This window comes from Haliotis asinina, unplaced genomic scaffold, assembly GCF_037392515.1.
Source record: "Haliotis asinina isolate JCU_RB_2024 unplaced genomic scaffold, JCU_Hal_asi_v2 scaffold_18, whole genome shotgun sequence".
Lineage (NCBI taxonomy): Eukaryota > Metazoa > Mollusca > Gastropoda > Lepetellida > Haliotidae > Haliotis > Haliotis asinina.
The window spans coordinates 146,129-290,307 of NW_027133890.1; the positions used below are offsets into that span (position 1 = coordinate 146,129).

Genomic DNA, 144,179 nt, shown 5'->3' on the forward strand with positions numbered 1-144,179 from the left:
GGAATATACGTTACTGATCTTCAACTTATTGGCACAACCCATATATTGTACTTACACTTTACATCCATCTTACTATTCCTAGAAAAAATATATAGAGCTATGTGTCTATATACATCGAAATGTCGAAATGTTATCTTTTTAAACAAGCTACTAGACTACAAGGATCTTACAAAATATTATCCGTTTAGTCACATGTATGCATCTTTTAGTTATTGATGGCACAGGCAAAGCGGGTTTAGGGTTTTGTGTTTATATGTAGCTGTTACAATTGACAGGTGCTCGTTGTAGGGGCAACCAGCAGTGTTCCGACTGTGATGACAAGACCACCAGGTGTCTGACACAGTGTTATGCAGGATACTTCGGTGACCAGTGTAGATCTGTGTGTAGCAGTCACTGTAGGAACAGCACGTGTCAGTTGATTCCCCGCCGAGGTATTGGAAGATGCACTGAAGGCTGTGAGCCAGGGTACCAGGGTTCTAATTGTATCCGACCTTGCGACACTCACACCGTACCCTGTACACCTTGTCCGGGAGGGTGTGACGGGGAATATTGTCACAATGGCAGAAAATGCCATGATGGATGTAAGCACTCTTTCTACGGGCTGGAGTGTAAGAACTGTTCTGACAAATGCAGAGTTTGCAACAGGAAGACTGGAAAATGCGAGGAATGTCATCCATCGTACTTTGGTGATGAGTGTGAACACTCGTGTGAGAATTGCGTAGGTTCATGTAAGGATGGGTGCACCAATGGCTGTGTAGCAGGTTTCTATGGACCTTTCTGTACCCAGATTTGTAGTAAGCGTTGTCGACCACCTAATACCTCCCACACAGCTGAAGATTGTCGGGGAGATGCTGTGGTCATGGGCAACTGTACACCAGAGTGCCACAACCAGAGTGGAGACTGTACACATGGTTGTGTAGATGGGTGGTATGGCTCCCAGTGTTCGTCTCCGTGTAACCCTGACTGTAGACAACGACGTTGTAGCAACAGTGGCGACTGTATAGAAGGATGTGTGGGTGGTCGGTGGGGATCAGACTGTAGGTCATGCCCTGAGAATTGCCTCCATCATGCGTGCCATCAAACTACAGGCGTGTGTCTACACGGGTGTCGCAGCGGCCATCTTGGGGAACACTGTAATCTTTCCTGTACGTCTTGTTCAGATGACGGATGTCAGCTAACTGTCAACTGTACCAGTAACGCTACTGTACCAGAAGAACTGGCACGATCCTTCAACGCAAGTAAGTGTAAAACGTGATACACCTGATAGTGATACACCTCCTTGATGTATGACAGGATCTGGAACCACACTCACCAAGCAGAGGCTTAAAGTAGTTATAGCGCTAAGATTGCTTTGTGCAAGTTATCCCTAATCTGTACGTGGTTAGATGGCAAGTCGTTCCTATCAATATCCATTGATAGGTCTCAGCTGTACGTAAAACCACCTAAATCTCGTATAATGACATAAACTAATATATCAAACATAATGGATTATATATCGGTGTAAGTGCTTTGTGTCTGGAGCTTGAGGTTCGAGATGAAGGGAGATGACAATGCTTGGTCATTATATTTGTGATCAACAGTGTGTACAATCACATATGTATCGATCCGCGCAATAATATAAGTAGCGGATACAAGCTGTCCGATTGAAATCAGGAACAGGAAGTCAGGATATGATACCATGAAAACAGCAGAGTGTAGTTTACATCAAAAAAGAGGAAGATAGTGTTATAACATATGCCATATCAAACCGAATGTTTGGGTTTTTTTTTTTAAAAGGGCGTCGATAGGTAATGACGGGTAATGATAGGTAATGACAGGTAATGACAGGTAAACTTCGAGCGATTGCCATACCAGACTGACCATCGTGCAATGTTGGAATGTACAGGTGATGGTTGCAATAGGTAGAAATGTAATAATCAAACACCATGAACTGTTTGCAGCAACCAGCTCGTAGATTTTTACGACCAAGGAGTCAAACTGACAACTGTTTATCATGACGTACTATTATGTAGTTTTAATATAATTTGCCAGGCACCTCAAGTACTGCAGCTGGTGGACCCCCTACAGTCGCTGTGACGCTGACTGTGCTGGTTGTTGTTGTCATCCTGGTGGCAAGTTCATGTTTCGGTCTGCGGTACTACAGACGCAGGTTCCATACACGGTCAGTAGGATCGCTTGCCAGGACGTACCTGTTACATGTCTTGTAGTGTGGCCTGGTGCGGCAGGCTAACGTCCCTACATGCGCACAATGTGTGATGACCATTTCTGGTATCCCCCGCCGTGATATTGCTGAAATATAGCTACATACCGCCTAGCCATACTCACTCATGCAGTGTTCTCACCTATCTTAGTTCTCCTGGATAAGGTTCATTGTAAATAATGTAAAATATCTCGTGCAGTCGGGTAATACAATTTGTGGAAAATGGCAATGGCGACAATAATTCTCTCAAAGTTTACGACGATGTTTTCGACACTTTACTATGTGTTCACCTCACTTACCAAGAGATGAAACCAATATGACTTCGTGTAACCGATTTCAATAGCTAAATATTGCCACTGAATTTCTTCCTTTCTGTGTCACAACAGACAACACCTGCGCGAAGGGACACCGGGTGATACTCCCAGGCGACGGGCCACTCCTTCTGCGGGTTACCAGGAATTAGAGCTGTACTGGGAGATCAGAGATGAGGACATAGACCTCCAGTGTTCTCCCTACAACAAAGATGTCCCCGATGCAGATGGCGACACTGAAATGCTTGTGTTAGCAGACTGCTACCCAGGTGGAGATGATGATGAGGTCGTGGATGGCGATGACACAACGGGAACTTCTAAGAGGACGTCCAAGGATTACACACACCTGCAGAGAGGTGTTGTCCTTGATGCGAAGATGGTTATCAGCTATATTTCACCAGTTGACGATCAAAACGACTGCTCGGTGATATAGTTAGCCGACTGTCCCTTGAGTAATATCTATCTATCTATCTATCTATCTATCTATCTATCTATCTGTCTGTCTGTCTGTCTGTCTGTCTGTCTGTCTGTCTGTCTGTCTGTCTGTCTGTCTATCTATCTATCTCTGTCTATATATCTATTTCTGTCTTTCTATTTGTCTGTCTTTTGATCTAAATCTACATATCTGCTGTCAATCTGGCTGTCTCTCTGTCTATTTATGTGTAACTGAATCAACATGAAACTGCATTGTGGTTTTGAAACCTTCAGGATCCATGGTGAAACTAGTGTCACTTTGTTATCTTCCTGTGTGATTCTCAGTGACGAGCGTCCTCTGTAAATCGGGTTTGTAGCACTGCGTATTTGCCATCAGATCCTTACGTGATTTAATTTCCTAATGTTACCAACACTCTTCAGTATAACGACGAATTATACAGATACAAGGAATACAATGACAAAATGTCTGTGTCTACTATATGACGACGAATTATACAGACAAGGAATACAATGACAAAATGTCTGTGTCTACTATATGACGACGAATTATACAGACAAGGAATACATTGACAAAATGTCTGTGTCTACTATATGACGACGAATTATACAGACAAGGAATACACAACCAATACAATCACAAGGTTGTATCTACTATAAAACGACTAATTGTACACATCCAAACAATACAATCACAAGGTTGTATCTACTACAAAACGACTCATTGTACACATCCAAACAATGCAATCACATGATTGTATCATAAATATATAACGACAAATTGTACATGTACAAGGAATACAACCACAGGACTGTTTGTATCTACTGTATAAGGACGAATTGTACAGATACAAGGAACACAAATACAAACCTGTTTCTATCTACCATATAACACCGAATTGTTCAGATACCAGTAACACGAGCACAGGACGGCTTGAATCTACCGTACAACGCCGAATTGTACAGATACAAGAAATACAAGTACGTATCTGTTTGAATCTACTGTATAACGCCGAATTGTACAGATGCAAGAAATACAAGCCCATGACTATTTTTACTAACCGAAAAGCATTCAACATCGTAACATTTTTCGAATTTATTGAGTATGTCATAATGTCTGGTCTGGTCTAAAAGCTCATTCCACAAGAAGATGAAATTAAACAGGGTTGAGCCCGAATAGTCCTTTGATGGGTGGCCGTGTTCGGCAGTTTGTCGCTTGTGAGTCTCTATGACTTCAGTCCTGCCCCTCCACGAAGCAGATTTGGTGCTCATTGTCTCACTTTAGGCAAGAGAGTTTTTTGAAAATTGCATCTGCCCACCCAGCAGTAAACTGGGTACCTGGTACCATACGATGGTAGGATGATTTGAAATTTGAGCGCCTGACAGACGATCGGTCGTATTCTTCACAGGGGGTGTTCTGTATTCGTTTAAAACGGGTACAATCTCAACGCTTTGAGCATTTAATGTGCATGGATAAATGCACAATGTAAATGGACCATTATCACATTATTGTGTCATTAAATGAAAGTGCGTTGCAAGGTAGCATGTACATTTTTGCAATTCGTACATACTTTCAATTCATGTACAGCTGTCTGTCAGATTACCCGGTGCCTTCTGTTTTCGCGTGACGTTGTACTGTGGGATGCCTGTTGACACTCCGTGTGTGTGTGTGTGCGTGCGTGCGTGCGCGCGCGCGCTCGCACTGGGGTTTGAGTGGACAGTGGTGGGCTATATGTTTAGATATGTTTTTGTCATATCTAGACAGTTCTATAGGTTCCCGTGATGTCTTAAGATGATTTACATTTTGCAGCTATATTGACATTCGGAATCAGCAGATGATAACTCACGTGATTTACCGAAGTAACACATAGACATACAATAACCATGACGTACAGTGTCGCTGTGTGGACAGGTTTCCGTGTTTTCTCTTCCACAGGTATGAAACTGTGCTACTTACAGTGGTGAAAAAACGCGTTTTCATTCATTGCCCCTGCTTGGTTTTGCATATTTCCCAATGCACGTGGGTGTTAACACCGTGTTTAGGTCAAATGTCATATTTAGGATCTCATCATGTCATCGTGTAGTCATAGCGTTCGGCCGTGGGAGCCGAGCCAAGTCACACTTATCAGAGGGGTACACAAAGTACGCACTCTAGACTACTAGTTGTCCGACTTTCATTTTTGTGGAAGTCGCGGTGGCTGAGCGGGTTAGGCGGCTGAATTTGTGTGCTGGTGCCTGACTCTGAGGGTGCGGGTTCGAATCCCGGATGAGACTCAACCATAAAAGTACTAGAATTTGTACTTTACTGAGGAAATGAGATCCCAAATATGACATATGTTGCATTTGACCACTTCCTAAATGACATCGTGTAATCAAACAGCCAAGCGTCTAGATTCCCTCCTCATTCTGAAAATCACTGACATGCAGACGCTCTCATCTTACCAAGTCAGCCATTGAGGAGATGTTTATTGTCATTTATTCAAGGTTTTCTTATATCTTTGACGGTATGTACTGTAAATATCAAAAATGATATAAATACATAAACCCACGAAGTTGTTTTGTATAAATATATTTTTCAATATCACCAACGCGTGTGTAATTGCTACTCTGACACCGACACAAACTGTCTGACATAGTTCAGCCCGCTATAACAGTCCACGCCCCACTCACACTTTGAACAGCCAATCACAGAACCGTTGTGTTCTAGTGGGCGTGGCCTGCATGTTTCTCTTGGGACATACAAGAAGCTTATAACCAGTGACATTACCCGTTTCCCATGGTAACCGCTTAACGCTCCGCCTACGTGGCGTACATCAAACCGTTTTACCCTCGAGAAAAGTATATAGCTTACAATGTATTTATGGTGGTTCACCGACGCTCCGGTTACATATGTGTGCCGATTTAGACTGGCATGACTCACTCATGTTACCAGAATGTACGGACGAGCCCTGCCTCAACGTTAAATATAGATTAGGTGCGGTAGACGATGATGGATGTCACGGGTGAGTGCCTCCTGTGTGTTGTGATGAACACAGATCGAGTCACTGACATGTGATAATATTAATGTTCGGAGTATTGGCTTATTATAGCACTGGTTTTCCCAGGCGGCTATACAAAGCTCCAGATCACTGTAGATAAAACCAGATGGTGTCACTATTTAACAAGCTGGATAATCAAACCTTTCGGATCCACCACCCTTGGCGGCACGGACAGGATCACAGCTTGTTAAGAGGCGAGATATATTACTAATCTGGCGTTAATCTCGTTCATTTACATGTAAATGTACGTATTTTGGAGCAGGCACGTCTGTCAACGCGCTATATTTTTCACCATCGGGTCACGTTCTTGAATAGAAAGGAACCGAAGAGAGAATTGGGATTCTGAACCTGAGGAATTCTAAACTTGCGTCTTTTAGAGCTTTATTATTTTGTGGCAGAACTGGGCGGAAGGGAAGACAGGTTCAGGGACCGTGAGAAAGAACGAGGTGACAAAATAGACCCTCAGCCTTAGTTGCAGGCTATATAATGATACATTATTTTGAGCCGATGTAGTGAATAATTTGATCTGGGTATATGAATTAGTAATCATTGTTTACATGTATGTCAACAGTAAACCTCACAGGAAAACATGAACGAGAATGTTATGTTGATATATCAGGGGTTTACATTTGTCAACAAACTGGGTCACAAGTGGATTGTGTAAAGTCCTCTTGATGTCTGTTAACTAGCTGTGAAGGCAGAGAAACCAGGGATAACGAGTACGTCTCGTTGATGCATTGTTTATTGATCTAAAGGTCAGCATACCGTACAGCAACGACCCCTGGCGGGCAGATAACTCTCAGCTTATAACACCATTGCTTGCCACTAAATAAACCAAGACACTACAGATTGTATCTGGATCTCCAGATTGTTAAGTTTAAAATCACCGGGTTGTCTTGTTCAGTATCTCTTGATCGTTTAGCTCGGTATCAATGAAAGGATTGTTTAGTGTAGTATCTATGGATTATCTTGTTCAGTATCTTAATTGCCAAGTTCAATAGCTCTTGACTGTCTAGTTTAGTATCTCTGAATTGTGTAGTTTAAGTATCTCTAGACTGTCAAATTCGGTGTTTCTGGATTGTCTAGATTATTATCTCCTGAATTGGTTAGTTTAGTATCTGCATTGCCAAGTTCGGTATAACTGAGTTGTCTTGTTTAATTGTCTCTGGATTGTCTAGTTTTGTATCTCTGAATTGTCCAGTTTCTGTATCTCTGGATAGTCAACTTCTGTATCACTACATTTTGTAGGCCAGCTTCAGCTGTTTGCAGGACACTGATTTGTTATACAGCTGGGGAACACGCACGTTTCACGTCATCTGCTCTGTGGCAGGTGCTACAGGTAGACCCATACAGACTTACCCTATCGCAGAGCGAAGGGTGTCTTAAAAGCTTATTTCAGAGATCTGTTCATATTCACTGGCATAACTATTTCGACTTTATTGGAGATAATCGCTTTAATCATTTTGCATTAGAATGCCGAAAGGTGGAAATGTCGCATCTTTATCATCATTTGTGCATATATTAATTTTTGACACTTTGAAAATTGTCAGTCTCTATAAATAATATCGGCTGCTATGGAGGCTTTGTCATGGGGATATTGAACAAATGCTATATAAATATATGTGGATGCAAGACACAAACATCTTTACTCGCACCAAAGTGTATGCTGTTATACGCTCACTTTCACTTTGTTCGGCTTGGTGAGGTTCTCAAAACCATACAACAGAAAGAAAGACTTGCTAAGTAAATTATTCCAAACAGCAAGACAGCATAAAAAATCAAAGTAAATTGCTTCAAGATTAACAATTACAAACTGTATGAATTAAATGTACAATTAACAAAACCTTCAAATAAATTCATTTTCACCTTATAATGCATTGAAACACATCATAGTAGCAAACAATGCAACTGTACTGTACATGTCAACTGTCACAGCTGATGTCTCCAACATGGAGGCAATGACAAGCCATGTGCTCTGATAAGCAGTAACACTAACAAGAAGAGGAAATAATCTGCTATGACAATCAGGATAATACTTTTCGGAAAAGTGATAACAATTATAGCCTGCCTAGACTTTCTGAAACTCATCTGAACTAAATTTTATACTTAAAAGTACCACAATATTATAATACTTGTACTCTGACACATAACAATATAACCTCTTGACAACAATTATATTAATGCATGAAATTATAAATTAATTGAAATAAACACTTTTTCTGCATCAACAGAATAGATCAACAGCTTGTCTCCATGTCGTTTCAGGAGGGATGAATCCAGAGCTGACGACTGTGACTCTCTACTTGACCTCAGGTGAGGTGTTAAATACGATAGGCGTGCCTGATTACCTGATCTTCAACAAACCATGCTTGCAGTACAAATCGGTACCCGCTGCCTCACCTGAAACACGTCAGCTTATCGTTTTGTTTTAATCAATGCTCGTAATGCTCGTGACAGACTCGTATTTTTCGGGGACAAGCCGAATAGCGTTACGGAAAGGGGCGAGTAGTGGCGAATGCCGATGTTCATGGTCTCAATCACTGGATTGTCTGCCATGATTATTCAAATATAGCTGTCTTACAGCTGCGGTATTACTATGTGCAGCTTCAGAAGCTAAGGGGTGGAGGCGAAGGAGCTAAGCCCCAAAGCAGCCACACCCAACCCAACCCTTGTTCCTACGCTCCTGCCACGTGGAGAAATTTTGTATCGAATATCTACAGATCGGTTTATTGTGGAAAGGTGACCATGTTAATGTATAACACTATTGTCTGTTTCCTCTACTACAGTTGTGTTCTGTGTATCTGGCACATGTAACCTGGGGACGTATGGTCAGAACTGCGAGAGAAACTGTAGTCAATACTGTGCCTCTGAGGTTGACGAGAATGTCCACTGTGAGCGGTCATCTGGCCGTTGTTCTGAAGGGTGTGTCCCGGGCTGGTACGGTCATCAATGTATCCAACCCTGCAGCAGCAACTGTAACAACAGAACCTGCAACCAGCAGACTGGACACTGCACGCTGGGCTGCATAGACAATTACAGTGGCTATCACTGTGAAAAAGGTATTTATAGTCTCAAATGATTTCTAAAATAATGTATATGTGTAAACAGGTTATGTGTCAGTAACATGTATACACTCTTGATGCATCAGCGATATACTCCAAAAATAAAAAAAAACCGCAATGGTAAATTTGGAAATATCAATTTGACAAAGGTTTGCTAATATTCATATATAATGGTCATGTCTGCATGCGTGGAATGCTTTGCTCGGGTAGATTCCATCAGTGCATGGCGAACATTAGTCCGTTCTTACATAAATATATGTTTGTGTATAATAACATTCCAGTTTTACTTTAATATCTTCATACTGTCCATTGTTGACAGGTTTTCATCTTCAAAAATATATTCATCTTTAGTTTATAAATGTCCTCATCACGATATGGATGAAATGTTACCGGTGTGACGGTGACTACTGACTCACTCGCTCAAAAATCGTGAGGGTAGACTATTGTACAGCCCCACAGGGTGGGAAAACGCAAGCACGTGACGGCCAATTGCTCCACTATGAAATGAGTGTGCTACTTGAACTGCTGTACTACTGCAACGACGGGGATTCAATTGTCCATGATTTCAGTGTACAGAAAGTTGTACACATATCAGGACTGACAGAAGATCAACGCAACAACGATCATCCGCAGACCTCAGCCAAGTTTTGCCACGTATCCCGTCACACAAGCATAACGTTAACCTGTAATATACCGCCCACATATGATCGACCACGCAGCGCAACAGCAGCACAGGACCGGCACATAGGGACTGCGTGATAGAATTACCACGGCCACCTCTACAGCAACAATACCAGGAGTTCAGTTCAGAGGCTGATCGAAGAAACGCCATGCTTCTCGGGTATTAGTGCAGGACGACCATATCGAGGCGTCCTTCTGCATGACTGCGCAGCGCCATCGGTAGTAATGTCAGGGGTGTCAAGGAGACACGGAGTATGACCACAATAGCGACGAAGAAGTTTTTCTTTCAGTGGCAAGTCACGTTTTTAGCTCCTCAATAATAACAAAGAAAGACGTGTTTATAGATGTCTGAGGGAACGTTTCGCACGGGAAGTGAACCGGTTTGGTGGTGGAAGAGGAATGATTATTCAGTTGTTTTGCGTGAACCATTGTGAACCGCTGTCACTGACAATGATATACACCTCTAGAACTTTTTTTGTCTTTCTTTTGTTGTTGTTGGAGACTATAGTTAGTGAGTGAGTGAGTTACTATTTAGTGTTACATCAGCAATATTTCAGCCATATCGTGATGAAAACAAACACGATTATAAAGAATATGTTTACAATATAAAACCCGTCGCCAAAAGACGGTAAGGACTAATCGTATTAACAGGTATGTATAATGAATGAATTATGTATGCATGACACGTTCTGTTGTCACGTATATTAACCCATTCAGAAAACCGGGACGTCCAGAAGAGGTTAACACGACAAACACCATCCAGTGGAACAAACTCCAATGTCGCCGCCATCGTCACTCCAGTTTCCATCGTCATCATCATCATCATCATCATCATCATCACTGGTGCAGTTGTGTGGCTCAGAAAGCACGGGTACATTAGGTACAGTAAAGGCTTATCTTTGTGAGAAGAGTATTCCTGGGGAATAATCTTTTGTTAGCACTGTGACAGGAAATAATCTGTGTTTATTTAAAGTTGTAAAAATGCTACCTGTAAATGACACACGGACTAAACTACACGCCCATTCCTTGGAGTCGAGATGCAATACTATCAAAGTAGAATCTACGGGACTACTGTTACCCTTGGATGTCATACAGTATTGATGGATCTCATGATACATGGCTGATATTCCAGGGTTCCTGAACAATCTACACCTCATTATGCTGAACGTGAAAAGTAAAATGCTTCATGTTCACAATCATACACTCGTACAGCTGAGTTTTATGTGATTCTTGTATGTCTTTCAGACGTGCACATGGAACTGATGAAGAACGAATAGGTAAGCTGTAACATGTGATTCAGAGTGATTTCAACCACTGCATTTTAGTATTTCTATGTGGTGATTAAATCTGTACTTGCTGATATTCACAGAGGTTGAAAAGCCTCCGAGTCATAAGGGCACATGTGCTCCTTATAATAATTCTCAGTACACTGTACAGTAATACTGAACAATTTATGTAATGGTTGGAGTCTTCAGAGGGAAGGTTACATGTTGAGAAAGGTGTGGTCTTATGTTGTCGTCCACATTGATAAGACACCCACCGGTGTATATTTTACAATATCAGTATTTCCGTCCCAACGCTGAATACAAAGCCAACAAAGTAGGGGGCTGCTTGATCTAAAACATGCTAGTTGAGTCGATTTCTGAATATCTGTAACGACGATTGTCCATGGGTCGACCAGATTGTCAAACAGGTGCCCGAAGCCGTCGTTTATAGCGGCACCAAGCAAGACAACAGACAGGCTGGTGGACAACGACTCGCTATGGTTATAACGGAATAGTCTACTGCTGGCCACGGATATCACCGAATGCTCTAGATAATCTGCTGGTTATGTTAATAACAGAATGGTCTACTGCTGGCTGTGGTTATAACAGAATGGTCTGCTGCTGGCTGTGATTATAACAGAATGGTCTACTGCTGGCTGTGGTTATAACAGAATGGTCTACTCCTACCTGTAGTTATGATCGTTAGGGGTCAGCGGTTAGAAGCAAGTATTGCTTCCTTCAAGTACAACTCAAGCCACAACTTCTGGTAAACATTCACCATAGCTATGTACAACCACTGGTATCTACAACGATTTTGCCAACTGTTTTTTCAGTCATTTTCTGTAAGTGTTATGGTTCTGAATATGATATATCCACAGTCCATGTTCATATTAACACCTCACTTCAGGTTTGGACGACTTGGAATGGGCCAGTGTAAGCACACGACTTGGAGATCCTGATCAGCAAGGTGAGAAAGATAGAAAGTCTATGTGTATACAATATTCACTTTTCCACCTTCCCTAGTATATGTCTATTTATTACTGAAAAATAATTTGTAGGAAAGTATTAAGTTCTATTAGCTCACACGCTTTGAAGACAAATCTCCAAATAAGAAATCACTTTATTCAGAAAACTGAAAATATGTGTACCTGTGAAATATTTGATTTGAGTAGATGAGACACAGCCACAGCTCGAGGTCTCTATTGTCATTAAAAAAACAACAACAACAAAACAAAAAAAAAAAAAACCAAAACAAAACAAACAAAACAAAACAAAAAAACAAACACACAACTATATAGATGACAACTTCTTATGTATTGTATGGAGCGACATTTCGATGTCAGTCCTTACATCCATATCAAGCTAAGAGTGTACACAACCAGATGGTGAGATGTATATTTAGAGAGTATGTTTTGACAAACAGCAGATTGATCTTTATGTCACCCATAAAGCTGCATGTTTCATTTTTTACGTAACCAACTTCTAGAATGAGGATCAAATAATGTTTTGTTTTTGCTATTAAAATATCCGTTTATAGAAACAGTTTGACACAATTTGTATTTGCTCTACACTGTAAGAATAAGTTGTCAGAAAATGTAAGTATTTCCATATACGAAGTTTTGCACTCGTGATTAAGAGTGTCTATTTAGGCCTCAGTGATATCACCTTACTTAAAGATTACTTCAGCGTGTACATATGTCTCATGAGACTGTAGGTAAGATACCACCTGGCCACCATGTTTACATACTCTATGGTTGTGTTACAGCTGTAGGGAATCATGGTGGAGAGACACGCCTTGTGGACACAGACCTCCATGCTGCTTGCAACAGAGGAAACCTTGCCCAGGTGAAGGACATCCTGTCTCAAGGTCACGTGGATATCGACAGCAAGGGGAGTGACGGAATGACAGCGGTGATGTTAGCAGCTAACTGGGGGCATCGTGATATTTTCAACACTATCATGGATAGAAATCCAGATGCGTCAGTATTAGATCTACAAGGTAATAATATTCTTCATCTTGCCTGCTATGGTGGAGATGTGACAATAGTGAAGTGTGTCCTGTCACACAAGATGGCGGACATAAACAGCAGAAACCATCTTGGGCAGACGCCAGTGATGCGGGCAGCATTGTGTGGACATCTAGAATTGTTTTCCCTTTTACTTCTTCATCAACCCGATATGACGCTTAACGACACTGTTGGCAACAACATCCTTCACTGGGCATGTCGTGGCGGAAATATAGCCATAGTAACTAAATCTCTCTCAAAAAACATTGACATCAACAGCAGAGGCCATGATGAGAAGACGCCGGCGATGATGGCCGCTGAGATGGGGCGAGTACGTGTGTTTGAATTACTTAAAAGAAAAGGGGCTGATTTGTCCTTGAAAGATAGGTTCAGTAACGACGCTTATCAGCTGGCCAGACTCCATGGGCACATGATAGAAGATGAACCACCACCCAGACCTACAACCTGGCCAGGTCCCTGTCGTGTAATGTGACGTGATGGGATGTTCTTGTACTGATCAATGGAGGAAACACCAATGATGCGGCATGAAGAGCGAGTTTCCTGCCACCAGGCAAGTGCTGTCCAGCGAACTTGAGGTGTCGGGATCGAACAGACTGTCCTTGGAGTTAACTTTGTGTGCAGAATCTCTCGTGGATTGTCACAACCCACGAATCCGCTAGTAATTGACCAGATGGTAGCCTCATGCAGACACCTAATTGCAGGTACAGCAAAGTTCAGTAAACTTGGAAATACTGTGACTATATGTCCCAGTCCACCCAGCTGTGAAGGGCAAACTCGTAAGGATGGGAAAGCAGCAATAACTTGAGGCACCTAGTGACTGCAACAGTTGTATGATCCATAGGGAGTTGAGACTGACATCCAATGATCGAGGGAAAAACTTGAGCGCCTTGCATCATCACCTTGAGCACGTACTAGGTGCGGGCATATGGGTATTATATATTATATAATCGTGTGGAATTCGTCCTTTCTGGGTGTGTTGAATACATCATGCTGACGCCCGTCAAGGCAGGTTAGAAGTTGTGTTCAATAACCTATGCTTGTTGTTGTATATAATCTTCAGTGTCTGTAGAGGCTACTTTGTCTCCCCTAACGTCCAGAAAACACTTAATACTAACTCCGTGTACACTATAATAATGTTTTAACATAAGCTGCATTTCGGATTTAGCTGGAGAATTATGTTTTTATTTCCTTGCAACGTTTATTTATATTGTGTACTTGGTTTGAATACCCCCTGTCAGGGAATCTGAAAGAAACAGACGGATGTTTCATTTCCGTTTGAAACTGAAAATATTAACAAAAGACAGCAGGACGAAGATTCACATCAGCTTTTACAAGTCTGCTCCTTTGCTATATATTAACTCAGACACAGGAAGACGAAACAAACTGCCGACGGCGATAAATTCATGCAGACAAGCCATAAAACTGTTCATTTAGAGCTCGTTTAATACAGGTTTTCACTTGTCATAAATAGTAATATTTGGATTAAGTTTTGTAGATCACTCCTATATAATGTTAAAGACCAGTCGGATATATCTGATATATCGTATGATAGAGTGTGTTTGCAAATCTGACTGAATGGGGATTTGTACTTACTGAACTTCACGAAGAATGCGAAAAGTCATATAGAGTGTTCCAATATTGGTCTCATGTTGCAATAGTTACGTACAGAAGTATAGGAAAACCTAGTTTTGGATCACTTCTTGACGAAAACACATAGTTGTTTATCCCCTCTTGACAAAAACACTTAGTTGTGTATCCCCTCTTGAAAAAACCCATCTCCCCTTACTGCTTCAATTGGTGAAATGTCCAATGTCCAGGCTATGACTGATCTCATGACTAGATTGCCTCGTCTTCCGGGAACTGAAGATGTCATGTGAGGTGTGAGGCACCAACAGCACACCACTACCCTCAGTGAATACCCACACGTACAGCAAAATCAATAAATAAATAAAATAAAACAAAAATAAAATAAAATAAACGTTTTATAGTGAAATACCCTTTGTTCTCACTGTGCCCATATCATCGACATGAAATAGTTGTATCATCAGCTCCAAATAAATGAACTGTTGTATTGTAATATTAATATCTGTCTTCCTTAACATGGGACTGCACGAGTGGTCAGCGTGGATGTGTGGGACAGTATGTTGTGTTTGAAGAAGTAGTCTCCCTTGCATTGGTGCACGATCTGAAAGTGAGCCAAGTCTCTCTCGCTGTCGATGTGGCTTGTGCAGCCCGCACCCGGTTATGTGCTGTGATCGGCGTGTGCAGCGTGCATGAAACTGATGGAGTTCTTCCTCGTGCTGTTAGTCCTTTCAATTGCACATTGCGCTGTGTCATGTGTCACTATGCAGCTGCGACTAACGACTATGACACCCGCACCCGCCTTTTATATTGACAGATGATTAGTGGAGATGTAATGTCTTTGAACCCAGAGAGGACACACAAGGATAGTTTCGATACGTTACGGTAGTGTAAAGTTACAGAATGCTGACTTATCTTGACTGGAGAACTGGAGCAGTGGGTGTAGGTCACAGGTCACAAATGAAGCAGGAAACCATACGGTAGTCTGTATACCGTATACATGACAGTATGAGACCCATGTAGTGTCATCACACAACATCACACAAGCAATACAAACGTGGGGTGAGAAGGTGGTCTGTATACCGTATCGATGACAGTATGAGATCCGTGTAATATTACAAGAGATACAAACATGTGGCGTCGCGGTATAGTCAGTTTGGCAGTCTAGCTCGGAAACTAATAAACATAAAATACACAGTGAAACGCTGGTCATAATCAGAACATCATCCCAAATTTATGAGGTTTTTACAGATCAGTGATGGAAGTTGTACTTCGTGAAGCTTGTATTTATTATGTTAACACCACATGATTTGTTTGGACACATTGCTATTAACACTACAGGTAGAATATTTCGATCTCTTGCGAAAACAGGAACATATCTTTCCCTCAGTGTTGTTCTCACTCTTCAAAGTAGATTGCAATAAATTTAGCAATACTTTCATAACTATCAGATTTTCCGGTAACTGTTATGAAAATATTATTCATTTAATTATCAGTGTCCATAATCACTTACCTATATGGTAAGTTGACGTTAAATCGGTACATTTGGGGACATTTATTACGTCTAATCAATTCGTTTCTATGGTAACTTGGACTACTGTTTTGTAACATATATATAGTACAAAATATCTTTGCTGAATTCTGGCAGAATGGGGAGGACTCGTGAAGAAATCCAGCAGGTTTACTGGCAAGGAAACAAGGAGAAAAAAGGAAGAAGTGTTATTCATGTGAACAAGTGTTGTTGGTACACATCTGCAATCTGTGATCTACGTTATAAAGACATTCATAGGCAACCTGGTAACAATGGTACCTTTATTAATGCTGTTGTATTGTCAGTGAAGTTCATAATACTGCCTTGCAGATGTCGTTTCTTTTCGTTGCCCTCTTTTGCGTAAAGAACTGTGTATAACAGTAATACATGAAGTTACGCTTTCAAAGGATTTGACTTGATCGAGATTACAGTTATTAATGCTAAGAAACCCAAATGAATGAAGAGAACGTTACAGTTAATATTGTTTAATTGAAGATACACACCTCTGGGATGAACGACTGAACATTGTCTGTGTTATTTCCATTCGGTGTGTTATGCAGCCATCACGGAGACCATGAATGCAACGATCGTGCAGTTTAGGGTTGCATGGGATGTAACGGAGTTTTCACAAGTTCCCCTAAAGTGCGACAATTTCTGATTATTGCCCATGACACTTTCTTCAATGCAACAGCAACAAGTGACAGAAATATGAACTTTATCTTGTTAGTTTACTTGTGTGACGATGTTTCTTTCACATGGGGTATTCTCTATTAGAATTGGTGCAGTGTGGCACATGAGTATCTATGTGAGGCCGCTAGAGTCTCGGGTAAGTGTAACAGACGTTATATCTTGTATAGAACTAGCGGGCGAATCATTCGTATTGAAGTTGGAGGTTACAGTGACTGTATGAGAAGACTGTTAGAGTCTCGTGTAAGTGTAGCGGGCATTATGCATGGGGAATCATTCGTGCTGAAGTTGAAAGTTACAGTGACACACCGCCTTGTAATACCTGCGTTGGGTGACATTTTTTTGATACTCCATGTGGAATACTGAGTTTATAGAGATCGACTGCAATTGTTCAATAACTGAATCCAGCGGAAGTTGTTGTAAAATCCTTTTAAAAAGTCACATAGTTCGTTCTGCAAACAGATAAACATTGTTAGTTGCATAATGATATTGATCAGTATTGATATCTTGACAACTGCATTAGCGGTCCATTTACACAACATTTAGAATTCTGGGGAATGTGGTGGGACTTGGAAATCGTCATCGAAATGCATGACCATTGTCACTCAGTGGATTGATGGGCATTTAGAAGTTGGAAGGAAGAAGAAGAATCCCAAACAATTACGCAACCACAAACGTACGCACGCACGCACGCACGCATTCACGCACACAAGCACACGAACCTACGCAAAAACGTACTCATTTCTATTTCTTACTCGAAAAGAACTCATAGACAGCATAGATGTTTACCATATCATTAAAATATATTGTTGATTAAACAATTCAACAAATGTATTTCGGAGCCTAAACATAGTATGGATTAGTCCAGCAAGGGGTTTTAAGAACTGGTTACATAGATTTGAATGGAGGACGGACACTGGATATTTCTTTCTAAAGCTAAAAGCTGAGATCTGAAAACTATGGAATACTGTAAGGGACATTCTCTCGATCGCGACCTTTGGAAGACAAAGGTGCGAGAAATCTCGCGTTCTCGTGTTTTTGGTACAGAGCACTTTCTTGCCATAAGTCGACAACGCGAAAATGCTGGCAAATCCCGCAATCTCGCAATCTCGACTTGTCAAATAGGGCTACAAATAAAAAAAACAAACGAAATGGCGAGAACAAGAGAATGCGACATTTCATTTTCTCGCAATCTCGCGTTTTAGACGCTACCGTTTCGCATGTGCATCATCCCAAGGTCAAGACGCATACGCATGCTAGTAGTGCTGTGGTCATGCTTCTTTCATGCTTTTCATTGCCCAAGTAGCATTTAACACATTTATGACATAACTTGAAAATACTATGTAATTTACATAACGAAGTGTAGGGTAGTGTGGTAGTCTATAAGTCGGTTCCCGGTGTTACAATTTCCTACGTGCTTAAAAATCCTCAGCATGTCCTACATGAGTTAACAAACGAAATTGTGCACATGAGTGTCCAATATAAATGGAAACATGTAAGTGTCTGGAAGCTGAGGAAAATATTGATGTCAGTCAGTGATAAAATAATGCTTAAAGCCGCATCAATTCGCAGCCATTCGAAGCAGCGCCGACAGTTACAGAGATAATGACAGACCAATGAGTATATAAGGGTGGCATTAGTCTGTCTCACAGTCCCTGAAGACATTATTTTTTCTCTACTGCCCAGCCCTCAATGCAATGCTTTATAGCCCTAAGTGAAGCAAGTCTTGATTTCCTCAGGATCAGGTCCAGTCTGTCTTGGGCTCCTTTTCGTTCTATATGGGTATATTTTATGCAATCAAAATTATATATTCACAGACAAAACGTTAGACTAGGCTAGCATATCCGTTCAAGCGAAACTCTAACAGACCAATTTGTAGCAACCGGCTAAAATGAGCGTGTCTAATGTTTTACTCGACACCATTTCCATCATTATGGGCCATGAAATATTAATGAATATATATTCTTCCGCTCCAGCCTGACTACAAAACATGCTGCCTTACATTATCCTTTCGTCGCCAGATTCAGATTCAAAGAAACAGAAATGCATTTGTATCGCTAATATTTGTGTTCCTGTGGCAGCCAGGATATAGTGAGTTCCAATGTGTTATTAACCACAGACTATTGCTTATGAGTGAGATACCTGTTTATTTCCATATATTTCGGGAAGAACACACCCTGTCATAGCATTAAATCACATCTGATGAACATGCCATCGTAATGAACAGAGGGCATAAGTGTGTTTATCAACAACCATATGCATGTCTTACGTCATGCAATATATCACAGGTCACTTACGTAATTACATGTTTACAGTGATCAACAAAATAAAAGTTGCATAAAGAGCTTTACAGCTAAAATGGATAGAATTATCATTAAAACGACCGCACGTTATCAGAAATGAGCGGATCATTGTAGCTTGATAATGCCCGCAAAATGCTTGACGACGGGCCATTATCAAGCCTGTTGTTAGATGACGTCATAAGTAGCTCAAACTGTTGAAATTCAATCACCTACGCCTCGTTTGAACTTGAGCTCATTATTATACCTGGCTCATATTCGTTACATGCTCCTGTGCCATCATACACTTTCTTACTTGTGCCAACCATACCAATTGTACCATAAATGACAACATACAGCAATGGAAATATCGACTGGAAGGCCACCGTTGTTGAGCTTTCAGAGCAGTGACGTCATCTGTGTTGTTCTATGACGTGTCTATATTTGTAAAATATGTGTCATTAACATTTATCGTTTGTTGTTAGCAGTAAATGCTTCTAAACCGATGCCTTTATTTTTATTCTTTTTTTATTTTTATTAAAAATTACATTTATTTTAGCTATGATAACGGTGACGATATTTTTCAGGGCATTATCATTTTCAGGAGCCTTCGATCCTTTCAACTGCGCTCCTTCGTCGGGGATAATGAGCATGCGCAACGACAACGTCTAAAACGCGAGATCGCGAAAACGCGAGAACGCAGGAACGCGAGAACGCGAGAACGCGAGAACGCGAGAAAATGAAATTGACAGCATGTACAAATGTCGCATTCTCGTGTTGTCGACTTTTGGCAGAAACGTGCTCTGTACCAAAAACACGAGAATGCGAGATCTCGAGAACGCGAGATTTGGGCGAAATCTCTCATTATCGCACTTTTGGCTCTTTAGGCTTGTTTCCAAAGGTCGAGATCGCGAGAATGTGTCTTACAGTATACCATAGAAAACCAATCACTGCTAACCACAGTAATTTGCCCTCAACAGCTTTGCTAATACATCCAGTACAAACCCTTTCATGAGAGGGAGATTTCGGACGAGAATATCTACCCGGTTTTACCTCAAATGGCAAAGAACCCAAACGCAATTTACCGAAGATACTACGATAGGATCTAGTAGATCTGTTTCAACATTATGGTCCACGTGAAAAGACAATAACTACGTAAACTACGTCCACGAAAGTAACATAACGAAGCATGGTATGGCACATTATGACGTCAACATAACGAAGCATGGTATGGCACATTATGACGTCAACATAACGAAGCATGGTATGGCACATTATGACGTCAACATAACGAAGCATGGTTTGGCAACGTCAACACCCCAAATCAGCTTACAACACATCTAAATATGCATATCCCACTTGTACTTGTCCAGATTCAAATTTACATCCTGAATATTTACCTCAACGAGAACATTTTACGTGAACGAAATCGGTATGAAAGCTTGGGGTCCATGTCAGTGTGACCCAGGATGTATCACAGTTAGAATACCCAGAAAGAAGTCGTGCGTGATCACAGACCGTATAGCCTCACTACTGCCCTCCATTACATCCCCACGTTAGACTTAACAGCTCATCCCTTGTGATGGTTGAATTTGGTGTTACCGTCGCTCAAAGGTATTCAATGAAACGATGCCATTCACGGGCATGAAAACCGTTCATTGACAAAATTTCCCCTTTGTCACTTATCTATAAAACTTTGTTCACGAAACAAACGATCGATGTCTAACACATCTTTCTTTACTTGATTTCTGAGGACTCAACTTTTTAAAAGGTATTTAAAATTTATCCAATTAAGGGAATTCTCTTATCGACTTTGAGCTACCCCAAATCTCTGATCTGTATGATTAAGGGGAGTTAACTCTTATAGCTCTAGATACTATCTGATCATACAAGGAAGAGGGGCTACACCGGGGCGAGCGCGCCCAACGAGGAGCGTAAAAACTAGGAAGGCGGGCGCGAAAAGGCGTCGGACCAAGCAGTCACAGCCAACAGCGACTGAAGGTCAAGCGACGAGTATCGATACAACGGCGGATGCACAATAAGGGCGTGAAGGTAAAGTGAAATCTAATGCTAAAAATGCAGACAATATCGATAAATGAGATGAAAACGAATCGAGAGGGAAGTCAAATGCTCTCAAACGGCCACGGCGGTACCCCACGTGGCAACTTCACCTTCCCCGTCTGAAGTTCTAGCAAGCAATATGCAGGCAGCACCCACGTCGGTTCCCCACAGGGTAAATAGGTCAAATCCTGTCTCAGCAGATGGCAGTGCGAGTCCAGATGAGATGAACGCAGATTTGTTTCACAATGACATAGATTTAATAGTTGAGCTTAATCAAATTGTCGATGTTTGTGCCACTCGCATCATTCCAAGGGTAGCCAGATTCACTCGGTTCACGGATCCCTCAAGGGGTTAGGGATAAAATTCACAATGGGGAGTTTGTGGAGTTGGGGATAATGCTGAGAAAAATATTCCAGATTGGGATGATACACAGGTGGGGTTTGCTTTAAGTGCTAGTGGGGCAATTGAACTGGTTAAGAAAAGGCCTATTAACAAGATTGAAACAACTGAGCAATGGACTAACGCATTCCTGATCTTTGCAAGTATCTATCTGGAGCGTTTTCCAGAAAAAAAACACCAGGAGCTCCTGAAATATATGAGCAGTGTCAGGTTAGCGTCACATAGGGCCAGAGGATTAGGGTGGCAAACCTATGATGTACAGTTTCGGGCAAAAATAGCTCGTTTTCCCATCACATCTTGGGGTGTCATCGATCATGATCCATGGCTAGTCAATATTATTATGGAGCCCTCAAACAATCAACCGTTCAGGGTAATTAGTCAGATACCCCCACAGAGGTTCATAACAAAGGAACAGATGAGGGCTCCATGTTGGGATTTCAATCTTAGGCCATGTGCATACTCATCTTGCAAATATGCACACACATGCCTAACCTGCTCAGGCCCACACTCTTCTAAGACTTGTCCCCATAGCAAAGAGTTGCAAGCGGTTGAGCTGCCTTCAAAAGGTAAGTCTCCAATTCACATGTAAAGTTATGTGAGTATATCCAAAATTACCCTGATGTTGAGAGCAAACTACAACTAGTGCAGCGCTTTACCTTTGGCTGCAGTTTGGAGTATACTGGTCCACGGGTGGCCTCAAGCTCTAAACATCTTAAATTTTGTAAAGAGCATGATGAGGTAGTCAGGGCAAACTTGATAAAGGAGATAAGTAGCAGTAGAATGCTTTGTCTGCAGCACCGCTGCCTAATTTGAAAATATCTCTAAATAATTTAAGCTGATACACTATCTTTCTTACCCATGGCCAGAAGGGACTTCAGTAAATGATTTCATAAATGACGAGTCAGCATCAGTTATTTACACCAGGTTTGTTGATGCAGTGTTAATGTTACAGGAGTTCCAGGTCGAGGTGGGGGATTGCCAAGGCTCACATCAAAAATGCATTTAGATTAATTCCTATTCAACAACACGATTTGAGTTACTGGGGATTTCCTTTGAAGGCAGTTTCTATGTAGACATGTGTCTACCAATGGGCTGTAGGATAAGCTGTGCTATTTTTGAAATATTTGCAAGATTTCTTGAATGGGTAACAACTACAAGACTGGATAGAGGGCAGCTATGGCATTATCTAGATGCCTTTCTGTTTGGTGGCAAGGCTGGCACCAGTGACTGTAACAAAGCTTTGAACAAGTTTCTCTGTCTGTGGTGAGCTAGGGGTCTCTATAGCAAGTGGGAAAAATAGTCAGACCATGCACACAGTTAACATTCTTGAGAATAGAACTAAAGACAGTACAACAAGTGTCACGGTTACCTAAAGATAAGATTAGAGCTGGTGTTAAGCTTCTTTGTGAGTCAGCAACAACGGAAAGTACAGCTCAAAGACATGCAGTCTCTGAATGGAGTGTTGAACTTCATTTGTCGTGTGATACCAATGGGTAGACCATTCTCACGGAGGCTGATCGATGCTACCAAAGGTATATCCAAGCCTACACACAGGATTCGGATTACAAGAGCCATAAAGGAGGACCTGACAACTTGGTTGTCATTTCTTAGACACCATAATGGGATAACATAATTTGCTCTGCTCATAGTAAGTGAGATAATAAAGTCTGATGCTGGTCCTCACACAGGTATGAGAATTAATGATGTTGTCATTGAAGAAAATGCTCTCTCTCAATTATAATCTGCTTCTCCAAAACTGACCAAGTAGGGAAATCACAAGTATTGAAGGTAATGGGCAAACCACATTTACAAGTTTGCCCAGTGAAGGTCTTTTCAGCTTATTGGGAGTATGGAAGTCATTCGAGCAAATCAGACATTCTTTTTATACATATGAATGAAACACCTGTCACGGGTAATCAGTTCAGATCTCTTTTAAAGAAAACATTGAACTATATTGGTATCAAAAATGTCAATTATAAGACGCACAGTCTGCGAATCGATGGGACATCCCATGCTGTTCTCAATGGTGTCCCCTTGGAACAGGTGAAACAGTAGGGTCGATGGAAATATGATGTGTTTAAATGTTATATCAGAATAGACATGCAGTAAGAGCTAACACCTTTAAGTATTTCAATTACATCTACTGGGCGAGGCATCAAACAGCGTACATTAAGTATGGTCCTAACCTTGGTCTGGAGGACAAGGGATTAAAGATAGTATGGTTGGACTAGAAGGTAATGATTAATTTGCGCGAGGATGATTCATCAAATTGCTGGCAGGCATGTGGAAATGTCGTGCATGTGAACTGCTGCGTTTTGGTGTAAAGTTTTGATAACAATTTGCCATTTTTCACCGAGTTTAATCATTTGTTGAACGCATGACAATAATCTTGTCAACAATACGTAAACAATTCATGTAAACTAATGCTCAAAAGAAAGTATACACCTCTTTGATTAGACATTAAATCAAAACGGTAACAAATATCACTGAAATTATTTTTAATTCAAGAAGAGTGTTCAATTGCACATCAAACGTCCATCCATACACTTCATGAAATGGTGAAGGTTTGGTTTGATGGTCAGTTTATTTACACATTACCAAAAGACAAATAAAACATGTGTCTCTCTGGAAATGTCATTGAAATCAATAGCGTAGCTCAATAGTGTGTATGGCCTCCATCAGCGTTGATGTAGGCCACGACACGTCGCTGCATGGATGACTGGGGGTTGTCAGATGTGCTGCCTGCCTGCCTGAGTCGCTGCATCAGTCTGACGACGGTTGCACTTGTTCATCCAAAGGTTCTGGCGATGGCAGTGTTGGTTGCTCCGACGGCTCTCTCTCTCGTCGAGCATGCCTCTTGTGTTTTTCTGATCACTGTGTCCCTAACGTGTACCATCGCCCATCGACTAATTTATACCACCAAAATGCCGTTTTTCGATTTTATGCTGCTTTTATGCAAATCGTAACGATTTGGTTCAGTTTGTTCTCTGAAAGGATGGGTCTTTACATCAGTAACATGGCTCGGTAATTTCTTAAGTTTTAACTTTGCGAAGATTTTATGTACTTGTTTAGGTGTATACTTTCTTTTGAGCATTAGTTTATAAACAGTACGTTTAAACAGAATGCAATATTTCTGTTTTCTCATGTTCTGACCGCCGTCATGTCACAGACGGATCTGGGATACATCACACAGTATGCATTATCCTCATAAATCACGTCACTCAGACAAATAACACACAATTATGAAATAATCATGAGATACAGCCACTTTGTGTTAATATGTTACCGTGGTTGTGTTACCGTCAAACCTTATGAAGCTTGCCTACAGTGGCGGAAACATGTTCATTCACTGCCTCAGGTTTGTTTTGCATGTTCTCCATCCGCCTGTACACGTGGGGATCTGACACTGTGTTTAATTAGGACACATCCAATGGCTGTTTCCAGAGTAAGTTCCTACTTCACCCGGCTGTGTTAAACATGAACTATCTAGCCTAGTAAACTACAGACAAACGCTGTATCAAACTTCCAAATTGCATCCCCATGTTGAAACTCACTGACATACTATGATACAGCTGTTCTCATCTAGCCCAGTCAGCCACGAGGAGATGAGGAAAATAGAATGGAATTTGAAAATTTGTAGACCCAGCAACCACTCATTGTCACTATTAAATTCAGTTTGCAACTGTTTCTTGTACTGCGCTTCAGTAACAAGATACACCGTCTGCAGTATCGCTATAAACATTCAGCCATGTTCTTGACTGACCACTGGGTCAAGCAATTAACCGGTTCTTATCTGATTCTGTTATTTATCATACAGAAGACAAAATACCCAGATCAACTACATCTGTTCGCTTGCAGAATATCTGTCCATCGATCAAATTTGTAACAGGTGTCCATCAGGCATGTAAATTGTCATTTATTCAAGGATTGACGGTATGCATTATACATATATACATACAATGTAAACCCACGGAGTAGAAAGCTATTATTAACTCATTACTCCATCTCATCCATGTCCGGGCCATGTATTTATGAAAGGAGTATATGCAAGTCAGAAATCTGTCAGCTGCATGTTATCAACCAAGGGAGAATGCTGAGATATTTTACTGACGTTCCATTTGTTGATTGATGATCTCAACCCAACTGTCCTAGTACATTAACATTGTATTTATATTTGGTCATAAGAAATTGAAAATCCACAGTAATATCGATTCTATTTGTACATACACTTGATATACTTGACTTGATATGCACATGTACTCTGAGCTGAATGCTAAATCTTGAAAAAAAACTACTAAGTTGTTTTGGTATGATTATAGTTTTCAGTTTCACCATATTTTGAGAAATCGTAGCTGAAGACACCGACACAATATATCTGATATGTTTCAGCCCACTATAACAGTGCATTACCCACGTACATTCTGTGCAGCCAATCATGGAAACGTGTTTCTAGTGGGCGTGGCCTTCATATTAATTTGTGCTTGGGTTGACCAGTGATATCTCATACAATCATCAGCTCTACTCGCTCTTTGAACAAGAATATAACTAATTATTATTATTTGCACATATTTGAATACAAGATCGGAGATACTTTTATCTGACTTTGTTTGAAATGATGCTCTTAATTGTCACTTACGTCGGTCAAAGACGCTGTAACATATTTTCGTGTCACCTTCCCACGGATGTTGACAAGTGGAAAATATATCACTCTTTGCCACGGTAGCCTCCAAACTCCCTGACTACTGGTAAACACATATAAGATGATCCATGACCTCACAAATGACCCCAATTTGCATACTTGGGAACGCCCCACAGAACGATCCACTTGAAACAAGAGGGAGACAGGTTGTCTGATAAATATCGAGAAGTCCATTTTCCCCGTGCGTTTCACGCATGAATTGTTATAGCACACTCGATTTGGGAACAGGTACAATCCCAACGAACTGAATCAACACAATATAGTGAGCAAATATGTTTAGGACCACCGATCAATTTCACGCAGCAAATGACATTTTCCTGTTTTTTTTTAACAAAATTGTTGAATATCTAAAATGCTTGTCAATGCCACAATCATCTATTTGTCTTGATCCTGGAATATCAGTATCTTATGCCTGAAATTGCAATCGTATCATTCGAATGAATATGCGGTTGAGTTCATGTCACGGTTAGCATATATTGCACGTGCATAATCGTCAAGCTACCTGTAGCAGCCAAGTGTACTCGTCCAATTCGTTGTACCGCCTCTCTTGTCACAAATGCGTTTAGTGCGCAGGATCATCTAATATGTGTCTAGCATTACGTTACGCTAAGTCATTCCTGCGCCGGAGTGTGGAGAGAGTTGAATTTATGCCATGACGCCAGAATGACGGGAGCTACCCTGACGCGACACTCAGTATAGATTAGTTGTAAGTAGGCCATTCTGGTTGTCAGGGGTGAGTACTGCCAGTGTGTTTTGTGATCATGTGTTACTTCTCGCAGGTTCGCGGTTCAGGGTATTTATAGAACGGATTTTCCCATTTGGTTATATAAAGTTCCAGATCAGTTTACACAACACCAGCCGGCACACTGGACAGTACTTTTGTTATCACCTTTGGATGCACATGGTGTACAGCTGGTTAAGAGGTGAGATATATTATTGACATGGCGTCAATTTCATTGACTTACGTGTTAGCATACGCTATTTTCGCGTGGGCACGAGTGTAAACCTGCCATTTACACTACAGGGTCACGTGGTTGAATTGAAAGGAAGCCACGTGAGAACTGAGATTCTGAACCTGAGAAATGAAGTTCAGAGAAGTTCAGAATCACTGGATTGTCTGGTTTAGTATCTGGATTGCCAACTTTATTATTTCTGGATTGTTTAGTTTAGTACCCGTAATTTGTCTAGTTTAGTATGTTAGTATTGTTTAGTTTAGTATCTCCAAAATTGTCAAGCTCAGAATCACGGGATTGCCTAGTTTAGTATCTGCATAGCCAAGTGTTGCATCACCGGTTTGTCTAGTTTAGTATCTCTGGATTGCCAAATTCAGTGTCACTGGATATTCTAGTTTAGCATCCCTGGATTATCAAATTCAGTTGTTTGCATATGACAATGATGTGTTATACAGCTCACACGCACGTTTTACGTCATCTGCACTGTAGCAGCTAGGCTACAAGTAGACCCATACATACATACAGGGCTACCCTGTTGCAGAACTAAGAGTGGATTATTTCAGAGATATATTCAAATTCATATTCGTGTTCATTATCATAACTATCTCGACTTTATTGCAGATAATCGATTTAATCATTGTGTATTAGAAAGCCGAAAGAAGGAAATGCGTCATCTTTATCAACTTTTGTGGATCTTTTGTTTTATTTTGGACACTTTGAAATTGTCAGTCTGTGTCAAAACGATGTGTGATTACGCCACTCATAAAGTCTTTGTCATGTTGATTTTGAACAAATGTTTTATAAATAGAATAGATCAAGCAGCATGTCCCAATGTCGTTTCAGGAGGAATGAATCTCAAACTGACGATTGTGAATCTGTGCCTGACTTCGAGTGAGTTGTTCAATACGAGAGGCTTGCCTGGTTGCCTGACATACAGCAACCTATGCTTGCTGTAAAATCGCCTAATGGTACCCGCAGTCTCAGCTGAAGCACGTCAGCGCATCACTTTGTTTTGATCAATGATCATGATCCAAGTAACTAGATTGTCTTGTACATACATGATTGTTTGAATATCGCTGCCTTACAGGTGCATTATTATTTACTGCAGCGTCAAAAACCCAAACACACAAAGAAATAAAATCATCTTTCTACGTGTCGTAGTTAATGCATCCGCAACGGTTCACAGGGTATTTGGATGTGAAGTGTATTGCTAAGAAGTGTAAATTTAAGAATGTATAATTCTTAGAAATGAAGATAGGTCTGTGATATTAATCTATGTCAGGGAAAATGAGAAAGACACATGTTCAGATGAGAGGTTATGTGACCAATTCAGTATTTGTGTCATTTGATAAATATTTGACTTGAGATCTATTGCACAAACCTCTTGTGTTGTTATCATGTGCATCTTTTTGTATCGAATGCCTCGAATTGATAAGTTTTTTTGTAGCAAAGGTGGCCATGTTATTGTATAACTCTATTGTCTGTTTCCTCCACTAAAGTGTTGTGTGGTGTGTTGGGGATCTGTCCACTGGGGACGTATGGTCAAAACTGCGAGAGAAACTGCAGTCAGTACTGCGCTTCTGAAGTTGACGAGAATGTCCACTGTGAGCTGTCATCTGGCCGTTGTTCTGAAGGATGTGTTCCTGGCTGGCACGGTCATCAGTGTATCCTGCCCTGCAGCAACAACTGTAACAACAGAACCTGCAACCAGCAGACTGGACACTGCACGCTGGGCTGCATTGACAATTACAGTGGCGATTACTGTGAAAAAGGTATTTATAGTTTCAATTCAGCATATTGAATCACATCTAGACCAATGTGTATGAGTGAACTGGTCATGTGTCAGTAATATGTATATACTCTTAATGTATCAGTGATATACTCAGTGCTGTAGAATAGGCAAAGGTAAAGGGCAAGGTATGATAGAGGCCCTTATTGGCCCACAACATGTCATGATTATCAGAATTTTACAACATGATAATTTTAGCATAAAAAGGGCTAACTTAATTGTTGAAGTTACCTCCAATTGGATTTTAAGTTTTTAGTGTTGTTAGTTTTCCTCTTTGAAGACCTCAAAGTTAACATATTTTTCAATATCTTCTAGAAACCCACATTTTCTGATTTTCAGAGTGATAGAAAAGTATGAGCAAAAGCGTGACCCATCCCAATTTTTTCACCACATATGAAGAGAGTAGATTAGAATGCACACCTAAAAAATGTGGTGGGTCACGCTTTTGCTCACATCAAAATCTTTTAAAAAAGTACATTTTTTCGGCTTATGAAATTGCCCCATACAACATCTTAAAAAAATAAACATTATCATAAAATAACATCTTTAAAAACAATCCATCACATTTACACATCTGTGCCATGATACATTATATTTTGAATGGTTTTGTGCTCTAAAATACACATATCAAACATCTTTATTAAAATGTTCAATATCATAAGGCACTCGCAATGCTGATTTATGAGAGGTAAACATTGGTTTTTGGTTGTTGGTCTCTGCTAGAATAGTAAGAAGATACCCTAAGATTTTCAAAATATGATCAAGCAGCATTGTAAAGGTGAGAAGCTTTGTTATTATGTGAGAATTTGATCATAGTCTTTCTGTCATCTATATCGAACACCTTTGAGTCACCTGTCACTGTCAATACAACACTGTCATTCAACAGGATTGCCATGAATAAACGTATGCATTTTCCAAGACCTTATGCACCTTGATGTTTCCAATGACCTATTAGATTTCATTTAACGAAAATTACTATACTTAACTGTATGAAAAGGATTTTTTGAGCTAGAATAAGAACATTGTATCAAGGTCTAGCAATTGATGAACACAAACAGACATCCAGTCATACATAGTTGTAAAGTGTAATTATATAAGCTTAAACTCACATTGTGAGGCAAAGGTATATGTGGACTAATGGTTGCAGTAGTGGACTGTAGATTGTTTTTTTTTGTTATCAGATATGCAGGTTCAAATCCATGTAACTTTTCTTTCTTTTTTTTCAAAGTTTGTTTATCCAGTCTACAATGTTTAACTAAACTGTTTCACATCAAATCCAAATATTGTAATTTTTTTCTGCAGTTTGGTAATCTATGTACACTGTTGAAACAAGCTTTAACTAACATCATGTAAATCTTGTCTTAAGACACTGACCATTCACCTTTTCAAGTCAGTCTAGTTGCCTTTGTTCCCAATATTTTGAAATTCATATTTTATATATTTTGATCTACTTTAGGTTTATACACTCTTGAATACTGCAGTTCTTGACAGTGAATCAGAAACTGAGATTGATGACTGTGTGAATGAAGAGTAATAGTAGATGTTTTATATCTTTAAAATGGATAAGTTGTGAATAATTACTCTGTGAAGTCTTTTGAACATTGACTTTAACACTTGCATGGTGTTAATATGAACCTGTGCTGACAATGAAATTGCACCCGAAATGGACCCCTTTGTGGTCGAGACCTGTGATGTTTAGTGCAACATGATTAGTTATAGCAATAACATATGATGATTGAGATGTTAACTGTGTAATTGCTAAAACTGGTTGTAAATGCTGACTTGTAACACTTACTAGTTAGAATGAAGCTTTGCCCAAGATGTAGCTTTACCCAAAACAGGCCCCTGTGATTCTTAGTACAACATGATTGGTTATCATGCTTGCATGTTGTACAATGGACCCATGGATTACATTTGTAAAGAATGCTGTGAATAATGACTGATTTTTAGGGACACAAGTGGCAAGTAATTGACTTGACAATGTTTTGCAACCCTAATTGGGCCCCTTGAGGTTAAAACATTATGACTGACATTGACATGTTTTTCAGCAAGACTACCTGTCGTAAAACTGCTGTTATTTGTATGTAAATAAAATAACAGTTGTAAATAAGTCATTATGGCACAGTGATATTTCAGACTTCTTGTTACTTTTTGGGCCCCTCTGCAGTGAAATTACACCTCAGATCATGTAAAATGTAGCATTTTTATGCAAAGCTAACTTGTCTCTAAACAAATAACATGTTTTCAGCCAATTCTGTTAGTGGGCCAAAAACCACCCTTATCATACCTTGTCCTTTGGAAATATATTTCTGTTTGCATGGATGGAATGATTTGTGCGTCACAAACCGGCACAACACAACAAGGATTACAAGAAACCAAGGTCTATTTGCACCCCACTATGTATATGATTTGTCAAATCACACCGCACACGCACATATACTTAATAACTAATTGCTTCCCGTGTTCCTAAATACCTAAATACCTATTACCTGTACTATAATTAAGTTCATTCACAGGTTAGATGTTCAATCTGTTCATCTAACTGACCGCCACTGTCATGTCATAGTCCATCGGGGTGTTCAACTTCGTGGTATCAGTACATTCCACTAACCACCGTCAGTCCATCCGACTGCTATCTCACCTGTACCGTCAGTCCATCCGACTGCTATCTCACCTGTACCGTCAGCCCATCCTACTGCTATCTCACCTGTACCGTCAGTCCATCCTACTGCTATCTCACCTGTACCGTCAGTCCATCCGACTGTTATCCCTCCTGTATGGTGAGTCTATCAGACTGTCATCCCATCTGTATGATCAGTCTATCCAACTATTATCCCTCACGTATAGTCAGTCTATCCGACTGGTATCAATCATGTATGGTCAGTCTATCAGACAGTTATCCCTCCTGTATAGTCAGTCTATCCGACTGGTATCAATCACGTATGGTCAGTCTATCAGACAGTTATCCCTCCTGTATGGTCAGTCTATCCGAATGTTATCCTTTCTGTCTGGTCAGTCTATCCGAGTGTTATCCCTCCTGTATGGTGAGTCTATCAGACTGTCATCCCATCTGTATGATCAGTCTATCCAACTATTATCCCTCACGTATAGTCAGTCTATCCGACTGGTATCAATCATGTATGGTCAGTCTATCAGACAGTTATCCCTCCTGTATAGTCAGTCTATCCGACTGGTATCAATCACGTATGGTCAGTCTATCAGACAGTTATCCCTCCTGTATGGTCAGTCTATCCGAATGTTATCCTTTCTGTCTGGTCAGTCTATCCGACTGTTATCAATCATGTACAGTCAGTCTATCCGACTGTTATCCCTCTTGTACCGTCAGTTATCCTATCTGTATTGTCAGTCTATCCAACTGTTATCCCTCCTGTATGGTCAGTTTATCCGTGTGTTATCCCTCCTGTATGGTCAGTCACAGTGTAGCGCAGATGGGATTACGCAGTGTAGAGAATATGACCAGTCTCCTTTGTGCGTGCGAAACGTGGAAAAGTTGGCAAAGCACTTCCCTCGCATCGTGACGGCCAATGGCTCCACTATGAAATCAACGTGTCACTTGAACTGCTGTGCTACTGAAACGACGGAGTTTCAGTTGTCTGTTATCACGAGTGTACACCAAGTGGAACGTGCATACATATCACGACTGCCGGAAACTGAACGCAACAACTACATCGACCATCTGTAGACCATCATCCATGTTTTGCCACGTATCCCGTCGCACAAGAATAAAATTAGCATGTCAACATACCGCCCACATCCGGTCGATTACGCGTCACAACTCCAGCACAGGACGGATTCAAATGGACTACCTGATGGGCTTACCACGGCCACGCCTACAAGAACAACAATACCAGATTTTCAGCCAGACACTGAAGAAACGTGACAATCCACAGGCACTCGCTAGGGACGACTAGCTCGAGGCGCCATTCTGCTCTCTGTTGTCGGTGGCAACGTTATTACGTATAACCACAAAAGCGAAAAAGACGTTTTTGGTTGAGTAACAGGTCACGTTTGTAGCTTCTCAATAATAACTGAAAAAGTCGTGTTTTTAGATTTGCAGGGGGTCGTTTTGCCCACAACTGCATATGGGAAGTGAACAGGTTTGGTGGCGGAAGTGTAGTGATTATACAGCAGTTTTGTGTGATCCATTGAGAACTGCTGTCACTGACAATGATGTACACCTCTAAATATAATTTTGTAGTTCTTTTGTTGTTGTTGTTGAAGTCTCTATGTATGAGTTAATGAGTTACTATGTAAAGTCACATCGGCAATATTCCAGCCAGCGAACAAATATGATACCAAAGAATATGGATAAAATATAAACCCTGTTGTCAAAGGACTGTAAAAAGTATATGTATGAACAGATATTGATATTGAAAATGGTCTGTGTGTATGAAACTTTCTATAGTCAACTATGCTGTGTGAAAAAGGAAACTTCGCAACTGTAATTTTTAAAAATAAGGATTTTTTTCTGATGATACATCTCTTTCGACTCTAGAAAAACGTTAGCAAAACCCATTCAAACCCATCCATTTGTCGTGCAACTGACGTCAGTGTCAAATCAGGGTCTGCACGTGCAGTCGATCACATGATCTTCTTCATGTGCACGTGTCTGCATTGGCCTCAAGAATTGAAAAAAGAAACCGTTTAGTTCTAACGATACTTTAAATGCCTGAGGGATAACACGTGAACGTGCCGTGGGCATGTTGCAAGCGGGAAGGTCAGTTATTGACGTCCCAAGAGCAATGGGATGCAGCCGTCGTACTGTGTATGACTTGCGAGGTCGTCTACAACAAACTGGCACCACTTCTGATCGCCCAAGGTCGGGTTGTCCACGTATGACGTCACGAGCAGATGACCGTCAAATCGTCCTACATCAACTACTTGACAGATTTCTTCCGGCTACAAGAACCAGGGCTGAGATATTTAGAGATCAACTGACCTCACAGACCATTCGAAATCGGTTGTGGGTCTGCCAATCTCCATTCTCGACGTCTGCATCGTGGGTCCAATATTGACGCCGTTTCATCAATGTCAACGTCTAATGTGTATCCAAAGTCACCTCCGATGGAACCAGAAAGACTTGAATCGAGTCGTCTTGAGCGATGAAACCAGGTATACCCTCTGATTCGCGGACGGCAGTCTGAGACGACGTCGTGAACGGTGTGCCCAATGTTGTGTACAGATTTGGGGGCGGAAGTTGCAAGGTGTGGAGTGCTTTCTGTGGGAACTACCGTTGCCGACTTGTGGTCATCCGTGGCGGCTCATGGCCAAGGTTCCAGCATGATAATGCTCGGTCGCATATCGCGATATTGACACGAAATTTCCTTCAGAACGCTGGAATGAACGTCATGGAGTGGCCATCGAGGTCCCCTGACCTTAATCCAATAGATGCACTCGGGAGAAGGCTTTGTGGTCTTAGGAACCCACTCAGAATATGAAGGAACTTTGCGCTGCCTTCCAAGAGCAATGGCACAGAATCCCCAACCACTTGTTCAGAAGCATCGTTGAGGGAGACGGTGTTTGACAGTGGTGAATGCGCCGGGCGGCCATACACAATATTGGACTGAGAAATTTTAAATGTTTATTCTTGTGACTTGACATTCTGTATACCCATGTTATGGAACGGCGGTGTAGCCTAATGGAACTGATTGTGGCACTATTACTGTATCGAGTACATCACACAGATCTCAGCAATGAAATAATAACAATTGGCACCATCTTACCATCTCTTGTTCTTTTATATTGCCCCGAAAGAAAGAGTGTTAAGTTTCATTTTTGACTTATTATATATCAACTCATTCAGAAATCAGAGACGTCCAGAAGGGGAACAGACGACAAACATCATCCGGTGGAACAAACCACATCGCCGCCATCATCACTCCAGTTGCCATCGTCATCATCATCATTATCATCGTCATTGGTGCAGTTGTCTGGCAGAGGAAGCACAGGTACGTTAAGGGTTTATCTTCAATAAGGAGGAATAAGGAATACTCTTCTGTAAGCAGTCTGACAGGAAACAGCCCCTGTTTATTCCACGTTGTAGTGATGTTACCTGTACACGACACACTGGCCAAATAGGTACAAGCCCATTCCTTGGAGTCGAGATAAAGTACTGTCAAAGTAGAATCTACGAATCTCCTTTTTAGCGTTCTAGGACGACAGTTACTGTTGGATGTCCTACAGGGTAAAACAATGTCGTTGGATCTCATGATAAATGACTCTGTGGTTGATGAACAATCTAAAGCCAGTTATGTTGATTTTGCAAATGCAGAGGATAAATATGAATAGTAGAAAGCTTCATTTTAAACTTTGTACACACACATTGCGTGAGCTGATGTTTATGCGATTTTTTTTTATATTTTCAGACGTGTAAAGGAAACTAGTCAAGAACGAATTGGTAAGTTCTACCATTTGATTCAGAGTGGTTTGAAATAAAGCATTTCAAAAATTGCATGTAATGATAAAATCTATACTTGCTGATATTCACAGAGGTTGACAAACCTCGTCATAAGGACACATATGCTCCTCATAATTTCCAGTACACCGTACAGTAATACTGAACATTTCATGTAATGTTTGGAGTCTGTTGACAAATATTACTTGTCGAGAAAGGCGTGGTCTCACGCTGACGCCCACACGTTCTAGGAGCTAGTTTATGGAAATAGGACACTGAACAGCCAGTTCCATATCATAACTAAACCTCCATCAACACCCACCAGCCTATACTACTTGTTATCATAAACCAACCAACCAATCGGCTGGGGCAATCGATGTACCCCGCATACAAGCAAGTAACATTTTCTACGTTGCTCCCTGGAAATGCCGAACTGTGGGAAATCATCTGGTAGTAGTATCAAGTCAGTAGTATTTGGCTTGTTGCCTAACCCTGGTGCTCTTTATTGTTTTCCAATACTCGTGCTTCAAACATTTCCAATTTAGCAATGAGGTGTTCGGTAAGATAAATAAGCTGTTCACTGGTCATACAGGGGACATGGCATGATGTACCCTCAATATTTGTTTATGTTCCCTTAGCCCGAATATCCGTATCTTCTCCCCAATGCTAAGCATAATGCCAACGCTGCTTGACCTAAAACACCCTACGCTGACTCGATCCTGAATATCTATAATGACGATTGTCCCTGGTTCATCCAGATGTTCAATCAGTTGAAGCAGTCGTTTCTGTGGGCCAGAGTCAATCAGTTTACTTCGCATACTGAGGTCACGCAAGGTCATAGACAGTGGAAGGTCATTGGACTACAGGTGGCTATTTACATAAGTTATAACTGAAGGGTCTTCTGCTGGTTACAGCCGAATTGTGGCTGCCATTGTTTTATGCAACATTCAACTGCCATTATTCGCCACCCTTCAACTTAATATGCTCTTGTGAAAATAATTACTGTGAACGTTCAGAATCAATCGCCACGGTATTGCTTGCTCTCAGTACTTTACGCGCCACACCGGCGGGTAAACATCCACACCCTAGTTGTGTACAACCACTTTTGCCAAGTATATTCCCACTCATTTTTATAAGTGTTATGGTTTTGAATATGATATATCACAGTTCATATTCATATCAAAACTCACTTCAGGTTTGAAGGACTGGGCCAGTGAAAGCACACTCTTTCCATCACGACATGGAGAATTTGATTTGCAAGGTGGGGCAGATGGAAAAACTCGCTGTTCATACAATATTCACTTTTCCAATTTACCTCCTAGTAATTTGCTTAACATTTCTGAAAGAAAATAACTTGAATACACAGGAAAGTACTTGGTTCTATTAGATCACACAGTTTTCAGACAAATCTCCAGACAGGAAAACACTATATTCAGAAAACTGAAAATATGTGTACATGTGCATTATTTTTGTCTGAGTCGATGACGCAAAGCTTGAAGTCTGTATTCTTACTGGTTTTGAAAATATCTACATGTAGAAATTGTCTGACCCAATACGGTTTTGCTGTACATTTGAAGAATAAAGTTGTCAGAAAATGTAAGTATTTCCACATATGCACTTGGAATTATTGAGCGTCTGTTTTAGGTCACTGTGATATCTTCTTTCTGAAACGTTTTTATCAGACTGTAGGTAAGATACCACCTGGCCGCTGTGTTTAGAGACTCTAGGGTTGTGTTACAGATGCAGGGTATCCTGAAGGAGAGGCACGCCTTATGGACACCGACCTCCATGCTGCTTGCAACAGAGGAAATTTAGCCCAGGTGAAGGACATCCTGTCTCAAGGTCAAGTGGACATTAATAGCAAGGGGAGGTACGGAATGACAGCGGTGATGTTAGCAGCTTCCTGGGGACATCGTGATATTTTCAACACTATCATAAATAGCAACCCGGATGTATCAGTATTAGATCTACAAGGTAATAATATTCTTCATGTTGCCTGTAATGGTGGACATGAGACAATAGTGAAGTATATCCTGTCACACAAGATGGTGGACATAAACAGCAGAAACCATCTTGGGCAGACGCCAGTGATGCGAGCAGCATTGTGTGGACATCTCGAATTGTTTTCCCTTTTACTTCTTCATCAACCTGATATGACGCTTAACGACACTATTGGCAACAACATCCTTCACTGGGCATGTCGTGGAGGAAATGTTACGATAGTGAATAAAACGCTCTCAGAAAACATTGACATCAACAGCAGAGGCCATGATGAGAAGACGCCGGCGATGATGGCCGCTGAGATGGGGCGAGTACGTGTGTTTGAATTACTTACAAGAAAAGGGGCTGATCTGTCCTTGAAAGATAGGTTCAGTAACGACGCTTACCAGCTGGCCAGACTCAATGGGAACATGATAGAAGATGAACCACCACCCAGACCTACAACTTGGCCAGGTCCCTGTCGTGTAATGTGACGTGATGGGATGTTCTAGTACTGATCAATGGAGGAAACGCCAATGATGCGGCATGAAGGGCGAGTTTCCTGCCACCAGGCAAGTGCTGTCCAGCGAGCCTGAGGTGTCGGGATCGAACAGACTGACGGGGTGTAAGAACCTCAATGAACATGGGGACATGATTGAAGATGAACCACCAGAGAGATATGCAGTCTGGCCGTGTACCTGTGACGTGATGTAATCGGGCGCGATGGGATGGGGCGTGGCGTGATGTGATGGGGCGTGATGGGTTGTTCTGGTCTTGGACGACACAACGGAGGAAACACCAATGAAGTGGTATGGTGGCCGAGTCTCCTGCCTCCAGGTTAGGAGTTCACTTTGTGCGCAGAATCTTTTCGTGTTGTCACAACCATGTGCACTTAAAAGAACTCACGAATCCGTGTGTAAATGACCAGATGGTGGCGACATGAAAACATGCAAACACCTAATTGCAGCTACAGCAAACAACGGTAAACTTGGACAAAGTTCTTTGACTATGTGCCCTAGTCCACCCAGCTGTGAATGGGTAACTTGTAAGGACAGTAAAGCCGCAATAGCCCGGGCACCTATTGGCGGCAAGGGTTGTATGACCCCCAAAGAGCTGGGACTAATAAAACAGTGTGCCGTTGATATTGACAACCGAGGGGAAAACTACCAGGGCCATGACCACGAACTCGTTGCGTGCATATGGGTGCTATATAAATGTCCTATAATGATATAGAATTCGTCTTTTCATGTTGAAATGCGTGACAATCCGGGTGAAAATTGGTGTCCAATAACCTATGCTTGTTGTAATAGTCGACAATGGGACATCGGGTGGTCTGTCTCATTGACTGGGTTGACACATGCCATCGTATCCCAGTTGCATAGATAGATCATCGTATTACCATTTGTAAAGTAAAATGAGATGTCAACAAAATAGATCAAATGCTGACAATATCAGATTGTCAATCGAAAGACCTTCACCTATAGTATACATACACATGGTGTGGTTGTATGCGTTGATGCTTTTAGTCAGTCCCAAGCCGGTCGGAGTGCACTGTCTATTTTCTGTAGAGGCTACTTTGTCTTCCATTCAGAAAACAATAAACATCTTTAATCGACGTCGTGCACCCTATAATATTGTGAGACCATAAGTCGGATTTTTTGGAGAATTTTAGTTTTTCTTCCATAAAACTTTGCGTGTTTTTAATACCCAATGTCCATGAAAGAAACCGGAAATAAAACAGTTTTATTTTCCACTAAAACTGAAAATAATAGCGAAAGACAGCAGGACGGAGATTCACATCAACTTCCACAAGCCTTCTCCACTGATGTACATTTCCTTAGTCACAGGAAGATGAAACCAAGCCGTGACCCCAATGGCGATACTAGTGTCATCCAGCCAAATCATTGAACTGTTCATTTTCAGCTCCTTTGATTCAGGTGGAGTTTATACTTCTTACAAATAGTGATATATGCTTTTATTGTAAAACAATCACATTTATACATTTAGAACCAATCGGATATATCTCATGATATATTATGGTATACAATATGGCTGAACGGGGTTTGCAACTGCTGAATTTCACGATGGTTGAAAAAGTCATGTTAAGCGTTGCAACGGTGATCCTACTTTGCAATGGTTACACACACACGTATAAGAAGACCAGTTGTGTTTGGTCTCTTGAGAAGAACACCTAGTTGCATGTCACCACTTGAGAAGAACACGTAGTTGTGTTTGGTCTCTTGAGAAGAACACCTAGTTGCATGTCACCACTTGAGAAGAACACGTAGTTGTGTGTCAACTCTTGACAAGAACACCTTGTTGTGTATGACTTCAAGATGTACATTTTTCATTGAAAACTAATGAAAAATGGTTTTGGAAATCATGATCTTCATGTTTACTGATATCAAATCTATCAACATTCGTCTCGGATATTTGTTACTTTGTTGATATACTTGATATCAGTAGACACGTGGGTGAGATTCTCTCGGTATCTAGAGATGTAATATGATGTGCGAGGTCAGAGTTGGTTCAATGAGAAAATAAAAAAACATATACTGAACATCACTGAAAACGCACCACCTGTAAATTTTGAAATAAGGCAATAGAATCTTTTGGAAATGGAAAATTAATGGTGGGAATTTTGATGATAACACACTAGATCGTAAATAACGCTCTACAGTAAGAAACGGATCGTTCGAACACATCATCGAACACATCACATGAAAACAACAAAATTCATGCACATCACACACGAAGGGCACAAATTGCATGCAGAAAGCATGCTGTTCAGGGGTATAAATGACCTTCGGCACAAACCCGTTCTCATTTTCGTAAGTAAAGTTTTTTCGCCATGCCAAGATTGTCACCAGAGGAACGAGAACAGGCCTTGGGTATGTTGCAGGTCGGCGCTTCAAGCAGAAACATTGCACGACGATTTGGGTGTCATCATTCGACCATTCTGAGGCTTGCTAACAGATACCAACAAACAGGAACCAGCAGGGACCGGCAACGCCCAGGTCAGGCACGTGTTACCACCCCTCGTCAAGATCGAGACATTGTACGGCGCCATATTCGGGATCGAACCTTGCCCGCTGCCAGAACCGCCAACGGTGTCCAGGGTCGACGTGGTTTGATCAGCGCTTCCACCGTCCGACGCCGTCTCCGTGCGGCAGGGTTACGTTGTCGACGCCCTTACGTTGGACCCATCCTGACTGACAGGCATCGCCGTGAACGCCGACAATGGGCTGAACAGCATCGTGTGTGGTTGTTACGACGTTGGCATGGTGTGGTGTTCTCCGACGAGTCGCGTTTTCACTTGCGAAATGCTGACGGGCGTCTACGGGTATGGCGTCGACGGGGTGAACGTTATCATCAGGATTGTGTTGTGCAAACCGATCGGTGGGGTGGAGACAGCATTATGGTGTGGGGAGAGATAAGTTATCACCACAGAACCGCTCTGATTGTTTGTCGTGGCAGAGTGAATGCCGTTTACTACCGTGACAACATTCTTCAGAACAACGTCGTTCCCTTCTTTCACCAGCATCAAGATCTGCACACATTTCAACATGACAATGCACGAGCCCACACTGCACGTGTTTCGATACAGTATCTGGCTAACAACAACATTCCTCTACTTCATTGGCCTGCATTGTCACCAGATTTGTCACCCATCGAACACTTGTGGGATTACATCGGCCAACGCCTCGCACGTCGTCCGCAGATCAACAACCTTGGGGAACTCGACAATGCCTTGCAGCAAGAGTGGAATGCAGTGCCTCAGGACTTTATTCAGAGACTTATCCGTTCAATGAGGAGACGTTGCACAGCTTGTGTTGCTGCTAACGGGGGTCATACACGCTACTGACTTTCCATTTTGACCCCATCTTTATTTCATTGTCAGCTGCATTAAATCTTCACTGTTTTGCTTGATTGTTTTTTGCTTCTTTTCTTTATCAAACATTGGTCTACACAAATATGTAAAATTTACATAGATTGCTCACTTCTGCTCTTAGAAATCCACAATTTTAGGGGTGGTGCGTTTTCAATGATGTTCAGTATATTAAGAATGAGTCAGTATATAGAGCACAGTTGCAGTACATTCCCTAAATCCATCTAAATGATGCACCCCACTGCTCCCATCGGAATAGCCACACCTAAAATGTAAATTAAACTTATAAAAAATGTTACACAGTGAAAATTCAGATAGTAACAAGTAATCATTTCTCCTGATTGTCCATATTTAATCACCACCAAATACTTATACCATGAACTCCAACTTGATGAACTAGTGCATTGGAATATGTGGCGTCTTTCAGTAGAGACTATCTCAGAGTTCCGTGTGGATGCATGGGATTGTGTGTTGTGGTTGAAGGAGTTCTCGCCCTTGTATTGCAACATTAAGCCAAGCTTCTCTCACTGGAGATGTTGCTATGGTTGACCAAACCATGGCTTGTTCAGCTCACACCCGGCAATGTGCTGTGATCGATGTGTATAGCGTGCATGAAACTGACGGAGTTATCTCCCTTGTGTCGTTCTCACTTGTGGACTTTCCACTGAAACTACTATGTTTTTATGACTAACGACTGCGACACTAGCACGCGGATTTTACATTGTCAGTTTATTATTGGAAATGTCCTTTAACCCGACGAGCATTCTTACTTGTACAAGGAGAGTTTCGATACGTTACGGAAGGGGGAGCTACAGTCTGGTGACCTCAATGTAGGACTGAAACAATCATTATGGATGCAGCTCACGGCGTCACAACTGTCACTTGGGGCCATACCGTAGTCTCTATACCGTATATATGACAGTATATTACCCGTGTAATATCATCACACAACATCGCACAAGAGATACAAGTCCGAACACCGTCTACGTGACATTATGAGTGAATCAAAATATTTTCGTCACTTCAACTATATTTCAGCCATGGCGACGAGGACAAAAATGCATAATGAAATAAATACAACTTGTTAAACATCCAGTCATAGAAACACTGCCAAAGTTATAAGAATATCTCAGATGGTATTGATAACTAGCAGTCTTCAATCACATATTCTCCGATTAAAGATGGCAAGTACTTCAAACGAAACTTGAAAGGAGCTGAATCATTGTACACTACCTCAACCACTTTCAAAGTACAGCCACTAGCAATCATTTCTCAGTTCGATGAAATCTAAAATAAACTTTATAATCACATTGCTTCATCAAAATGTATCAATTAAATCAGTTTCCTTGAACCAATTAAATCAGTTTCCTTGAACCAGTTAAATCAGTTTCCTTCAACCAATTAAATCAGTTTCCTTGAACCAATTAAATCAGTTCCCTTGAACCAGTTAAATCCAATTATTGAATGATCATTTACATTATGAAAAGATCCTTAATTGTTTTGACTGTGAAAAATATTGATTCCTTGCGATGGAAACATCAGTGCAGTCAAGCAGTGCACTTATTCTTGAAATGCCCTACGAATTCTTAACATTTACCGTAGCCAATGTGTTAAGAATGGACATAAGACGTTCTAAGGGCTACAACTGTTTCGAGAATAACTAGCCAAGACATGCTTGACCATGCTTCTTTATAGAATGGAGACTCATTACATGGGTATGTCTAACATGACCAATGCGACATCGTTGCATAATGACCTCTTCGAATCTGGACTGACAACCCTAATAGGCGTAAGCAACAGTTATTTTCATTTGATGTAATTTATTGATACCTACTTGAGTGTCCCACTTCTTTTGCAGTAAATCACGGCTGTATGTTGTCATGGTAACGTTATAACCAGAGTATGGAATGAGACGTGTGTCACGGATGTGTTGAGTGCTGCTTTAGGAGGGGGATCGGTCAATGTGTTACCAGACATTCCAACATAGCTGGGTGACCAACAAAGGGCTTTGTAGTAGTGGCCAGTAAGAAAATCATTAACTAATTCAGTTTATGTCTAAAACCATCACTTGTTACTCATTTATCATATATGTAAGCAATGTTAAACATCTGTAAGCAATATTAAACACAGTGATCAACTGTTGGTGAAAAAGGCAAGTCACTCTCATATTTATATCTCACAATTTCTGAACTCAGATTTAACCCACAGTCCCATAATTGGGATACTGGTCATTAGGTAATGAAATATATAAATCAATGTTTGACAAAAACTCCTCCGGAATGTTATCCTTTGTGATGGTGTTATTGCTACCCTAAAGCGCGATATGGCCATTACTACAGAAGACAAGGTAAAACATTATTAAGTGTTACTGGTAGAGCGACAGATTGAGAGGGGGTTTAGAGGAACAGGACTGAGAATGTCACCCTGCCTCACCATAACAGAAGATCTTCCAGGAGTGTTATCACCCGAAGGAGAAAAGTAATGGCATGAATCATAATATCTCAAGTCCAAAGTAGCTGTGACTATAACGACAGTATAATGTTCATAACAGGCAGATGGTCTTCGATTTTGTATGAATAGTTGAAGAACATTGATATCTTTTGCAAAGTCCATTGAATTAATTTAGTGAGAACTGATGAGAATTGATTCTCCATTAATGTTTTTTTTTGTTGTTGTTGTTGTTGTTGCTGTTACTGTTGTTGTTACTTCACATTATTCCAAACCAATTGCTCTGTTTTAGGATTTCTTCTGTAGGTGCTTTTTGAATGAACATTTTTCAGACATTTCCAACTGGGTCTCATTTCAAAGACTGATAGAAGTTGTATTTCGGGGAGCTCGCCTTTATTCTATTACCACCATATGAATTTTTATGACACACTGATATAATACTACACGTAGGATATTTCGGTGTCTTGAAAAAAACAGCAACATATCTTCCCCTCAGTTTTGTACTCACTGATCAAAGTAGTTTGCAAAGAATAAGTAATACCTTCCTAACTGTCACATGCTATGGTAAGTGTTGTGAACATATTATTTATTTGATTATCAAGTGGCAATAATGGCTTTCCTATATCGTAAGTTGGTGTAAATTCGGTATATATATTTAAGAACGATTGTTACGTCCAATGAATTAGTTGGTAAGGTAACTTGGATGACAGTTTTGTAACATAAAGTACAAAATATCATTGGTGAATTCTGAAAGAATGGGCAGGACTCCTGCAGAGATCTAGCGGGTTTACTGACAAGGAAATAATGAGAAAGGCGGAATAAAAGATGAAAAACAAATGTTGTTGGTACAAGTCTGCTATCTGTAGTCTACGTTACAAAAACATCATAGGCCAACAATGTTACCTTTTATAAATGCTGTTGTATTGTCAGTGAAGTTCATAATACTGCCTTGCAGATGTCGTTTCTTTTCCTAGCTCATTTGTGCGTAAAGAACTGCGTATAGCAATAATACATGAAGTTACACTTTCAAAGGATTTGACTTGATCGAGATTATAGTTATTAATGCTAAGAAACCCAAATAAATGAAGAGAACGTTACAGGTAATGTTGTTTTATTAAAGATACACACCTCTGGGATGAACGACTGAACATTGTCTGTGTTATTTCCATTCGGTGTGTTATGCAGCCATCACGGAGACCATGAATGCAACGATCGTGCAGTTTAGGGTTGCATGGGATGTAATGGAATTTTCACAAGTTCCCCTAAAGTGCGACAATTTCTGACGAATTTCTGCCCATGACACTTCCTTCAATGCAACAGCAACAAGCGACAGAAATATGAACTTTATCTTTTTAGTTTACTTGTGTGACGATGTTTCTTTCACATGGGGTGTTCTCTATTAGAATTGGTGCAGTGTGGCACATGAGTGTGTATGTGAGGCCGCTAGAGTCTCGTGTAAGTCTAGCGGGCATTAGGCATGGTGTTAAAAATGGCGGGGAAATCATTCGTGCTGAAGGTGAAAGTTACAGTGAAACATCGCCTTGTAATGGCTGCGTTGGGTGACATTTTGTTTCATACTCCATGTTTTTCGAGATCCATTGCAATCGTACGTTAAATGAATCCAACATAAGGCGTTTACATAAGTCACATACTTCGTTCTGCAAACAGATAAACATTGTTAGATGCGTGGTGATATTGATCAGTATAGATGTCTTGACAGCTGCCTTATTGATTCCTTTACACAACATTTAAAATGTATGTGGAATGTGGTGGACTTTAACATTGCCATCGAAATGCATGACCATTGCCACTCAGTGGATTGATGGGCATTTAGAAGATGGAAGGAAGAAGAAGAATCCCAAACACTTACGCAGCTACAAACGTATGCACGCACGCACGCACGCATTCACGCACACAAGCACACGAGCCTACGCAAAAACGTACTCATTTATATTTCTTACTCTAAAAGAATAAATCACATATACAACATAGATGTTTACCATATTACTAAAATATATTGTTGATTTAACAATTCAACAAATGTATTTCGGAGCCTAAATATAGTATGGATTAGTGCAGAAAGGGGTATTAAGAACTGTTTATTTGTAAACAAAAGTACAATTTTATCTACTGCTGACATTGATTGGAATGTAAGATAGAAACTGGTTATTTCTTTCCAAAGCTTAGATCTGAGATCTGAAAACAAATCACAGTTAACCACAGTGATTTGCCTTCAACAGCTTTGCTAATACATCGAGTACAAAACCTTTCATGAGGGGGAGATTTCGGACGAGAATATCTACCCAGTTTTACCTCAATTGGCAAAGAACCCAAACGCAATTTACCGAAGATACTACGATATGATCTAGTAGATCTGTTTCAACATTATGGTCAACGTGAAAAGACAATAACTACGTACACTACGTCCACGAAAGTAACATAACGAAGCATGGTATGGCACATTATGACGTCAACATAACGAAGCATGGTATGGCACATTATGACGTCAACATAACGAAGCATGGTATGGCACATTATGACGTCAACATAACGAAGCATGGTATGGCACATTATGACGTCAACATAACGAAGCATGGTATGGCACAATATGACGTCAACATAACGAAGCATGGTATAGCACATTATGACGTCAACATAACGAAGCATGGTATGGCACATTATGACGTCAACATAACGAAGCATGGTATGGCACATTATGACGTCAACATAACGAAGCATGGTATGGCACAATATGACGTCAACATAACGAAGCATGGTATGGCACATTACGACGTCAACATAACGAAGCATGGTATGGCACAATATGACGTCAACATAACGAAGCATGGTATGGCACATTATGACGTCAACACCCCAAATCAGCTTACAACACATCTAAATATGCATATCCTACTTTTACGTGACAAGATTCAAATTTTCATCCTGAATTTTTACATGGTGATTTGTCGACTGAAACACGAAAGACTTTGTTCACTGAGAACATTTTACGTGAAAGAAATTGGTATGAAACACTGGGGTCCATGTCAGTGTGACCCAGGATGTATCACAGTTAGAATGCCCAGAAAGAAGTCTTGCGTGATCACAGACCGTATAACCTCACTACTGCCCTCCATTACATCCCCACGTTTGACTTGACAGCTCACCTCATGTCACTCAGTCGATCACAATGTAAATAAATAATACCCCCATTTACTGTGAAGTCGCCTTGTTCCGAAGCTATACTGAATGTTGAGTCCTTGGATGTGAAGTGATTATCAGCAAGTAAGCGGACAGTTAGGATCACGGTCTCCTGTTCACTATTCTCTTTATGATTTGTCATTTAAACTGTTTATATTTACCTTAGACGTTTGTTAAAGTCGAACTCTTTAGCTGCAAGGACAGACATCACTACGTATTTTGTAAAAAGAGCAAGAATAGATATACTCAAACCACAGCTACATGCGGTTTTGTGATATGGACACAAGAGTCAAACAAAGATCTGTAAAGTTTTACTTCAAAGCCAGTCTTCACACGGTGGTTGCCACAATAATTCTAACTGTAAGTGACAACATGTGACGTTGAAATGTTGATCCGCTTTTGTATGTATGCATGCATGTATGTATGTATGTATGTATGTATGTATGTATGTATGTATGTATGTATGTATGTATGTATGTATGTATGTATGTATGTATGTATGTATGTATGTATGTATGTATGGATGGATGGATGGATGGATGGATGGATGTATGTATGTATGTATGTGGTTGAGGATATACCATTTCTGCTGTATGCACGTCTATCACTCACTGACATTAAGGGGAAGATGTAGATGGATGCAGTTCCCGAATGCAATGTTAATAAGGAAAACAGTAAGCGCCTCACCATAGTGGTTTGGCAGCCCAAGTTCTGCCGAGACTCGGGTTACGATATGAACACTGTAGTTTGTGAGATTAGAGCAGTTGTGTGCTTTTAGAAAAGAATAAGGTCAGTTATGACGTTACCTTCGATGTAAATGAATATATATGTATAAATATATATAAATAAACATATACCTTTTGTCCATTTAGCATATGTGACGACGTTTATATTAAACATATCACAAGCAAAGATCAAATGTGTTACAGCTTTGTTTACAGCAGCTGGCCATATCTTATAAAATTTACAAATCATGTTCAAGTGTAGGGTCAGCAGGAAACGGGCCATTAACCCTGCTATCAAATGAGAGTGTTATTTCGTTATACAGTGCATACTCAAAAATTGTGTCGCTTTTTCAAGAAAACGAAAACGAATTTGAAACTATAATAACGGGATAATGACTAAAATAAAAGTACCCTTGTACCCTTGGGCCCTTGGGCCCTTGGACCCTTGGGTCCATCCATCTGATGGTTGCTCACAGTCACCGAAGGTATGTTTTACTAAAGCCGATTAAGAAGAGTGATGCAGTTTGAAGGACACTGAATACTCTCTGCACCTGAGAGTATTCAATGTCCTCGATCACAACAATGTCGACATGGAGACGGAGGTGAGAGATCAGAGGAAGGAAGTCGACGCTCGAACTGTAAACTTGCACATGACCAGTCAACCATTCTTTTAAAAAAATTACAACAGTAGTTATGTTACATGTTGATTTCCAATGCAATCCGTGCGCTGTGTGTAACAGCTGTCGGTGTGAAACTTACAAACTACAATGAAATGTTGTACGATCAACAATAATTATTGTATTCTGGAATAAACTTCCTCCACAATCAATACACATTACTACAAATTAATACTAGTGGCGGTACAAGTAATATACCAACATACATAAATAATCAGATTAAGGATAAAATTCACCTATGCTGTGAGATGTATTGTGACATGACAGAGCTTGCCACTGCATATGTTCATAAACTATCAGTTTCATGCCGGGCTACACCCGAATGTTGTAATTAAAACATCCCGGCTTGTCTAGTCTTCCAGACCTACCTTCAGTCGAAGTCTGAATAACAATAAGCACCTCCCTCCAGTGAATCTCAGCGAAAAAAAACCCCGAAAGGCAAATACAACATTGCCTTATAACATATAGTATCTAATGTATAACAATACAACGTTATAATTGATATGGAGCTTATAGCGAGTTGTTTAACTTTGTAACTTGTAACATTACACCTGCATGCCGGCTACATTCCAGATATATGGCGGTGGTCTGTAAATATCTGCAGCATTAAATTCACATATAGGTGTAAACTGATACTCAGGTATTCCTGTCACTGGATTTTCTGATCCAGATTCCATTGTCTAGAGGGGTCCTTCATATTGTTGGACTATTAGTGGATACGGCGTTAGGTAGCAGACGAAATCTCGAGGGAAAATCGATTGATGTGGTTTTCGCAAACAGTAAACTCTGCCAACAATCCATATCCTACCCTATTTGAACTGGATCTAGTTAGTCTGAGTATGTTCGAATGAGATATTTAAATTGTACCATTTGTGCTTAAAACATGCACAGTTCTAAAATGATTTGCTGTTTTACTCATGACATAATCAGAACTTTAAATCGAGTCAGCTTACAGCAGTGATTTCGAACTGATCTTGGAAGGGGTTTGCATGTACTATTCACCAGTAGCAGAGCCACTGTACACAGTAGATGTTGGGCCGAGATCATCAGAGCCTCTGCACACAGCAGATGTTGGGACGAGATCATCAGAGCCTCTGCACACAGCAGATGTTGGGACGAGATCATCAGAGCCTCTGTACACAGTAGATGTTGGGCCGAGATCATCAGAGCCTTTGCATACAGCAGATGTTGGGACGAGATCATCAGAGCCTCTGCACACAGCAGATGTTGGGACGAGATCATCAGAGCCTCTGTACACAGCAGATGTTGGGCCGAGATCATCAGAGCCTCTGAACACAGCAGATGTTTGGCCGAGATCATCAAAACATGGTGAAATTCTCCGAGTGTCGGGTGCTGGTGTTAGAGCAACATGATGTCTTTCTCATTCCTCAAATATATGTTGTCATCACGGACACGTAGTGATCTATTCATATCAGTTGGCGCCAAATGGAATCTGTCTTAGCGGTCATTTTTAGGCTGACCCATGAGGTATTTATATGAGTGTACAGCCCATATACCCTCTGAAAAGAATAGTGAGAACAACATGTTTTACAGTTTATCAACCTGATATCGCGCAAGACATATTTCCTCCAAAGTATTATGTTATATCATGTCGTCTTGTTACGTCATCCTGTCCAAAGACCATTCGCAATGCTGCGCACAATGCTGGATGAGTGCACGATTCTTGACCTTTCCAGACAAGACTTAGCTCTAAAAGCTCCAAAACATAGTAACCTCCACTCCACTACTTACAGTTGATATTATTATCCTGACAACTATTCGTTTCTGAAACACAACGTCAGGAACATTTACTTAATCGTAACAGAAATATATGTAATAGATTTTCTGGATTGATTCACCGTAGGTACACTGTGGTCCTTTGGGACAGAGTTACAGATATGTGGACATATCCAATGACAAGAACGGCGTGACATACCATCTGTAAACATTAAGCCTCCAACACGACGCTAGATTAATAAATAGAAACTTTAACCCCTCATGACATTTGACAGTGAGTGCCTCGTTGCGTACTAGACTAGGTATATTAAATAAACTGTTTTACAACGTTCATTGTTGTTGCTTTAAATGATAACATGTTGCTCTCTCTCTCTCTCTCACACACACACACACACACACACACATATATATATATATAGTTTTTTAACATTCATTGTTGTTGCTTTAAATGATAACATGTTGCACACAACCCTCACACACACACACACACACATATATATATACGTTGCACACACACACACACACACACACACACACACACACACACACACACACACACACACACACACACACACACACACACACACACACACACACACATATATATATATATATATATATATATATATATATAGTTTTGCAACATGTTATCCTTTAAAGCAACATCAATGAATGTTGTAAAACTTTCCAATATTTAGGTTTGAGTCGGTGTTTGATGGGAAAATACCTCGCATTAGTAATCCAGGATTCTTGTGGTCTCATGCGATGTCAAATAGCTCCTGGTGTTATAGGTGTGAAACAACCGAAATACTTCCCTCATCATCACGTGTACATTTCGTTAGAGGGAAAATAAAACTGATACACAGTTGAAAGCACAAGCACATTCGATGCAGCACTGACTGGTAAGTAGAGTTTGTAGCGCCCAGTGACAATTTCCCTCTGTATGTATACTATGTATACTATTGTACGGGAAGCCGTTGATATAATAGTCCAGAGTGAATATGGTATCGATTTACAACATCTGTAATATTTACAACATCTGTAATATTTACAACATCTGTACTATTTACAACATGGCGTTCCTATGGTATTTCGTGCTCCTTCAACACGTGAATGACAGAATAATATGTAATACTTTATCACTGGCATGGCTTCCTGTGCATATTATATATTTTATTCGCAGTCATGTGCTGTCATTCACTTGTTAAAGGACCAAGGAGTGGCTCAGAGACGTCGCGTTCTAAGTATTAAAGAAGTTGTAAAGCCATACCTTGCGTTGTTATGTTTACTTCCAACTTCTAGGTGCCGGTCAAACAACAAACATGGGTTACTAGTAATCACCGTTTCATTACTTAACGAGTGCCAATACACATCTGCTGTGTATCTTGAAGAAATGTTTCCAACTGTGACGTTGTTTCTATATGGGTGGTAATGTACATATTGACATATGACTGATTTCTTTCAGCTCATGACATGACAGTTTTGATTGCCGCTGGGTTGATCTGCATGACCCTCACGTCAACAGGTAGCAACATCCAGAGCAAACAACTCCTTAGACAGATTGTATAAGGTTGATCAGGTTTAAATAGACAAGACGTCAAATCAAACCAGTTGATATACATGTACCTATAATATATTAGTTTCATGATTTTCGAATACTTTTGAACAAGTACACAGGTGGGAAAAACACTGGAACACTGTAAATGAAACAAGACGATGTCCACATTATATCAAGTTCATTATTGCAATGATATGTCCACAAAAATGACTCAATCACTCTTTGTAACATTACAAGCATTGATGATGTATTTGCTTTTCAGTTTCAGCTGCTTCGTGTAGGAATGGTCAACATTGTTCTGACTGTGACGGTCAAACAGGTCGTTGTCTGACCAGGTGTCAAACTGGGTACTTTGACAAGACATGTAGCTCACCGTGCAGCTTGGGTTGTCGTAATCGCACCTGTGAACTCTCAGAAGACACAGGTACTGATGTATGTACTGATGGCTGTATAGCAGGTTATCAAGGCAAAAGGTGTAAAGTAGAATGTGACACACCTGTAGAAAGATGTGCTATATGTCCAGGTGGATGTAGAGACAGATACTGCCAGCAGGGAACCTCCTGTGTGGCTGGATGTGTGGACTCTTACTATGGCATTGACTGTAAGAACTGCTCCGTGAGATGCCTGTCATGCGACAGATCCACGGGGACGTGCCGGGTTTGTCAAGCACCCCATTATGGTCTACAGTGCGAGCACAGATGTGAGCATTGTGTGGGGACATGTCACACAGGATGCTTGGGGGGTTGTGAAACCGGATTTTACGGTCATCGGTGTGAAAAGGCCTGTAGCAAACATTGCAGATTTAATGCATCTGACAGCTGTTTTTACAAGGAAGGAAACCCGTGTTTGCCTGAATGTGAGAAATTGAGTGGTGACTGTACACATGGATGTGTCAGTGGTTGGCATGGTAACAACTGCTCTTCACCATGTAACCCGAACTGTAAAGGTATGCGCTGCAGCAGGAATGGTGTTTGTGCAGATGGTTGTGTGTCAGGACACTTTGGTAAAGAGTGTAGACCATGCTCACATAACTGCAAACATGGCATGTGTGACCCACATAATGGATATTGTCTTAAAGGATGTGACTCTGGGTTTTATGGAGACTTTTGTAACGGTGGTTGTGAGATATGTCTCAGCGGAGCATGTGATCAGGACTCGGGAATGTGTCTCCGTGGATGCAATAACAGCGCCTGTGAGTCAACGTGCAAATACAACTGCTCAAGAGATACCTGTCTTCAGGAAACATGTGCGAATGGTGAGTCTGTGTGCATGTATCATAGGATTATGTCCATAAGTAACGCTTTTCTACTGTTTTATTCATTAAGAAAAGATATTAATCAGATGACATTACTGTTCACAGGTCCGCCACTGACACACGGTATCTTGGGTATCCAGATAGGAATACCAACAGCTTTTGTCCTGATTCTTGTGGGTATAATGGTCACCAACTGCATCTGTTGCAGAACAGGGACGCGCACCAAGAGGTTTGTATGTTACACTCCACATCAGCTATCTACATGATGTAGTTCAACCATGGAGTTATTTAAACGTGGAGATAATGGTCTTGTATTCATTTGCTTGTTTCACATGACTCTTGTCCCAAGTAAGCTTAATTAAAGTAGCAATATCAATTCGGTTTCCTAGTTTAATTACATGTTACCTATTTTACTTACATTTACACATACCTATCATCTTGTGGAATCGCCCTGATGCAGCGGTGTGATCTGAAGTGTGCACTAAATAAATACAAGTATGTATGATGACATCAAGCAGAAGCATGAGTTATAATGCCGTACAGTTATGGAGATATTGTAGATTGACAAGTAATTGAGAAGGTCTATTACTTTATAAAGAGTATCATTCTTGCTTATATGAACTAGGGTAATTAGCCAACTGGGGATTGAGTTAGAAGAGAACCTCTCTATCGGTTGACTTTAGTTAAGAGAAAAAGTAGCAAGGTAAAGATAAGGTACAGCGATGCCACTTTGTTGAGAAGTGTTTCACATACTAGCAAAATAAACTGGGGGAAATAAGTGGGTAGCCAGTCAGTGTCAAGCAATCATCATTAGACTGATCCGTGAGACTCTCCGAACAGGATACTGTTCACTGTGATCAGTACTGGTCAAATCATGATTAAACATGAAATGCTGACGACATAGCATTCTCAGGCTGTGTATTGTTCTGTGCACAGGGAGACTGAAGGGGACAGAGTGAATCCTGAACCTCTCCCGCAGCAACCGTCTGTTCCCTCCACAGAGTACATGGAACTACACAGGTACTGGGAAATACAAGAGGATGGCGGGGACATGGAATATCAGACGATCAATGCACCCTGAAGATAGATATTCCTGCAAATTCTTTCATGGCACTGGATGCCACTTATCAAACTATTTAACAGACGTTTATGTTCAAAACCCAGGGTTCCATACCTACCAAATGCCTGAAATGCCAATGTATCATTAAAACATGTCCATATGTGATATTACATGTAAAGGTCTGCCAACAGTACTTCAGCAGCATTTGTTTGATAATGATGTAATCATCTGCATCTAAACTTCGCATGTGTTACAATAACAGTTGTAAAACCATTACCTGTATTTAAACCACGACTACATCCTTGGATGATTTGCTTGACATACACGAGATAATGTCGTTGTTTACCTGACGTCAGCATAGCAGCTAAGACAACGGTAGATGCTGCAGCTAAGCATGTCTTGAAAAGCCCATACCTCCACTGATGAACCCGCTTAGTGATTTACAGACCTGTTCTCAAAATTGTTACTCGAGACCTTAAGCAGAAAAGGTGGGACACCCAAGTTGGAAGAAATGACCTTGACCTGAAGCCTCACATGTCTATACCAGACGTGGTGAGGTCGTTTTACAACGATGCCGTTCTGGCCACAGTCGGTTTACATATAACTAACAGCAGAAAACGGATGTCGATGGACCACCTATGTGTGTCTCTTGCGATGACGTGTTCACTATCGAGAATGTACTGTTTGACTGCGTGGAAGTTTCGACAAGGGACTCGCGTTACGAAGCGACAAATCTGAAAGACCTGTTTTCCAGCGTGAGCTGTCATCTCATTGTTAAGTAGAAGAGGGAAGTTGACCTGTGCCACAAATCCTATTTATATAATCTGAATAACATGAAACTGTCTGCTTTTGAATTTGGTGTTATGACATTTGGTTTTAAATAATGTAATGAATATATATATTGTTTCAACATAAAACGCATCTGCACTTTGTACTTAAAATGAGTATGAATTTGCTCGTGAAGGTCCCGGGGTAGAATAGGCCTTCAGCAACCCATGCTTACCATAAAAGGCGACTATGCTTGTCGTAAGAGGCGACTAACGGGATCGGGTGGTCAGGCTCGCTAACTTTGTTTGACACAGGTCATCGGTTCCCAATTGCACAGATCGATGCTCATGCTGTTGCTGGAATATTGCTGAGTGCGACTTAAAAGTAAACTCACTCACTCACATGATGTCGTAATTTAGTGGCTGGAATAATGTGATAATTTACGATGTGACGTAAAACCAACTCAACTCAACAACACCTGATGTATTGGCTATCTAAAACTGAATCCGACTTAACCGAACATATCGTTTCTGTATTAACGTAGAGGTTTTATATCTCACACTGAAATGTTTGAAAAGGCTCCATGTTTTGGTCCCATGAGTCTGCATCTACTTACTACTACTAGTAAATGCCTCTCTTCGTCAGAGCAGTGTGAACACCGGCGACGATCCTAACTCCCGATATGCATGCAGGAGTCAAGCGCATCATAACAACACTGAGTGTACATGCAGTTGTACACTTTCTCCTGTGCAGTTTACATTTAGCGGTGAACTGCGTCTTACTTACTGTTTGTCCATGACCTGCTATATGCCTCTGTAAACACATATGTGTATTATACTGGCTCAGCAACACCTTGGATATACATTGGCTGCGTTTAATCACGTGGTCCATGTTTGACTTGGAAGCTGACCCACTTCAGCGGGGATATACCTGAGTAGCAGTAGGATTGCCCTGTATGTTGAGGTACGTAAATCATATTAGTACACACACGTAAAGTGTGTGGCTGCTTTGTGATTGATATCATTAGCAGCAATATCTCGTAAATATAACGTGGTGAAATTATCCTTATTGACAGGAGGCGCAAACTACCGAGCAATGAAAACACAACAACGCCTGTTTCAGAATTACACAGTACATGTATGCACACGTATAGCTTTGACTGTCGCTCGAGTTATCCATGATTGTAGTATCACGCTGATGTTCCAGATTGTTGACAATGTCAAAGCTGCATTTGAAGATCTATGAAGGGTTGACTGTACTTGCTGAGACAGGCTTTAGAAAATGACTGTTGACGGGTGACAGTTATTGTAATATTTTCAATTTTCATGGTATCGTTTAAAGTATTAGATAAACTGTTAAAAGCCGGTAGGCTGCAATAGCTTATCTAACCACATGATCAAGACAGATGCGTATAGATGCACGAGTTACAAAGAGAGATTAAACAGTTTTACTGGAGAGATACTGATCTAGAACAATTTCCTAGGACTGGTTGTTGTTTTTATTATTGATTACCCACGCTACTACCCGGATGCTTTTCCAGAGTTATTGACTGGATCGTGAACTCTGCAGCGCCAGTCAGAAGCGCAGTTGGTCGCATAAGTGTAACGAGTAAGAGAGTCCTTACTTTGATCAACAAAAATATAATAAGTTTCAGTTTGGAATAATTTATCTTGCTTAGTCATTAATGTTTTTTTGTGATAACATAGGAAAACATTTTGAGGTTTCGGTGTTTCGTCACTGGTTCAGTATCTACACTGACAGTGTAGTGCAGTAAGGACACTGACTTTCTATACAACTTGGTTTTCCTCATTGTAGTATATTTGTCCCTTCATACATTAATTTATCATGTTCAGTTTTGCCTCTCGAATCGAGAAACGGTAAATGAGCACCTTTAGATTTATCAGGTAATGCTCATTAATCCCATTTCATTTGGTAAATAAATGTGACGTAAATCACACATTTTGTAAATTACGCATTGACATTAAATGTCCACAAGTTAGTTTATTCACTCTAAACTGTTGGGCAGAGACACGTGTCTAGTAATACAAGTACAAACTGTTTTAATGGCTGAATGGCAAAAAACGTTTCTGTTTCTTCGTTGCTTGGTGTATGCACGAAGCAAGTCTGTAGAATGCTAGATAATAATACTCTTTAATTCGTTACATTTTCAAGTGTTGAGCAGTCCTCACACAGAAAACACGTTTTAAACAGATAATACGAATCGTAACATTTCCCAGTTTGAATATTCCAAGCCATTTATGCTGAACGCAATCCTTATATTTTTGTTCAGCAAAGGATAAACAAACTGTTCCGTTATTAACTCCCAGCCCCTAGAATGGTGATCTACCTTCAGTTGTCTGGTTTCCAAATGCTGCATGAGAAAAAGAGCAGCGTCTGTCTATTAAAGGAGGAACAGCTCAAGATTAGTGTGTCCGGGAACAACAGGACGCCATTTGCACAAGTGGACGTCATTTCCCTGACCAATTTATGAATAACAAGCGAGAAGAAAAACGGAACAAGCACATAGCTTTGCTGAGTCTATATGACATATTCAGAAATTTATGTGTTTAATGTTTAATTCCATGTAATGTATTATGTTTTTAAGCGTAAACTATATAGTTTTTATAAGATATTTACCACTTACTTTTTAACATTTCATGGAATTTAGAAAGCAGACTGTCAGTCATAATATCGCTTTGTTCGCTCACCATACAACGACTTTTGTACGTATCAATTTCATAGAAAAGTGTAACTGTGTAATACAGTGTGTAACCTAAATATTTTAAATCCTCTTTTTTGTCTTGGAAATGCATTTATCAGTGTCACGTGATACATTAAAGTTATATATAAACCGTAAAAGAATTGCAAATCCAAACTCATTTTTCGATTTTTTGTGTGTTTTCAGTATAGTGTATTTTTTATCACTGTAAGGTTTTGTTAACATGTTTATAAAGTCAAATCGACAGCTATCGCCAACGTCAGTGCATTTTATCATGAAAATGCATATCGACCTAAAAACAGGTACAGTTAATGGTTACGTATGACAATCGAGAATATGAAAATGCCCCTGCATATCGTGACAACCCCTCCAGTGAAAGCGAGACACCTTCTCGCCTGAACCTATGCCCTTGATACAATAGCTATGGTAAAACTTACGAAATAACACAGGAACCAAGCCTTGGGAAGACTGCATATTGGCCAGACAATACAGAGGGAAACTATTCATTCTAATGTTAACGGTAGGTCGGTCTACCGACTACAGGACGGTATCTGGTCACGATCTGCAGGATCAGTTCTCTAAGTGACGGAAACAGCACTCAAGATTAACCGGACACACAACAGACCTATTCGTGCCGATGCATTTTGTCGACGTTTGCGCAGGAGAAACCTGTGATGTCACCGACCATATCGTGGTTCTGTCCTCACCGCTTGGTAACGTCATCTCACGACCGTACTCAACGCTTGGTAACGTCACCTCACGTCCATACGCAACGCTTGGTAACGTCAACTCACGTCCATACTCAACGCTTGGTAACGTCATCTCATGTCCATACTCAACGCTTGGTAACGTCAACTCACGTCCATACTCAACGCTTGGTAACGTCAACTCACGTCCATACGCAACGCTTGGTAACGTCAACTCACGTCCATACTCAACGCTTGGTAACGTCAACTCACGTCCATACTCACCGCTTTGTAACGTCAACTCACGTCCATACTCAACGCTTGGTAACGTCAACTCACGTCCATACTCAACGCATGGTAACGTCAACTCACGTCCATACTCAACGCTTGGTAACGTCAACTCACGTCCATACTCAACGCTTGGAAACGTCACCTCACGTCCATACTCAACGCTTGGTAACGTCAACTCACGTCCATACTCAACGCTTGGTAACGTCACCTCACGTCCATACTCAACACTTGGTAACGTCACCTCACGTCCACGCTCAACGCTTGGTAATGTCACCTCACGTCCATACTCAACGCTTGGTAACGTCACCTCACGTCCATACTCAACGCTTGGTAACGTCAACTCACGTCCATACTCAACGCTTGGTAACTTCAACTCACGTCCATACTCAACGCTTGGTAACGTCATCTCACGTCCATACTCAACGCTTGGTAACGTCACCTCACGTCCATACTCAACGCTTGGAAACGTCAACTCACGTCCATACTCAACGCTTGGCAACGTCAACTCACGTCCATACTCAACGCTTGGTAACGTCACCTCACGTCCATACTCAACGCTTGGTAACATCAACTCACGTCCACGCTCAACGCTTGGTAACGTCACCTCACGTCCATACTCAACGCTTGGTAACGTCAACTCACGTCCATACTCAACGCTTTGTAACGTCAACTCACGTCCATACTCAACGCTTGGTAACGTCAACTCACGTCCATGCTCAACGCTTGGTAACGTCAACTCACGTCCATACTCAACGCTTGGTAACGTCACCTCACGTCCATACTCAACGTTTGGTAACGTCATCTCACGTCCATGCTCAACGCTTGGTAACGTCAACTCACGTCCATACTTAATGCTTGGTAACGTCACCTCACGTCCATACTCAACGCTTGGTAACGTCAACTCACGTCCATACTCAACGCTTGGTAACGTCAACTCACGTCCATACTCAACGTTTGGTAACGTCATCTCACGTCCATACTCAACGCTTGGTAACGTCAACTCACGTCCATACTCAACGCTTGGTAACGTCACCTCACGTCCATACTCAACGCTTGGTAACGTCAACTCACGTCCATACTCAACGTTTGGTAACGTCACCTCACGTCCATACTCAACACTTGGTAACGTCAACTCACGTCCATACTCAACGTTTAGTAACGTCATCTCACGTCCATGCTCAACGCTTGGTAACGTCAACTCACGTCCATACTCAACGCTTGGTAAGGTCAACTCACGTCCATACTCAACGCTTGGTAACGTCAATTCACGTCCATGCTCATCGCTTGGTAACGTCAACTCACGTCCATACTCAACGCTTTGTAACGTCAACTCACGTCCATACTCAACGCTTGGTAACGTCAACTCACGTCCATACTCAACGCTTGGTAACGTCAACTCACGTCCATACTCAACGCTTGGTAACGTCAACTCACGTCCATACTCAACATTTGGTAACGTCATCTCACGTCCATGCTCAACGCTTGGTAACGTCAACTCACGTCCATACTCAACGCTTGGTAACGTCACCTCACGTCCATACTCAACGCTTGGTAACGTCAACTCACGTCCATACTCAACGCTTGGTAACGTCAACTCACGTCCATACTCAACGTTTGGTAACGTCATCTCACGTCCATACTCAACGCTTGGTAACGTCAACTCACGTCCACGCTCAACGCTTTGTAACGTCACCTCACGTCCATACTCAACGCTTGGTAACGTCACCTCACGTCCATACTCAACGTTTGGTAACGTCACCTCACGTCCATACTCAACACTTGGTAACGTCAACTCACGTCCATACTCAACGTTTGGTAACGTCATCTCACGTCCATGCTCAACGCTTGGTAACGTCAACTCACGTCCATACTCAACGCTTGGTAACGTCACCTCACGTCCATACTCAACGCTTGGTAACGTCAACTCACGTCCATGCTCATCGCTTGGTAACGTCAACTCACGTGTGTCCTCACCGCTTGGCAAATCAACGCCGACACTGGCGGTTTTGACAATTGTGTACTATGTATTTTTCTTAGTACAAGCTGCTATTGTGTTTCGGCAGCCAATGACAGAGTGAGGGTGTGGGGAAGGCGTGTTGAACGGTTTCCAGTGGGCGTATTGTTGACAGAAACTTGCGCGGTGGGCCAAGCACCATGGTGTGTGGTGGAATCGGCCTGAACCAGACAGTTGGCTCAGTTGTGATACATACTTTCGGGCCAGAACATGGAAATGTCGTGACATAAGACTGAATGCCCTCCAGCCGAGGCCAAGAACTCCCACTGGACTGGTTCAGGCTTTTCGCAGAGTATGGACATATGACCTTCATCGATCAGTTAATTCATTCAGTGAGAAGACGATGCACACTGGCCTGTACACACGATATTGACACTACACTGTTTGAAACTCCTAAAAAAACATGTTGCTGGATTTGTTAGCATGTAACCAGCCTGGTATTTAGAGTAGGATCGGGTCTATGGAAGTTAGATTGATCATGAAGTATACAGTCGTCGTCTGGCAACCACAATTGTAAATTTTTTTCGATTTTTTTTATTTAGTCAGTGACAAGGTTAAAAATATACCGTTGGTCCACAGGGCTAAAAATAAAGTTGTAAGCCTGTCATGTAAGTAGCTAACAGTGGGCCGCCGAGCTGACGCTATTTCATACACTGTTATTGAATTTGAGGTATACTCAAAGTAATAGTTTTGTTGATTTCGTTTGTGTGAACTTTAAATATGATCCACAAAAATGTATTAGCCATCAAGTTTGATCTTTATCTCCCGCTTTGCTTGTTAATTAGAACGAATTAAAATGTGTGTTTAAGAAATGGCCATCGGTGTGGCGTTTCTTTTGCGGTTTAGTAAATTCTTTTCAATAGTCAGGTGCAAACGGGCAGACAAATGCACGATGGTTTCTTGTTTTCACCCAACAAGGAAGAATTGGTAAATTCGTTTCTGTTATTCAGTTAATTATTTTATTCCTTACAAATGTCCAGTGGATAAAGTCTATGTCAAACAGATTCCTATCATTAATAATGATGTATCATATATAATGAACCTGTTTATTCTTGAAGTAAGGACTTTTTAAAAATATGATTTACTTGTTATAGTGGATTTTCATTGTTATCTTTGTAAATCATGTTTGTATTCATACTTCAGAATTTTCAGATTTGCTATAAAGTATGACATTATAAACAAAAAAATGTACTAGTTCGCATTTTGTTTAAAAGTGTAAGTAGGTAGAGTCATTATTGACATATACATTTGACCAATGCCGTGTTTCCATTGCAGGTGACGCCGACAGAGAAGACACCGTGACATGTTGCTACCATGCACTGTACCCTGGTGGCAGTCTTCGCTCTTAACAGTAAGCATAACAGCAAGCAGTTTCAAGAATCAACCTTTACACCTTTACTATGTACATATATGATAGTGATGACTCAAAGATCGGTAACATATCAATTTCGGGAGCATCCATTCTCAAACAAGGAAACATAGAGCTATTTGTATAGGTTTTAATACGTAGCAAATGATTATGAAGGTCCAGCGATAAACTACTCGAAGGGATGTACATAGCAAATTGATTTTGTTGCAGCTGTTCTTATTACCGCTTACAAAAACTGTCAGCCAGGAAAGTTCGGTCAAAATTGTGAACGAAACTGTTCCTGCAACTGCGCTCTTCATCTCGAAGCTAAACATTGCGTGAAAACTGACGGCGAGTGTTCCGAGGGCTGCATTCCTGGATGGCATGGTGACCTGTGTGATCAGCCTTGTAAAAAGACCTGTGTCAATCACATCTGTAATCAACACAACGGTCACTGCACTAAGGACTGTCCAGGAAACTTTACAGGGGACTACTGTAACATTACTGTCGCACTGCACAAGAGCTACGATAACAAAGGTAAGTATATACTATTATCGACAAACAAAATACAATTGATATTACTGGGCCAGTATGGTGTATTGACTGCAGAGGAGTACATCATATAGTAGGAAAGTAACAAATTACCAATGACACAACTAACAGATTATAATGCACATCACTCATCTTTTTTTAATGACAGCCCAGAAGAGCTAACTCGAAGTAAAATTTCTTAATCAAGAGATGAGGATTTTATCTTATATAATACCCAAAACATGGTACTGCTATTGTCAAAGTTACTTTCGTAATACTGTCTATGAACGACAGGAAAACAGCGCGTGAAGCAATACAGTTTCCACATATGACCACATTGATGTTGAAACAACACATCACTTCATAAGAAACAAAACTAGCTTATTTTAAGATAATCTCGATTACCAAACCTTCTGTTAGAGACTCCTCTGTAAGTCCAGTATGCCAAAGGTCTTTGTCGTGTCTGACCATGTCTGGAAATGACGTACAAATGACTCCTATTGCAGCTATGGTCCTCGGCTTTTTGGAGTTGTCAAAATACAAAGAGAAGTTCATATAAACATGAAGGTGTATATTGTAGAGAGAAAATTCAGCTGAGATACAAATTGAACGTTTGCGCTTCCAACCGGTAAGCCACAAATCAGTTGTTTGAAACAAAAAAAATGACACATTGTTTCACATTATGTTGTCAATAGTTCCCTGTCAGTGTGAGGAAGGAAGTCACAAGAGCACTATCTTGGCACTGGGCATTATCTTGACCATAGCATTATTAGCTGCAGTTGTCGCCATGTGAGTCGATTATTTTTCATTTTTCATTGACACGGTAACCCCTCACATAGATATCACGAATACCAATGCCATTCAGAAAGTAGTGGTCATTCTGTAACGATGTAACCCAAATATGTCATGTGTTCCAAGTGTTATAACCTGAATAAATGTATAAAATATACCGGAGCTATATATCCCTTTTGACGAGCCAAATATTTCAGTCCTTAAGCAGTATCGATGGGTACTGCAAAGTGCCACTGACAGAATCTCACTTAGAAAAGAATGCGAATATGGCGTTAGATGATCACCGATCAGTTCATAACCTGACGACGTTAATAGATGACTTTGTGTGATCCATGACCAAATAGACAAGCTCGTCTGCCAACAGGTGTTTAAAGTTATGTTGTCCTCATCTTTTTCGTTTATTTCCAGCGGTCTTTTGGTCAAGTCCAAGTTTTTCGATGAACGCGGTAAGCTAAGAAACACAGTAGGAAAGGCATTAGGTTAACCAACAGTTATTCAGCAGGTGTGTGTGCGGCGTGTGTGTATTCTTTCAAGAGACGTTTATATGTTGTCAAAGAAGCACAGCTATGCGCCTTTTGCTATAATGTGTGACTGCGTTTACGTGTTTTGGATTCTTAATGCATAGCAACTAACTATTTTTCTTTCTTATTGAATATTTTAACAAAGCATGAACGTGATGGTGATATTTCGTGTCATGTCCATTCCAGGAGAAGGCACACAGCGAAGGGAGCCAGAAAGCAACATGTTAACAGGCGGCATTCCACAGGGTATATGTGTTTATAAGCCCAAAACATGTAAACATTCACTTGAAAACTCAATGAAATGCCACAACATGTGCTCATGTTTGCTAATCATTCGAAATTATCGTACCTATTTTCCGTAGTCTCTAAACCAACAAAAAATGGAAAGAACTAACCAAAAGCCTTGGGAATCGTAATCTGCGAATCTGGTCAAGTCCATGATCTCGTAAGCTTAAGATGAATGCCTTGGTCCGGTTCATAAGCTTAAAGACACATATCTGCAAGGATGACATCACAAATGGTCCCCATGAGTGTACCAACGTTTGCCAATGACTGTAGCCACTGATTGAAAAGATGTTAGCAATTATTAAGTCATGTTTTCCTTAATACTCTCTCATTAACCAACAGATGACATTTAATGTCATGCTAGAAACATTACCATGAACCTCTGAGTGGGTGAGCGAGTGAGTGTTGTTTTCCGCCGCATTCAGCCATAATTTACCTATATGTTAGCATAATGATCGAGCCTGGACAAGAAAATGCAGAGATCAACGGTGTGAGCATCATTTTACGTAAATGTGCACTGATGGCACGTGCCAAACATGTCAGTGCGCTTGGCCACAAAAGGTATACTGAAGGCAAATTTTAACCTGGATGTTCACGGGTTCCAGAATCTCTGAATACAGATAATCATATCAATTTCAATCAGAAACACGTGTGGCAAGGAATTCACGTTGCTTTTCTTCATGTAGGAAAATGGTATACGTGACTGAATTTGAGCAAATTGAAATTCAAACAACCCACGTAGTATTTATTTTTCAGTATGTTGCAATACGTTTTGTAAAGGAAGAAGTCCTTAATTCAGGACTAGGTCAATGTCCAAACATAGACAGTGTATAGTCTTCACATGTCCGCACCGTAACGAATACTTCGTAAATAGCACTGTGTAAAACCACTGATGATATTGTCTTTGTTGCAGATAACCACAACTGAATAAGACTGATTACTCATGACCAGCAGCAGGTATGATGACATAACTTGTGATATTATGAACAGATACATGCCATGGATACATACACGAAAGGCGTTATACTTCCTATCCAAACATAGAAAAACAGCGATCAGTTTGCTCAAGATTGAAAAAACAGGTAGCATTACAATGTTTTCTTTAGACAGATTTAAGAAGGAGTCGTAATTTATTGAAACCGATTACAGCACTGAGAACAAAGATGGGATATGTTCACCTTTTGATTGTCAAGGAGCAATATATTTGGACATACACTATGATGTTTTAACAAAGATTTAGTTGGGGATATTTTGCTTTAGTCTACAGTTTCAAGTAAACAGAATCGTTGTAAAAATAAACTCAGTATATTTTCTGTTTGTATTAGACCAACCAATATGCAGCTCGGGTTGAGATGCATCGTCATAATCATAGGTACGTTCCCATAAGCTCTCTTTAGCTCTCGGTGACTGGCTACTAAATAATGTATGTTATAGAAAAATAAGATTTTCACTGGATCTGGTATCAAGAATGTCTTGTACAGATAGACATACTGGGTCATGACATGATACGTATTATATCATAACATGTCGTCGTTTCGAATGCTGTGACCAGAAACTGTATACTGAATTGTCTTGTATAGCTACTAATGCTAGATTTAGTTCTATATGTATATGATCGCCTAGTTGTTGTCCTGCCCTACGTTCACAAGGTTTCAAAATTTGACTTAAGTATGAATCTGTAACTTGTTCAGTCACGATATGGCTGAAATACTGCCGAATTCACTTATGATCTTAACTCATTCAATTACGCAAACCCACTCACTCACTCACCCGTAGTGATATGCCTTTTTTAGGGAAGTTTTCTGTTCTGTCATCCTGATTTTTTTCTGTCATAGCGCTTCCGTATTTCAGTTTTCGTCATCCCCCTGCTTGGATCAAAGTCCTGCCAGAATTGTAAAGAGGAAAAATGTGATTCACGTGGAATATGCACAGAAGGATGTAAAGCAGGCTACACAGACAAGTACTGTCAGCATCGCTGCCAGGAGACGTGTGTGAAGTCTTCATGCCAACTGGACGACGACTCGGGGAAGACCGTCTGTAGTGACGGTTGTGAAGATGGTTACTGTGGACCTCGCTGTAAGATACCTTGTCCACATGAATGTCTGGCATGTGACTGGCATCACTGTGACAACTGTACAGTCTGCAGGGCTGATTTGTACGGTAGTAAGTGTGAACATTCCTGCTTGCAGAAATGTAAGGGCTTTGCCTGCAGTGTTGAAGGAACCTGCTTAGAAGGTTGTATAGCTGGTCGTTATGGCGCCCACTGCAATATGTCATGTCTGTCCGCCTTCCAGTCATGTCACAGGTTTACTGGTCAATGTCAACAATGTCAACACGGACATTTCGGTAACCAGTGTCAACATCTGTGCCCTTCGTGTCTGACAGCGGAGGAAGAAAAGTTGTACACGTGCAGGTCGGGATGCAAGGTGTGTAGCAGTCAGTACCACCCTGAGTCTCAGCGTGAGTAGTATTTTATATATGTTCTATACATCAGAGTGAATCAATGTAAGTTATCTACAGTGTTTTTATCTAACACACAATATATTGTGCATGTTGGAAAGAGTGTATACAGAAATTGCAGGAACCTCAAAGTGAATCGAAGTGAACAGTATAATAATTATGAATTATTACGTTTGTGGTTTTTCAATTGATTTATTAAGTGTGAAAGGTGTGAGTGAGAATGTGTAGGAAGAACTGCCTGTATTACAATTGCGCAGACGGCAGTTCTTATAATGAAATTGGCGAGAGTCTAGAAAAATTGTGTCAATATTATTCCCCTTGATCTGAGTGATCATGCTGCTGCCTTTACCCCTCTCACCAATGGAAGCAAATTAAGTTCCAGATATATACAAATGTATTTCGTCAATATACTATAACGAAAAAGTGTCTTTTTAGTTATTCGACTGAATGTCACATATTGTTAATCATCTTGTAGAAAGGGACGAGATAGTCTGTGGGATGTCAGCTGAAGATGTTGAAGCAGCCAGTAGCTAGACTAACAAGTGACTATGTATTCGAGCTTTACGATCCATGCCAGAACATGACACCAGACGTATGTGGCGTTTCAAAGTAAGGTTGTCACGGGGTAACCTTTGAGGCAATGTCAACCTGCATTTAAGGTTGAAGATGATTTATGTAAGCTGCATCGAGTTAGTAGATGCTGAATCCACAGCGGAAGTACATACTTGTGGACAAATAAGGGGAGATAACGAACTTTGCCATGTACAAAGCATAACGGAAATACGCTACTGCCTTCTGAAGTCTGAAGAACTACCTGCAGATAGTAAAGTCATCTTATTCTGTGGCATTCTAACGGTGTGAAACTTTTCAGATCGATCCAAGCTGTACACTGCATTCATTGGAAAACTGTGCATTTCCACACTGCATGGTTCACAACTGGCCTGAAAACATCTATTCAGGTTTTGTTGATTTGGGACAAACTTACTGAAATAATAAGAAATTCAGTACATTCTGTGACATTTGGAATGCACTTGCCTTGAGTAACGTTGTCTCACACAAAATCTCCAGGAGACAATAGTTTACATGACAACTGCCCAGTAGTGGTATAGAAAACAGTAACGCAAAGTTAGGAAGATGCAAGGTTTTGTATGATATTTGCAGTTAAGTGGTCGTTTTATTCTCAACCAGGATGTTGAACCGACATGTCAAATAATTCAACATCCCCGTCCATAGACTGCCAATATAAACAGCATCAGGCTGCCCTATTTAATTGGTATAAGACATATTTACTTCAGAAACACAACTTTATAACATCTGCCTGTGAAGGGGTTCAACTAAGTATGGAATATGAGATGAACAAGGAGCGAGGCAATGTTTCATTTCGTGCTATTGGTATATAAATTAACGTGGCAAATACTAATTTGCACTCGACTGGTGTAATCGTTGGGCATTCTGTATTCTGGAATGGTCGAGATAGATTATTAGATGTATTATTTTACAGAATGCAGTTTTCTGAAACAAAATCAAAATCAGGACCGCCAAGAAACACGGCTCGCAGCAATACTGTGCATTGTGATCCTCATACTCATCATCAACATCTTCGTGTTTATCGCTCGCCTCGCTATGGTGTGCCGTGCGTGCTGCTACAGAGGGAGGAGGTATGGTTGCATTTATATTCAGCTGTACTCAAGAAAATATATTAAAGGGAGGGATGTCACAACACGTGTAACTGTTAGTTTCAAATGTCCCTGGTCACGTTTAGATGCAAATGATGACAAACGCTTGAACGACATTTGCATGTTAGCACGAACTTCATGACAGTATGTGAATATATGTTATTAAAGTCATTGAATACAAATACATTCATGAAGCACAGTTTCCTTAACTGTAAGTACATTAAAATCTTATTTAAGTTGTTAAATACATATACGCTTTTGCAATATGGTTTACAAAATGGAATTACTACTTCATGTTCATTGTATAGTTCATTAAAGGCGTTTTGATTGTAGTTAATGGTTCCAACGGTTGTTTATACAAACTGTGAATGTCATCTGTCGATAGACGAACAGCAAAAGTACAGTTGCACTTAATTAACACACTAAAAGCAGAAATGTTCAATGTGTGATCGAGGATGTATTTCTAGTGCATATAAATATTTTATTTACAATTTCCGACACCATGCTAATTGCTGTTTAATGTTTGGTTTCAGGGCTAAGCGAGGTAAGTATAAAAATAGTAAGTAGTATTAAAGTGTGAGCACTTTGTAAACTTATGTAAATAAGCCGCGATTTCTCGAGACAAGCTTATGTGTAAACATACTTTACAATACACTGAAGTGAAGAATATGTGAAGAATCATCTCATAATGTTGAGTATGTACCATGTATATAACCTTGATGCCATACCCCTGGTTGAAAACATGAGAACACTGAAAACAATGTGAATTCCCCCAGTGAAAGGAAATGTGAGCAATTATATTGATTAGATTTAAACAGATAAAACGTTTTGAAACTGTTTTTAAGTTTTATTGCCCATAATGTCGGGAAAAGCGCACGTAATATCTCCAAATTAAGTCACACTCTTGCTCAATCGAAAACATGAAAGTCGTTATGTAATTAAACACACGAGTGTGGATGTGAATATCAAGGGTGCTGGGTGGCTTAGTTCCAGTCAATTAGCTTTAGAAGGGGAATGTAATAGAACATCATTGTATAACCACTCACAGAAAAATGACTCATCTCATGCGTCATCTACCATGGATCATACTCACTCAGTGGAATCACTGACCACCTGTTGGCTGTCTAATGTCAACCATGCCAGTGTGTTTCAGCATATGTGTGTGTGTATGCCTCTTGTAACAAGATTGATGTATACAGCCCATGTTGTAGTTGTGTCTATGTCCTCCACGTCCTTGACGTTGTCCGGGCTTCTGTGTTCCAGCCTTCAATGATCCAAGCGAGATGAAACTGCTGGACACGGAACCGACCTATGCTCGCTGCGGTATGTTGACATGTCATTGTGTACATGTACGGTGTTAAGAACTTATTGTCGATGTTAAGTGAGTTGATACTCTTTTGGTAACATGACTCGTTGTGTTTACAGTTGTTTATTACAGAATCAGAAGCAGAATTTTATTCAATTTTTAAGGCGTCGGCCATGCAACATACACAATGAATTTGGTATAAATTTACGCATACATGGTAGCAATTACAAGGAAGAATATTAGTGACACGGGGTAATATCGGTGATACGGGGTAAAATCAGTGATACGGGGTAATATCAGTGATACGGGGTAATATTGATAATACGGGGTAATATTAGTGATATGGGTAATATTAGTGATACGGGGTAATATTGGTAATACGGGGTAATATTAGTAATACGGGGTAATATTGGTAATACGGGGTAATATTAGTGATACGGGGTAATATTGGTAATACGGGGATAATTCCGTAACTCTAGAACGTTACTAAGATATTTTCCGATTTGCTTCATAGTATCTATCTTTTCAGTAGACATCAGGTTTATAAATGTGTTGAGTTTAGGTGGATAGCTGCTGCTGTTATCAGGGAAGCAGAGTTGTCGTTCTTGGCTGTACGCATCACAAACCATCATTACATGGTATTCATCCTCAATAAGAGATATATTGTCAAAGTGACAAGAAGTGCATAATTTTTCTTCACATAGTGTATAGGAGTGTCGCCCACTTTCTATGACTAGTCTAAAGTTGTTGCAAATAAATTTTGCAATGGCTATTTTATAGTATAATAGTATTTCAAGTGACTGCAGATATTTTTCAACAATCAGTAATAACTGATGTAAAAGTAATTTCTGGTGTCGACAGGCCTGGATGTTTCTCCTATGTACGAATGCCCACAATTGCAGTCAATTTTGTAGATTACATCTTTGGGGTTGGGTTTTATGGCTTGCGGGTGTTTTCTTCCATTGACCTGTAGGAAGGTGTTGATGGTGACAGAGGTGGTGAAGGTGGTGTGTATTCCTGCTTGTTGCTTAAGAAGCCTGCTGATCTGGTGGGAGGGCTTGCCGATGTATGGGATGGAAATCTTTATTGGAGCCGATTCAGGTCGAGAGGGATTGGTAGCAGGTGGTGATAAAGTTGCTGCAATTGTCCTGTTTACTAGCTGGGATGGGTAATCATTAAGGTTGACATAAACAATTGACCGCAATTGTGGGCACTCATACGTAGGAGAAACATCCAGGCCTGTCGACACCAGAATCAAGGAACATCAGAAATCTACCATCAAATCGGACCAGAAATCAGCAGTGTCAGATCACATAGCGGCCCATCCCGATCACCAAATCAACTGGACTGACTACACCATCCTCTCAAAGAACCAATCAGACTTTACCAAAAGGAAAATAACTGAAGCAATCAACATCAAAAGATACCGACCCATGATTAACAGAGACCAAGGTTACCCCATCCCCACAGCTTACGATGAGCTCATCAAACCGCTTTAGCCTACTGTACAAACAACCCACTCTGTGTACCTCACTGGTTTACTTAGTTGTCATCACATTGTTAACTTGTATTCATACTAGGCTCTGTGCACTACTGGCTTCCATGTTATCCTTTTACCCTTTGTCCTTATCATCACTTGTTAATTAGTGATGACAACTATGTATATATATATGTATGTATGTATAAATATATATATATATATATATATATCGCCTGTTCTCTCCCTGTATCATTTACACTTTGAAAACGATACAAGAACCGGTATCGAAACGTCGTGTTCCAGTATTAAAGAAGTTGTCATCCATATACAGTTATCATAGCTGAAAGATCGTCTGCATACATGAGGCCACCAATATCCGGACAGTCGGTTCTTGAAAATATACTTTTTCCACCTGCATCTTCCATTTTTTATTATAAGCTAATTAATGAATATCTGTGGGCTTACTATACGTCCTTGTCCTTGTTCCCACATTGAAACTGAAATTATTTGACAGTAATGACACAAGCTGACAAGTTAGAATACATCGATGAAAATAAGTTTTTAAAAATCACTGTAGATTCTAGTTTGTGGAAGACTTCGGAACAAAACATCATAGTTTACACAATCAAATACCTTGGAGAAGCCAAGGAAGAGCCAGTAGAGTCTCCCTTCCTTCTACACAAGATATTTCCGTATCGCGGCATGTAGTGTAAATATGTGATCTATGGTGGAATATGAAGGCCTAAATCCAGCCTGAGACCCAGAAATAATGTTATTATCATCACACCACTGTTTGAGTCTGTTATTGATCACACTTGTCAGAACTTTGCACAATGAAACAATGAGAGATATTCCCCTATAGTTGTTGGGGTCAGTTAAACTTCCAGATAAATGGATAGGACATACAATACTCTTTCCCCAAGCTGGTGGGACTGACTTGTTGGTAAACATTTTACTGAATAGCTTTGTCAGTAATGGGGTTATATAAATCTCGTTGGTATGAAGACTTCACTCAGTATTCCATCAGGTCATGGTGTTTTATCGTGTTTCAGATTCTTAATACAATGAATAATTTTTTAATCCTCTGCCAAAGGTCTTTTCACATTTTCATTACATGTTTCATAAGATTCACATGAAACACATAACTGTTCATTTTTTCCGTTAGCAGTATTTTCAGATATTTTAAAAATCATCAAACCACTCTTTTGTTGTGATATGTTGAGTTGATGAGTTCACAACTGATTTTTCTCCAATAATTTCCAGAATTGCCCTGGCTTACATTTTGCGTCTGAAAGTACATAGCTCTTCTTCTGAAAGTAACTTAACTCTTTGTTTGCATATAGTTGTTTAAACTGTTTCCTTTTCATTCTGTAGATGTTCATATCATGCCCATGGTCTCTATTATTCCTTAATACCATATGTTTCAGGTGTTTTAGGTTTCCTAGCTCCTCATCCCACCAGGGTGGCTGGTGCTTATCAGTACATAGATATTTCTTGTACAGTTTAACACAATCACTGCCTGCACTATGATAGAGATTAACAGCTTTGTAAATTGCGTCATCAACATTAGAGTCCAGTAATGAGAAGACTGGATCATATTTTGCACTGAAAACCTCTTGAATTTTTTTGAGAAGCCGAGCACTGTTTTCTTCATTCCATGTAACCTTAAAACACTTCTCAACTTGCACGTCTTAAACACTTGGCGGAGATTGATCACTGAGGCACGTTGTCAGTTGCTTTGAGGTTTCATCAAGGTCATTGAAGTTAAGAGTGCAACACAAAGGGAAGTAGCATGAATCAACTCTGTCAAGAACTTTAAAGTGGCTTATGTGTGGGAAAAAATCAGTGGATGCTAGCATATAGTTCACTATGCTTGATCCATGATGTTTGACACATGTGAAGTTACATCTTTATCACCATTTAGGCGACCATTAAGGACGTGAATATCAAACGTAGAGCACAATTCAGTAAGTTTTCTTCCGTAATTATTATACTTCGCATTATCTCTAGTATATCTCGGTCGTTTAAAGTTATCACCAGGAGAGTCATCACAGTTTTCTTGTATGTAGTCAAGGTTATGTCATCATCAAAGGTATTCAATCTAACATTCAGGCCTCCAGATAGAAGATAGTGAAGATCATTATGTGAGCTCCCTATTCCTTCAATATATGTGGTTAAGCGATCCATACTATCGTAGTCCAATGACTGGAAGATAAGCGAAATTCCAGGTGGAATGTAGGTGAAGATTAGAATGGTATCTTTGATAAAAGCAAGCTTTGTTGATCTAAGAAGAAGCTCAGTCGTATCTTCGAATGAACTAAACAAGCGTTTGATAATGTTACTTTCCACTAGCCATTTACGTACAAACTCTGTAACACATCCCCACTATATCGACCAAGCGTTTTAGTCTTGGGAGTTGTATGACGTAAAACAGGACAGAAAGTTTTCAAAATCTTATTCACTCCTCACAAAGGATTCATAAAATCCAATTATATCATAAAAGGAACAATGTGATTTGAGATCAGTATATCCGGATGCACTTACGTATTTATATAGCCCTTCAATATTTCAGGATAGGATACGACACAGAAGTGAAGTGCTCTCCCTTGGATTTGTGTAATTTCCGCGTCCAGATGTAGACAAATCAACGTGGATGTCTCATGTCATCACGTTGCTCCAAAAAAGACTGTTAGCTTCGTTAATGCCTTGTTGATCTGACATACACACCTTTAGTACTATCAAAAGCATACACTTTTCCGTCGACATAGAGCTTGTCATGTCGGATCTTCGGGTTTTCCCCAGCTTTTAGAGCCTCCGTGAATATTTTAGTGAATGAGCGTCTTGCTTCTCTCACTCGTTTTGTTAGGTCCTCGGTGACACTGTTCCGTTCATATCCGACGCCATGTTGTTCACTTTCTGATCCAGGTGGCCAAATTTATCTTCCACATTTTTAGGGGTAGTATTTCTGTCATTTTAATGTGTGGCTTATCTTGCATACAGTCGCCTTCAGCTGGGGGGGATGATGTAGGTCCACCTAGGGACCATGCAGGTAGCAGAGTAAGTCCCCATGGTCACGAGTGATCATCTGCCTGCAGTTGCTGGCGATCTATAGCCGGGTTTTATATTATATTGTCCGAATAGTTCTATTGGTTTTAACTTCTGCTAGTTTTAACCTCTAACTGTGATACTTCAGTTGTTTTACTGTCCTTCATCTACATTTTTATGATATACATATCATATATATCATATATGTATATTTATATACATATATTTTCGTGGCTACATGGCTGCAATATTGCCGATGTGACGTTAAATATTAACTCACTCACACTCCAACATTACCCATGAGTTGAGTTAGTGAGTTGAGTTTTACGCCGCACTCGGCAATATTACAACTATATGGCGGCAAACAAAAACAAGTGAGTTAGTGAGTTGAGTTTTATGCCGCGCTCAGCAGTATTCCAGCTATATGGCGGCAAACAAACACAAATCGCTCAGTATTGAATATGGTATAATTATCATTTATTAATATTTTGGAAGATCTCACTATCAACCTAGAGTAACTACACATACATGGAACTGGAGTCGTTGAACTCTTTACATCGGCATCAATTTTTTTTTCTCGAAACCTGTTTGTGATTACTCGTGATCGCTCGGGCAGCAGGTGCTACGAGCAGTCATTGAGACCACGTGTAAATAAACTGCGGTGTAGTAAGTTGTTTTTGGTTCACGTTTAATGTATGAAAGGATAAGTGTTTTGTATCATCAGTGTAAGGTGTGAACAATGTAGCTGTAAGATAAAGATGTCCGACCTGTGTACAAAGTTCACTTTGTGTTACAGCGACACAGACTCCCGTACGCAGATACTCCCGAGCAGACATTGACCTACATGGCGCCTGCAGGAAGGGGGACCTGGCAGAGGTTAGGCGGATCCTGGACACAGGTCGGGGTGACGTCAACTGTAGAGGTGTAGCCGGGATAACACCGCTGATGGAGGCAGCACGCTTGGGACACAGAGATGTGGTGAAGCTGCTTGTGAGTCGAGGTGCTGATGTGTCACTGGTGGACGTTGACGGTAACAACATCCTTCACTACGCCTGTGTGAAAGGAAATAAGAGGACGGTGGAGTTTGCCCTGTGTCTTGACGAGGTGGACATTGACAGTAGAGGAGGGAGGGGCCGGACACCGGTGATGGATGCAGCTTGTGAGGGACACAGCCATGTGGTGAAGCTGCTTGTGAGTCGTGGTGCTGATGTGTCACTGGTGGACGATGACGGTAACAACATCCTTCACTACGCCTGTGTGAGAGGAGACAGGAAAACAGTGGAGTTTGTTCTGTCATTGGGCGTGCTGGACATCAACAGTAGAGGACTGGAGAACCGGACACCGATAATGGAGGTTGCTGGACGGGGATACAGAGATCTGGTGGAGCTCTTTGTGAAGCGAGGCGCTGATGTGTCTCTGGTGAGTGATGATGGTGACAACATCCTTCACTGGGCCTGTGTGGGAGGAGACAGGATGACAGTGGAGTTTGTACTGTCTCTGAACGTGGTGAACATCGACGCCAGGAACAACAACGGGGACACAGCCGCCGACGTGGCGAAAGGCAAGGGACATGATCAACTGTTCATTATCGTGGTGCACAGTTGAGTGAAAGTGCAGTGTTGATGTAGACAGTGATGGTAGACCAGGCGTTATTGACACTGACCTTGCGTGTGACGTTCACGGGGCCACGCTGTTAATAATTAAGTATAAAGGCGAGGATATTGGATCTGTTTAAGGGAAATACAAATAGAGAAATGAGAACATTTCCAGACAATGTGTTGTGTTTGGAAGCATGATCAGGTAAGGACTGACTGTAATTATTGATGGTATATCGTCGGTATGGTACACCACTGTATGTCAACATGTAGATCTGTTTAAATGCTACCATATTTTCCAACTAATCGTAGAATAACCAAGAAATTGTTTCTATCTGGTGACTGCACTATGACCTCTGACTGACCCGAGGTCAACCAGTTGACGTGGCGCCAAATGTACAGTGATGTACTGCTGATGACATCATGGTGTTGTGATCAAGCCCTACCGAAGTGGCAAAGTGTTTTCTGTTACGGTGACGCCAACTGTTGATGACGTCATGGTGTTGTGATCAAACCCTACCAAAGAGGCAAAGTGTTTTCTGTTGATGACGTCATAGTGTTGTGATCAAGCCCTACCAAAGTGGCAAAGTGTTTTCTGTTGATGACGTCATGGTGTTGTGATCAAGCCCTACCGAAGTGGCAAAGTGTTTTCTGTTATGATGACGCCAACTGTTGATGACGTCATGGTGTTGTGATCAAGCCCTACCAAAGTGGCAAAGTGTTTTCTGTTGATGACGTCATGGTGTTGTGATCAAGCCCTACCAAAGTGGCAAAGTCTTTTCTGTTACAGTGACGCCAACTGTTGATGACGTCATGGTGTTGTGATCAAGCCCTACCAAAGTGGCAAAGTGTTTTCTGTTACAGTGACGCCAACTGCTGATGACATGAATGGTGCTGTCGCCAAGCCCAACTGCTGATGACATAAATGGTGTTGTGACCAAGCCCAACTGCTGATGACATAAATGGTGTTGTGGCCAAGCCCAACTGCTGATGACATGAATGGTGCTGTGGCCAAGCCCAACCGAAACGGCCAGCTGTTGTCTGCGCCATGTGTTAAGTGCTGTACACTGCTGGCTTCATGACAGGGTTACGGTATCATATGTTGTTTTTGTGTTTGTCATATATTTCTCCCTTTTTATCGTACAGCTCGGTGTCACTTGTTTATTTCATTCTTTAGTAAAACTAGGAAAATGCTGCCTGATGTAATTACGGAAATGTATTTTTATCCATATGTAGAACATTATGCATCTAATGCATAAAATAGAAACATGCTGGGGAGTGTGTTTGGGGATTGTTAATTTCCCGCATTAGGAATAAATGTATGTAACGAGTCTTGTCATGTCCTTTGCATTTCATGCAATGTTTTTTTTTCTTGTTACTGTGTTGGAGAACAAGTTTTATATAATTTTGCTTGATTAAACTTCTTAAGATCTCACAGTCATAAGAATAAACGTTTCATATGGATTGTACATTGCACTTACATGTGTTAAAATATAACAATAATCAATGTATTGTATAACTTGTATACAGTTTCCGGCAAAACATCAAAATTGCCATTTGAATGCTGCTCTGAAAGAATGCCGTCAAAAGTGTAGTTAAATATAAATAAATGCAGTTCCATCTGCACTCAGTTTGGCTGTAGGGTTAAATCCACCAGTATTGGCCCTCCATCTGCACTCCAACCACCGGTATTGGCGTTCCAGCTGCACTCCAACTGGCACAAGATTTTCTGTCTTGATAGGTCTTTTGTGCAAATTTTCGTCACAAAGAATACACTCTTATAAAATGAATATACTTGATATCGCTGCACAGTACATTTAATTTAGATAACTGTTTACTTTCATCGAACAACACACCCTGATCGATGTGATGTATGGAATGCTATTGTCATTGCACACAAGGTGAACCAGGAAATGGGTTCTTAAGACATACAGCCAAAATGCAATCAACATATAAACACTCCACATTGAATGGTCGATGAAAACCCTTTGTTTGTCAAATTATGTTCCACGTTTAGGACAGGGTTTCAAAAGCCGGAATGTGAGTGGGTAAAACAGGATGTCCAAAACAACAAACACAACAAAATGACCTCAGGTTTAAAGTTCGTATAGACCTGCCGCATAGAATAATGTATCTGTACGGGAGTTCGTTAATTTTACGTCAACACCTTGGTGAATCAAAGTTACGCAATCGTCTTTATCTTTATATAAACCAGTTCAATATACAGGACAAAACAAGAATGAACGTTGAAAGACTGTGGTGACAGACTGTGGTCACAAACTCTGTGAACACCGAAGGACATTCTTGTTCGAAAAACGTGTAATAAATCGTCATTCAAGTCCTGTCGACAATATCATGCAAGCAGTTTTCCCCGAGAGAGCAGTTTGTGTTTGTCATGTCTGTCGTGGTGGGGTGGGCAGCTACATAACATGTACAGTAGCATGGTAAGTGGTGAGCAGTACAGTAAGCCTTGTTACCAAGGGCAAAGCAAACTGACGAGGGACACTGCATTATGTTATAGGCTTGAAAACGTTAGACCACATCAGTTAGTGATGTCCACATCACATGACGACTGACTAATACTATATTTGTGCACAAAGTAGGTTTAAATTTATAAACACAGCTCAACACATTGATAGAACACACAAGTACCGGTCATGAAATGTACATTTGACAAGTCAAAGGAAATAGAATGCAAGCTATAGACTGTCAGAGATAAAACAATTTTGCTAATCTACAATCAAATGTATTCTATTCAGGGATGTCAAACCTGAGTCAGGAAAATGAAAATGAAAACGAGATGTCCTGTAACTGAACACAGGTAAGGGCTGCTTTGTTGTCTAACGCCGCGGTCTGTAGATATTCCAGCCTGGACCCGACAATCCACTGATCAAAAGCATGAACATATACAACAGGATACGATGACCTGTATGAACCAAGTTCGCGAGCCTGACCATCCGATACCGTTCGTCGCTTCTCCGAACACGGATTACTAAGACCAGCTTTATCCCAGACCTTCACGTATTTGTCTCATAAAATCATGATAATTTGTTATTTGAAGTTAGTAATCCGACATTAGGAGTTATACGGTTTATCTCTCCTTCGTGGCTCAGAGGAGTTGTCTGGACACTCGAGTCATGGCCATTCACATCCGTGTGGATTTTGATTGATCTTTACAACACAGAACCTGTTGGAAGTCCGGTTTGGAAGATGGGGGTTGGCTATGATCTGGTTGAGGTTTGAAAGTAAATTAAAATAATGTCCGCACATTTTAGGGAAGACTAATTTCTACTGCCCGAAATAGAGAAGTGGTCCATACAATTCCTTCACTGCTTTTAACTGATGTAAACACGGGAATAAAGGTAAATGCAAAAATACATAATAGAATCACCCACGTTCTTTCACCCAATTAATTTTCTGAATATAGGTAAACACAAAATGTCAAAATTCCGAATGCATTTTCTGCGAGACACTAACATGCTAATACATTAGATTCAAAGTATATGTATATCCTCTCCCCAAAGAAGAAATGCACCATGAAAATTGCAATTTCATGCGGCGGTGGATTAAAACGTGTTTCATTTTACAAAAGGTTTTACTCTGTTTAGGTCCTATGGTGTTGATATCTTGGAACATCACAAGAAGACGTACCATCCGTAAAATAATACTTATTTAAGTGCATGATTTTCAGTTTCGGCGTGTATTGTCAAAATATAAACAATTCACATGTAATGTACGTGAAAGCTGGATATCAGATAGTCCCAATGATGGGTATAAGGCTGATCGCTGTCTGTCGATTGTTCACAGTGTTTGGAATAGTGTTGCCCGATGCATGAATGTTCACCAAAGGACCATTTCACGGCTCTAGCAGAGATATGGCCGGCACACTTCGGTAGCTGAGGTCCCTCAAAGTGGGCGACATCGAGCGACCATTGCACCTCATGATCGCTACATCCGGGTACATCACCTGCGTCATCGAACAGCTACGGCGACCAGTACCGCTCTACAAATACCCGGTTTGAGGAGACTTTCTGCACTGACCGTCAGAAACAGCTCCAGAGAGGCTGGTTTACGTGCCAGATGACCTAAGCTTCAAAACCATTGTTGACAATGGTGCACCAACGTTCAGGCCTGGAACCTGCCAAACTTCACGAAAGCCTTGACAGTAGCACGAACTGTCATTTCTGTAATGATAGAGCCTTTAGAATTACGTTGCAGATACGGAATAGAGTGTCAGTATACATGATGCAAGAGCAGTGATGATAGCAATAAAGGTAGAGTTGGTAACATTCCTCTCACTAGAACAATAGTCAGGTGTCCAGACTGAGTGTCCATGGTATCACCGATCTCCACACACTTCATTGTCGTGTCTTCCTGGAACTCGAGATGTAAGGTGAGGTGTGAGGCAAGAGTTAGTTAAAAAAAGAGACTGAAGAAGATTCCCGAATTCGCTGGGTGAGAATACAGAACAAACGACCATCAGGTTGCAAAGTGTTAATTCTGACACCACTAACAACACTTAGAAAACGTTTACACAGTGAATATCACTGCCAGATAACAGATCCTTTCTTCTGATCGTTCTTATATGATCACCATCCGTGCAATACTACAATCAAAAAGTATTGGAACATCCGAAAATTTGATAGTCATATAAACACTAAAATGTGGTATGGTTATTTATACTCTTTGACGAATACAACATCTTGTGTGCACCTAAAACAGTATTTTATGGCTTGAAATGAAGCAACTGATTCATTATTCGCTGACTACGGGTGAAATGAAACACTGTCAAAAGCAGCGAAAAACAAGGGTGCCGAAACACACCAACACCATTCAAAAACCCAAACACAACAGCCAAGTGCATGAGGAAGACAGACTTTCCAGGCAGTTTCTGAGTTGACAATGTGGATGTATGGGACGCTAAGGTGTGGTTGACGGAGTTGCCTCCCTTGTGTTGTTCAGGATCTGGCAATGAGCCAAGTTTCTCTCACTAGAGGTGTTACGGCTGACCCACTGTTACTTGTGCAGCCCGCACCCGTGTTGAGATCGGTGTGTGTAGGGTGTATGAAACTGGCGGAGTTGTCTCCCCTGTGCTGTCAGCGCTTGTGCACGTTCCACTGAAACACTGTTTCTGTGACTAAAGACTGCGACATTCGTATCCGCCTTTTACATTGTCAGTCTAGTAATGGTGATGCAATGACCTTGAACCAAGAGAGCAGTCTTCTTTGTATAGTCTTTCTTGTGAGATTGACATTGATCGAGGGAAAATACCAGCGCCTTGATCATGCACCAGTGCTTGGATATGAGCGCTGTATGAATATCCTATGATCCTACACATAAAGCCAGCAATGGTACCTTAGATGTCCGGTGACTTCAGCAGTGGATGCAGCGGTATAGTCTGTGTGGTCTGTATACAGTATACATGACAGTATGAGGCCCGTGTAATATCATCACACATCATTGCCCCGGTGACACAAACGTGAGGCGACATGGCAGTCTGTATACCGTATACATGACAGTATGAGACCGTGTAATATCATCACACATCATTGCCCCGGTGACACAAACGTGAGGCGACACGGCAGTCTGTATACCGTATACATGACAGTATGAGACCCGTGTAATATCATCACACAGCTTTGCCCAAGTGATACAAACGTGAGGCGACAAGGCAGTCTGTATACCGTATACATGACAGTATGAGACCTGTGTAATATCATCACACAACACCGTACAACAGATGCGAACATGTGACTACACGGTGATTTGTATACCGGGCACATGCCAGTAGGAGTGACTGACTTAAATATTTACATCCCGTCGGCAATATATCAACCATACAACCAAGAGAAAGTCTGCACAATAAACAACGTACTCTTTAAACAGCCAGTCATACTGTGTAACTGTACAAATAGTGAGAAGACACATATCTAATGGTCTGAAAACATGAAGGGACTTTGAAACTGACATAATGGTTATATTTGGTGAGTGTATTGATACATTCAAACGCCAATAAAATAGCATTGATTTGGTTGTGAAACTAGAGATGGTAAGCGAGAAGATATTGTTGTGTATCTAATGACACTGGCACCAGCAACTGCGCCACCATCCTTTGAACCATCTGTAAAGACGAAGACTGGTATGTCTTATATATACTTTCTAGCTGATTAAATTCATGTACATTTAAATGCATTAGTATCTGATATTTTAAATATCGTCATTTTTGGTCAACTCGTGGCGTCACTAATGGCCAAGGAGGGGAAGAATGAAGGCGGGAAGGAGATATTGTTATCCAGCTCAATGAAATCCTCAGAAAGGAGCGGGTTTGGTCTTATTACTAGAGGTGGAACAAGAGAAGACTTCAGTGACACAGGTCCTCAAATAGGATTAAACATCGTTATAAGCATTGGTATATTCATTACGATAAAGTTTTGTGACGTAGAGTACAGAAGAATGGATGCGTAGATGTTTCAAAGGTGGTTTATCAGCCTCGACATGACGATCTCCGCATGCTCCGCCGTAAACGATGGAGTCATAACCCAGCTGGGGACGTATATATACTCCAGCTGGAGTTTTCTTTATGCCTTCTCATCTATACGATCAACCCTCCCATCGTTTGATTGTAGTAACGGATCACAAAAGGTTCTTCAGCAGCTGCTCCTTTTTTTCACTCTCGGTCATCTCTCTGCTCTCTGAAGTTGCTGGACACCGCACTTGTTGCCTGCGTTGTTGCCATTCCTTCTGACCACTGTGAGACCTGACTCGGTGTCTGTGTCTAGGTCATATCTGTCACGTTGGCTGTCAAATCAACATTTTTGACATCACATCTCTCATGGGACATGTTTGAGAAAGATTTGCACGAATCGTTTCTGTGCTTGCTATGTTTTTGTCTGTCAGCACATCCACCAGATTCAAACGAGTGAAGAGGTTGTGAAAAGTCCCAGACCTCTCATACCCTCTGTCCCATAACTGGGACAATATTCAAACGCAGGTTTACATAACAATATACCCTGCAAAACGGTTTTGACAGAAACACACTCACTTTTTGTCAGAAGACATCATTTGTTAGGCAACTGTCACAATTTCAAACAGTATATTAAAGAAGGCCAGTTGACCCATTTCTGTGCCGCATATTTCAGTCAAGTACGTGTGAATATAGTGTCCTGTGAATCTCACCTACTGTTGTAAAGGTAAGTGCCTCCCACAACTGAGATAGTAGTCACTTGTAAGCACTTTTATGTTATGAAATAAACAAATGATTGCTTGAGAACAACTCCTCCAGGATATAACCCTCTGTATAGCTGCTATTACTACCCCAAAGCGGGTTATGGCCATTTAAGTACTCCCTTAATGACACAGACCTTAGATTTTTGGTCACATAATGCTTGAAGATCAATATATCGGGGACAAAACAAAGGTGGAATGTATGAAGACCATATGGTTATTCGTACAGCGACAGCCGGGAGATGGGTGATGGTATGAATTATATCTCAAGTCAAAATTGTCTGTAGTTATAAAGAAAGTTTAATGTAAATAAAGAGGTAATGGGTCTCCATTTTGTATCGATAGCTGAAGATCATTGGTATTGTTGTGGAGTCATCTACAATACCATTGAATTAAATTAGTAGAGTAAGTTATGGTGGCTCAATTGAAGATCGTACACGGAGAGATTGTCCACTGCGCCGTGATGACAATGATGGTGTGTCCTCCATGTCCAGAGGTTCAAATGTGTTGTGAATCTTTATATGGAAAAAAGACGAGAAGACACCTCTACGTTTTTAAGTGTCCTACTTTATTTCGTTTTTGAGTTGTTTCCGCTCTTTGTTCGTGATTTTTTTTATTGTTTGGTTACCTGTTCTGGTTTGAGTTCAGGGGTCTAAAAGAGCTTGATGTGCAATGTAGTACGATTTCTGTTACCATAAACACCGTGCAAGATGTTTGCAATTCGACAGCCCTGATCATCCTTTCAACAAGTAGAGACAGCTGCTGTGTACATATTTAGGAACTATTAACTGGTAACAATGTCTTTACTTCTTTGAAAGATATGCTGTAGGCGTACTTCTATTTTAAAATCTGAGTTTGTCCTTTGAGTGTGTATGCTCAACAGAATTTAAAAATTGATCGAAGCGGATTTAGGATGCACATTTCCACTCTCATGTCAAACCCTCAAGCTTATATTGATCCAAGGCGTGACCTGAGGTAGAAGGTAAACAGGCACGTATTTGTCTTAATGATACCATCGACAGATTGGTCTTTGGCAGTATATTCCACAGTATGCTTGACAGTATGATTGACATATTGCTTGACGAGATGCTAACGGTATGATCAAGCACGTGATGTACGGACATGTGAAGCATGAAGACTGTATGTGGATACAGTGTGGTGGTATTGCTGTATGGAATGATGATAGACACACCTCAAACAGCAGTTGTAGTTTGACTGATTTATAATGTGGAACAATCAAGAATGACTGCGTGATGATTGGTGTGGACAGGCAGTATTAAATGACAAGAGTGTTAAATGCTACAATGGCATGGAAGAAGCTTTTTGGCAATTATTTGGTAAAATTATTATTGATATACCGCCGTAAAAACTCATATATAGATACGAAACAAAAATATAAACTTGATACTCGTTTCAAAGTCAATAATTTGAACATTTTGGAAAATGGGTTTGAAATAACGAGTGTATTCAATTCTCTTGTCATCGAAGATGTTATAGCTTACAGATCATGTTCGTCATGAAATCGGTTCCACCGGAAATACGACTACAATGTCCATGATCAAAAACGGTCAATACCGGACGTGTCCTCCATGGGCGTTCCCAACTGGGATACAACGTCTCCTCATGAATTGGATGATGCGTCTTAACACAGCTTGGGGAATACGCCGCCATATTTGTACCAACATGGCACCAAGCTCCTGCAAGTTCTGTGGAGGGTTCCGTAATTGAAAGAGCCGCCTGCCTAACACATCCCACACATGCGCTATGGGGTTGGGGTCGGGAGATCTTGAGGGCCACTCAGTGATGTTGATACCAGCGTTCATGATTAAATTCTCTGTTAAATTGGCTGTATGAGGTCTGACGTTATCCTGTTGGAAAGTCAGACCTGGGCTATGAGCTGCCATGAATGGCAAAAGCTCTGGAACGAGCACCTGATCCCTGTATAGTGTCGCATTAAGGTTTCCCTGGATGACAATGAGTCGGAATCGAGCACGACCGTTGATAACACCCCACACCATAGCCATACCGCCCCCAAATCGATCCACTTCCTGTACGCAATACTGGGCATTGCGTTCTCCTTGTCTTCTCCAAACTCTAACCCTTCCATCAGCAATTGCAAAGGTTAATGTGAACCTTGATTCATCACTAAACACAACCCTATTCCAATCTCGTTGGGTCCATCTCAGGTGCCCAAAGAAGACGTTGGCGTCGATGGAAACAGGTTAGAATTGGTTCACGATAAGGTCGTCGTGCATGAAGACGAGCAGAGCGCAGGCGATTTCGAATGATGTGGGCAATCCCTCGACCTCCAATACATTCCCAGTGGATGTGGCAGTGACAAACCGAGTACGCAAATGACGTAAGACGATATGTTGGTCATCTGCGTGTGACGTCACACGTGGTCGGCCAGGACGGGGGCGGTCAGCTGTGGTGCCAGTTTGATGGACTCGTGTCTGGAGATTATGGATGGTCTATCGACTGCATCCCATAACCCTCGCAGTGACGGACGTTCCCGTATTCACCGTGCCAATGGCACGTTCACGCTGAATGAGTGGCAGTCGTGGCAATGCAAATTAACGAATAATTAACCATAAAACCGTGTTTTTTCTCAGATGACACTCTACTCTGCTACCGTGAGATCAATTGCACGTGTATCAATAGGTCACGTGACTTGTGGCACGTGGAAACGTGATCTTAGCATGCAGTGCTCTCCCCTTCGCAACATAGGCCCGACCAGTAGAATGAATGTGTGATGCAATGCCCTTGACAATGCATTTATCCATAATCACAACAAGAACTCTTTCAAAAAAAGTTTCAAAATACCATTTGAAAAATAATGAGTGTCACGTTTTTATTTTTGCTGAGTATATATGTAATCAGAACATTACATTCCCTAACCGTAATAATTACTTATAAAAAGTCATGGTAGAAACACTTCGAAGAAACAAACTATACTGTGACCCACCTGGCAGACAGACAAGCTGACAGTGTTCATGTGATGGGCAGTGCATGGTGGGGACCGTCTCAAAAATGTCAAGTGTCAGTATCACTGCTGATCGAGCACTTTAGCGGGATGACAACAAGTGCAACTCCGCTGAAGTTAACTCCGTTTCCTCAGACTGTTATCGTCCTCGATTTTGAGAACACGGCCTTCAGTCTTTTGCCATACTTCTGGGGTAATTCTCGCCAAAGAAGCATACACAAGATATTTAGCGCCTGAGAGTGTGAATGCGGTATTCCTGTGGACAGTGAAAGTATTACAGTTACCTGAGATCAGTTCGATGGGAGCTCACAGTACTGGTGTACGCAGAACTATGTGGCCTTGTTTTGCAGCTAGTTCTTTAGTGATGTACTGGATTGGCTTTTTATGCAACCAGATATATTTTCCATGAACTGTCCCTTTGTTTACTGATTGGCACGCTACCGGAAGTGAGAAAATCCTGCAGCTGCGTCTTGTAAATGTTCATGGTGGGTGTGATGGTAAAATATGTAACATCAGATCGCTGACTCTTTTCAGTACGAGGTCGGTTAAGGCTAAGGTTGTCAACACGGCACGATCCTATTTGAGATGAATAAATGTACGTACACTCATCATGAGAGTAAGGTGCAAGAGTCTCCGAAAGAATAGCGATTGATTTTGACACGACCCCTGAGGTACTGTACCAGAGGAGTGAGGTGTACTACTTTGAGGGCCTGGACCAAAGGAGTAAAGGGTATAACCCTGAGGAACTGGATCAGAGGAGTAAGGGGTATAACCTTAAGGGACTGTAGAAGAAGAGTAAGAGGTATAACCTCGAGGGATTAGACCAGAGGAGTAAGGGGTATAACCTTGAGAGACTGGACAAGAGGAGTAAGAGGTATAACCTTGAGAGACTGGACCAGAGGAGTAAGGGATACCACCTTGAGAGACTGGACCAGAGGAGTAAGGGGTATAACCCTGAGAGACTGGACCAGAGGAGTAAGGGGTATAACCTTGAGAGACTGGACCAGAGGAGTAAGGGGTATAACCTTGAGAGACTGGACAAGAGGAGTAAGAGGTATAACCTTGAGAGACTGGACCAGAGGAGTAAGGGGTATAATCTTGAGGGACTAGACCAGAGGAGTAAGGGGTATAACCTTGAGGGACTAGATCAGCGGAATAAGGAATGTAACCTTGAGGGACCAGACATCATCTCTTATTTACAGTAGGTCCATCTACTGGTGACAGATTGTGGTATCATAAACAATCGTGAAGCGCAAAGTTTTCTTCAAATTTAGTTCAATCTCCGTGGCAAAAAATGTCAATTTTGAGGCTTGATAATGTCAGTCTGATAAACCTGTAGGTTGCTGTGGAGGCATTGAGTGAATACATTGAGTGAATTTTAAAAAATACTGTACGGATCACCCAGACTGAATTGTGATTATGTGCTCACAGTAACGAAATTAGATACAGTATAATACATCAATGTGGCAGTCTGGACAATTAGCGGGGGAGCAGTACTTTAAAGTATCGCATTTCCTGTGAAAAGGACAACACCATTACAAATAACTATCTTGCGAAACAATCTTAACTGCCTTATATCGACTGTTAACGTTGTCGGTACAAGCAAAGCTAATGGAAAACATATGCCGTATTGGAGATGAAGTGTCGTATCCCTGTCTCACGTACGGCATAGCGTAAATCCTGGTGTTTGGTGGTTGGCACCTGGCGGCTGGCGACTGGGGTCATATGGTTGGCTATTGGTTATTAATTTACATACTTTTATTTTGCCTTCAACAACTATTTAGAGATCATTTGATAGACAGCCTGATACCACAGTGAGAGGGTTAGTTAGCAGCTAGGAGGTCTGAAACGGGTTAGCTGTCAACTGACCCCAGAAAATAGTTGTGATGTAGAATGTACAAGTAAACTTGTAAAATATATGTGATGAAAGCAAAACAAAAAACGACGAACGATTTTGCTTCGCATATAGACGCAGTTTAATCAATCATGAACACACGTTCTACACCACCACCAGAAGAAATGAATTTTGGACATATGTTGTAAAGAATGTATTCCTGCCACAATGTGTAATGAGAAAGTTGTTTGGGAAAATGGCAAATTTGGATCGGCCATTCCTAATAATATGTGTCAGATTGCACTGAAAATATTCTAGCTGTTTGTTATACTTACTCATTCCAACTGTTTCCTTGACTCTCGTGATGAGTGTACGTACATTGTGAACCTTCATACCACAGTAAATTAACATTGTATCATAAGAGTAATGGTTGACTATCAAATCATAACACCTTATGTGAAATATGCTTTAACGTGTGCTGTTTATATCATGTCATATATGTACACATATGTAAAACGTTCCCCCGAAGAGAATATCCATTCACTGGTGCATTGATCCGAGCGCCATGGGCAAAATATATCATTGAAACTTTTATGAACACATCTGAAAAATAGGTGATGACTTCAGCTGTTTCGTAAAGCTAAAAAGAAAACCGTAATATTTTTGGTGCTGACAACACTGCACAACATGCACCACGTGATGACAGCCTGGAAACAAACCAGAAAATAAATAAAAGTGATTGACCATATAATAAACACAGTAGGACATTTAGAAATGTTGTCAAAAATGAAACAGTGCTATAATTTTTAATATTACACATTTCTGTAGCATTGTTATATTCGGTATATACGAGGATATATGAATGGATTTGCAGATGGCTTGTGTCTGTTGAGACGTTTTGTTTGTTTGTTGTTGTTGTTTGTTGTTGTTGTTGTTTTAGGCGGGTGCTCCCAACATATGCCTTCTTTATTGTAAGTATACTGGATACCAATCACATCATTGTTTGAGGTAGCACATTCTGATTGTCAAGAAGTTTGGACGCTTGACCATGACACTTCTGTTTTATGGGCAATTGAGTGAATGTGTCAAGCAAGGCATTTAATGTATTTTAAACCCGGCCCCCAGCCGCCAAACGCCAGGTTTTACACTATGCCCACGATTACTGGGTAGAAATTATTCACATAGCAGGGTGACAATTACCCCACTTTATAAATGAAAGAAGTACTTTAAATACGATGGTCGATTCTTCGGGGAAGTGACAATAAAAATACAAGGTCATAGAAAACCTCTGTCAACCTGCCAGGGATTGAGCCTATGTAGCAATTCACCCTGAAGGTAAAATGGCTGTGTATGTTGATACCTGCAGCTATGTGCGTTAAAACATGTCCCTTTTGTATTTTAGCAGTGGGTCGTCACAGACTCCACATCGACAATGAATGCAGAAGTATTGTCAACGCGTGGTATATGGTGTGCGTCGACAGGGGAATAATAAGCTCATGATTACGATGAATATTACGTTGACGATGACGAAGAGAAGTTTAGTTCGAACTTCATTAGTTGATTTCTCAACACATGACAAACAAGTAGAACGAGGTGAGCGGACTTCCAAATCAACCCCAGGGCCTCAACCTCTGTAAAGATGTGAGCATCTCTCTCTCTCTCTCTCTCTCTCTCTCTCTCTCTCTCTCTATATATATATATATATATATATATATATATATATATATATATATATATACGTAGATAGGGACAGTGGGAATCTCGTTAATCCATTCATGCGCGTCACTAATTAGATGACGAGGCATTTGGCTACCTTAAGAGAGTCATAGTTACTCCCGCCGTTTACCCGCGCTTGACTGAATTTCTTCGCTTTGACATTCAGAGCACTGGGCAGAAATCACATTGCGTCATATCTATCTATCTATCTATCTATCTATCTATCTATCTATCTATCTATCTATCTATCTATCTATCTATCTATCTATCTATCTATCTATCTATCTAGATAGATAGATAGATTCTATCTATCTATCTATCTATCTAGATATAGATATACATATAGATAGATATATATATATAGATAGACCTATATATATACATACATACATACAGTTTTTAACAACAATGAACAGGCAAGGATTCAACAATGGACAGATAGAGAAACAATAGCACTTCTTTCTACGGTTGATGTGATGACAGACACATGGCTGTCCTGAAGTAGACACTAACAGTATCATGAAAACCAGATTCAAAACGTAGTGTGTAGTATTACAAGTTCTTTCCCACTTATGTTCACGGTTACAGTGACATGCAGGGTCCAAGTAGAGGGCGTAGTCTTAGTCAACAGTTGACAGGAGAAATATAAGATCTGTTTCTACAATCACATTACAAGCGATAGTCTCATTTAATCTTAAAGACCCTGAGTTGAATGCATGTAGTGATAATTGCTGTTACATAACCAGGCGTGCTCGCCATGGCACATGAGTCTGTAAGTACTTGAGTATAATGTAGGTCTAGCGGACAATAAATATTGTATATGGCGGGGAAATCCCTCCTACTGAGCGTCTAGGTTATAGTGACACACCGCTTTAAAATGCAACTGTTGAGGGTGAAATTTTGTTTGATACACCATGCTGATGCCCGAGCTTACAAAGATCCATTTCAATCGTAAAATACTCGCATCCAGCAGAAGGCGTTGTAAAAGAGTTTAACCAGTCAAAAAAATTCATTCTGCAAACAGGTAGGCACTGTGAACTGAGTGACGATATTGATCACTAACGATACCTTGACAGCACGTTAGTGGTAATTCACAATTCCTGGGAATCTGGTGTGACTAGTAAATCGTGACCACAATGCATGACCATTGTCACCCAGACATTGTCATTACCATTGTCACTTACGTTACATGTGCATTGTCACACCGTTTGGGGGCGCGGTGGGAGAGCTGGCTAAAGCTCTAGGCTGGTGATTCAGTGAGGTTGAGGTGTCGGGGTCGAGCCCACCTGTGACCAGGTGTGAAAACCTTGGAGTCACCTTTGTGTGCCGACGCCTTCCGTGTTGTCACAACCCCCAGTGTACAGTACACAACCCTATGCACTTAAAAGAACCCATGAACCCGTTGGTATATGGTTTCCACATGAATACGTGCATACACCTAGTTGCGGGTACAGCGATGTGCAGTGGACAAAGTACTGTGACTATGTGTCCCAGGCCACCCAGCTGTGAATGAGTACCTCGTTAGGACGAGAACGCCACAATACCCACGTGCGCCTAGTAGGCAAGAGTTGTATACTCCCCAGGGAGTTGAAATTGGTAATACGATGTGCCGTTGGGATTAACATGGCGTGATCGAGGGAAAAAATACGAACGCCTTGAGTATGCACTAGTGCATGGATATGTGCGTATATAAATATCCTATGAATATCCTATGTGTTTAAATCACGAACATTGACAAACGACGCATGCAAGCGTGCAGTTAATGTTGCTCAGTGTTTTTCTGTTGACGTATAGATGGGAGTAGCTACGTTTGCTGCATGTAACGTGTTTCCCAGAAAATTGAAACTAGGTATGATACTGACCGTGTAGGCATAGCAGTAAACTCACTCACGTGGAACCTGGTTCTGACCAGGAAGTATTCACCATAAGCATTAGACTCACCCCGGCCAGCCCCTGAACATGATAAAGATCAGCTCCGCCATAACACATATAGACTTAGGTGAGACGTCGTGCTCCGCCATTACACCGTCGACATAATGGAATTAGATGAGACGCCATGCTTCACTATAACACTGTCGATATGTGGACAGAGGCGGTACGGCACAGCATGGATGTCAACACCCCAAATCAGCAGAGTGCACATTACAGTTGTCCATGACAATTCACTTCAGAATGAATGCAATTCGCGTAAATAAGTCCTTACAAAACACAGTGGCAGTGCAGAGTCAATGGCAACATACTAGATATGTATCAGCAAATGGCCAAGATCACTAGATATTCTAACACAAAGAATGTACACAGGAAGCGGGTTGTATTTCACACGTTGGACTTTGTAAGCTGTGTGTTTTCCATGTCAGTGTGACCCGGGATGTATTACAGGTAGAATATCCGGAAAGAAACAGTGCGTGACCACAAACATCCATTGTATCCCCATTTAAAACCGACAGCTTATTCCATGTCATTTTGGGTTTGAGTTCAATATGATGAAACCCACTGAAGCCTCTTGGCTCCGGCGACGGAGCAAAACAATTAAAAATACATAAGAATGAAGATTTTTATGGATATCAACTTCTTTATATGAGAACACAACGTTTCGGAGTTAATGCTTACTCCTTCATCGGCCGAGTTAATGCTTACTCCTTCATCAGCTGAGTTAATGCTTACTCCTTCATCAGCTGAGTTAATGCTTACTCCTTCATCAGCTGAGTTAATGCTTACTCCTTCATCAGCTGAGTTAATGCTTACTCCTTCATCAGCTGAGTTAATGCTTACTCCTTCACCTGATGAAAAAGTAAGCATTAACTCCGAAACGTTGTGTTCCAAAGAAGTTGATATCCATAAAAATCTTCATTCTTCTGTATTTCACTTCTAAATGCCCTTCAAAAAAATAAAAGTACACCTTCAATGATGTGGCTATCATTTTCAACTTTCTGAACTCCCGGATCAACCCATGCCGAACAGCAAAATAAACGGTGCTCTGTGTTTGTCGGCTTTATATATTGAAGACAGGAACAGGATCATTTAGTTTTGCGAGATTTCAATTTCTTCGAGACTTGCGTTTCTTTTATTGCTCAGTTCATATTATTCAGCATTTGCTTGTTCCAAGTATATAATGGTTATTAGTACTGCCACTATTGCAGAAATGACCTCCTTTGATATTAAATATAAACATTATGCATGCATACAATTCTCAAACGTCATTTCACGACAGTAAACTGAAATTTAAAAAACAAATGGTAGTAATTTCAAGGGAGTGATACCCTGACTTCATTGAAGTCTGTCAGTAAACGTTTCTCCGTATTCACAGCAAATGGAGTTGTGATGAGAATTATGTTCTATACTCAGTACAGTTTAAACACTGAGTGACACGTTGTTTTAAATGCATCCTAAGTCCTGATCCAAAGAACTGATCCTAAGTCCTATCCTATGCTCCCTTTTAATGCAACATAGGTACAGGGACATACATCGTCTGCGAGATACTGTTGTCATAGCTTCCTGGTGAGAGGGTCCTGGACCTGGTCCATGACTGGAATAACACCAGAGAACTGCAGAGAGAGGATCCGTAATTACTAATGGTGATACTTCCAATATTTCCACAATAGAAAAACCAATAAAATCTAACTCATCATCATCATCATCATCATCATCATCATCAACACCCAACTTCGTCAATCGCCTCTACCGTGTCCCATCTACAACTTCCACGATACACTATAACACAAGACGCCACTACATGGTGGGAAGACTTTGAATTATGGACAACGCTACAACAAGCTTCCAACCAAAAGGTTTGCCTGATTCCTTTCCTGCCTGAAGGCCCAGCAAACCACTGGCACCAGTCACTGTCAGACGCACACAAGTCCGACCAAAAGGCTTCCCTGATGCTTCCTTTGCTGTTTGAAAGCCCAGCAAAACACTGACACCAGTCACTGTCAGACGAACACAAGTTCGGCAGGTCAGGTCATGTTGACTTGACAGAGTCAGAGGACAACGGAGACGGTGAAACATTTCCTCAGCAGGTGCAAGGGGCCACATTACAAGCAGACATCCCTTGCAAACTATTGGTCGCCATAACAGTCAACGGACTTCTACCGTCACTCAAGCAGTGGGTGTTTTACAAAGAGGCCAAATCCATAGAAGAAGTACTGTGACCTCTGAAGTGAACCTGGTTGACCAATTTGAAAAGCTGTCTGGTCTTGTGAAGTCCCTCCTTGAAATCAGACAGGAACCGACAGTAGCTGCAGCAGCTCCTGACTACACCAGCCTTGAAGTCATTGAATTTTATATCCCTTTTGACAGCTATGTGATTGACAAGATTCAGGAAAAGCATGATAAACATTACCCAGATTGTCACAAGGATGCGCCTTTGAAGTGTCTCGCTTGCATCCTTCTGACAATCTGGGTAATGCAGATGGCTGCTGTGTTGGGGAGCCTTCATATTATCCCGAAAGCTCTTGGTGGGTTAGACTAGGCAGTGTTTCCAGGGAGAAGTCCCATTCGCTGTATGGGCTGCGTGTAGAGGAGGCGAGTGCCCTGAATTGACGATGAGTCTTACCAGCCTGCCTCTCTGCTGCCCATCTGTCTTAATCAGTAAAAGAAAATAAGGGCATTTGTATTGTAGTTGAATTCGACACCACCGAGGGGATGCTTGAAGCGCTATAATATGATTATTATTACCCCGCATAACTGACGCAGCCTGCGAGGGACTAGAAGGTAAATAGTCACATGAATTATTTCGCCGGGTACCCATTTTCTGCTGGCTGAACAAAGGCAAATTGAACAAATTCTCTTGCCAGATCCCAGGTGTCACGTCGGTCAATGTTGGGCAGAACAGGCGTCCTAGAAACTTTCAGGAGTCAAGCGCCATAAATCACGCCTTTGTAAACTGTTCTTACCTTCATTTCTTAGATGAATATGAGGCCTCCTCCACCCACAGTTACCCAACGATTACACGCTGAATGCTGACATGTCATTGCTGAATGCTGACATGTCATTGCTGAATGCTGACATGTCATTGCTGAATGCTGACATGTCATTGCTGAATGCTGACATGTCACTGACTATTGCTAGAGATGCTTGTTGGCCTCCATCAACTCTCAACCGTTTTGCCAGGACACATCAACAGAGTACTGAATTAAAGCACCGTCAGCAATGAAACTGGCCACAAGTTTTGACTCATAGGGAGGATACTGCCCTTCTCAGAATCACAAGACTCCATCCATTTATGTCAAACGTGAAACACAAAGTGACATCGTCGTTTGTCCGATAGAACATCCCGACGTTGCCTAAAATCAACGGAATATAGAGCCGGACTACCCAGTTGTAATGATTTTATATGCATATATTTTTACAAAACATTCTTTTAACAAAATTTCTTAAATTATCAAACTCATCGGATCACTTCAGTGAATCATTTAAAAATTATTCATATAAAGTAATTTACTCATTCTTCTGAGTGTTCTGAGGAGTGAGTGAGTTAATATTTATCGTCATATCGGCAATATTGCAGCCATATCGTGACGAGAACAAGTAGTATTGACACTGTAGAATAAATGAATATAAGAAACTAAAACCCTGTTGACGACGAACAGTAAAACCATTAGTATATATCACAGGTATCCATTTGAGACTAGTGATTAAATCTAAAACAGTTTAACTATAGTGGACAATACAATATAAGAATGGGCTATAGATTGCCAACAACTGAAGGTAGATCACCACACTAGGGACCATGGAGACTTATATTACTTTTGCTACCTGCATGGACCCTAGCTGGATTTACATCAACCCTTCAGCCGTTAGCAATTTATGCACATCTGGCCATACAAAAGACACATATACTACGATTAAAATAGCGGAGAGATTGAATTCACTTTGAATGTTTGTGGACTTACGTACCCTCTCAGGAGGACAATAATTTTACAGCACTTTAACCTCCCTCGAGGATACAGCCACTAACAATCTCAGTTATCAATTCAAACTTCCAATCAAAAAAGATTGATCTGTTTACAAGTCTGTTATCCAATCTAATTGCTAGAATTAAACGAGAACTTATGTTATGAAAAAGGTCCTTCAGAGTTCGTGATTTGAAATATTTATCCCTTGTGATGGAATATTCCACACAGTCAAACAAGACATGCTTGACCGTGATTATTTGATCACAAGGGATACAAAATGGAGGATCTTCACCTTTCAGTATATATGCGTGCAGCTTGTGTGGCCAATACGACATCGTCGCGTGATGACCTCTTGAACTCTAGACTGACAACTTAAATAGGTATAACCAATATAAGGTTTTATGGCATGTAATTTATTTATACCTACTTCTTCTGCATCAGATCGCGGATATAAGATCTAATGGTAGCTTTATAATCAGTGTAAGGGATAAGAAATGGTGTCACAGATTTGTTGAGTGCTACCTTAGCAGCAGGGTCAGCAAGTGTGTTACCAGAGATTCCTACATGGCTGGGTAACCAGAAAAAGACGATGTCGCATTGGCCAGTAGCAAGATCATTATACAATTCAACAATTTCTTTTAAAAGTGGATGTTTACATGATGAGTTTCTAATAGTCTGAAGGCAATAAAGAGAATCTGAAAAGATGACATATCGTTTATACTTAGGGTGCCTATTAATATATTTTAAGGCTGTTAATATGGCGTTTGCTTCCACTGTGAAAAGAGAGCTGTTATCAGGCAATCTAGAAGATATCGTTCTGGATCCAATGACAGTGGCACACGCCACTGTACCACCATCCTTGGATCCCTCAGTAAATAAGGATTTATGTGTATTGTATTTACTACGTAATTGATTACATTCTTGTTTATATAATTGTAGTTCATTAGTTTCTGATTTTTTAAATGTGGTTAGTGCTAGGTCCACTTGGGGTCTAACCAACTGCCAAGGAGGAGAAGAAATAAGACGGGATGGAGCTATATTATCTATCTCAATGCCGGCAGCAGATATATACTGTTTAATTTTCAAACCAGGAGGCGGAACGAGAGAAGATTTCCTCTTGTATGAATCCTCACAGAGAGGAGTGAAAACACGTTTATATGCAGGGTTTGACTCATTGTTATATACTGTGACGCTAATTTTATACGGCGCTGCTCAAGAGATGGTTCATCGGCCTCGACGTACAAGCAGTCAACAGGTGAAGTTCAAAAAGAGCCAAGACAAAGTCTTAAACCTTGGTGATGGACAGAATCAAGTATTTTAAGTTGCTTTTGCAGGCTCCACCATATACGATGGAGCCGTAATCACGTTTTGATCGTACCAACGATCCGCATAAGTGAAGGAGGGTAGTTTGATCCCCTCCCCACTTCGAATTGGAAACAACCTTCAATAAATCAAGAGCTCTCTGGCAGTTACGTTTAAGGGATTTAATATCTGGCAAAAAGGTTAAATGTGTGTTCTGAGGAAACATGTGCCCCTGGACCTAGGCATGGAATGAAGAGTTTAGTTTTCAGGCGAAATTTGTTTCTCACACGAACTGTCTCAATGAAGTGAACTCTAACATGTGCATCTGCCATCACCACTATGTGTATGACAGTTCAGTTTCAGTTTCCAACTTAAATATTATAGCACAGATCTTTCTCCATTTTACTCAAATTAAATACACCTGTAATAAAACGCCACTGATATATAGTTCAAAAGAAGTGAAGACGGTTATAACAATGTTTTTAATGAAAATCTCTCTACTCCCGACATGTTTTATGCTTCACGGCACCGCGTCTTTAGCCTCCCTGGTACTCTAACAAGCTCCCGCGGGATAACCGAAATATACATTTTAGCCTCCCAGGTACTTCTCTAATTAGCTCCCCTGGGATAACCGAAATATACGTTTTAACCTCCCAGGTACTTCTCTAATTAGCTACCATGGGATAACCGAAATATACATTTTAGCCTTCCAGGTACTTCTCTAATTAGCTCCCACGGGATATCCGAAATATACATTTTAGCCTCCCAGATACTTCTCAAATTAGCTCCCCCGGGAAAACCGAAATATACATTTTAGCCTCCCAGGTACTTCTCTAATTAGCTCCCCTGGGATAACCGAAATATACATTTTAGCTCTTCCCAGGTACTTCTCTAATTAGCTCTCCCGGGATAAGCGAAATATACATTTTAGCCTTCCCGGTTCTTCTCTAATTAGCTCCTCCGGGATAAGCGAAATATACATTTTATTAATAATAATATAATAATAATAAAACTTTATTGCCCGACAAGGGAATTCCTTTCACAACAGTGAGGCATACAGCATGGTTAAAACAATTCAAGCAAAGAGACTCGATCACATTAAAAAATACAGAAAAAACAAATGAATAAACGGCATGAGAAAGATAACCAGTGTATATTGTAAGAGACTGGTAGCCAGATGCCTTTAACGTTGTGGCTAGGTCTAACCTTCATTTAAAAGTTTAATGCTAGCGGGTATAAAAGATGATTGGGACCTCTTTGTGCGCACTTTAGGGACGAGGAATCTACGTCCAGAAGGTATAAGCTTAAAACAAGAATGTAGGTCATGAGACGGGTCGGATAAGATTTTGTTCGCAGACATTAAAACACGCTTCTCATACATATAACAAAGGGGGTGCAAATTCGTGCCGACAATTTTTGAACAGGTGGTTACAACTTTTTGCAGTTTGTTTTTGTTTTGAAGAGAGAGGGCACCGAACCAACACTGAATAGAGAACAATAAAATAAATTGGATACAGCAGTTATAGAAGATATTCAAAATGGTGTTGTCAATGTTAAAAGATCTGAGCCTTCTCATAAAATACGTACGTTGTTGACATTTCTTGTATGTAGCCTCGGCATTGTGGGAGAAGGTGAGTTTACTGTCTATGATAGTTCCGAGATACTTGTATTCAGTTACAGTCTCTATCGTTTCACCAAGGATTAGCAAAGGGGCACAGTATGAATTTTGCCTAAAGTCAATTACCATCTCTTTGGTTTTCCTAGTGTTGAGCTGAAGGAAGTTTCTGCTACACCATGTTGTAAATGCCGTGACTTCGGAGCGATAGCCTTCTTCAGAGTCTGTTATGAGAGCAACTAGTGCATTATCATCAGCGAATTTGACTGCTGAACAGATCTCTGTAGCGCTCCTACAGTCGTTGGTGTACAGAATGAACAATACTGGGGAGAGCACACAACCTTGTGGGGCGCCAGTATTGATAGGAGTGACGTCGGAAAGCACGTTGTTGACTTTAACACGTTGGGTTCTATGGGAAAGGAAGCTGGAGATCCACCTGATGATAGAAATGTTCACGGAGAGATCAAGAAGTTTCTGAAGGAGAATATTCTGCTGTATGGTATTGAATGCAGAGGAGAAATCAACGAACACGATGCGAACGTAGGAGCGTGGTTTCTCAAGGTGTTCATACACTCTGTGAAGGAGACTCAGTGTGGCGTCCTCTACTCCACGCCGTGGCTGGTAGGCATACTGGAGAGGATCCAGTTTGTGGCTGACGTCACTGAGGAGGAAGTTGAGAACGATTCTTTCAAAACACTTCATCAACACAGACGTAAGTGCTACAGGTCTATAATCATTCAAACAGGATGGCTTGGATTTCTTTGGCACGGGGATTATTTCAGGAAAGTTTCCAGATCTTAGGGATACAATGGTTATCCATGGAGCGTTGAAATAACGTGCAGATGACGTAAGCCAGCTGATCACGGCACTCTTTGAGGACAATGCTGTCCGCTGTTAATTTTCCGAAGACAACGTGTGACGTCACGCCTTCCTGGTAGGTACTTCTCTAATTAGCTCTTCCCGGTACTTCTCTAATTAGCTCTCCCGAGATAACCGAAATATACATTTTAGCCTTCCTGGTTCTTCTCTAATTAACTTCTCCGGGATAACCGAAATATACATTTTAGCCTCCCAGTACGACACCTCATCCTCAGGCAATATGGCAAGGCTGGCGTCAAGTTCGACGTCAGTGTAATGAAAAGTCCACTGGCCGGATTTTCTTTCTTCTTGAGAAACAATGGATCTGCTGTGTAGCGTCATAGAAATATTGCATAAAGCCAGTGAAATAACTTTGCGTATGTACCGTTTAGAGGGAACTGATGGACGATGAAGGGGTGCCTGCTCCGTGACAGTAAACTTGACTTTGTAACGATCAGACAGATCTAAACAGTTAACGGCACATCACTAACATCTTAGGTAAGACCGCGTTACAGTGACAGCCATCGCCATACAAGGTTAGACGGCGATACTTCAACACAATGTGGATGTTCCGAGATGTCCCGTGCAACTACTGGAGATATGAACTGACCTTCTGACACCTTTAAACCTTGCATGTGACAGGATACTGTTTAATCACATTTTGTGAATGTGTGGGTACTACTGGACATGTTCACACTTTTCACACTGACGTCATCACCGATCTTCAGTAATCGATTCATACAAGTTTCACAAATTTAATTTGTTTCTGAAGATAGTCATGCTATCCGTTTGAGGTGAAGTTTATAGTTTTGAAAACGACAGCGTGTATCATCACACTGGAGATGTTTACGTCCCGTGATTCCATTGATACCAGTTTTGCGTACTACCAGTGAACGTTCACAAAGCTCCAAGTTTTCACCATGTTGTGAATAGGGTCAAACTTCCTGAACAAAGTTCAACGTGTAACATGCGTCTAAGCTGTGACATTGCCACACGAATCCGTTGAGATACCTCAATAACAAATGAATCCTGAAATTCGAGATTGTGAAACTGATTTCATTTATAGCAAAATGTCAATGTATCATCATATTTCAATCTTGTCTTGTTAAACGTGGCTATGTATTTCAGGAACGTGAAAATGAATATAGTTTGTAATTACATGTTTGGGCAAAGGAACATTTTTTCAAACACACGTGACTGTATTCTTTCCTGTCCCTTTTCAACACAAGGAAACAGAAACTAATTCAGTGGCCACGGAATAACAGTTAGACTTATATACCAGATGCGATATCGCCCCACACGCATCTGTCTGAATACCGCCCTAGAAATGTAAGTGTATCTATCTTTTTAATCAAGTTTCAGTGGTTTAAAAATCATTTCCGATGTTTGCATCCACTTCGACATTGTAAAGAGTATTACGGGTTTTGTCTCTTTGCTCGCCACTTCGGCAAAGTAAGCAAATGCTACATTAATCTATAGACGCTGCCACCAGGTATCTACCTGAAGCATTATCCATACAAAGTCTTTACTTCGTATCACAGCGGTACTTACTCAAAGAGAACTTCATTCACATAAACATAAAACTAACATTGATTGTTTTATCAAGATACGAAATCATTTCACACACTCAAAACTATGGAGAGATGTCATGTTTATAACATGCTCTGACTGATGGGTGAGTTCCGTGTGGCCTCCTCCTGACCTGCTGCAGTAGCTGCTAACCATCCTGAAACAACTTTTATATATAGGGCCAATACTGCAGCTACGTCTACAGATCAGTCAATGAAAACACTGTGCATTGAAGAACTGGGCTCGTAGCTTCAGGCCACATTTTGGATGTGATAGATCAGTGTTATCATTCCTGTATTTTCATATTTACATTTTCATATTTTTTTCTCGTTGGCTTATTTTTTCCTTCCAATTAAATCGGAACAACTTTAAATTTTTGTCTGTGCTTTAAATGTAAGGCCTACGCAGAAATAACGTTTTCGATTGGCCAGTTATATATTCCTGCACTCAAGGTTATGTTTCCAGGCACCTGTGAGAGTAGAATGTAGTTGTAATTTTTTAAGTGTAGGCATTGCACACATTCATTGAGGGATTATGTATGTATGTATATATCTTTTCAGGAATATCAAGATCGTTACGCAGATTATATGTGTGGTGCATATAGTAACATCCACCCAAGGTAGAACTAAATCATTTCCTTTCCATAAAGAGATTGCATGATTTTAATTACCCAGTCTCACACAATGCGTATTGTTATACGCGAGTCTTCAGACAGATCTAAAGAGGCTGAGGGTGCAGCTATGGGTAGAACAATGACAACATATCATTGTTATTAACAGCATGACCTTTACTATTGTGTCATTTCAGCTTCACCGTGTAAGAATAACCAGCACTGTTCAGACTGTACAGACCACGGCATATGTCTCACCGAGTGTGAGCAGGGATATTTTGATAAATACTGTAGCAGCAGCTGCAGCAGGAACTGCCAAAATCACACGTGTAAAGCAACAAGTACTGGGATCGGGATATGCACGAAGGGTTGTGTACCGGGCTTTCGAGGTGATAACTGTAATCGTCCCTGTACAGAACCCGGAAGTACCTGTAGACGATGTCAAGGCCGATGTGAAGGGGGATACTGCTACCAGGGATCCTCCTGTGTGTCAGGATGCTTTGACTCTTACTACGGCTCGTCCTGCAGGAACTGCTCCAGCAGATGTAAGACTTGTAATAGGATAACAGGGACGTGTGAAGAATGTCTGCCATCGTATCTGAAATGTGAGGACTTGTGTAAACACTGCTTAGGTCCATGTGAGGCGAAATGTGTAAAGGAATGTCCGTCAAGCCTCAATCAGAGCATCTGTGGAAAAGAGTGCAACGATCACAGCAAAATCTGCATCAATGGTTGCACTCCTGGCTGGTATGGAGCCGAGTGTTCGTCTCAGTGCACTCAGTGTCATGGGACAAGATGCAGTAATACGGGTGCATGTTTAGACGGTTGTAATCCTGGATACTTTGGACCTTACTGCAGATCATGCCCCATCACTTGTGCAGGTGGTACTTGTGACTCGCAGAATGGATCTTGTGTCCATGGATGCATCACAGGATATTATGGCGATAAGTGTGGCCACACCTGCGACATCTGTACCGATGGTGTTTGCGATCAGACTGGAGACTGCGTCGATACATGCATCTCGGAGTCATGTACTACAGGTGTGATAACAGGTGTGTTTGCTTTGAAACAGATTATTTATTCACTTGAAAATACTTAAAGATAAAGGCGTGACTGAAGACATGGATGGGTGTGAATATCTAATACACAAAAGACGTTGGTGGTACTTTTGCGGCCATTACAAGAAAACAAGACATTGGTTTTTGGTGTACTTGCTACGATAATATACATACGAGCATTAATTAAGCGTCACCCAAAATAATTGTTCATTTTTAACCAAATGGGATCAAACAGAGAAGTCAACCAGTTATATCTAAATGTACATGCAGTGAGCATGAAATTCACGTGCAGACTCAAATGCATGCCTTTCAGGGTTAAGTTCTGTCAAAGTACAGACAAAGGAGGGGTATAAAAAGGTGAAATGAAGTATTCTCATTAGTAGTATAGGTAATGATAGTTCTGGACCACTTTCAAGAAATGTATCTACAAAGCCTTATTTAGTAAATAAGGCTTTGGTTGGGCCATTAGCTCTTGCTACTATTACCCCTACTACAAAAAAGGTTGGCGGTAATTACTGTGCCTTGGTAGGAGGTAACACTGTGCCGTACGGTACGATTAATAATTCTTCTCTTACAAAACCCCTACCCGGCCCATCCCTCAAGTAGTATAAGTTAGGTTCGTCGGCTTTCATATCCACTTTATCTATGTTGTAAGTTTTGACTGACCATATAGGATCGGTGGCTCGCTTACGGCTATCGCCCTCGTGTTCCCCCGGCTGGTATAGATACCTCACTTTGGCGGCCTATGCCATGTTTATATCGATGAAACAGTTTAACGTGAACCGCCTACGATCTCTTTGGTGTTCATAATAAAGGCTTGCTGGGCTTTTTGTATTCCCTGTGCTATGTACTTTTTTTTCTCGTCCTCGCTGATAGCAGACTTACGTGACTTGGACCGAATATCTTGTTTCATTCCGTTATATTTTGTGAGTTCAGAGAGGATTGAACGAAACTCCTCTTCTGATATCTTACTATCAGAGAGTGCCGTGGAAATACGCTCACTCACTGTGTTGAGCTTTGCTTCGGCCAGAACCCTGATCTCGTCGTGTTTCAATGCCTTACGATGAAGTCTGCGTGATATTAACTTAAGCGCCAACCCTGCCAACCCTGCCACCCCAGCTGTTATTTCAATACCTAGCACTATAGGTGCGGCCACGATGGTAGCTAACAACCCAACGCCTGCCGCCCCTAGTCCCATGCTGGTTGCCATAAGGGTAGTGTCAGCCCCGTCCACGATATTGAAAGCTCTATTGTATTTTTTACATAGTGCTTTCCGCGTGTCACGGTCTTGTTCTAGTTGACGTTTCACATCACATAACTGCCTCAAGCGGAACCCATCTACGGTTTCCAGCGTCTTCGCTACTTCCTCTACGACTGGGTACAGACCCATCTATAATATATATTTTGAAAAATATTTTAATTGGGTTTCAGTTAATATTTCACGAATGAATTTGAAGCCTACAAGGGATAGATCATAATTAATGATAATAGGTGTGAAGCTAATAGACTTTTCTGTTGTAATAAAAACCCCAGGGAGGCTTATTAAGCGGTTTATAGGACCCGTGGTATCCCGTTGTATAACAATACGGCAATATTGACCTACGTGTTCGTCAAACCAGTGTATTGTCAACCCGGGTAAAATTTGGCGTCCTTTCGAGGCGTTGTCAAAATACTTAAAGACGACTTCTATGATGATTGTGTAGAGGTAGTTTATTTGATCAAAATGCTCCTTGGGTAAAAAAAACTTACTGCTAAATGTTAATTTACTTTCTGTGCCAGAACTTAACCCACTTTTTTCTCCAATACTAGAATCTATCGAGACTGTTGCTTTATTCTCTGTAATGAAATCCCCGGGCCAGATACCGTTATTCCTAATCTTAGAGATGTACCCCCACTTTTCTTCATTTAATGTGATATAAGGTGAGGTGATTGTTAAGTTGAGCAGCCATTCAGGCTCTTTTAAATCTGATAACGACACCCGTCTGTACACGTTGTCTTTGAAGTGCAGGATATATAATTCATCTTCCTCACCAGGCTGATCGAATCCCTCCGTATCTCCCAGGTCGTTAAGTGTAGTGTTGGGATGATGACTGGTCATTATTATATTATTACGATATAATTTCCAACTGGTTTTCTGATAATAATTCAGGGGTTAACTTCATACCCATGAAGTGTATGTTGTCAGGCAGGAAGATATTGATTAGTGATATCTTGTTTTCCACGATCACGTTGACCCCCTGCAGACTGGTCTTGGAGTCGACACCCACCCGCACGTAAACGTTGCAAACTTGATACTGGTGTCGTTTCACCCACCCGAGTTTGATCCCCTTCACGATCTCGACATCATTCCCCGATGGTTCCCCTAGGTAGACTTTGATGATCAGTGTTGAGTTTGCCGGTAGATCCTCTAGTATAGTGACCACACCTTCGAATTCAGACACCAACTGCAATTTCACGTTTTGTATGGCTGGTTTACTCGATAGCATGTGGGCTGCTATAGTGTTGACTGGGCTGACGACTATGCTACGTCTCTGAGTTGGGACGTAAGCCACGAGCAGGGTTCCATTGTTCACGACTTTGTTTAGGTGGTTGTCTTTGTTATCAGTGAACACGTAGGGGGAGACGAGTCTAATATTGATAAACCAGTTGTTATCGGGTAACAACACCCACTTGTCATCTTCGGTGAAGACGAGCATATATGGCTTGTTTCGGGCGACGGTAGTGCTCTCAACATCGTCTAAGTCGAACAGTTTACCTCCGAACGATGGGTATATTACCCAATTATTATCACCGGTGTTGACAAGGGTGTACTTAGTGTTGACTGTTGCTCTTGTGGTATCTACTATATCACTTAGGGTTCCACCGGAGGGGATTTCAACGCGTTTGTAAATGTTGTTTTTCAGTTGCAAGGCGTACGATTTACCATCTACTCCGGGAGCGTCGAAACCGCGCGTGTCTCCAAGGTCGGAGATCCCGATATTGACGCATTTTTTCACTCCGGGCCCTTGTGCGCTGGTCATTTTACATGAAGCGTTAAGCTGAGGTATCCTATATTTACAGGATTATGATTTATATCTAACACCGATATTGTCAACTCAGGTATGTTGCCCTGGGTTAATCTCTTATACTGCCGTGGTGAAAACGACTCGGTTCTACCGTCGTTGAATTTCTCAGTTTTCACCGGCACTGCTCTCAGTATAGTGGAAGGGTGACCTCCTTGAATGTTTTACGTTGTGCTCACCTGACCGAGATGAATGTACAGCTCTCGGTACGGTACTAGATCGGGTACCTTCGTGCCTGTGACGGTTGTTGTTGGTTTTATCTCGTCAGGAGACATACCGAGTATCCTAGCTAATGGTCGGCCGAGCCTCAATGAGGTTCTTCCGTTGTTGATTAACACCACTGTACCGTTTGAGTCGTTCATCTTGAGTTCGGCTCCCAGGGGTTTGAAGACCTCGTCGTTTAGAGAGCACACGCTGTAGTAGCCGTCAGTTATCTGGCTGCGAGTTCCACTGACGAACAGCTTATTGTTGCTGATGTTGATGTTAGTCCATTGCGGTAGGTAGGTGATATCGCAGAGTGCGACTTCGAGTTGACCTGACGTGTTATCGATCGCGTGCGTCAGCTGAACGGCCTCACCGCTCGTTATTCCTGGAAGTGTTATGTACATATTACATATATATTTATTATATAATAGTTTTAAAATGTATTCCCCTGGTGTGTTTTACCCTAAACTGGACGTAGATTTCTCCCCCATGAAGATCGTGGTTGCTCCTGAGTTGTATTTCAATGCCCAGCTTTTAGATGTGTTCGATAAGTATAAGCTTTCGGTGACTAACATCAAGGCAGTCCACGCTTGGTTCAACAACCCTATGCAGTTCTGGCAGAATCAATTCAACTTTGCCGTGTGGTGCGCTACAACGGGGTGTGGTGTGGCATTGGCCGACACTCGGCGTGGACCGCTGAGTCAGTCTGTGTTCAAGTTCCACGTGTACTACCAGGTCAGACGTATCCTTAAAGAGATCAGCGCCCCCCTCCCACAGGACAAAGCGTGGGACGCAACAAACAACCCGTACGATAGACGGGTCTACGAACGTATTTGCAATGAATTCGAAATAAACCCGAAGACGGATTGGCGTTTGCCGGGACCGAACCACGGGTTGGGTATTCCTTATGATGGCGCGCGATCAGTGAAAGAAGTCAGTGATGATTTACTGAAACGAGATATACTACGCCAGGACTTTGCTTTGTCGAGTAATGAATGGAGGGATGATCGTATGAACTTTAAAGGTGGTGTTGCTTTCACAGTCCAGAAAGTGGAGCAGTCAACCGCAGACGGGTGGAAAATGTTCATGCTGGACACATCGAAAGGATTCACTCGTGCCGGGGTAGTCAGGTTGAACGACTCGATTAGAACGTACGTGTGGGCGCTGTTGGGTGCGCAGTCTATGACGCGTTCCAACATCCTCGGTAAGGGAACTGCTTACGACGCTCAGAAACAGTTCGTTTCCAACGTTGAGGATGCTATCAATTCTCCAGTTGATCTCCCGAGGGCCATCGACCGTTACGAAAACGTGTTAGAATACGCCAGATCGAAAGTCAATTACGTGTTCGGTGTGGGGCTGTACATGGCTCCGAGTGATATGCAACTGAGAGTAAAAAAAGTGGTGGGTTATAACAACAAAATAGTCATAGCCACGGCGGATCAAAAGTTGGGTATCAACCCCGATATTAACACCGCCTATATCCCACACATCCCACCACGTGAAAAGGGTATAGTGACGCCACCCCCGGAGCCTAAAGTTCATGTGGGGGTACCCCCCACACACCCCCATATTCAGTCCTCCAATCATATCGATAATAAAACGGCCCTGGTGGTTGGTGGGGTAACTTTGGGACTTATTTGGTTAAAGATTTCTTAGCCGCTACGTACACCAGACCCGCCACGGCGACGATGGCTGCCCACAGGTTTTGGCTGAGCCACATGGCAGTTTTAGACAGAGCGCTCAACAACCACGAGACGATGCTACCCAGGATGCCGGGAAGGGCTTCGGCGGCTTTACCAGCCAGTTTAGCTAGGCCTTCCCCGAGTTTTTTTATCCAGTCTTTAACACCACCACCACCGCCTGGGGGTGTGGGGGTAACTCCCCCCACAGGGGTTCCCCCTGTCAGTGACACCACCAGGGTTGATATGATGAAACCCAATGCAGTTAGAATGCTGGCGATGGTGATCCCTTGCTCCCGGAACAATATCCGAATCCTGTTGGCTAAAGTTGTATCCTCATTCAGTATTCTATCGATTGTTTCCCGAATACGACTGATCTGGGATCGAAGCTGTTCACGATTCGAGGAAGCGGCTTCCAATCGTGTACGTCTCTCGTCTTCTAAATCACGTAGTCGTTCATTGATACGACGCTTCATATCATCGTTTTCAGTTTCGTTGAGTTTGGTTTTTTCCCTAGCGATGTGCTCGTCGATTTCGTTCAGTTTCCCCATGTTGTTCACGAGTTCTCCACGCACGCGTTTCACGGCTTCGTCTAAGCCGCGCAGTTCCCTTACCGGAAAGTTAAACCCCGGTAACGGTTTGTCCCAGTAGGTGCTCAACAGTTTTTCTATGCTGTCCGAGGCTTCTGTAGCACGCTGTGGTGTCATTTCATCTCTAGTGGTGAGGTGGGATCTGGTAGCTTGCAGATCTTCAACAACGGCCTTAGGTATTGCACCACCGTAATCATTCATGTTTAGATTTTTACGGATAAATTCGACACCATGGCGGCTGGCTAGAGTTGACAAGGCCAGTGGTTTTTTATTGCTCTTGTTAAAGAGGTCAACCCCTGGGTCAGACTTAAGGCGTAGAACACCCTTTGTATCAATAAAAAAATTCTTATGGCATCGACCCTGTGGTTCAACGTAGTTTTTATCTCTTCTTAAACTTTCGTAATAATCATTTACCGTTGTTTCCAAGAGTTCTTGGTTCAATGGTGAACTAGTAAATGAGGTCTCCTGCTCATCGAATGCCTGGGCACTAGCGCCCGGCATCTCATCCATAGGTATGTCTTCATCCATTAGTATTAAAAATATATTTCTTTTATATAACAATGTACGGCAGAAAATTAGATCCTTTCAGAAAATTGAGAGAGCCATTAGGAGCCAGAGCCGTGCGCCAGTCGGTGACTATCACCAACAATCCCAGCAAGATAGACCAGAATCAAACTCTGCTGGTTAGATTTCCAAACCTTGGTGAGAATGACCTCATTGTACCAGGCACTGTTCGACTGGCGTTCAATATCACGTTGGCCTCCGACAACGACAAACGCGAGCTAGTGCGGAACGTGGGTCGAGCTATCATCAAGAAAATGACCGTCAAGATCAGCGGTAACGAGGTGCTGAGCATCGACGACAGCGACGTGTTTCACTGCTACAAGGATCTCTGGAAAAGCGAGAGAGAACGAGTCAATGATGTGTACCAGGGCATCAGCAAATCAACCCGGGCGCGCATAGGATACGTCTTCACGACAGACCAGCAAGACAAGCTATCAGACGGTGAAAAGGCCATCGCTCTAGCATACGGAAATCGATTCTGCGTGCCGCTCGACTTCGAGTTGCTCACGGGACACGCGCCGTTTTACCAGGCCGCGCTGGGTGATAGGCTCGAATACGAGCTCACGTTTAACGACTATAGTAAAGTAGTGCGTACGCCGAACGGTGATGAGGCCAGTTATGCCATAGACAACATCTCTCTGGAGTTCGACATGGTCACTAGCCCTGAGCTGGCCAGGCAGGTTCGAAGCCAGTACTCTGGGAAGATGGCTATCCTGTACGATCGCGTACTGAGGCATAGATCAGTCATGCGAGATAAGAGCGACACTGTGTGGAATATCAACCTGAACGTGCCGGCGCGATCGATGAAAGGTATCCTGGTCGTCCCCGTGGAGGATTACGATCCATTCCGGAGGGACAGCGAGAAGTTTTTCAACCCCGAGATTGAAAAGGTGGAAGTTACCATCGAGGGCGTGCCCAACCAGCTGTTCAGTCATGGTATGAGACCACACCAGCAGTGGGATGAGATAAAAAAGCTACCAGTGGGGGATTACATAACAAAGGACCTGGACCTCGGCTCCGTGCAGATCGGTGAATACCTGACCACCAAGTACGCACTATGGTTGGACATGCGATCCACGGATGATGATAAACTGCACGGTAGCGGGCGCCGTATAGATAACGGCAGCGAAGGGATAACCATCCAGATTACTAAGAAGGCTCAAACCGCTGGTAAGTTGAAATTATAGCTGTACGTTATTATGGACGCGCAACTTAATATATACATATGGAAATTAATTAAGCAACACCAAATTCAAAGACACATAAAAACTTAACAAAGTTTAACGAAGTAATTTTGATGATTGATTATTCAATTTTGATGTATTGACATACAGCATGAGCTTTTCATGGGTTGATATGACGCGCGTGAAGCTTGCACAGCGCACGTGCATTGCTTTAACCTCAACTTTCGAAAAATGCACTTTTTCCCTGGGGTGTTTACAAGCGCAGGTTGTCGATTGCATTCGGTTTTTCATTCATTTCAATGTCATGGCACGTAGGAAATTATCAGAGGCCACTCGTTGGCAAATAATCGGCATGAGGAATGCTGGTATGTCTCTAAGACAAATCGGGACTCAAATCGGACGACATCATTCCATAATTTCAAAACTTTTGAAAAAATACCGGGCCACTAATGAAGTTAAAGACCTGCCTAGACCAGGAAGACCCAGGAAGACCACAGTCCGGGAGGACAGAGCTTTACTGAGACTTGTACGGCGCAGGTCCTTCGACTCGAGCTCTCGGTTGAGACAGGAGTGGCTTCCAGGGAGACCCATCTCGAACAGGACTGTTCGGAATCGTCTGAAAGCTGCAGGATACCGGGCAAGGAGGCCAATCAAGCGACCCAGACTGTCTCCAGCCCATAAGGCAGCCCGACTGGCCTGGTGTAATGACCGTTTGCACTGGAACATTGCCTCTTGGAGGAAGGTCCATTTCTCAGATGAGAGCCGGTTCTTGCTGCACATGGTGGACGGTCGTACTCGGGTCTGGAGGCAGAGGAACACAGCAATGGCTCCACGGAACATCCAGGAGACTGTGGCCTTTGGGGGAGGTTCCGTTATGGTATGGGGTGCATTTCCATGAACTGCAAGTTGGATATCATTACCATCCGTGGCAACCTTAACGGTGTTCGTTACCAACAGGAGGTTCTTGACAGGGCTGTGGTACCTCATTTTGAGAACCATCCTCTGGCAACGAGACCCATATTTATGGACGACAATGCTAGACCTCACAGGGCGCATGCTGTAAATGATTTTTTGCGGCAAAATGCAATTGACAGAATTCCATGGCCTGCCATGAGCCCTGACCTCAACCCCATTGAACATTTGTGGGACTTTATTGGCCGTCGTGTGAGGCAGAGAGACCCACCAGTCCATAATCTCAACGAATTGACGGCTGCCCTGCATGAGGAGTGGAACAGGATCCCCCAGAATCAGATCCGGAGACTCATCCAAGGAATGAGGAGGCGTCTGGAATCAGTGGTGCGTGCGCAGGGAGGACACACTAGATATTGATGAAAGTCGGTGTGCAGACTCTCAGATGACTGTTCTTTCTTTCCATGTGACATTTGTGTTAATACACCTGACAACAACGTCTGTGGATGAATGGTAAATTGTGTCCATTTTTTCATGAATTTAAGACAGTTTTAAGAATTTGGATTTCGTTGCAATAAAGCAAAGTCTTGATACTTTTTCCCTTTAAGTTGTTTGTCAGAGATCGTCTGTTGAATAAAAAAGTGTCAAACTATATCAACCCGGCATATTTTGATTGTCAGAACACTTCAAAGTTGCTCCAATAGAAAAAATTGGGGTGTTGCTTGATTAATTTCCAGGTGTATAGACAATGGGAGATTCGTGCAAGCCATCTACTAGTGGGGGGTATCCCCTGGGGTTACCCACTGACCCACACTGCGCCATAGTGTGCGGGCAGACTGGCTGTGGGAAGACCGTTTTCGTGTTGGATATGTTGGAGGGTTACTACAAGGATGTGTTCGATAACATCGTTATCATGTGCCCTACTCTGAGCATGAATAAAACGTACGCGCGACCTTGGGTGATGACGGACCCGGACGTACACAAAATCGACCCTGGAACACGCAGGACTGGTTGAAAGCTCTTCACGAGAAATTTAAAGGGGAACCGACGCTGTTCATACTGGACGACTGCAGCGCTAATCGCGAGATAACAAAAAAGAGAGACATGCTATCGTACCTGGCCTTCTCCGGCCGGCATGCAAATCACAGCGTCTGGGTGCTAACGCAGAAGTTCAACTCGGTGTTGAAAGACCTCAGGGAGCAGACGCGATGGGTGGCCTTATTTCACTGCAAGGACAGGGATTCGTTTGAGGAGTGTTTGAGAGAGAACGATGTGATGAGTAAATTAGAACGGGAACGGGTGAAGAAACAGCTCGCTGAAACTAAACACGCTAAGCTCGTTCTAAAAACCGACCAACCAGTAGCATATATAGTATGCTAAGCAAAAGCTAAGCAAAGCTAAGCAAAGCTAAGCAAAAGCTAAGCAAAGCTATGATATTTGAACTTAACCTTCATTTCTCTGTGTTTTGCCTGTATCGGGTATTATATAGTTAAAACTAAATCTTACTTGTTATATTATAAGATGGAGTGTGAGGAATTGCTCGAACAATTGTCGTTGGAGGGTTCCCCCACGCCGCCCGCAGGCCCCACTGATGACAAGCGAGAGAAACTGGTGGCGTTGGCTGTTGGCGGCAAAGCCAAACATTACTTTGGAGACTACACTCCGGATAAAATCAACAAAATGTCAGCCGAAGAAATCGATAAGCTGTACGCTAGATACGAGTCCCGGCTCGGAGCAGAAATGACAAAAACAATAGGATCGGCTATGACCCAGATATACACCGGTATTGTGTCATACTTCTTTCCCATTCCACCAGAGCGCCGACTTTACCTGTGGGAGGACCTCGAGAAAGACCCTTTTATCGAACACGCCGTGAGCTCTATCAGCTGCGGGCTGTACCACAAATATGGTATGTTGTTGGCTCCAGTGACGGCGGCGATTATCACGGCAAAACATTGTCAATTTGAGAGAAAGAATAATAATAATAGTATAGATGTCCGAGGTGACGGAAGTGACACAGGAACCAGTGAGGGAAACCCCTCCCGAGGTGATACCCCCCACAGTGAGGGAAGTGACCCCTTCACAAACAGTAACCAGACAGAAGAATCCTAAGAGAGTAGCTGCCGGTAAAAAACGGTGGTGTAACCAACATAAAGTGACCAACCCCCGACTGTTGTTGGCTGTAGGTGTAACTGCTGCCGTGGTTATAACATGGTTATACGTGGGGGTACCCTCCCACAGTGAGGGAAACTCTGGGGTTACCCCCACGCCGCCGGCAGGCCCCACTATTGACCCGCATATCATGTTATAATTTTAATATTTTATATCATATACATAATGTCTGAGGGGAAAACGTTCGTCAACGACGCATACCACGCCACAGTGGTAGCCAGTCTAGCAGTAGGGTACGCTCGGTTGACTAAAATGGTGCTTAAACAACCAACTATCAAGCTAGATTTCAACCTGCAGGATATGGGTATGCTCATAATGAACCTTGGTATGGCGATGGCCACAAAAGACATCCTAGTAAAACAAGGGATCATACCTGATAATATAATGAAATAAATATAGGATGGCCACGATAGCTATGATGGTTGGTGGGGCGTTAGTGAATGCCCTGGCATTTTCCGGGAGTAATTTCCTCTTCTCGAAACTACGAGATGATCACGCGGCTGAAATACAGGAAGAAAGGAAGCGGCACGATCTCGCTACTGAGAAATTACAAAGAGCACAGGCCGAGTACGCTAAAAAACGCCTCCAGAGGATCGATTTTATTAACGAACAACTCCAGCGTGAAAACCATGCCGTTCAAACATTCAACGATGTCGATGAAGCAATGAAAGAATACTATCTACTAACTGGTAAACAATTGGAACCGCTCAATAAACCCACACTCGCTCAGTACTACACACCATCAAAGGGACAAATGAATCGTGAACTGGGCTTCATAGTGTTGGGTATAGCAGCTACTGCGTTGGTTGCAAAGCAATTAAATTAAAATACCTATATAAGTAAACATGAGACCCGCTCCATACCGATGCGAATACATACTTATGGGGAAGACCGAGGCCTGTGGTAGGAAATGCAGGAATCAGGGGTTCTGTTGTTTCCATATGGGAAGTCCTAACTACACGTGTTCTGTGTGTGGTATCGGGGTTAAAGAACACTACTGTCTATGTAAAGCTCACGGAGCGAACGTAGTCAGACATCAACTCATCTACGAGAATAAAAAAGGCTACATAAAAGAACGTAGGCGACTGCTCAAGATAGCCACTTAAGGGTTACCTCCCCTTACTGTGAACCAATTAGACATTGGTTCTCTTAGGTGTAAACACGATGTCTACTGTAAGCGAGCTCAAGCGGGTCGCAAAACAGAGAGGTGTCATCGGGTATTCTAGAATGCGGAAGTCAGCATTGTTGAGATTACTAGGTTTAGAAGCCCCTCCTACGGTAAAACAATTAAAAGCTCAAGCAAAACAGCTTGGACACACGGGTTATTCAAACCTGGGGAGAGCCGGGTTAACCGCATTGTTATCACATACCCCCGTAGCACGTCCCACTGTAAAACAACTGAAAGCCGAGGCACACGATTTGGGTTTAGGCGGGTATTCCCGTATGAGAAAACCACAGCTTGTAGAATTATTACGACAGAATAGAGCTATTGACCTACAGTTCGTGCGCACTAAGCACGCCGTAGGCAACTATTTGGGAGGTTGGCGCATGCACGTTGATAGAAACATAGACATTACAGATATCAAGCCTCTGATAGCTGATAAGGTCAACCAGGAACTAAATAATCTAGGAAGTATCAAGTTTCAGATCACAGTGAAAATGTCGCTCGATAAGCAGGTTGGGGGCCCCACAGGGGCCACTGAGTATGTTCAGTCTTACTTCCGAGGTCAACAAGAGGTCGTCACACATGCAGAGACCATTGACGCATCAATCGATACAAGTTTTCAGCAGATACGAGAATACCTAGAACGCTATACACACTTGGGGTCCGGGTGGGTTGTAGATAAAATCGATAATGTCTATCTAGACATAGCTAACTACGTGCCGTTCAGAGGCGGGTCATACCTAGCCTTGCCTCCCTACTATAGGAACAAACATGCCATAGTAAACGTTAAGAATAGAGGAAACGATTGCCTGAGGTTAGCTATCAGGTCAGCCTTATTTCCAGCTGGCACTCATTCAGATAGGCTTTCTAGCTATCCCCAAGACGATGGGTTCAACTGGGATGGTATAGATGAACCCACCCCCATATCCCAGATCACTAAAGTAGAAAAACAGAATAATCTGGCTATAAATGTCTTTGGGTACGAAGGTAACACAACAATAGTACACAGGGTCAGCCCGGTGAAGGATTGCCAAGTTATCAATATATTCATGATCCAGCGAGGTGAAAAGTATCACTACACGTGGATAAAACATCTCAGCCGGTTGTTGCACGACCAGTCGAAACACGTTGGGGAAAAACACTTTTGTGTACGATGCCTACACGGTTTCAGTCGAGCTGATTTATTAGAATCCCACCGGGATGATTGCCAAGGTGTGGGGCAGACGGCCATACGAGTCGACATGCCTAAGGAAGGTGAAAATATCCTAAAATTCAGTAACCACAAGAACCAAATGTCTGTACCTTATATTATATACGCCGACTTCGAAGCCTTAGTTGTGGGGGAATCCCCCACACACCCCAGTGGTGCCGCCGGTACCTTTACCCACAAGACACAAGAGCATAAAGCCTGTTCGTTTGGATACATTGTCGTCCGTTGTGACGGGGAAACGAAAGCTCCGGTAGTGTATAGGGGCCCTGACGCGGCTGAAAGGTTTCTAAAGTGTTTGCAGGAGGAAGAAAAAATTATTAGGAATGCATTGTATAGAATCGCTCCCATGCGTATGACCCGAGTCGACAGGCTAGCTCACGCTAGTAGCACTAACTGTCACGTGTGCGACTCACCACTTAACGGTGATTCGGTGAGAGATCACTGCCACATAACTGGTAAGTATAGAGGCGCCGCTCACAGCGCGTGCAACCTCAAGCTTAAAATCAACCCTAGGACAATAAACATCCCCGTTGTCTTTCACAACTTGAGAGGGTACGACTCACACTTGATCATGCAGGCCATCGCGAAAATCGATGGTAATATAACGTGCATCCCCAACAACATGGAGAGATACATCTCCTTCAGCTTAAACGGACTTAGGTTCATTGACTCGTTTCAGTTCCTCCTGTCGTCACTCGACAGTCTGGTCAAGGCCAACAATACCTTCCCTATCACCGATCGATACACAGACGCCGAGACTAGACCCCTGCTTATGAGGAAGGGTGTGTACCCCTATGAGTACATGGATAGTTGGGCCAAGTTCACCGAGACCAGACTACCCCCTATTGACTGCTTTTATAGCAAGCTGAATGAGGCGCCCGTCTCACGAGATGATTACTCGCACGCGACTAACGTATGGAATAAACTGGGTTGTAAGAACCTGGGTGATTATCACGACCTGTACTTGAGGACAGATGTACTGCTGTTAGCCGACGTGTTTGAAACGTTCAGGCGGACCTGTTTAAAGCAGTATAAACTCGACCCCGCATGGTATTACACCAGCCCAGGTCTGTCGTGGGACGCCTTGCTTAAAAAGACCGGAGTTAATTTGGAATTGCTCACAGATTACGACATGCACCTATTCATTGAGAAAGGCTTGCGAGGTGGGATTTCCATGGCATCCAAACGATACGCGAAAGCAAATAATCAATACGTGAAAGGTTACGATCCTAACAAACCAACCAATCACATTCTCTACCTCGATGCAAACAACCTGTACGGCTGGGCCATGAGTCAGTATCTACCTACAGGGGGATTCGAATGGGTACCCCACGTTGATGTTATAGAGGTTGCACCAGATTCGAACAAAGGGTATATCCTCGAGGTTGACTTAGAGTATCCCAAGGAATTACACACATCGCACAACAGCTACCCCCTGGCCCCCGAACGTATGAGGGTTAACCCAGACTGGATGTCTGAGTACCAACATAACTTGTCAGGTGGGCGTGTGACAGACGTTGAAAAACTCGTGCCTAACTTAATGAATAAGACCAAGTACATCGTTCACTATCGCAACCTACAGCTGTACCTGTCGTTGGGTATGAGGCTGACCAAAATACACAGGGTGCTCATGTTCGACCAGAGCCCATGGATGGAGCCCTACATCAGAATGAACACAGACCTACGAAAAAAAGCCACCAGTGATTTTGAGAAAAATCTCTACAAGCTCATGAACAACTCGGTGTTTGGTAAGACTATGGAGAACCTGAGGAAACGCGTGACCGTGAAGCTGGTTCGGTCGAGTGAGGAAGACAAGCTCAGGAGATTGATAGCCAGTCCGGCATTCAACCGTAGTAAGATATTCACAGACAACCTGGTTGCCCTACACATGAAGAAAAGCCACATAAAATTCAACCGGCCTGTTTATGTGGGGATGAGCATCCTCGATTTATCCAAACACCTGATGTACGACTTTTACTACAACGAGCTCAAGAAACAGTACGGTGACAGGTGTGAAGTGCTGTACACTGACACGGATTCCCTGCTGATGGAGATTCGAACCGAGGACGTGTACGAGGACATGAAAAAACACCTTGATTTATACGACACCAGCGATTACCCTAAGACCCATACCCTACACAGTACGGTAAATAAAAAGGTCCTAGGTAAGATGAAGGACGAGTGTGCTGGCACGCCCATAGCCGAGTACATAGGGTTGAGACCTAAGATGTACTCCATACTGAAAGCCGACAATAGTGAGATCCGGAAGGCTAAAGGGGTTAAGAAGTATGTGGTGAAACAACACATCAAACACGCCAGATTCAAGGAAGCCCTGTTCAAGACCCGTACCTTTAGACATAAAATGAACACACTTAGAAGTGATGGGCATAAGATATACGGACTGACTATAAACAAGACGTCCCTATCGCCTATGGACACGAAACGTTGGATAGCTATTGATGGAATAAACACATACGCGTATGGACATGAAAAAATTTGAGGCTATTTACTACAGCCCGCGTGGGTACTGGAAAGGAGCTAGCGCAGTAGATAAGCTAGCTAAAATAGCGCGAGTACCCCCGGAGGAAGCCAAAGCGTGGCTTGAAAAACAAGCCCTGTGGCAGATCTATTTGCCGGCACCACGCTACGTGCCTAGAAGGAGGTTCGGTATTAACATACCTAATAGCGTTCACCAGGCAGACCTACTGTTCCTACCCCACGACAAGAGGTACAAGTATGCCTTAACCGTAGTGGATGTAGCCAGTCGTTACAAGGAAGCCGAACCCTTGACCACGAAAGATTCGGCCCAGGTAGCCAGAGGATTTGAACGCATATACAAACGCAGCCCACTGACGTGACCAACAGAGCTGCAAGTTGACCCCGGACGGGAGTTCATGGGTGCCGTGTCACAACTGCTAACCAAACACGATACAAAGGTCAGGCGTGGCACGGCCAGAGCCCATCGCAGCCAAGCCATAGTTGAGAGATTTAATAGGACTTTGGCTGAGCGCTTGTTCGGCTATCAGTATGCTAGGGAGATGACCACCCCTGGAAAACGATCGACTGAATGGGTCACGAGGTTACCCAAGGTGGTGTCGGCAATCAACCATGAAGTCACCCGTCTCACCGGTAAGAAACCGGCAGACGCTATCAAACTAAAATCAATAGTTGCAGAGTCGGCCGCTCCATTGCGTGGGAAGGATAAACAAATACCAGATAGGGCCCTAGTGAGGTATCTATACCAGCCGGGGGAACACGAGGGCGATAGCCGTAAGCGAGCCACCGATCCTATATGGTCAGTCAAAACTTACAACATAGATAAAGTGGATATGAAAGCCGACGAACCTAACTTATACTACTTGAGGGATGGGCCGGGTAGGGGTTTTGTAAGAGAAGAATTATTAATCGTACCGTACGGCACAGTGTTACCTCCTACCAAGGCACAGTAATTACCGCCAACCTTTTTTGTAGTAGGGGTAATAGTAGCAAGAGCTAATGGCCCAACCAAAGCCTTATTTACTAAATAAGGCTTTGTAGATACATTTCTTGAAAGTGGTCCAGAACTATCATTACCTATACTACTTCATTGCTTTCTGATCGACGCATAAATAAGTGAACAGTGCTGAAACTGAACCTTTTTTTACGTGCCCAGGCGTAGGCGTTCTGGAACTACCAGATGGCAGATTATTTGTATGCATGAAGCTGGTTTGTCCTGTCGCAGCATTGGGCCTAGATTGAAAATCAATCACATTGTCATTGGTCGCCTTGTAAGGAAACATGCACTGGTTACGTCAAGGATCGTCCACTATCAGGAAGGCCGAGGAAGAGCTCTTCCCGTAATGACCGTACCCTCGTTCTCCTAGTGAGACGCAGGCCCATGGCCATTGCCAAAGATCTCAGAGAACAATGGAGAGTGGGTGTTCGTCTCTCAACCAGCACCATCAGAAGGAGGCTCAGGTTCGCTGGACACACGTCGTCCAATCAGACGTCCCTTTCTCACTGATAGACACAAGGCTCAACGTTTGGCGTGATTTAATAAGCGACAAAACCATAACGGACATGACGCAGGATCCACTGGTCCGATGAAAGCCGTTTTCTTCTTCGTGTTACTGATTGATGGTCGTTGGCGAGTTTGAAGAAGGAATAATGAGGCTTATCAACAGTGGATGATCCATGCAGCTGAACCCTTTGGAGGTGGCTCTGTAATGGTGTATGGGTATATCTCCTATGACTGTAAGCTGAATCTTACCACCATTCAAAGGACACTCAATGGTCAGAGATACCAACAGGAAGCACTGGCAGCTGATGTTATTTGAATAACCACTCCTAGCCAGTCAGCTAGTATTTATGGACGATAATGATAAGTCCCATCGTTCCAGAGCTGTTATCGCAAACTTGCAGAACAACGCAGATGACAGATTACCTTGGCATGCGAGAAGCCCTGATCTCAACCCATTTATGGGACCATCTGGGGCGTCAAGTTCAAATAAGGGATACGCCTGTTCAAAATCAACAGGAATTAGCCCCGGCTCTTCACGAGGAAAGGCAGAGGATTCCAGTGATGTGCATACGGTGTTTGATTTCCAGCATGAGGAGAAGGGTCGCAGCCGTTATCCGTGCGAGGGGAGGGTACGCCAAATACTGATGTCACCATTACTGTTGGCTTAGGATTGAACAGTGAACGTTCTTTGAAAAATTTGTGTACGTTGGACTACAGACGTTGTCTGTGTGAGCATAGTTCTGGATCGTCAATAAATTACAGCCATAAATAGCAGCACTGTTGGTAGTTGATGGATTGACACTTAGCTGGATCAGTTAACGAAATTGGAAGCATATGTTTAGTTTCCATATCATGAATGACCAGTGTGTTGTGTTATTCTTGTAGAATGAAAATGGGTGGTGCTTAATTGATGCTCATGTGTACATTTTGTTAGAAGTATTCAAACAGGATATCCGTAACCCATTCTCACACCATAAACTAGATGAAGAAACAGTTCACAGAATTACGTTTGTTAATGATATGTCCATTGTCAAAATCCTGAGCGTGTTCTCTTTCACAGACGATGGAATCAACAGCAACAAACCAGAAATCAAGTCATCAGGATATTTGGTGTACCTTATCATCTCTCTCCTGATTGTACAGATCGTCATGGTCTCAGTCTGCGTGTATTACTTCTGTTACCGTAGGGGGATGTCAGCACGAAGGTGAGAAGGCAGGACGAATTGAAGAAACTCAGACCGTCATAACCTTTCATTTTTTTGTTAGTTCTGAAAACAAAAACAAGTTGACAAGATTCACGACTTGAACTTCTCCCACTGTAACCATGGAGCACATATCATAGCGTAGTGAACACACACCATTTCAACCACGGCTATGATTCATCAATGAAACGAACTCGGCATGGGGCATATCACATGAGTTACTTCCGTGTAGCACTAATTAATGATTATGGAAGTCTGGGAAAACGTATTCGTGCATTTATATTTGTAATACTGATTTCTGATGTCGTAATATGTCTCTGGACAAACGCTGTTTACATGTATGCCATTTAATTGTCTAGACTCCATAATTTCTTTAACAGAGAAAGTCAAACAGAAAGCATACACCTTGCTACAATATCGCCCTTGGAACCTGACGCTCCTGTCATGGACTACCAGCAATTGCACCGATACTATGAGATCAGGGAGGAGGACATGGACACAGATGAGCCTGTGACTCCACCTCGTCGATCAGCAGACCCTGGAGGAGGTATGGACAGACTGGAGTGTGTGGCTCCACCTCTGAGACCGGCAGACCATGGAGGAGGTATGAACAGACCTTACTGTGTGGATCCACCTCTGAGATCGACAGACCCTGAGGTAGCCATGGACAGACTGGAGTGTGTGGCTCCACCTCTGAGACCGGCAGACCGTGGAGGGGGTATGGACAGACCGGAGTGTGTGACTCCACCTCTGAGACGAGCAGACCCTGAGGTAGGCATAGGAAACATGGTTGTCTTGGCTGACGTCCTACAACCAGCAGCTGACGCAGATGACGGAGCTGGTGTAGCATGTGGCAGTTCCACCAGAGACCCGCACACATACACGCACCTGACGAGCGTCCCTGTTGACGATCAAGTAAACTACATCTCGCCAACTGAAAGCGAAAGTGACCAACAGGTTTAGTTGAAACCAGCGTAACCTGTTGAAACTAGTTAATATGTGTTCTGAAAGTACAATGCACGATTGGAATATATGGGTTTTACTTTCATTTCGATCAAAATAGTGATATATATATATTTTAAAAACATCTATGTGAATTGCCCTATCCACATACTGTATTATGAGGGCCGAGTGTGTAGTTCAGCTGTGCCTTAGTGAAGTCAACATATTCAAAGCATGAATCATTGCTAAAAATAGAGTTTCAATGCAACAACGAAATCCAAGGTGCACAGTTGTATGGATACAAGACGCTTTCTTCCGTGACTGTCAACAATATCCGTCCTTGTCCACCAGGGCAAGCCGTGTTGGGAAACGGAGGTGAAATGTTTCCTAATACATATTCATCTAGTCTGACCGGCAGACCATGAGTACAAACTGAAACGTGTGTAATTTGTGAAGTGCTCTAGTGCTCGGTAAGTCCACATACTGTTACTGAGTGGCGTATTGTTCATATTACACATGTCAGCCTTTCCCGCCTGACGAGGAAGTATCAGGGCAGCCCTTGTGCATGTGATCCTATTTGAGAGAATCTTCTACCGACATGTTTAGCATAGGTTGTCATGTGTTTTTATATTGCTGACACGTGTCTTAACTTGTTGTATCTGTTTCCAAAATAGGTTCTAGAGAATGAGTCTTGCGATGTCAGATTTTTTTATGCTTATAGTTGTATGTAATGCCACCATATAGCTAGAATATTGCTGAGTGCGTCGTAAAACTCACTCACTCACCCACTGTATGTAATGATTCGGGACACCTCTATAACTTCCATGACAGTTTTTCCATGGTTTTGTATTATGAATATATTTCTTTCTTTAATTCCCATCTTCGCAATTCTTCATCGTCATTTTGTTCCCATCTTCAGTGCTAGATTTATGTTCATATATGTGATAGTCAAGCTTTTTTACTGTCTTCGACGGCACGGGTTTTTTTTACATTTTCAATTGAATGGTTCGAATTAAATTGTTCTCGTCACGAAGTGGCCGCAATATTGCCGACGTGACGATACATTCTCACTCACTCACGTGTTCTCATCTTACGCTTGGTTTGTGAGGCATTTTGCAAATAAATTCAGTGTCACTCAGCGTAAGAAAGTCACCTGTCCCGATTTCCTCTCGTGTTTGCAAATCCACAGTCGCCACATCACTCTACTGATGTACAATAAATACCCTCCTTTGAGAGTTCACATGACTGACGTCAGACCATCCACACATTCAAGTAGGCATCAATAAATTACACGAAATAAAACCCTATTTTGGTTACACCTACTTGGGTTGTCAGTCCAGGTTTGAGGAGGTCATCATAGGACGATGCATTGGCCACACAAGATTTTCTCATCAATATTTACTGAAAGGTAAAGATCCTTCGTTCTGCATCCCTTGTTTTAAACGAATCACAGCGAAGCATATTTTGATTGACTGTGTTGAATATTCCATCACAAGGGGAAAAGATTTTAAATCACGATCTTTAAAGGATATTCTTATTAATGAGAACTCTCATTTAATTATTGCATTTTTATAGAGGTTAGATTTGTTATCTGAGCTGTAAATAGATAAATATTTTATGAATGGAAGTTTAACGTAGTAACTAAGATTGTTAGTGGTCGTATACTCGAGGGGGCTTAAAATACGATAAAATTATTGTCCTCCCGAGAGCGACGTAAGTCCCAAAACATTCGAAGTAAATTAAAACTTTTCATGTTTTTAATCTTAGTACAGGTGCGTTTTAATGAACGGCTAGACATGTCAAAATTGCTAACAGCTTAAGGGATGGTGTAAATCCAACTAGGAGCCATGCAGGAAGCAAATGTACTGTATTGTCACTATGGTCACTGGCATGGTGATCTACCTTGTTGGCAATCTATAACCCTTTTTTATATTGTATTGTCCTCCATAGTTAAACTGTTATCTGTGATATACTAGTGGTTTACCTATTCACTGTCAACAGGGTTTTAGTTCCAAGCAAGTTTAAGGTTTCTTGATATACATGTATTGATGTTTTTTTTACCGTTCCCGTCAGGATATGGCTGCAATATTGCCGATATGACAATAAATATTAAGTCACTCACTCACTTACTCAGAGCATCCACAGTGTTCTACTCCACTGTTTCTGTCAACTAACAAACAGGGATTCATGTTCTGTGATCATCAATATATTGTCTGTTACAATTTGTACTAATAGGAACTGATCAGTGATGAACCTTTCCACCAGTGTATTTGTTACAACAAATAACCCTTACTACACGCTAAGCAAGTCTCTATACATCTGTGGAGGCCTGTACGACAGCTTGGATCAGTCACATCGGTAAATCCGCCTTATTACCCCCTACAACTAGCTCCATCACTGCTGTGTCTCTCCAAATTTAGGCAACCCCTGTGGCAAGTAGTGGGGTATCTACTGTTAACATCTCAGACCCATACGCTATGTCTCCTAAACGTGGTTGCTTATGTATCTCAGTTCTGGCATGTGGAAGGCTGTGTAAAAATATGTTTCATGGCCTTTAAACAGGTGACATTATGTTATATTCCACTCCACCTCTACCTCAAACAGGGTCATCAATGTCTCAGAGTTTCCAGAATTGAACATATACTTGCATGTTAGTAAACATGACCATAGAAGACAAATCACACTGAAGAGGTAAATGCAGGTAAGGAAACAATCTGCCAACAATCTTCACTATTGCACAGCAGATAAGTTTGCTTCCTCGTTACCACTTCCCAATGTCCTACAGTACTCTGCAGGACACATTGTATTCTTACCTGTTTACCATTTCCTCTGTTACAGTGTACAAGGTCGCCATGTTCCTTGTCGTCATTGTCATCATATTATCCTGTGAGTAGCTATGTCATGACCATGACAGTAGTTCTCTATCAGTGTATGAAACTCCTAAAATACCGAGTAAAATACTAACTCATAAAATACCCAGAACACGTCACAATTTAATTCTGGACTCACAAAAGTCCAGAAACTCTCTGCACTGTGGCCACTCTCTCACAACAGATTTGGCAAAAATAAACATGCAGCTGTTATGAATATGAGCAAAGTATGGAATACTGTAAAGGACATTCTCGCGATCTCGACCTTTGGAAACAAGCTTAAAATGTCAAAAGTGCGAGAATGCGAGATCGCGAGAATGTCCCTTACAGTATTCCATAGCTAAGGATGAAAAAATGTAAAACGTTTCTTTCGAAAACTCAAAATATAATCTCGCTCGCCCATGGGCGTACCCATGGGCGAACAGTGACCCATGGACAGGCCCATGGGCGAGAATGTTTAATTTCGTCCAGAATAAATGTTTTGGAGGTTGTAAATGAATGAAAATATGTATCATGACACAAATTTCAGCTCGGTGTGACTTGACTCCGCTGACAGCGATTTTAAAAAAACATATTGCCCATGGATGAGAATAATTACTTTCACTGAAAATACATGTTTTTTTTCATGTTTTGCAGTTTTAAATAAATGGAAGTATATTTATTGGTGTAGTGACACGAAAATCAGCTTATTTTGACGTAACCCTGCTAATTTAGAGCGATTTTTTAAAACCATCTCACCCACGAGCGAAAATATTCACTTTTATTCAAATTACATTTTTTCATCTTTTGGAGGTTGTAAATGGACGAAAGTAGTATCATAATGCAAATATCAACTGACTTTGACCTTAATTCCGTTAATTTAGAGCGATTTTAAAAAATCTCGCCCATGGGCGAAAAACATTTTGGCCCATGGGCGAGAATATTTACTTTTTTTCAAAATATATTTTTTCATGTTTTGCACTTTGTAAATGAATGCAAACATATTTATGAGTGTCATGACATGACATCCAACTCATTTTGACTTGATTCTGCTAATTTAGAGCGATTTAAAACAATATCACTTATGGGCGAAAAACATTTGGCCCATGGGCGAGAATATTTCCTTTTACTCCAAATACATCTTTTCCCATGTTTTGAAGGATGTAAATGAATGAATAAATGAATGCTTTATGAGTATCAGGACACAAAATGCAACTGATTTTGATTTAATTTTCCGAATTCAGGGGGTGTTTAAAAATATGCGAGAATAATTACTTTTTACTCAAAATACATATTTTCCCGTGGTTTGGAGGTTGTAAATGAATGAGGATATATTTATAGGTATCATAGCACAAAATTCAAGTCATTTTGACTTAATTCCGCTAACTACAAGAATCTGCACTTCCGCTCCAAAAACATAGGGTTTTTTTTATTGTTTTGGTGGTTGTAAATGAATGAAAGTGTGTTTATAAGTATCACTCCGGTCTTAATTCGACTAACCTCGCTCGTGGATGAAAATATTTTCATTTGCTTGTTTTCTTTTTGGAAGCATATGGTTAAAATTTAGATGAAATTATGATGACAAATAATTTCAGTTTAATTTAGTGAGTTTAGTTCTATGTCACGCTCAGCAGTATCCCAGCAATATGGCTGCGGTTTGCACATAATCAAGTTTGGACCAGACAATCCAGTGATCAACAGCATGACCATCGACCTGCACCATCGGGAACCGATGACATATGTCAATCAAGTCAGCAAGCCTGACCTCCCGATCCCGTTAGTTGCCTCTTACGACAAGCACAGTCACCTTTGATGGCAAGCATTGGTTGCTGAAGCCCTGTTCTACTCCAGATCTTCATAGGTAGAGCTATGAAGTTGAAGTTATTTGTGAAAGTCCTTACTCCAGTGACATAAAGACTATGCTGGGACACATTAATAAACAGCGTTGTGAGATCTTTAAACTGTATTGAAATATGTCTTGTCAGTCCTACTGACATTTGCCAATTACCACTTTAATATAGAATACATGGTCTGTGCTCCTTAAGAACAAATAAGTAATTAAGGATCCCCAACTGGGTAATTAAGTAAAGAACTCAAAATACTGTCACTTTCTGTCGAGGACGTCACGCACCATCAGTCGTGAGCTAATGACCTTGCAAAACCTCTCACAAAAGAAACACAAAGCACCAAAGCATGCAAAAAGATGTAATTTGAGTAAAAGTGAATATTCTCACCCATGGGCCAAATGATATTTTTAAATCGCTCTAAATTAGCAGAATTAAGTCAAACAAAGCAGATGTTCGTGTCACGGCACTAATAAATATACTTTCATTTATTTAAAAACTGCAAAACATGGAAAAAAACATGTATTTTCAGTGAAAGTGAATATTCTCGTCCATGGGCGAGATTGTTTTTAAATCGCTGTCAGTTAGCGGAGTCAAGTCACACCGAGCTGAAATTTGTGTCATGATACTTATTAACATTTTTTCAGTCATGTACAACCTCCAAAACATTCATTCTGGACGAAATTAAACACTCTCGCCCATGTCCTGCCCATGGGTCACTGTTCGCCCATGGGTACGCCCATGGACGAGGGAGTTTAAATTTTCAGTTTTCGAAAAAACACTTTTTCATTTCTTCATCCTTAGCACATATTCATAACAGCTGCATGTTTATTTTTGCCAAATCTCTTGTGAGAGAATGGCCACAGTGCAGAGAGTTTCTGGACTTTTGTGAGTCCAGAATTAAATTGTGACGTGTTCCAGTAAAATACTAACTCCTAAGATACTTATAACTGGAAAACGTTGCTGGCCCTTTTGACGTGTGACCATTCCTGTATTTAAAATGGGAAGCTGATATAAGGTGTTGAAATAATGTGATTAATTAATGACTTACTTGTAGTGAGGTAAACATAAACATGTGCAGAAGCAGATTTAATAAAATCATAACTTGTGGGTCACTGTTGATTCGTTTACTGTCAATGCCATCTGAATCAGAAAAGCAGAAAAGAATGGATTCGAATTCCCTAGACCAATCACATTTAGTGGTAGATAAATGGGTAGGCTGCTCTGTGGAAGGTATGGTTTAATTGATCATGATCGGTACAGACATCGTTCAGTTATCACATTTGTAAACTATGCTTGAAATATTTTCTGTAGTCAACTAGATCGACAAATGTAAACAAATTGAAAATGCATTTGCCCATGGGGCGGGCTATAACATATGATTGTGATACAGCCATATACCTAGCAAGCAGCAGGCCGCCGGGCAGATGTTATTTCATATACTGGACTCTCGATTAACATGAATCCAGTCATATACCTAGCAAGCAGCAGGCCGCCGGGCAGATGTTATTTCATATACTGGACTCTCGATTTACATGAATCCAGCCATGTACCTAGCAAGCAGCAGGCCGCCGGGCAGATGTTATTTCATATACTGGACTCTCGATTTACATGAATCCAGCCATATACCTAGCAAGCAGCAGGCCGCCGGGCAGATGTTATTTCATATACTGGACTCTCGATTTACATGAATCCAGCCATGTACCTAGCAAGCAGCAGGCCGCCGGGCAGATGGTATTTCATATACTGGACTCTCGATTTACATGAATCCAGCCATGTACCTAGCAAGCAGCAGGCCACCGGGCAGATGTTATTTCATACACTGGACTCTCGATTTACATGAATCCAGCCATATACCTAGCAAGCAGCAGGCCGCCAGGCGGACGTCATTTCATATACTGGACTCTCGATTTACATGAATCCAGCCATATAACTAGCAAGCAGCGGGCAGACGTTATTTCATACACTGGACTCTCGATTTACATGAATCCAGCCATATACCTAGCAAGCAACGTGCCGCCGGGCAGACGTTATTTCATACACTGGACTCTCGATTTACATGAATCCAGCCATATACCTAGCAAGCAACGTGCCGCCGGGCAGACGTTATTTCATACACTGGACTCTCGATTTACATGAATCCAGCCATATAACTAGCAAGCAACGTGCCGCCGGGCAGACGTTATTTCATACACTGGACTCTCGATTTACATGAATCCAGCCATATACCTAGCAAGCAACGTGCCGCCGGGCAGACGTTATTTCATACACTGGACTCTCGATTTACATGAATCCAGCCATATACCTAGCAAGCAACGTGCCGCCGGGCAGACGTTATTTCATACACTGGACTCTCGATTTACATGAATCCAGCCATATACCTAGCAAACAACGTGCCGCCGGGCAGACGTTATTTCATACACTGGACTCTCGATTTACATGAATCCAGCCATATAACTAGCAAGCAGCGGGCCACAGTTATTTCATACACTGGACTCTCGATTTACATGAATCCAGCCATATACCTAGCAAGCAACGTGCCGACGGGCAGACGTCATTTCATACACTGGACTCTCGATTTACATGAATCCAGCCATGTACCTAGCAAGCAGCGGGCCACCGGGCAGACGTTATTTCATACACTGGACTCTCGATTTACATGAATCCAGCCATGTACCTAGCAAGCAGCAGGCCGCCGGGCAGATGTTATTTCATATACTGGACTCTCGATTTACATGAATCCAGCCATATACCTAGCAAGCATCGGGCCGCCGGGCAGACGTTATTTCATACACTGGACTCTCGATTTACATGAATCCAGCCATATACCTAGCAAGCAGCAGGCCGCCAGGCGGACGTCATTTCATATACTGGACTCTCGATTTACATGAATCCAGCCATATAACTAGCAAGCAGCGGGCAGACGTTATTTCATACACTGGACTCTCGATTTACATGAATCCAGCCATATACCTAGCAAGCAGCGGGCCACAGTTATTTCATACACTGGACTCTCGATTTACATGAATCCAGCCATATACCTAGCAAGCAGCGGGCCACAGTTATTTCATACACTGGACTCTCGATTTACATGAATCCAGCCATATAACTAGCAAGCAGCGGGCAGACGTTATTTCATACACTGGACTCTCGATTTACATGAATCCAGCCATATACCTAGCAAGCAGCGGGCCACAGTTATTTCATACACTGGACTCTCGATTTACATGAATCCAGCCATATAACTAGCAAGCAGCGGGCAGACGTTATTTCATACACTGGACTCTCGATTTACATGAATCCAGCCATATACCTAGCAAGCAGCGGGCCACAGTTATTTCATACACTGGACTCTCGATTTACATGAATCCAGCCATATACCTAGCAAGCAACGTGCCGCCGGGCAGACGTCATTTCATACACTGGACTCTCGATTTACATGAATCCAGCCATGTACCTAGCAAGCAGCGGGCCACCGGGCAGACGTTATTTCATACACTGGACTCTCGATTTACACGAATCCAGCCATATACCTAGCAAGCAGCAGGCCGCCGGGCAGATGGTATTTCATATACTGGACTCTCGATTTACATGAATCCAGCCATATACCTAGCAAGCATCGGGCCGCCGGGCAGACGTTATTTCATACACTGAACTCTCGATTTACATGAATCCAACCACACACGTTCTTCTGTGTTTCCCCTTTTGCTCTGTAATCATTTTCTAAACAATTGTGACATCCCAACATTTATACACATGGTCATGTATCCGTTTCTTGGGACAATATTATTGTCATTAACCCTTGTGTGTTGAGTGGACTCGAGACGTTGCCGTTTGAAGACAAGTCTTGGTATCCATTCTATGAAATGATATCTGGGGAGTGTAAGATGATTGAATTTTGTCTTTCCATGCAACATGCAATATAACTATCGCATAGCGTTACAAAATAGACAAACGCTTTATGAAAATGTTCTTATTTGTACGAAAACCTTTATTTGGGTTTCGATATAATCATTCTATGCGTCTTTCCTTTTGTTCAGCAGTTACTGCTTTCAGTGATGCCGAATGCAACATTCGTTCATTTGGAGAACTGTGTGACAAGTCCTGTCCTTCACAATGCGCTGTTCCACTGAACAGATTGGACAGATTCTGTGACTTGAGCAGCGGAATATGTCCTGAAGGATGCATCAGAGGCTGGCATGGCAACTACTGCAATCAAACATGCAACACTAGCTGCTTGGGAAGTGTCTGTAATCAGCAAAATGGGCACTGCACCCTTGGCTGTATTGATAACTATGTTGGCCCTTTCTGTGACACTGGTAAGCACAACATATTTTGGGTGTGGTCATAGCTTCTGTTATCGATTGAAGGTGCGAACGAAGATAGTGTATGTGTTGATACATCTGAAATGTATTCCACGTGTACTGATAGTAACGTATTAAATCAACAAGACAACTAAGACCTTTTTGCACTATTTGAAACACATCTGTTTACATCAGTGAAGTGTGCCCAAATGAAGTTCTGTGTTTACTTGGTGACAAAGAGCCAGACCATTGTTCACTTCTTCCTTTGTTAACTGTCATCCGTCTCCTGACTTCAGTTCCTGGCACAACAACTGTGACTCCCGAAGAAGACACAACGTCAGGTAGCGGATATTTAATAGCTTCAATATCAGGAGTGTTGCCGTCAAATAAGGATTTTCTTGCGGTGTGGCATTATCAATTATCATTATGAAGCTCCATACATTCTCGCTGGTGTCATGATAAACTACATGGTATTATTATTAGTGTTGAGATGAATCACGGTATGCTCGTATTGTTGTCATTATATATAACACAGGAGGTTTTTGTTGCTGTCAACATTTATCACGGTATGTGTGCATTGGTGCCGTAATGAATGACAATACCTTATATTCACAGTAGGTACAGAGAGCAATGAGCCTACGAAGACTACTACCACAGAACCTCCATCAGATAAATCAGTCCTTGCTATTTCCGTGGCAGTAGCGGTCACAGTGGGTGTCGTCATTTTCATTGCAGTAATCATCTGTCTAAGGTAAGTAAGTTTTAGCACTTTTAAAATGTGAAATATTTCATAAAAGCAAATTTAATTTCGTTGTTTCGCCAAGGAAAATTCCAGATAAAAGTAGTAGTGGCACAATGCCCTGGAACCTTTCACGTTTTCTTTGAGTAAAGATAACATATTGTTATATTAATTCAGGATATCATAAGACAGGTTCTAACTATCTATCTATCTATCTATCTACCTATCTATCTATCTATCTATCTATACTTAAATTGATATGAATAATACATTCATTTTATGAGAGTTTTTCTCATGAATTGCCTTCATGTTTCTTTTCAGACATGAAAAGAAGGGTGAGTGACTGTATAGCTTGTAACCTTATAATAACAACATCAACGTGACTCATATCATTGTGTTTTACTTTTTGTTTAATCTGTCATTAAGGCTATACGTATTTCCCGAACAGAATTTCCGTTACTGATTAAATAACAATGTGGCATCAGGAGGCTGCGTTTATGAGGTCTTTCATTGTACACGTGCTTTGATATATTCAGCATTATAACAGAACATCTAGAATATAACAGGTGTATATGCATGGCTGTTGTAGAACTGCAGCATAAAACCATACAACACATATGTCATGTTGTTATAATTGTTGTTTATAGGTCACCCTGACCCTGAGGTTGGCCAGAGACTACTTCCGGGTATTAAGTTTATTCTGTAGTTCACCTTATATGACCCAGCGTACAACTGTATTGTAAAGGATGATGATTACTATGTTCAAGATGTAATTTATGCAATTCATAACAACATAACAGATGGAGTGAAATATACATTCTAAGTAACTAATTCCAATATTTAATACTTTTATCCTTGTTTGTCGTCCAGTTTCTCCACGAGTACTTTTACCACTCTCAAGATGACACCTGTCAAATATTTAGCGCCAATTGTAAAGAATTCGCCATTGTTTTCCAATGCCTTTCATTGCCAATGTAATTTCAATACATGTGTCTTTGTCAGTACCACTGTGGTACATTCTTCAAAGAGTGCAACTGTCCACACTGTCGTAGTCTGTATAACATAAAGCTGCACTGGCAGTTAGTTTCAGTTACAATAATTATTTCCCTATCACTCAAAGAGGTATTATTACGGCTAAGGTTGCATAAATTCCGTGTAGTTTCAGCCGCAAATCTGGATGGCAGTCGCAGAAAGGACACCATGCTGCATAGTGCCTGCAGAAGGGGGACCCTTGCTCAAGTCAGACAAATTTTATCTCACGAACTGGTGGACACAAACAGCAGAGGAGAGTATGGCTGGACACCAGTCATGATAGCTGCTGAGGGTGGACGCCGAAAACTAGTTGACCTCCTTGTGAAACGAGGTGGTGACCTGTCACTGACAGATGATGACGGTTACACCGTGCTTCACGTGGTTTCCATCAAAGGACATTTGAAGGTAGTGAGATATGTTTTGTCAAAGAAAGTAGTTGGCGTAAACACCACAGGACACTGTGAGAGGACAGCAGTGATGGCGGCAGCAAGGTTTGGACATAGGAAAGTGTTTGACTTACTTGTGAAGAACGGAAGTGATCTTACAACTGTTGACTCAGATGGAAACAACATCCTTCACATCGCCTGTATCGGAGGAAATGTGGAGATTGTGAAGCATATCCTCTCCAACGTCAATGTTGATATTAACAGCAGGGGACTTAACGGAAAGACTCCACTGATGTTTGCAATCAACTTTGGTCATGTACAAGTCTTTGAACTGCTTGTAAGTAAGGGGTGCATCTTGCCAATAGTGGAAGAGAACGGGAAAAATATCCTGCACATGGCATGTGTTAAAGGAAATGTTGACATGGTTCGACACATCCTCAATAAAAGCATTGTTTCTGTGGATGGAGAGGACAGTATGGGGAAGACTCCAGTGATGCTTGCTGTTGAGTCTGGCCATACAGACGTATTTCAGCTGCTAGTGAGTAAACAGTGTGACATACACAAAACCTGTCACGATGGAAACAATATCCTTCATACAAGCTGTTCTCGGTGCCACGTTGACATAGTAAAGCATATTGTGACAGGGCATCTTATTAATATCGACAGTTGTGGACAAAACCGAATGACACCTGTAATGTTTGCAGCAAAGAATGGACAAAGAGACATATTTGATTTACTTGTGAACAACGGGTGTGACATGTCCCAGAAAGATAAAGATGGAAACACTGTCCTTCACATGGCCTGTATCGGAGGAAGCAAATACATTGTTGAACGTATCTTGTCAAAGGAACCTGTTGACGTTAATAGTAGAGGACAGTCTCAGAGCACACCGGCAATGATGGCAGCCGCATGTGGACACAAGGACGTGTTTGACCTACTCGTTAACAGAGGAGCAGACCTGACACTAGTTGACGGAAGAGGGTTTGGCGTCCATCATCTGGCTTGTATGGGTGGACACCTACCAGTGGTGGAACATATTCAAAACATTATTGGTGTTCGTGACAGTGATGTACTTTAACACAGATGCACAGTCGGACGGACAGTCCCAGTTACGTGCTTCATACCAATGATCTTGCAATATATTCCAGCTACAGTATGTGCGATACATTCTCGTTATCTGTGTGGTCAGTTTCATGTCACAATATCGTGTCTGCAGTCTGCAGATTTACTTTAGACACATGTTGACGCTTCAAGTTGTTACCTCACAGCATAAGAGCGTCGATACAAGGAACATTAGCTACGTCTAACTTACAGAAAGCACCAATCCATCAGTCAGACATATATGAGTACTTGAAAATGACTATGTAAGCAATGTGTTCTGTGTGGTCTAGATTATACACTATGATGATACAATAATGTCTCACAATGTATGTGTTTAAGAGGAAAACTGATGTGCGTTTATCTATTTCAATAAAGCCTGTTAAAAGTTGCATGGATTTGATGTGGAAATATGAATTGATGCCATAATTCTACAACATCCAGTCAGTATGTTCCAAAACGTTTAAAATTTCAGGATCCACAAACAGTTTTATAATCTGCTATAGGCACCTGGACATAAAGTGATCTCAAGAGAAACTACCCCCTCCAACCAACATACCTACCTACCTACCTACCTACCTACCTACCTACCTACCTACATACCTACATACATACCTACATACATACATACATACATACATACATACATACATACATACATACATACATACATACATACATACATACATACATACATACATACATACCTACATACATACATACATACATACATACATACATACATACATACATACATACATACATACATACATACATACATACATACATACACACACACACACATACATACATACATACATACATACATACATACATACAGACATACATACATACATACATACATACATACCTACACATACATACATACATACATACATACATACATACATACATACATACATACATACATACATACCTACCTACCTACCTACCTACCTACCTACCTACCTACCTACCTACCTACCTACCTACCTACCTACCTACCTACATACATACATACATACATACATACATACATACATACATACATACATACATACATACATACATACATACATACATACATATATACATACATACATACATACATACAAGTGTGCTATGTGATCTGTGAAGTAATAAATACTGCAGGGCCTGCAATTTGCGTAGAACAATGGCGACATTAGGAAAGTACTAACGGTATGAAAGTCGATATTGCGAAAGTTATTCCGACATATCAGGTTAACGAGGATGTCGGACTAAATAAATGAGACTAAGTTACGTTTATTCAATACGTTACCAACAAAGGCGTCCGATAAAGTCGATTATCGGATAAATGGTCGGAGTAACGAGATTTGACTGTATTGTAAGTTGGTTCTCTTGAAGCCCAAATAAACGAATCGTGATAAGTGTTAGTAATTTTGAACCAGTGTAAGTGTTTTGGGTTTTTTAGTTGAATTGACAAATTTTATGATCAAACAGATATATCTATATGCAAGAAACACATCCTTTTTTAATGCAGGTATATCACATAAGATACTGAAGAAGTACAAATGTAGTTGGGTTGTGGGGATAAGATAATCTGTTTCATTGTGAACGCCGGTATTCTTGTTGTTGTTTAATAGAATTCCCATTATGAAACATAGTCCATGAATCGAGAATCACTGATAATGTTGCGGAAAAGATATTTCCTAGGAAATATCGTTTGATCTAACACAAGCGATATCTCCTGTGGATCACAGTTTTGGATAATAAAATTCGCTATCAGCTTTCTTTCACTAATGTCTGATCTCCTCACGTAGGTTAAAATAGAATGACAAATGGTGTCTGCAACCAATAACGGGCCATATATACCGGATGTGAAAACAAATGCCATTCTTGGAAAAAAACAACAACACATGTTTGAAATGTAGATAAAGCCACACTTATATTTTATACCGTATATTTTCTCATACACTGAGAGATCCCTTCGTCTTCGAATTGTATAAACATGATCACGTGTTTCAGGATATTCACTGGAAGACAAGTTTTATGATTGAATATACACCTGATCAATCTTACTGCTGCTCACATTTTCAGTTCTAATACTTCTTGCGTATTTTTACACACTTTTGTTGCACTGATATACAAAATCATAATCAAAGGGGGGTAACTCTGGCCTGGTTTTCTCGACAAAAGTCTCATAATGACATAACATTTCAGCACTTATATCGAGGGTAATAATTTCATTGTAAGAAATGAGTGTATGTTTTCAATCATTGATGTTAGCTATCGACAAAATTCCATTTGGTTTCATATGGAACTGGAATTATTTCGTGTACACTTCCCCTTTAAAGAATAACTCAGTCTGCATCTGTCGATCATTTTCTCTCCTATAAAATGTCAACGAGTGATGACATTTGCTAAAAATGTTTAATACCAGATGAAACAGTCACGTCCCCACTTGTATTTTAGACATGTATTTTTTTTTCCAAACCCGACAGTCAGTGATATAAATGACCAGTGTCTGATGTAATTCCCACTGTATTGACGTGCATAATCGAGTCTGGATCAGACAATCGCGTGATTGACACCATGAGTGACAGTTTACACAACTAGGACACGATGACTCATCAAGCACGTCAGCGATACTCACCCCCGGGTCCCGTTAGTCGTCTCTTGACACGAATATAGGTTGATCTGTTCTAAGTAGGATTTTGGTGGCTTGGTAATTCCGACATTATTCTGCATACTGCTGGCTAATCGTCACCACAACCAGGGAGCCTATATAGAAGGGGAGAAGAAACTCCTCGAAAAGCCGCTGAACGTATGTCTCGGGTCGTTACGTAACCACTGTAGCCAATATGGTGGCAGCGTAGTATTTGAGATAGAGTCCGGTTTATTTTCAACAGCTGATTAAGTTCGCTGAGTGTTATAACAACTGAAATCTGACATGTAGAAGATAGGTTAACTATTTTGTCACTTCAGCTCAAGTCAAATAATTGGTATTAGTGTCCGTATTAGGACAGTAGATCTGTAGTAAAGTTTCAAGTCGGTATGTTATAGCTCACTGGCTAAACTGTGCCGATAAAAACGTCTTTCACACATTCGTTTCATTTTTAGAAGGAGAACATACCTTTAGTTGAAAGGTATTTGCAAGCAACACTGAGAGTTTTATGACTTAAATTGTTAGGGTGTATTTGAGATGTGTGAAAAATATGATCTTTCCTAGTTACTTCCTCAAAAACATCTTTCACATACACCTTCAATTCATATGAGGGAATATACTATCAGGTGAAATGTGTTTGCAAGTAACAGTGATAGTATCATAAGGTTAGGGTGTATTTGAGGTGTGTGAAAAATATGACATGTTGCCGATTTGACCTGATTCGCCATTGACGCTTGAGGGTTATAGTTCCATAACTTCTTTCTTTCTTGTTGATCTTATTATTTGACAAAACTGGAAAGGTGTTTTAGAACGCTTTTGTGGGAGCTTTACACTTTATTTTTGAGGGCAGTGTGACAGTGTCAGTTAACATTTTGTTATTGTTAATGCCATTCCCCACACGCAATAAGATATCTGAATAAATTATTAATGGAAACAAAAATGTTTCAAAGTAGATTTTTTAAAAGGACAGCTGATGTTAACACGTGTTCTCGTGATACTTTTGCGTTCTTAAATATGTTTTGGGAGGGAAGGAGGCGGTGCATCATTTATTCTTTCCTTCACTCACATAATCCTTGCTCTTAATTCTTACTATAATTCATTCATTCATTCATTCATTCATTCATTCATTCCTTGTAAAATTCCGACTGATACAATAAACTGGCTGAAGGTCTGTTAAACCAGGGATAATCTACAACGTACATACTCTATATAGTCTCCCTGGTTAAACACAACTGAAGTTACACTGGAAACGAGCCAAGTCATCGTGTGCGTTGGAGCATGACGAGGCACACGTTAATTAGTACACATGGTAAAGCAATCAAGCGAGTGACCCATCCCTGTTGTAGAATATCCCTGCCACAACACAATCTGAACTCATTCTCTCGAAACAGAATTAATAGCTGCCTATGCATAATAACACTTTATTCACAAAACGCCCATATCTTCAGTATAAATTCTGATGTCAGCCTACTTCATACGTGTTACCTACGTCGCCATGTTAAACGGAGACTGTGTATTTTTAACCTGTTGTGAGGTTTTAAATGTTCAGTCACATGACGATAGAGGCGGCCTAAATAATTTAACAGAGAGCGCACCTGTCGCACCTTCGGCCGTTGTAATGTGAGTCACGCAGACTACACTGACACAAGATTTTCAATTCCGATGTTACGCAAGTAACAGTCTTTCCTGATTACACTCGCGCCGAGACCCGCATGAAGGCATGTCCCGACACACAACTTGGAGCGGCCTACCCTGTACTACAGGTAGTGTGCAGCCTCACAGGAGGGTGGGAGCAGCGTTACATGTATAGCAAGGTAAGGTGGATACATGTCGAACGCTCACTTTGATAAATCGACGGAAACGTGGTGAGAGAGGAGCAAGATTGTTATGCATTTACCTGATACAGAGGCCGTTAGTCTGATTACTCAGGTCATGTATTCTTCTCAACACAACATTTACCTGTATTTCCGACCTATAGACGTCGACTTCGATAAGCCGCACTTTGTATTCCTGACCAGCGTCTATCTCCCATCACTAGGGTAACACCTAAGATTAGTTTCGCGACTTGTCTTGGATTTGTACAACATAACCATTAGGTCATCTGGGTATATGACGTAATGTTTTTTGTTGTTTTCCATGTCACCTGTCGTCAAGGGTGGAAGTCACTCACATCAACAGCGACAAAAACGCCCCATACATCTTTAAAGTGAGTTATTGAGCCAATAAGACCGGTTACGATTGGTAATAAGTGTATTGTGCATCCTATGCTTAAATATGGGTGCCTCTACTAAAGTTTGGAGACTCAAAATTGTTACATTTTGTCCACGAGTCAGGACAGGCAGGCGTGTGGCCCCCGATATACGGCTCACCGGCGGCATAGGGATTGGACTGCGAATTGTGTTGTTGTCATTTTGTCTGCTGATTGTGTCGGGCGACATAGAAATGAACCCAGGGCCTCGTTACCCCCTTCGTTACCCCCCTCAGTCTGATAAAGTACAGACACTACTTTCAACTAAGAATGTGAGTGGAGAGTGTTTGACAATTGAAAGCGACTCAAATCCGTCGGTCATGGCCGATCTCGCTTTAACGGTGAAAGCTATCCAGGAACAAACTACCTCCCTTAGCAATAAACGCGATGTGTTTACAAGTGAATACGAAAACAAACTATCAGCACTGACAGATGAAAATAGTGAACTAAAAAAAGGATTTCGTATTTAGAAGTAAAAACGGACAAAACTGAGACTCAATCCAGGCGAAATAATATTTTGTTTCACGAAGTCCTTGATTCAAAAGGTGAACCTTGGGATGCAAGTGAATCCAGAGTGAGAACCTTTATTAAAGACAAACTTAACATAAAGCCAGCTGAGGACATGCCAATACAAAGAACTCATCGCATTCCTTCAAAGACTGGCACCCGTCCTATTATTGTGAAATTTGCCAACTATAAGGACAAGTCAACCATTCTTAAATCTGAGAGGGACTGTTTAAAGGAGGATAGAGAGCACCGAGTCTCTGACGATTACACTGAGAGAGTAGATGGTTAAGGTCATGTCTTGTTCCGTTCATGAAGAAAGCCAGAGAAGAGAACAAGATTTCTTTCAGGAGCTACGACAAACTTATATTTGAGGGGAAAGTGTTCATTTATGATGAAGAGAGCGAGTCGCTGTTCCAAACAGGTCAACGCCGAAACTGGAAACCCAACAAAAGACCCCCAGACAACTACAGCAGGGACGGGCAAGGTGATGCAGCAGCTGCAAGGTCCCCTGCTGACCAGGATGTACACACCCTTACCACATAGGACAGCGGTCCAGTTGCGAACTCACAAAAATCAAAACGTGTTCATGATGTTGATAACGTTTCTCTATGTGCTTGGAATGTGTGTGGTTTATTGCCTAAAATACAATTTTCTGTTTTCCTGAAACCATGTGCACTGAAAGGTCAACTGCACCAGGGGAAGCATTTACCGGGTTTGTACTTCACTACTGTAACGCAAAACGACAGTAGGCTAGAGGTAGGCCGTCTGGTGGCATGTGTGTGATGATCCGCCAAGGCATTGAAAATGCTTTAGAAAGGGTATATGCACACTGGGATAATATTATTATACTGACGGTAGTTAATAATCGGTTTCCCCAGACTAGTGAAAATATATTTCTTGTATTCACATGCATACATCCGGAAAAATCTCCTGCGTATGACAAATCTGAAGAGAATGGTGCCAACCGTCTGCAAAACAAACTGTTGCATATTAAGCGTGATTACGGGGATTCCATCAAATTTGTTTTATGCGGTGACCTAAATGCGAGAACTGGGCCAGATCCTGACTTTATTACTGACGATAGCAGTGAATACCTTCTATTTGGTGACACATATAACACGGACAGTTTTGAAAAACCTCGAAACTCAGAAGATGATATTACAGTCAAATAAATATGGCAGATGCTTGCTTGAACTGTGTAAACTGTTTGGTATACCCATTGCAAAGGGGCGTTGCAACCCAACTGCTTCTCGTTTGTATACATACATTTCCGATATGGGTACAAGTGTTGTGGACTGTTGTATTCTGTCCACTGAGATGTTCGGTTACTTGCAAGATTTCTGAGCGCACTGAGTCGGACCATACGCCGATTGTTGTCGTCTTATCCAGCCTATTTTCGGGTCTAGATTCTGATGTTTCTGCGTGTACAGATGCTCCTGTTCTAACCCGTGTACCGAGATACAGACTCCCTGACGCCTTTGTCACAGAATACAATAACTGCCTCATGCAAACCATCCAGTCAAGTATATTTGACAATTTTGTAACATTACTAGATGTCGATATTAACCAGGCTGCGAAGAAGATGGGTGATATTTTGATATATTGTTCCCCAACTAGGTCATTGTTCAATACCAGCCTAAATAAACAAAGAGAACAGCCGCCGTGGTTTGATCAGGACTGTCGTATTAAAAAAACGCTAAGCAGAAAGCATTATCTATCTTCCGTAAATTTAAGTGTCAGTTAAATTTAAATAAATACTTATCAGCAAAGAATTTAAGAGGTGCTGTCAACTTAAAAATGATAATTACGATAAGAAAACTGCGGATGATATATGCATTGCAGCAAGGTAGGGAGACTGTAAATCCTTTTGGAAGTCTTTGAAATCCCTGATGTGGTAGGAGAATACAAAGTGGCATTTCTCCAGATATCTGATTATCGTACTTCACATCATTACTTTGTCCTGAGCCAGGCAGTGGGACCAATGTTTTTGATGAAACTGTATCTGATTTCTTACATTCTCATTCCTGTGACAATTGTAATAACTTGACCCTTACTGATGAACTATTAACAGGTCAAATCACAGTAAAAGAAATTGAAGATAGTATTGGTATGCTGCAACGAAACTCCTGGCGAAGATGGTATTCCAACAGAATTTCTTAAGTTAGCCGACACTACAACTGTTACTAAATACCTGCACTTACTGTTTAATAAGATGTTAGATACAGGTCACTTTCCCGAGGTGTGGAATATTGGAATGGTTGTCCCTCTATTTAATCTGGAAGCAGATCAAATCCGAATAATTACAGAGGGGTCTCGTTGCTAAATGTTATTGGTAAAGTGTTTACAATGAACTCATAAAAATAACAGCTTAGAGCTCACCAGCTACCATTACTAACTACCCTATCAGCCATGTATACTTTGTCACAGCTACAGCCACTATTGGCTTCCTCTTATTGTCTCATCATTACTACCACCCATTGTTGTTGTTAATCCCCCACCTTTGATTCATACCTACCTGTTGTTATTACTTTATCCCTGTCCATGTATATAAGTCTGTTCTGTGATGTATTACTCCACTCTTGCTTGACAACGGTATAAGGATCCATACCGAAACGTCGCATCATATGCAATAAAGAAGTTGTTATCCATAAAGAATCTTACCCTCTTAAAGGTTGCCATGGCAAAATGTTTAACATATTGAAGAGTATGTATTCATCAGTTAAAGCTTGTGTAAAATCTGAAGATGGCATCACGCAACAGTTTGAAACTTCATGGTTGTGTTTTAAGCCCTGTGCTATTCATATTTTTTTTATAAATGAACTTGTAATTGAAATGTATAAGAAATGCAATCATGAAATATTCATAAGCCAAGATATAAAAGACATAATGATGCTATTGTTTGCAGATGATGTTACACTGTTTTCATTTACTGTAGCAGGTTTGCAAAGACAATTGAATGTATTAGATGATGTTTGTGAAAAAATGGACTCTTGAAGTGAATACAGAAAAAAAAACAGATATAACAGTATTAAAAAACGGTGGTACATGACGGAGAAACGAGAAATGGTACTTTGGGGGTAAACAACTAAAAAGTGTCACATATTATAAGTACTTAGGGTTGATATTCTCCTCAAGGCTCTCTTGGTCAAGCGCTTGTAATACTCTAAAGCAATGGCTTCTGTATTTCATTTATTTAGTAAGAACAGATATATCTCATTCACTACAGCCTGTGAAATATTTGATAAGAAAATTGCTCCTGTTTTATTATACGCAAGTGAAAGTGTAATAGAGCAAGTGCAAACTACATATTTTAAGCAATACTTAAGAGTGGGAAAGTTTGCATCTAACAATGCTATGCTTGGTGAGACTGGTAGATGTGAAATGCTCATACTAACTCAAGTACGATTTATTAAGTATTGGATTAAGTTGTTGCAAATGAAAGTAAATCGGTATCCATATCAATGTTATGTACTACGAAAAAAATAGATGAAAATGGAAAATGTAATTGGGTGTCCAACATTAGAACTATATTGTGTAGATGAGGTTTTTCATTTGTGTGGATAACACAAACTGTTGGTGATGCAGGTATGATTATTCGGCAGTTAGGAGAAAGATTAACTGATATGCACAAACAAACTTGGCATGATTCTTTTTGTAGCTCGCATTATCTACCACACTACTCTAAGCTGAAAGTAATTCTGGAGCCTGAAAGGTATATTTTGCAGCTGAATGATAAGTCTCCTGAGAGTAGTTTGTACATTTAGAATATCCCTACATAATTTTAAAATTGCGTCTTTCAGGAGAAATAAAGACAATTGTATAACCAGGTGTATTTGTACAATTTGTATTCTTGGAACGATTGAAGATGAGTATCATGTTTTCATGCAATGTACAACATGTAATGAAATTCGCCAAAAAGTACTTGCCGCAGGTGAATGCCATGTCTCAATGTGAACAAAGCATGATAAATGTACTACGTACAGTCTAAAGATCCACACCTTATTAAATCAGTTGCTCTGTTTTTGAAACACCTACTTAAGCACTACTTTTGAAACTAACACGTTTCATTGTAAAGTATTGTATGTGTCAATTGTATTATAGGCCGTTATCCCCACATTACTGAATAAATATGCCTGTCTGCCTCTCTCCTCTCTCTCTCCATACATGCACGCACACGCTCGCACGCACACACACACACACACACATACACACACACATACACACACACACACACACACACTCCTGAGAGGGGACGTAAGTCCCAAAACGTTTGATGTAAATTTAAGTCTACCAGGTTTTTAATCGTAGTATTCCTCAAGTTGTCATTTTAAATTTGGCTAGCATTTCGTTCACTCGCCAGCAGCTGAAGGCATGATGTAAATCTAGCAAGGGTCCATGCAGGGAGCAAAGGTACTTAACTCCCCATGGTCCCTAGTATGGTGATCTACCTTCGGTTGTTGGCGATCTATAGCCCGTGTTTTATAATGTATCGTCTTCTTTAATGACAATGTTTTAGTTTTTCAAGCTGGTATTATACTCATAACTGTGATGTTCTAGCGTTTTACTGTCCTTCGTTTACGGGGTTTTATACTATGCATATATTTCTTTTCAGAATTAAATGTTATCGTCACGATATGGCTGAAATATTGTCGATGTGACGATAAACATTACTCACTCACTCACACACACACATACACATACAGAGGGGAGCGGTGAAGGGGTGGCGGGGTTGGTTTGTTTTTTTTCTTTTGGCCTGTTTTCTTTTTTGGGGTTTTTTTTATTGTTGGTTTTTGGGTTGTTTTTTTTCGGCTTTTTTCTTATTTTAATTTATTTATTGGGGGGATGTTCAATTGTATTTATTTATTTATTTATTTATTTATTTATTTATTTATTTATTTATTTATTTATTTATTTATTTATTTATTTATTTATTTCGGGTGTCATTTTTTGTTTGTTTTCTTTTTCGTTTTTTTATGTTGACTTAAACCTGCTCGATACACCTAAAGGAGAAAAACAGTTGTTAAAGATATGTTCCGATGCTCACCTTATGTTTCCATTTTTATTTCTGAAAAGGGTTCAATAATTACAAATGAGACTTGTTTTTCGAGTTTGCGAATAAACATTACTTTCAAAAAATCAATCTTCATTAAATCCCAAGGCAGAAACACAAAAACGGATTTAAAATGTTTCTGAAACTGAACATTCGTGCAATCTTTCTATCATACCTAACGCGGAATTTTAACTTATTTCGCATAGCAATACATGAATGACCAAAAAGAGTGAGACTAAAATATTCCCAGAGATGTGAAATATATATCAAGTGTTGAAGATTAACGTTGATTAGTTATACAGATATATCATTACTGTTTTAAACCTCCTGGCCATTAATAATTACGCTTCCTAAAACTGAAAGCGCACGTACAATGAGCACAACACTCTCGCAGGACTGTCAGAACATACACTCACTTGGACCAGTGAGAGCCTGTATGTCAATAAACGTCTGTATCCATATTCGCCTACAT

At 41.3% G+C, this 144,179-nt stretch overlaps 8 protein-coding genes across 22 annotated transcripts in view; 7 read left to right on the forward strand and 1 right to left on the reverse strand.

Annotated features, from left to right (window-relative positions):
• The window catches only part of LOC137269917 (scavenger receptor class F member 1-like), a 4,201-nt gene extending 1,257 nt beyond the window's left edge, over positions 1 to 2,944 (forward strand). The window contains exons 3-6 of the mRNA XM_067803760.1: positions 276 to 1,037; positions 1,161 to 1,238; positions 2,032 to 2,161; positions 2,587 to 2,944. Of these exons, the coding sequence (XP_067659861.1) occupies positions 276 to 1,037; positions 1,161 to 1,238; positions 2,032 to 2,161; positions 2,587 to 2,944 (1,328 nt within the window). The remainder of the gene's footprint in view (positions 1 to 275; positions 1,038 to 1,160; positions 1,239 to 2,031; positions 2,162 to 2,586) is intronic.
• A 4,697-nt stretch (positions 2,945 to 7,641) lies between these two features.
• On the forward strand, positions 7,642 to 15,099 carry LOC137269901 (histone-lysine N-methyltransferase EHMT1-like). Its single transcript, XM_067803746.1, has 6 exons — positions 7,642 to 8,294; positions 8,768 to 9,040; positions 10,442 to 10,604; positions 10,970 to 11,001; positions 11,897 to 11,956; positions 12,755 to 15,099. Exons 1-6 carry the CDS (start codon positions 8,252 to 8,254, stop codon positions 13,486 to 13,488), a joined length of 1,305 nt encoding a protein of 434 aa, XP_067659847.1. The 5' UTR covers positions 7,642 to 8,251; the 3' UTR covers positions 13,489 to 15,099.
• A 5,899-nt stretch (positions 15,100 to 20,998) lies between these two features.
• On the forward strand, positions 20,999 to 39,006 carry LOC137269899 (ankycorbin-like). Of its 5 annotated transcripts, none has more exons than XM_067803744.1 (7): positions 20,999 to 21,146; positions 28,050 to 28,240; positions 28,706 to 28,978; positions 34,820 to 34,964; positions 35,382 to 35,413; positions 36,606 to 36,671; positions 37,151 to 39,006. In XM_067803744.1, coding segments are annotated over exons 2-7 (1,251 nt in total). In that variant the 5' UTR covers positions 20,999 to 21,146; positions 28,050 to 28,239; the 3' UTR covers positions 37,885 to 39,006. The 5 variants fall into 5 exon arrangements, with proteins under 5 accessions (XP_067659845.1, XP_067659843.1, XP_067659844.1 ...); XM_067803742.1 differs by having other exon boundaries at positions 21,014 to 21,146; positions 28,050 to 28,097; XM_067803743.1 differs by lacking the exon at positions 20,999 to 21,146 and adding an exon at positions 26,543 to 26,959 and having other exon boundaries at positions 28,050 to 28,097.
• Positions 39,007 to 50,938: 11,932 nt separating this feature from the next.
• LOC137269900 (scavenger receptor class F member 1-like) lies at positions 50,939 to 54,854 on the forward strand. The gene is made up of 5 exons (XM_067803745.1): positions 50,939 to 50,966; positions 51,530 to 51,589; positions 51,885 to 52,877; positions 52,983 to 53,106; positions 53,814 to 54,854. The coding sequence occupies exons 2-5, from the start codon at positions 51,538 to 51,540 to the stop codon at positions 53,956 to 53,958; spliced, it is 1,314 nt and encodes a 437-aa protein (XP_067659846.1). The 5' UTR covers positions 50,939 to 50,966; positions 51,530 to 51,537; the 3' UTR covers positions 53,959 to 54,854.
• A 3,140-nt stretch (positions 54,855 to 57,994) lies between these two features.
• Positions 57,995 to 60,226, reverse strand: LOC137269918 (uncharacterized). Its single transcript, XM_067803761.1, has one exon. The coding sequence runs from the start codon at positions 60,224 to 60,226 to the stop codon at positions 57,995 to 57,997; it is 2,232 nt and encodes a 743-aa protein (XP_067659862.1).
• Positions 60,227 to 63,036: 2,810 nt separating this feature from the next.
• Positions 63,037 to 76,786, forward strand: LOC137269894 (ankyrin repeat and protein kinase domain-containing protein 1-like). 5 transcript variants are annotated; one of them, XM_067803736.1, is made up of 9 exons: positions 63,037 to 63,083; positions 63,495 to 63,532; positions 64,806 to 64,849; positions 65,218 to 65,264; positions 65,744 to 66,352; positions 67,854 to 68,010; positions 68,562 to 68,587; positions 69,292 to 69,351; positions 74,656 to 76,786. In XM_067803736.1, the coding sequence occupies exons 3-9, from the start codon at positions 64,836 to 64,838 to the stop codon at positions 75,462 to 75,464; spliced, it is 1,722 nt and encodes a 573-aa protein (XP_067659837.1). In that variant the 5' UTR covers positions 63,037 to 63,083; positions 63,495 to 63,532; positions 64,806 to 64,835; the 3' UTR covers positions 75,465 to 76,786. The 5 variants fall into 5 exon arrangements, 4 of the variants coding, with proteins under 4 accessions (XP_067659837.1, XP_067659835.1, XP_067659838.1 ...); XR_010955073.1 differs by lacking the exons at positions 63,037 to 63,083; positions 63,495 to 63,532 and adding an exon at positions 63,794 to 63,853 and having other exon boundaries at positions 74,656 to 75,659; positions 76,319 to 76,786; XM_067803734.1 differs by lacking the exons at positions 63,037 to 63,083; positions 63,495 to 63,532 and adding an exon at positions 63,794 to 63,853.
• Positions 76,787 to 120,748: 43,962 nt separating this feature from the next.
• On the forward strand, positions 120,749 to 133,646 carry LOC137269888 (putative ankyrin repeat protein RF_0381). Of its 3 annotated transcripts, none has more exons than XM_067803722.1 (8): positions 120,749 to 121,473; positions 123,842 to 123,889; positions 129,737 to 130,015; positions 130,297 to 130,341; positions 130,616 to 130,751; positions 131,061 to 131,074; positions 131,387 to 131,425; positions 131,899 to 133,646. In XM_067803722.1, the coding sequence occupies exons 2-8, from the start codon at positions 123,856 to 123,858 to the stop codon at positions 133,233 to 133,235; spliced, it is 1,884 nt and encodes a 627-aa protein (XP_067659823.1). In that variant the 5' UTR covers positions 120,749 to 121,473; positions 123,842 to 123,855; the 3' UTR covers positions 133,236 to 133,646. The 3 variants fall into 3 exon arrangements, with proteins under 3 accessions (XP_067659823.1, XP_067659824.1, XP_067659822.1); XM_067803723.1 differs by having other exon boundaries at positions 129,740 to 130,015; XM_067803721.1 differs by lacking the exons at positions 120,749 to 121,473; positions 123,842 to 123,889 and having other exon boundaries at positions 128,735 to 130,015.
• A 3,765-nt stretch (positions 133,647 to 137,411) lies between these two features.
• Positions 137,412 to 144,179, forward strand: part of LOC137269890 (uncharacterized) — a 175,733-nt gene continuing 168,965 nt past the window's right edge. For 4 of the 5 annotated variants that reach the window (XM_067803725.1, XM_067803727.1, XM_067803728.1 and 1 more), the window contains exon 1: positions 137,412 to 137,716. Coding sequence is in view for 1 of the 5 variants with exons in the window: in XM_067803726.1 (XP_067659827.1) it covers positions 138,020 to 138,108 (89 nt within the window). In the remaining 4 variants the exon portion in view is untranslated. Of the gene's footprint in view, positions 137,717 to 137,975; positions 138,109 to 144,179 lie in introns of those variants that run through there. The other variant, XM_067803726.1, reaches the window with a different exon arrangement.

Coding starts and splice junctions, on each gene's coding strand:
- LOC137269901 (XM_067803746.1), top strand. CDS start 8,252: ATGAATCCAGAGCTGACGACTGTGACTCTCTACTTGACCTCAG. Junction 8,295..8,767: donor GACTCTCTACTTGACCTCAG/GTGAGGTGTTAA, acceptor CCTCTACTACAG/TTGTGTTCTGTGTATCTGGC. Junction 11,957..12,754: donor TGGAGATCCTGATCAGCAAG/GTGAGAAAGATA, acceptor GTTGTGTTACAG/CTGTAGGGAATCATGGTGGA.
- LOC137269894 (XM_067803736.1), top strand. Junction 65,265..65,743: donor ATGCATCGTCATAATCATAG/GTACGTTCCCAT, acceptor TCCGTATTTCAG/TTTTCGTCATCCCCCTGCTT. Junction 66,353..67,853: donor GTACCACCCTGAGTCTCAGC/GTGAGTAGTATT, acceptor ATTATTTTACAG/AATGCAGTTTTCTGAAACAA.
- LOC137269888 (XM_067803721.1), top strand. CDS start 129,658: ATGAAAATGTTCTTATTTGTACGAAAACCTTTATTTGGGTTTCGATAT. Junction 130,016..130,296: donor TGGCCCTTTCTGTGACACTG/GTAAGCACAACA, acceptor TCCTGACTTCAG/TTCCTGGCACAACAACTGTG. Junction 130,342..130,615: donor CGAAGAAGACACAACGTCAG/GTAGCGGATATT, acceptor TTATATTCACAG/TAGGTACAGAGAGCAATGAG.
- LOC137269899 (XM_067803740.1), top strand. CDS start 27,950: ATGTGTGATTACGCCACTCATAAAGTCTTTGTCATGTTGATTTTGAAC. Junction 28,098..28,705: donor GAATCTGTGCCTGACTTCGA/GTGAGTTGTTCA, acceptor CCTCCACTAAAG/TGTTGTGTGGTGTGTTGGGG. Junction 28,979..34,819: donor TGGCGATTACTGTGAAAAAG/GTATTTATAGTT, acceptor CAACTCATTCAG/AAATCAGAGACGTCCAGAAG.
- LOC137269900 (XM_067803745.1), top strand. CDS start 51,538: ATGACAGTTTTGATTGCCGCTGGGTTGATCTGCATGACCCTCACGTCA. Junction 52,878..52,982: donor TCAGGAAACATGTGCGAATG/GTGAGTCTGTGT, acceptor TACTGTTCACAG/GTCCGCCACTGACACACGGT. Junction 53,107..53,813: donor ACAGGGACGCGCACCAAGAG/GTTTGTATGTTA, acceptor TTCTGTGCACAG/GGAGACTGAAGGGGACAGAG.
- LOC137269918 (XM_067803761.1), bottom strand. CDS start 60,226: ATGACGTTACCAAACGTTGAGTATGGACGTGAGTTGACGTTACCAAGT.